The 144,179-nt window shown below is 37.1% G+C and overlaps 2 protein-coding genes across 2 annotated transcripts; both read left to right on the top strand.

Moving 5' to 3' along the window:
* The first annotated feature begins 9,777 nt into the window (after positions 1-9,777).
* Positions 9,778-10,765, top strand: LOC131039037 (E3 ubiquitin-protein ligase ATL41). Its single transcript, XM_057971680.2, has one exon. The coding sequence runs from the start codon at positions 10,067-10,069 to the stop codon at positions 10,565-10,567; it is 501 nt and encodes a 166-aa protein (XP_057827663.1). The 5' UTR covers positions 9,778-10,066; the 3' UTR covers positions 10,568-10,765.
* Positions 10,766-71,776: 61,011 nt separating this feature from the next.
* LOC131039067 (peroxisomal 2,4-dienoyl-CoA reductase [(3E)-enoyl-CoA-producing]) lies at positions 71,777-130,874 on the top strand. The gene is made up of 5 exons (XM_057971711.2): positions 71,777-72,106; positions 111,253-111,412; positions 128,351-128,520; positions 128,659-128,881; positions 130,514-130,874. Exons 1-5 carry the CDS (start codon positions 71,792-71,794, stop codon positions 130,663-130,665), a joined length of 1,020 nt encoding a protein of 339 aa, XP_057827694.2. The 5' UTR covers positions 71,777-71,791; the 3' UTR covers positions 130,666-130,874.
* The last annotated feature ends 13,305 nt before the right edge of the window (positions 130,875-144,179 follow it).

Below are 144,179 nucleotides of genomic sequence, written 5' to 3'. Positions count from 1 at the left end.
ATGCATCTCCATCATTGAAGAAATACCATGAAGGTTTCTTTGCTCTTTTGTTTTGTGTTACACACATCCAGCATGGTGATTGCGTGTTGAATGTTATAGGATTATTGTATTATGAATTTGTTTACTAACTCATCAAATGATTTGATGGGAGGTGCGAGTTTAGACAGCCACTCCATTGTTTTCCCTCCCAAACTTCTTAGGAATAATCTCATTAAGTAAGTGTCATCATGAGCAAACTTTAGGCTCATGGTAAAAAAATCCCGAACGTGATCGTGGGGATCGTTTTTACCATCATATTTGTCATACTTTGGTATATCTGAATTCGGGGGAAAAGATACCATGTTCAATCTCATATCAAAAGGATAAGGACATATTTCCTCCAAGGAGTATCGTATTGTAGTCCCCTATTGCATTTCCTGCATTTGTCTTTGCAGCGTTTGGAATTGTTGTGCAAGAGCAACCATGGGCACATTTTTCCTCTAAGGGAGAGTTTCCCCCCGTTCATTAAGATTGTCCTAATTGCATGCATGGTCTTGCTCGTGGGTGTTGTCTTGTTTGTGAGTGCAATCTAGGTTGCGAATGTTTTCTAGATCATGTGTATCTTCTTCTCTTCGTTGTTCTTGATAGGTATAATTTCTTGACCTTGTTCTTGAAATTCTCTCATCTATATTCCTTAAGTTTTTTGTATCAAAATCTTCAGGAATATCGACACCTTTTCTAGTTAGCATGAGTAGATATTTTACTTTGTCTGCTTCGATAAGTCTTTCCATGAGTTTTTGGAATGCTGCGTTTTCTTGACATTTTTGGAGAAGTTCTTCTATGATCTCTGTTTCTCCCATATTTGCATACTCATTAAAAGGATTGGACAATCTACGACCCATACTCGATTCTGGTTGTGATTCATTTTGTTTGTTTCTCTAAGATCGAGTGATAGCGGGCATTAATATATTTCTACTGTGATGAATTCTTCTTCTTCTATGGGAGTTCTTGACAAGGTTGGTGGCTCAGGTCGAGCTTCGTTATAAGTGATAGAGAACTTTGGAAACAAAGCGGGGTTAATCCCTCCTCCACGATTTAGGCGTTGGTTGAATGCCGCTTTCTGAATGTAAGCCCTACTTCTTAAAGGTTCCTTGTCAAACTCATTTGTTTTCCCTTGGATATACAATCGCATATGACACAAGAATGCACAATGTGATGCAAATAGTTCACGATTGATATAGAGAAATTTATTCCTTTTAGCAAGTGCCTTGGAACTAGGTTGTCTCTTCTTCAACTTAGTTTTTTGATGAAGATTTGTTTTTCTCAAAATATGAGGAGTGGTCATACACAAATGATCAAAGGTTGATATTTTTGTTGAGGTTGGATACTTCGTTTGAAAACTTAAGTTTACTTTATCAAGTAGAGGTTTAGTTCGATTCGCCTCCATGACAAAGTGTGTCAAATGATATGGATAGTCTTTAGATATGGAAACTTGATTTGACAACTTAAGGATTAAACCAAGTATTTGTTTTGATTGAATCCACTGGATGGTGAAACTTTGATCATTGTTTCTGATACTCCCTAATTTTGTTGGATAAAGTTTGATCTCAAACTAGTTTAAAGATTTGAAAACTTGTTCTATGAATGCCTTGTTGATTTTGGAAATTTTCTCACCAATGATCGGATTTGAAGTTTTTCTCCTGAGTTTGCTAAAGGACCTAAAAGGGTATTTGAAGCTATTGATTAAATTTTCGTAAAGTGTCGGATTTGCTCTTTGTTTTTTCCTAATATGGATCATGCGCTAAGACAGAGACCAAATGCGCTAAAGATAGTTCCCGAAGCACTACAGAATGTTCACAATGCGCTATGCTGCCTTTCCTACGCGCTATTTCAGACTATTTGAAAATGACTATGTTGGATGGATTATGAACTATTATGTCCTGAGTAAGCGCTAATGTTTGATATGAAAGTGCTATAATATATCTTGAATGCGCTAGGATGATGCTTAAATGTGCTATAATAATGTTGATAAGTGCTACCGGAAATTTCACAAGTGTGATACTGATTGTGCGCTAAGTTTAGTGATGAAAGCACTATGTTTTAGTGCAAATGCGCTATTGAATGTTTTCTACGTGCTAGGATGTTGCTCCTTTGCACTAACTGTTCTAATTTCTTTGTTTCTGTTGTGTTAAAAAATAACACTTGTGATTTTGATGGATGATTTTCTAAAAATAATGACTTGAAGACACAACACATAGAAGAATAACAATTTTGTCTATGCTAAACAAGTAGTGTATGTTCTTTTGAGGATGTGTTCAAATCCTCGATGTTTTCACTAGTTTGGATAACAATAAGATAGTTCAAGCATACTCTTTATTCAAGGGTCATCGACAATATCATAGCCCACTAGTCTCGATATTCCATCAACTCAAATAGCCTTGTCACCCCCTAGGGGGCGCCCATTTTTTTGTCTTTTGCCAGAAATTAACTCAAAGTGAATTGCTTCACAATTGAGTAGTTATCTTGAGAGATATATGGTGAGTGATCTTGGGGGCGGATTCTTCCCCACCCTTGCACTATGATATTGCCAATGTTTGGCGACTGACTTGGTTCAAAGTTTCTAATGCTAAGGTTTTTAATCAGGTTTCTGTTCGGTCTTCAGTGATAAAATTCCTCAAGAGTCTTCCCAACCTTTGGAACAAAGGCTTTACATATCTTAAAGATACTAGGGGAAGACTAATCACTGAGAAAAACCATTGAAGGGGACTTTCTTCGATCTTCACTTTTGATTATAGTGGGTTGGAACACTTGGTGATAAAGTCATTTCCCACTTAGGTCGTTCCCCTCTCACCGATCATTAATGGCACCCTAACGGCAACTCGAGAGGGCAGACCTTCTAAAGGATTTAAATGCTTGAAGTAAAAGAAAGCATAAGAGTGGTTTGGATTTTTGGTCACCCAATTAAGGGGAGAGCATATACCTTCCACTTTCGAGACAAAGCAAACAGTATTCTTTTTAGCCTTCAAGACAATGATTTGCTAAAGTCCATTCGGAGATGTTGCTCCAACAAGCATGGTGTTCTTTTTAACTTTTCATAGCAAAATGTGTGTTTCAAAACCTTGAGAAACAAACTTGGTCAACAAATTAAATCGTGAATTTGGTCAACAAAATAAAAATTGTGCAATCAATCCTCAATGAAGCTCTTTTTGCCTTGTACAAAAACAATGAAAGTGAGATTCTTTTAACCTTGCCAATTAAATGTTTGTTTGTAGTTCTTTTTAACCCTTTTTTACAAAAATGAAAGTGAGGTTTTATTTTAAGCACCAAAGGAGTAATGAAGTTCTTTTTAACTTAACACCAAAAGAAAATGGGATCATTTTTAACTTTGCAAAAAATAAGTTTGTTTGTAGTTCTTTTTAACCCTTTTTTGCAAAAATGATGCTGAGGTTTTATTTTAAGCACTAAAGGAGTAATGAAGTTCTTTTTAACCAATAGGAAATGAACTCTTTTTAAACTAACTTGGAAAAGCTAGAAATAAAAATAATCAAATGCCTAAATATAACTCCTCTCATCTACAAACAATGATTAGTAACCTGCAGCAAAAAGTTAGTAAAAAATTTAAGGCCCTAGGTGAGCTTATACAAGCCTAACTTTCACTTCTGTTACAAATTATTCCTTCTTTCTGTCAAAGTCACGCGCTGGACTTCTGCACAGATGCGCTACAGAAAGGTACAAATGCGCTAAAGAAAGACTCCTACATGCTACACTAATTACCGAATGCGCTACACTGATATCCCGATATGCAAGAAAGAAATTGAAAGTGTTAGGTGCTAACAGTAAGCTCCAAAGTGCTACAAAAAGGTTCCTATGTGCTAAACAGTGCGATGAATGCACTACTGTTTGCCACAGATGCACTAAAGAAAGTTCCCGACGCGCTAAAACGGTATTCCAAAGTGCTTGTAATCTTTGTCCTGCACCAAAAATGATGTGATTTATGGGGATGAGCCCCACAGTGGCCACCAGAAATGTATGCGGGAAAATTGGGCGACAAAAATGAAAAGGTCCGATTCAAAAGACCCACACACCAATGAGACTCTTGGTGCAAGTATAGGAACTATTTGAAATAGTTTAACTTCCCAAGGGGTGTCCCATTGTTCTCTATCTCACAAGATCCCTAAAGTCAATGTTTTTGCTCTCAGATCACTGAGCAAAGTAACTTAGGAATCACAACTCCAAGAATGAGTGATGTTTGATTTATATGCATGAATGCATTCTAAGATGTATGATATTGAATCTATGATGATTAAGCTGGTATAAAGATGATGATAAGATTAGCAAATTATCCTAGCAATGATATACTAGTCTAACATGAATATTCTATGATATATTAAAATGCTTCTAAATGCTATTATGATGATTTAACAAAGAGAGGCTAAATAATTAGTAATTATACTATGATGTGGATGCATGAAATATTATTGATTGAGCGAAAATGACTATAAGTTTGATGCACAAAGACTTGATTTTTGAAAATGAAGAATGAGAGCTCTATTTATAGGGAAAATAGGGCAATGGATGGTCAAGATTGAATAATCTTAACAAGGGTCATGATTGAAAGTTAATCAATCCATGTTCACAATTCTCACCAATGAAATGGTGACAATTGTCAACAAGAGGTTGCTTGAGAGGAGATGAAAAAGAAGCACTAAATGCTTGAGAAGACATGGAGGTTACCTTAGGAGGTAAGGGTTAAGGTTAGGTTAGAGTTATCCATTGGATAAATCTTTTACCCAAGGGGTAAACTCTTGTGCAAGGGTTAAAGGGATAACCAAGGTTAAAGCCATGAATGCTTGATGAGACCTTGGGTTAGATGAGGGTTGCGTTAGAGAGAAAGTCTCTAATCATGCAAGAAGATTGAGTTAACCATTAATGGTTATGCAAGAGCCTTAAATGGTTTGGAAGACTTTGAGAGTTAACTTGTTGAGGACATAAAGCCTTTAATGGTTATTGAAGACTGTGGAGGCTTTGAGAAGTGACTTCTCTTTGCTTAGGAATGTGACAATAATTAGGAGATGACTTAGGCTAAATTAGAAGTGATTAGAAGAATATAGAAGGGGTTTAGGAGGCAAGTGGGAGATGTAGGAAAATGCAAATGGATGGAGGAGGATTTTAAGTAAAATTAAATTGCTTTACTTCAACAAAATAGATGCAACTTGCATAAATACAAGTGGGAGATTTAAATAAATAAATTAGATTTATTTAAATGCAAAGGAGATTTTAATTAAATGTAGATTTAATTAAAAAGGGAGAAAGGGGAATTAATTAAATAGACTGATTTATTTAATTAAAGGCTAGTAAAGGTTTAGGTGAACTTAATTAAATAAATTAAGTAATTCATTTAATCAAATAGATGAATATGAAGAAATTAATTAAATAGAATTTAATTAATAGGAGGAATAGAGTTAAAATAAATATTAAATATTCATTTTAAGAAAGTGGTCAGCTTTATACGTCTGCAGATTTTATTTTGAGGTTTAATATTATTTGATGCTATACCAATCCTATTCTCAACTTTAATAATGAATGAGATTATTTCAATTCATGTTGTCAATTTATGGCCTTGAGCTTAAAATGCTATTTTTTGGAGATGTATATTTTATTTAACATTTCTTGTTACTATATCAATCACAATACAAACATAATAGATTATGTAGAATGACTGTGTGCACAAGGTGTTCTATTTCTCTACACTCTACCTCAACATCACTTTTGAATGATGAAATGGGCAATAACAATTTGACACATCATCCCTACTAAAAAGGTAAGTTCATGTATTTCCTGATTATTGAATGAACTAGTATTCACTATAGGAGATCAAATCACTAAAAAATGTAAACATGTAGATGCTTTCTAAAGGAGCTTGGAGTGTATGTAAAATGTTGCATACAAGAGTTATTTGATTCATCTTAGGCATTTTCACGGAGATTTTAAGTTGTTTTTTTACTACTTTGTAATAAGGATTGTATTTGTCTCTCCGATAAATTTTAAGTACATTAACGAGAATATTAGATAGGTTGACATTCAAACTTGAATCCACTTATGCTTGGTGAGATTTTTAACCATTGAGCCACTTGCCCTTTCATGATAGAAGTTTTCAAATCCTATCAAGTGTAATTCAATTCCACCACACTCTCTAAAAGTACAATCATGTTGATATCAACAATGATGTCAAATTCAAAATTTCAAACATGATATAAGTTAATTGAAATGATTTATGATGTAATAGTGCCTCATATGATACACATTTTTAGTTATAATTATTTGTCCACTATGTCAAGTGAATAATATCATGGCAAACATATCTCACTACATACATTGTCTCAAAACACTATCATATTGAAGATATGATTATCAAAGCTCGTCTCAAACTGTAATTCACACTTCTTCTTCTTCACTTGCGCTTGCATATCATTCACATCCAATTCACAATGATCCACACTATGGTTCACACATTCGCACATCCATTTATACTAGGTTATACATTGAAACCCTCAATTAGGTTGACCACAAATATAATATACATGAATTACATAAATTCGGCCACCCATACCAAAATCACACAATATAGTCCACTCCAGGCGATAAAGGGGACCCAAATATATCACAACACATCTTCCGAAGTCGATTCCAATGAACCGCATATGCTAACACTTCCTCCAAAGTCAACATCAAATGTGATGTGTAGAAAAATGATGAAACGCGTCAACCAGTCGGCCCAAAGCAAATTACTTAATGTGGATCTACACGTGCCATGGTGAGACCCATATCAACCTCCAAAACATATTCAAACCAAAAGAGCATGATCCAAATAAGATAAATCAACCAAGTCAACCAAAGACCAACACAACTGACAAATCTAAACACAAAACAACGTAACTTCACTTGCTAATCAAACCTTGACACTAGAAATCATAATTGAAACACTGCACAAAACCATATTGAACATGTCCTCCAAACCCTAATAATTGAATCAACACAACAAAGCAATGCAGAGCATTCTTTGGGGCAGTCTTAATAGACAGCCTCACAATCAGTAAACCACCACAACCAATTTCAACATTTGAACAATTGAGGATCTAAAAAACATGATAGAGCAACATCCATAGAATGTAAACATTACATCCACAACCACAAGACATCATCATCAAAAACTAGAGGAATGCATAGAATTATTCCATAAAGACAATAAATACTCTTTCCTACATATTGTAACTTCCACTGTTGTGGCCTTCGAGAAACACTTCATACTAACTTATCATCACCACTAGACAACATAACAACATCTGAACACTCATTTTCAGACCATCTACAACATCCTCACAGCTGAACAATTACAACTTCCTCTTTATTAACACACACAATGACATCAATGACAACACCAATAATGACACCAAACAAGTTGACATTGATGGCAACACGAGCAACTCAACTCAAGTTTTCAACATGCCAATCACAATACAAATATAGTAGATTACATAGAATGATTTTGTGCACAACGTGTTCCATCTCTCTACACTCTACTTAAACATCACTTTAGAATGACAAAATAGGCAATAGCAATTTGACACTTGATCCCTACTAAAAAGGTAAATTCATGACTTTGGACTAATTATTGAATGAACTAGAATTCACTATAGGAGCTCAAATCACTAAAAAATGTAAAGGTGTAGATTTATTCTAAATAGCTTGGAATGTATGTAAAATGTCGTATACAAGAGTTATGTGAGTCATCTTAGGCATGTTTACAAAGATTTTAAGTTTAATATTTTTACTACTTTGTAATAAGGATTGTATTTGTCCCTATAAGAATTATAAGTGGGTTAATGAGAATATTAGATAGGTAGACAAATTCAAACTTGAACCCATTTATGCTTAGTGAGATTTTTTTACCACTAAGCCACTTGCACTTTCATGATAGAAGCTTTCAAATTCTATCAATTGTACTTAAATTCCACCACACCCTCTAAAATTACAATCATGTTGATATCAATAATGATGTCAAATTCAAATTTTCAAACATGACATAATTTAATTCTAATGATTTATGATGCAAAACACCTTCACTATAACACATATTTTTAGTTTTAATCAATTTATTTGTCTATTCACCTTTCCCCTCCTCATCCCAGTAAAAAGATGAAATATATGTTTATTGTTACCTTGCTAATGATATTAAATAATTTTACTATTTTATTTCTCTTATTTTTCCCACTCACCTCTTCACTCTCTTACGACCATCGTCGCTTGCCTTATGATTCCTTTCTCCAGATTCCCATTCTCTCCCTATCTTTGGCAAATTTTCTCCTACGCGATCTAAGCCTTCCATTCCTTCTAGGATGAATTTGAACTAAGTCGTTGATTAGTCTCCCTCCAAATCTATAAATTCGAATCTTTGGCTCTAGTTTTCCTTTAATCACTATTACTTGAGCTTTTCTTTTATCTAACTCTTGTGCTTGAAGATTTATGAGGGTAGTATCATCAAAGTTTCAAGAAGACTTGAGAACCATGGAGATTTCTAGGGGATTTTTTGCTTAATGTTTATGAATTTGATGTCTTCATTCTCATAATTTTGTTACTGTTGTTGTTATGCCCTCTTGCTTGTGTTTATCATGTTCATGAGCTTGATATAATTACACTTAGAGTTTGATGATGTTATGTTGCTTTTTTTTATGTTCTTATGTTCTCCATATGATAAATAGATGTGGCTTTTATTCAAAGGTTTAGTGGTTACCTTAAGACAATCATTGCATTCAAATTTTTAGTCTACACATCTTGAAGAGCTTGGAGTCTATGCAAAATATTATATACAAGTGTTATTTGAGTCATCTTAGACATTTTCACAAATATTTTAAGTTTAATATTTTTACTACTTTGTAATAAGGAGTGTATTTGTCTCCAAAATAGAATATAAGTACATTAATAAGAATATTAGATAGGTTCACATTCAAACTTGAAGCCACTTATGACCAGTGTGATTTGTTTCCACTGAACCACTTGCCCTTTCATGATAAGCTTTCAAATTCGACTAATTGTACTTCAATTCCACCACACCCTTTAAAAGTACAATAATATTAATATCAACAATGATGCCAAATTCAAATTTTCAAACATGAAATAATTCAATTCTAATGATTCATGATGTAATAGACTCTCACTATGACATATATTTTTAATTTCAATTATTTTTCCCACTACATTGCAATAATTTTTTTTACATTTATTTCCATCCTATAAACAACACATTGAATAAACTATATACATTTTATACTATTTTTTTCAATTACTTGCATTTTATATCATTTTTTCAGTTATCTACTTTTTATATCATGAAGAAATGACATTTTATGATGTAATAGACTCACCATGACACACATTTTTAGTTTCAATTATTTTCCCCACTGCATTACAATAATTTTTTTTCATTTATTTCCATCCTATAAATAACACATTGAATAAACTACATACATTTTATATCATTTTTTAAATTACATACATTTTATATCATGAAGAAATGACATCCATAACAAAATTTTAATATAATAAAAAATATATATATCAAGCATATCCATTGAATCCATGAATCCAAATGCTTAGTTTTATTTTAAACAAGATAAGATATATGCTTTATGTCACATTTCTTCCAAGGGAATTTATAACTAAAATAATTAGAGTCTACCTACTAAAAGCTGCGAGTCGGTTTCGCGAAAAAGGAAGTTAAGGGTAAGTCTTCCAAGTTGTTAATCGCTCTTATTTTAAACCCTCCTCACACAAAACGTGCACCACACCTTCTTCACTTCACCCTTTGGCTTCTCTCATCCCCACTTACAAACACAGCGCACTTTTGCAGTTTTTTAAAGCAGAGAAAAGCAGAGGCATATCACTCACATACAGCCAAGTGCGGATCTGCAGTTGTACGGATATACCTACATATATACCGGCCTTTTCCACATAGCCAGCCAATAAAATGGTCAGGAGGAGTTTTTCTTTCTTTTCCTTAGGTCTTATGTGACTGACTGACTTCCTTCCCATGGCGCTCATATTGTCAACGGCGTTGCTCTTATACGGCGGCATACTCTTATTGTTGTTTCTGCATCTCTGTATCGCGGCAAGCATCATTCGGCGGAGTCTGAGAGCGAGTAAACCCCATGGGAGGGGTCTGACTCAGCAAGAGCTCCACAAGCTTCCGTGCTTTGAGTACCAGAACGAGGGGTCTGCGTCGGCAGCTGAGTCATGCGCAGTCTGCTTGGAGGTGTTTGAGGAAGGGGAGAAATGCAAGGCGGTGCCCGTCTGTAAGCATGTGTTTCATGGGAGCTGCGTGGACACGTGGCTGTCCAGGACTCCGATATGCCCGGTTTGCAGAAATGTTGTTGGGAGAAAGGGATGCGTGGATGTGGAGCAGTCAGCCTGTGGAGGAGGTGGAGGAGGAGGAGGGGGTCTTTTCAGGTTGCCGGTTACTCGTGACGTGGTGTCCTCGTCAGCTGATGAGGTGTCGATGACCCTTCCAACTGTCACTCTCGGGTCGTCCTAGAGTTTGTCATAGGATCAATTTTGGGGCAGCTTTTGTACGTATTTAGTTGTGTGGTCTGGTCTTGCCTAGGATGAATGTACTATGTAATAGGGTTGCCGGGAGGAAAATTCTTTATAGGTCATAGCTGTATCAAATCCCGAGTCCAGTTAGTTGTGAAAACTAAATGAGTTATTATTAAAAAAATAGGTTTTGGAAAAATCTCTCTTCTTAATTTTTTGAATGGATGTTTTGAATGGTATTCATTACTCTAAGGGTAAAAAATTATATTTTTTATTTGTTTTGTTTTTGGCCTGGATTGTTTATTCTTAGTGTGTGATTGTCTCAAAGATCTCAATCTGATTTTCAATTTCAATATTTTATTATTTTGGATTTTTTTAATGATATAAAAATAAGTTTGATTTAAATATTTGAGCATGGATTAGTGATGAGCAAAAATGTTAATATTCTAATTGCATATTTTAAAGATTTTGGTTAAATTTGTTTAAATTATTTGACAGTAGAGATATATTGATAAGTTTATTTTTGAGCTATAAAGAATGTAATAGCGAATGAATGCGAAAATTATAGTTATTTATTAATATTGTCTTTATTGATGAAATTGTTATTTGAATGCATGCATATATGTGTTGTTTTCAATTAATTTCTACAAAATTATGTTTCCTAAAAAATAGCGATCTATCGACAACTCATGAGATCTTTTCTCTGGGCAAAGATCAAACGTCTTCCTATCATCAATATACCCTATAGAAAGCACCTCGGTTCTAAAATCAATTGGCTAGCAACACGCCCAGTTCCACCCATGTCTAGCACTACACGTCAATTTGCAAATTGTCTTCATTTGCTACAAAATAAGCATTCAATATCTACCATACTAGTCCTTCAAGCAAACAACACTAAGCTAGACCATAATCTTAAACAAGCACATTTCGTACTTCCAGATTCAAGACAAGCACTGACCAACCCCAATGGATCAGTCTAAAGAGTACAACAATCAATAAGGAAGGTACATACGACTTTCTTTCCGAATAAGAGTAATCATAGACCAAGATATCCATAAGCAAACAAAGCACAATCAATCACTCAAAACACCAACATCAAGAAGATGAAAACAAGGTGTGAACACACACGTTACACACCAGTTAAGGTTTACTCAATCACTCACATACAAAAAGGAGGACAAGCATACAACATAAGGTCGATACACCTCACACCAACTAAGGGCACAACGAAACCAGAGATCCCAGTGTTTGCAACATGGGCTCTGATACCAAATGTAATGCCTTGCCAGGAAACCCCGAAGGGATAAGCTAAAACACATGAATAGAGTGCAAATTTTTTTTTTTTGAAATATAAACACAACATTAAGATACAACGAGATATTAAAATTCAGATTACATAGCAGAAGACATCAACTAACACCTAAAGGGTTTCCCAATCATGATTACTTAATTCCACATTTCACTTAACTCACACTAATAAATCCAATAAGCTGATTATCTTATAATGAGATAATTCTTAAACAAGGATAATTTCTTTTAGTAAGATGAAAATATAGATCACAAGATAAAGTTCATCCATTAAGATTTATTCATACCTTTCGTTCATACTTTTCATTAGAATTTAAGTCAAGCATCTAATTTAATAACACACTTGAATTTCATCATAAACTAATGAGATCTTTCCATGCATACTTAATTTCCTTAACAATAACTAAATATATTCCATTATTCTAATCTACATTCTTTCACGATCCAATTTACTGTATTTTAAAGACAATTGCATACATGCATATACGATTAATTTCATCTTATCCATTCTATACATTCTAACATAATGTCATCCATACATACTAAAACTAAAAAGGAAACATAAGAGAATAAGCATCACATAACACCAAATTGATATCGGAGTTCACCCCTAAAGGGCTACATCTTCGGGTCTGCTCAACTGCAAGACCCCTCTAATAATTAAATAAGTTAAGAATACATGAGGTTCTCATCATTTACAATCCTGCCATCAAGGCGAAACATAACCAAAATACAAATGACCACGCCGGTCAATAAATACATAAACGATCCCTGAAAAGGAAAGGATCCAGTTGAACATAGGGTAAGTGCACAAAGATGGTGGTCAAAAGGGGGGTATAAGTGGACACTTTTTTTCTGAAATCAGGTGAACCTGAACTTAGAGGCAAACTTTGAAAGTCATCCACTCAAGATATGAAGATAATCAAAGAACAAATATTGTATTACTCTGAATCTAGTTTCCAAGCTACTAAACTTTTTCAAAATTGGATAAGAGTAAGGGGGTCAAATTCTTTGCGCATGAAAAACTAACCCTATTTTTTTCTGAAAAACATAACATAGTGTTTGACGTGCGCATAAAAAAAGTCATAGTTAGATTTAGTATTTTGACAAATCCTTTAGCAAAAAGATAGTTAAGAGTGAGCACTAGAAGATGTGTATTTTTTTGTTGAGTATTTTTTTTTTAATGATTTTTCCAATCGAGCACATCCTGAAAATTCGGTACCTGTTTGTGCGCGAAGCATATGTTGCACTAAACAAATCGAAAATACAATTTTATTTTTTTTAAATTGTAAAGAATCAAGTGCACTACAATAATATATAAAGTTTTTTAAATTTGGATACGTATATCAAAAGTTATTCAAAAAATGGTGCACCTATGTCTGTGAGAACTATGGAGACACTAGTAAAAGAAATTCAATAATAATATGTTATTGTTGTTCAAATTGAAAAAAAATAATATGGTTAGAATGCTCAGAAGATGGGTGAAAATATGGTGGCAATTTTAGAAATAGCCACTTTATGAAGTGTAAACCTGATGATGACAAAGTCGATAAACCAAGTTGATAAAATAAAACACGTCAAAAATGAGAGAAATGGAGGGAAATCAAACTTCCAATCCATAGCTTTGTCATCCAGACCTATTTCCAAGCCTAAAAAGTCAAAAGCGCGTATAGGGTACGTATGGTTTAAAAAGCGCGTACGGGGTATTTATAGTGTAAGAAGCGCGTACACGCGTGTTTCCCATTAAACAACGCGTACACGTTATCTTTACTATAAATAGCACGTACGCACTATTGTATAATATTATATTCTATGTATAATATGTGTATATTCATATAATATATGTAATATATAATATGTGTATAATATGATATTGTCTATATAATATGTTTATATACATATAATATATTAAACATATATATACACATGTAAGTGTATCGTCTCTCTCTCTCAAACGCATTACAAGGTCTCTCTCTCTCTCTCTCTCTCTCTCTCTCTCAAACGCATTACAAGGTCTCTCTCTCTCTCTCTCTCTCTCTCTCTCTCTCTCTCTCTCTCTCTCTCTCTCTCCTTCTCCCTTCCTCCATACCCCATCCCTCTTTCTCTTCTTCTCTCCCTCCATACCCCATTGCAACTGTGTCTGCACCTTCTATAGAAGTAAGTGAATTTATTTCTTATCTGCAACTTCCTCTTTGATTTTTTATCATGTATTCTCTCCCTCCCTCTACCTCTCCCTTCCCCCCCATGTTTCTCTCTCTCTCTCTCTCTCTCTCTCTCTCTCCTCTCTCCTCTCTCTCACTCTCTCTCTCTCTCTCTCTCTCTCTCTCTCTCCCCTCTCCCTCTCTCCCTCTCCTCTCCCCTCTCTCTCTCTCTCTCTCTCTCTCTCTCTCTCTCCTCTCTCTCTCTCCCTTTCTCCCTCCCTCTACTTCTCCCTTCCCCCCATGTCGCATCCTCTCCCTCTCTCTCCTCTCCCTCCTCCCCCTCTCCTCACCCCTCTCTCCCTCTCCTCTCCCTCTCCCTCCCTCCCTCCTCTCTCTCCCTCTCTCCATCCCTCCTCTCTCTCTCTCTCTCCTACTCTCTCTCTCTACTCTCTCTCTCTCTCTCTCTCTCTCTCTCTCTCTCTCGCTCCCTCCCTCCCTCCCTCTCCCCTCTCCTCTCCCTCTCCCCCTCCCGTCTCTCTCTCTCTCTCTCTCTCTCTCTCTCTCTCTCTCTCTCTCTCTCTCTCTCTCTCTCTCTCTCTCCCTATCTCCCTTCCCTCCCCCCTCTTCTCTCCCTCTCTCCCTCCCTCTACCTCTCCCTTTCCCCCATGTTCTCTCCTCCTCTCCCTCTCTCTCCCTCTCCCACCCCCTCTTCTCTCTCTCCCTCTCCCACCTCCCTCTTCTTCTCTCTCTCTCCCTCTCCCCTCTCCTCTCCCTCTCTCTCTCTCTCTCTCTCCCTCTCCCCTCTCCTCTCCCTCTCTCTCCCTTCCCCCCCTCTTCTCTCCCCTCTCTCCCTCTCCCTTCCTCCATACCCCTTCCATAACTTTTTTAAGGCTTAGTAGCGCATACGCAGTACTTATTACTCATAAGTGGTACTATTCCCATTATTCGATACCTTGGGATAACATTTTTAGGCTTAGTAGCGCGTACACGCTACTTATCGGTCGAGAATACCGTTGGGTTTGTCAAGATTTTATGGCCTAGCAGCGCGTACGCGATTATCAATGTAGCACGTACGCAGTTTAGAGACATAGTTTTAGTTGCCCAAGAGCCTCAACAGCCTCAAAAGAAGTTTTTGAGGTCGTTGAAGGCCCCACTTGAACTGTGTCTGCACTTCTATCATTGTTGTATACATAAAAGTAAGTGAATTTTTTGTTTTTTGCATGATTTCAAATGATTGAATTGTTGTTTTTATTAGTTTTTTTTTTTGCATGGTTTCAAATGATTAAATTGTGATTGTTTAATAGTTTGATTCCAAAAAATAGTGATAAGATGCATACTTATGGTTATTTATTTATTTTTGAATTTTTCTTTACATATATATGTAATATGATTCTATTTAGGTCAACCGATCTCAACCATGGGAAAGAACAAGCGAGGAACGATGAAACAATGAGAGGCTCAAAAGGAAAGACAAAGGCAGCGTATGAAGAAATTGCATGACATAAGAACAATGGGAGAAGAAGGTATGTCAACCTCAACATCTCAATTCGATTTACCAAATGAATATAATGCACCTAATGCAATTGAAGAAGAAACATTTGATAATTTACCGTTTGAACCTAATGCAATTGAAGAAGATACCGCATTGAATAATCAATTAAATGATGAACATATTACACCTTGTCTACTTGATGAATTGAATGTACATAATGCACCGATGTTAACACCTCCTAGAATCATTCGTAGGAAACCAAAGTATCTAATTGACATTGATGAGAATATATTGAAGTCAATGCCCAATAAAATGAATGAACAAACTTGTAGGAGAATGATTAAAAGAATATGGCAAAACTATTTTAAAAACTTAAATCAAACCGCAAGATGTCAATTAATTATTCAAATGATTAAAAATTTGAATTTTAGAGAGACAATGAAAATTCTAGGCCTAAGATCATCTGAAAGTAGTAGTGAAAGAACTATTGTCAGAAATCTATTTGATGCATATCAATCTATTGGTTCAAAATCACGTAGTAAGATTCTAATGCTACTCGACGTGTCATTACATCAACCATAATGAGCAAGAAAATAAAAAAAGATCGTTTGATAAGCAAAACAAGTAAGTCATTGAACATTAGTAGAATAACATTAAGTAAAGCATTAAAGAGGCGAGAACAAATGGAGGAACCTAACAATAATTCTCTTTGGGCATTCTTGGGTAGACTACCATGCAAAGACAAGGTTGTTGTAGATGCACTAAAAACATTAATTGAAAATATTTGGCATGACAACACAAGAGTATATTAAAATGGCGATGAGCTGAATCACACATATTGTAATGCCAAATTTTGTATAAAAGCCCATGAGATGATTTGTATATTGAAATGGCGATGAGCTGAATCGCATATATTGTAATGCCAAATTTTGTATAAAAGCCCATGAGATTATTTGTAAGACAATTTTTTGTATAATCAAATAGCCAAGAGCTGATTTGACCATAATTAGAGGCAAATTTTTGAATAATATGTGACAATGTTTTGTGACTATTTTGTGTGTCAATGTTTTGTGACTATGTTTTGAGTATATGTGATGTGTCCCTGGTCAATCATGAGCATTCTTTATTCTTGTATAATCATGGATAATTATTTGAGTCATTATCGGGTCATAGGGGTGATAGATTGAGACTAGATACAATTTGAGCAAAAATTGTCATTGTTGTCAAAAAAATTGTCAAAAAAGTTGTCAAGCAACTTCTACATTGCGTCGGTAGGGTATGACTCTCGATGTTCTGGTGCTTTGGGATGCACGATAGGAGCATGCCTAGTGTAAACATGCCCACCCGGACACGCTCGCGATGTCGGTTTGTGCACACGAGGAACATAATCAATTCTAGCCAATCTTACAACTTTTCTTTGCAAGTAACTGACGGTTTTTTGAGCAGGCGAAAAAATGCTACTAATTGAAAAAGGCTCCGAGTCATCGAAAATAAAGATAGGCCATTGTAGAGGACCCTCACTCAACCCCATGGGATCAAACAGATCGACCGTATGTGTTGTGGATTGGAAGAAACAGTCTGTCAAATTTTGACAATTTTTTGGACTCAGGGCACTTGAGAGATCTCACCGGTAGGGTATGACTCTCGACGTTCTAGTGCTTTGGGATGCATGACACGGGCATGCCTAGCGTAAACATGCCCACCCAGATGCACTCGCGACATCGGTTTGTGCACACGAGGAACATAATCAATTCTAGCCAATCTTGCAACTTTTCCTTGCAAGCAACTGACGGTTTTTTGAGCAGGCAAAAAAAAGCTACTAATTGAAAATGGCTCCGAGTCATCGAAAACCGAGATAGGCCATTGTAGAGGACCCTCACGCGACCCCACGGGATCAAACAGATCGACCGTATGTGTCGTGGATTGGAAGAAATAGTCCATCAAATTTTAACAATTTTTTGGACTCAGGGCATTTGAGAGATCTCACCGGTAGGGTATGACTCTCAACATTCTGGTGCTTTGGGATGCATGGAAGGGGAATGCCTAGCATAAACATGCCCACTCGGATGCACTTGCGACGTCGGTTTGTGCACACGAGGAACAAAATTTGACCATTGCGAGCGTGAGGGTGCTCTCGCACCAAACACATTGTTGTTTAAATTCATATTGTCGATTTTTGTTGTTTATATTCATATTGTTAATTACATACGCAAATATTCATTTAAATTTATAAAAGGGCAGCCACCAAATACAATGAATACACAATAACGAACTGAATACAAGGAGTTTTGTAGGGTTAATTCAACATTTTAGAAATTTTATCAAATCATATTCCACAATTGCAATGCTTTATATCATATATTTTTGTTGTTTATATTCATATTGTTGATTACATATTCAAATATTCATTTAAATTTATAAAAGGACAACCACAAAATACAATGAATACAAAATAATGAACTCATTACACATTTATTGGATCGAATATCGATATATATATATAAGGCATGTCTGCCAAGTCAATACAAGTATTACAAAAATGTGGCATATGTCATGTCCAAATCAATATACAATAAAAATGTAGAATATATCTACATGTATTGGTCATTCTATGACCAAAACTAACACTATATGATCCTAAACTTCTGGTGGATCATCAAAATCAAGCCTCTTCGGCGCAGTACGCGACTCTGTAGATGGCTACAAAACCATAATTCAAAAGCCAAGTTAGAATTCTTTTGTAGAAAATAGCTCACAATTAACATCATAACTATGCATTTAACTTTAATTCCTTTGCAATTGAAATGTAGATTACCTCATCAACTGATCTAGGAGCTAATGTCTTCGCTCTCCTCTCCTTGTCACTCTTAGGAGTTTTCTTGAAGACATACTTAAATGGATCCACATTATGGCCGTACCGTGAACAAGTCTATTGTAGATTAAATGTACAATTAATACAATGTACTAACATATATATATCAAAAACACTTAAAAGCTATAATATAGAGAACAATGACGTACCTGTGCCTCAGATGCTTCTCCAATGGACTGAGGATGGCTCACCATCAATGTAGAAACGGTCGCTATGACCTATACAAAAAATGTACAAAGATTAAATACAATTAATATAATGATAAGTATTGAAGGTTGAAAACAATTAATTTTACGTATCAAACAAAAGTGTACCGGATCCTGATATGCTTCTCCAATGCAAGGAGGAGGGTTCGCCATTGACGAAATAGGTATGGATATTTCCTGTATGAAAAAAATATAAGATTATAATATATCATAAGTTCACATGTACGCATGCATATAATCATGAAATCAAGAAAATAAAGTAGAGATACATACCTCCGCCCTCTCTTGATTTGTGAGTGAATTAGGTGCATTCAACATATCCACAAAGCTCAATGGCCGATGTACATGTAAAATAGACAAAAAAACACTAATCAATCTACAAACCCCAACTAATACTTGATTTCAACATTTTCAAACAATTGTACAACTAAAAATGTGTTCAATTACCTTCTTCACATGTTTTGGCGTCTTCGAGATATTCTTTTTCTTTGGACGAGCCCTAGACACGGAGGGGGTGCCCTAAAAACAGAAAATTAACATGAGATATTAGTATAGATAATAAATTAAACATAATTTTAAAAATCTAAAATGAAATGACTTGCATTTTCCATCAAAACAATACATAAAAAGAGTTGTACAAAATATGATACCGTATAGCCTTGTAGGCCAAAATCGATCACCGACAGCGTGATGTCATCAATCTAGGACATTTTGTCCCCTGTCAACACCTACAAACCAGAAATTGGACCAAGCATTAAAGATAGTTAGTATATCTTGTATTTTTTTGAATTCAAAGTGTATTATTCTATTTTAACATGTTACAAAATTTATACCTCAAGCATCGAAGTTGCAGCTGTGGTAACTGGGGGAGGTGTATGGGATACCGCTGCTGCATCCTGAAATGCATATTATTTGTCTCAATTTAAATCGATGTATAAATGAAAATTCATTTATGTAATAACAAAATTAAAGTGATTGATAAATAAAATGTTATGAATTCAAATCAACACACCTGTGTCTGTGGCTCATGGGCAAACACCATGTCCATCAACTCATCTGTCAGCGCGACATCCTCAACTGTGTGAGCCTAACATCTACAACTGCAAATCATGCATAGATGATATGAGTATCCATCTACACCGGCTGCATCATCTATCCCCGAGCATATCCTCGAGCAACTGACACACATATGCTTGATGGGCTTTCTGTCGCCCTCTAACGGCTCATCATCGAATACAATAGGGTGTGCTAATGATGTCCCATGCTGGATGATGGCACTAGTCAATGATGTGGCCACCTGAAGAGTCTGTAGCTCCATCAACTCTTTTAGCTCTAATGGGACATCCTGATGCACCTTGGGTTTGGGTGCTAGGGGGCGGTGACTCTCCGTGGCTAGTCGCCTATAGGCTCCAGGTCTATCTTGGGCAGAGCCACCACCTCTACCATGAAACTCTCTCATGTCAAAATAATTTGGGTGCACATTGAGCACAAACTCACAATATATTTTTCTCAAAAAATATAATGGCACCTCATAATTAGTACAAGGTGGATCGTCAAAGACCATCCACCACCTCTGCCAAAAAAGATTCTTCATCTGCACATTGGTACACCAATGTATGGGAAACCTCTTTGCATTAGGAGGTAATGACTGACCAATTTTGGGGTCAACAAAAAGGGCACATATTTGTTGTTTAGAAATATTTTTGTTTTTAACTCCATCGTATGATAGCCCATTGGCATAGAATTGATGACACCTATCCCTAAAGCTTCCCCATTTGGTAATTTCTATGGAAACGGCTATGGCACCACTAGCTAATGTTTCTAGGCTAGTGGCGAGGGATTGATGATGGTCAAGCTCAAAAGTTTTCAATTTTACAATCAGTCTATTGATTTTGGATGTATTTTGCCCTAACTGATTAATTAATTCTTCCTGTGTTTCGGCCGTGTGGTCAAAAGTAGGAATTGGGGGTTGTTCTTGTTTGTTTTTAGGAGGTGCATTTGGTTGTTCTTGTGGGTTTTTAGGAGGTGCATTTGGTTGTTCTTGTTTTGGATTAGAAGAATCTGGTTTTTGAAACAAAAAATGAAAAAACCTAATCAAAATTAATGAAATTAAATTCAAAATGTAAAACAAATTGCATAAACCAGAAAGAAAGAGAAAAATAAACAAAAACTAACCTTGATCTATAGCCTAGAGGACAAATTTAGCACCTCATTCGCGGTTTAGGTTAGAAAATGAGAAAAAAAAAATAGAAAATGCACTTTTCGGGTAAATGAGGACCCAGTTTTTTTTTAAAACTTTTTTTATCAGGCACTGCGTACACGATTTTACTAAGATTATTAGCACGTACGCGCTAATTTTCCTAGTCGCAGCGCGTACGCGCTACTTTTTCTAGGCTCGGGAAGAACAAACCTAAGCGCGTACGCGGGAATTTGAAATTTTAAAACCGCGTATGCGCTGCCTGTTTTTCCAAGTTTTTTTTGGGTGGTGTCCACTTTTCTGACCACCATCTTTGTGCACACGCCCCATAATGAAAGCAAATACAAAGATCCATTGGAGCATCTGTGAAACTAAGTCATTGCGACTTAAGGTCTAGCATGATATCAAGTATTCACAAGGCATAAGCAACAAGACGACTCCACAAAAGTGCTCCTATTAAGACAACACGACAACACACTAACGAACATAGGGACAAGTGTCATCACACAACCTGGTATGGTTACTGTAAAGCAGAAAATCGAACCCTAGGTGTTCCCCCCACTCCAAAGAGAGAGGAGGTCACTAGGATTGACGGTTTTCACTTAGGAGAGACTTTACATTCAAAAGAGGGGTTGAAGCTCACAAGATCCAATCCCACACAATGCAAGATTGAATTCTAAATGAGTTTCAAGGGTTGAGATAGCAAGACTACCCTCTTTTGTAAAGAATGTAGATAGAAGGATTGAATTAGGAGTGTAGGGGAAAGTAAGAAAGATTTGTTTGCAGACAGAAATAGAAACACGAGATGAAGCTGCGGACCTGGAATTAGCAGTAAAATGTTGAGACGATGTTGTCCTGCAAGTTTGAGCAAAAGTTGACAGGACGATGGCGCCCGACGTGCACACGGTCCTCCGAAAAATCCGCGAAACGAAGGGGGATCTATTCGTCTCTACACAAGGGTTCTAGATCTTCAATTACAACCGCGTACCTGCAACCTACACACAGAAAAGAGAGGACGATTGGGGGGTTAGGGATTAGGGGTTTGCCTTTAGGTCAAACCCCGGTTTTGGAATTAACCAAGAAATGAGAATGTTGTAAATGTAAATGTTTGTAATGTAAACAAGTACTGATACCTTGTTGTAAGAATGTTTGTATTCTTACATGCTAAGGTGTAAATGTTGTATGTTGTATGTGATCTCCTCTTCAATGGTTGAACCCTTGTCTTGAATGCAACACTTAGCCTTGAATGGAGACTTAGAATGCTCAATTGCTTGAAGGAATGCTTGAATGTTTGAATGTTTGCCTATAGCTTCCGCCTCTTGTACACATATGTACTTTTCCTCCTCAAAATGGGAGAGGAAATGTAGTTTATATACTTGTCAATTAGGGTTAGAAGGCTGATTTTTCCGACCTTAGGCCGACCTAGGAAGATTATTTTCCAATTTGCAAATTTGAAGACCCGATGCCCAAAAGAGACCGGACCCAAAATAGGGCCAGGGACCAGGGCACTGGGTGCCATGGTCCTGAAGGACCAGGGCACTGGGCGCTATGGTCCCACCTCCCGGGACAGCAGGGTGCAAGGAAGGATCAGCCCAAGGTGCAGAAATATGCAGTTTTTGATGTCACAAACAGGTTTCGGAGTCTCCATTCAAGTTCAGTGTTGCGTCACCATCGTGAAGACTCAAATGCAGTCAAAATTGCAAGTGTCTCAATTTTAGGACGCTACATTTAGCCCCCACTTTAGCGGGAGTATAAGCGTACGCCCCATACTTCCGGTAAAGTACAAGGAAACAACATTGAAAGACTTTCACCACGTCAAGGAGGCAAGATACACCAAGCCCCCAGTGGACTAAGGATCTTACGACTTCGATTGACAAAGTAAAAGGGAAGATCACGAGGGAGAACCATGACTGTCAGTAGTAAAGATCCCTCACTATGAGTCATGCAAGAAAGATATCAAAAATTTTCAAGGCAAAGCTAAGTTCGTCAAGAAATTTTCAAGTATCTTGAAGAGATATGGACGGGGTGTATGCCCCCCTACGTTAAAGCGATCGCACACGCCTCAACGGGGGTGATTGCTTTAAGGTAGTGATACACATAAGAAATGAGAAGGGAAAGGAGCACGTTATCACAAAGATTTAGCCCCCAAGTGTGAGATAAACCCAAGGATAATGGACACAAAACACAAAGCACGAGGTGACTTCGCTTTCCTTGAGGTCAGTATGCTGTATGATAATTCATGTATATCATATGTATGTATGCATAATTGTTCTTCATTCCCCAATCAAGGAAGGTCACCTAGAAGAAGGGAACACATGTGTCTTTTGAGTCAACATGAGAGAGACCAAAAGAGATCTCAGTGCTTTGCATCATCCTCGAGTAGACAACACTAAGGACAACAAATAGAAGAATGAGAATAACACATAGAAGAAGTAACAAAAGAGATCAAGAGAGGAGGAGAGAGTCTGCTATGCTAATGAACTAGTCTAGCACGTCATCCACCCCCCGATCTTGTTGATCAATATTTTGGGAAGGAAGGAAACATGCTAGAGGAGGAACATCCAACACAGCAGATGGAGCTATCACAAGATCCAAACAAGGGCTATGTTCATGTTCCAAGCCACGTTGTTCTTGTCTAGGAGCTAGGATAAGTGCTTTAGAAAATTCGTTAGATAAATGGTTATCAACATCAACATATTCATATTCACTATCAGAAGCAAGAGAAGTAACATTTTCATCATGAATAACATTTTCATCTATATCATCAAGATTTATAAAAATAGGATCTTTAACTCGCACAGGATCAAAACCATCATGCACCTTATGTTTAGGAGATTTTGGCTCAATTTTCGGCTGAGGAGAAAATGGAATAATACTAGCTGAAGGTGTTTTTGGAGATTGCAAAGTTTGAGAATCAGCTGCACGAGCTCTAAGACGACACTTTTGTCGGCATTCACGCGCAGAATGATTTCGTCTAGTCTTAGTAGGAAGTTGAGAAGATTGAGGAGGAGGAATGTTCTCATCCTTATCACTTGGGTGTTTAGGTTGTGGTTTCTTGGGTTGGATAATAGGAGAAGAGGCAGGTCTCTTCTCTTTATAAGAGGAAGGAGGAGGAACTACTCCATATAAAGGAGGAATATTTGGTTTAGGAAGGAGACCAAGTCCATCATGACGAGGAGGTATAGGTCTACTTTTAGAAAGTTTATTAGACATAGACATAGTCACATCCATAGGAATGGGTTGGGAGTCTTCTTGAAGAAAGACATTAGTTTTATCTTTCAAAAGAAGAGCTTCCTTCTCAAGAACAATAGGAATATCAAGTTTGGGTGTTCTAGGTTCACTTAGAGATAGGATCATATCTTTTTTCCACTTTTGATAAGATTTGAAAAGATGATCACTTCGCGGTGGAAGAGATTGGAATTGTTTAGGCCAAAAATAATCAATAGGAACGCTAGAAGTTCTTTCAGCTGGTTTAAAGAGACTATGATTGACAGTAACAACTTCACCATTATGGGGAAATTTCAAACACTTGTGAATAGGAGAAGCAATAGCTTTCATGGAAGATAGCCAAGGATAGCCTAGCTTCACATGAAATTGTTTGGACGATGGAATAATAGCAAAGCTCACATCAAGGGATTTGTTATGGACCTCAATAGGTAATGTAATAGAACCAATTGCAGGAGAAGAAAATGCATCAAATAATTTCACAACCACATTTGTTTTGTCATAGATCACTTGATTCAATTGCAAAGTAAAAAGAAATTCTTCAGTAATAACATTAACCATGCAAGAAGGATCAATAAGCACTCCATGGCAAGGTGTATTCTTGACTTTTGCAACTATATATAAAGGACCATCAGGTGCCCTGATAGTTTCACTGGAATCAAATGTGATGGAAGGTTCTTTAGGGATTTTATGTTGTTCTACAAAGTTAATCACATTCGGTGTCATAGACACAAGACCATCAGGTGAGAAAGAGGAATCATTAGTCTCAATCACATTAGAGGTATGAGAAGGTTATGGGTCAGTAAAAATCTTAAGATTTTAGTTAGGAAGAGCTACAGATGTGTTGCCTTTATCATTCACACCTGAAACAAAGATAGTATTATTATCAATCAAATCTTGAATTTTACCCTTTAAAGCAAAACATTTTTCAGTATCATGCCCAAGTTGACGATGAAATTGACAAAAAGATTTGTTATCAAAATAGGGTGAATTAATCTTTGCAGGATCTATTTGCTTTATAGGAGGGAGAGTAAGCACATTTTGTTCCAATAACTTATTCATAATACTATGCAATGATTCATTCAAAGGAGTAAACTTTCTTTCTTTCTTGAAAAACTTAGAAATAGGAGGCACACCTGATGCTGCATTCACATTGTTGTTGATGATGTTTTCATTAACGAACCCTCTGTTCAGTTTAAACTTCCCAAATGGTTGTTGACTACTATCACCCTTATCACTCGGAGCCATAGGATTTGCTTGTTCCATTTGACTCACAGTCAGTTGATAATTGTGAAGAGTTGCACACAACTGTTGGAAAGAAGTAAACTCAGAAAACAGAAGTTTTTCTCTAATATCTTTTTGTAAATTAGAAATAAAGATTCTTTGAATATCATTGTCAGGTATTGGAAAAGAAATTTGAGCACACAAATGCTTATATCTACCAATGAAATCAGTCACTTTTTCTTTAACACCTTGTTTACAATGCATTAAATCAATCAAAGTAACTTTAGGACTTATATTGTTTTGAAATTGTTGAATAAAAGCATTTGCAAGTTGTTGGAAAGAAGTAATAGAATAGGAAGGCAACGAGCAATACCATTGTAGAGCCTTATCTCTTAATGTTCTAGTAAACAGTTTTGCAAGCAACCTTTAGTCATAAGCAAAATCAGTACATATTGTTTGAAAGGTCTTAACATGTGTTAGAGGATCACCTTTACCATTATAAAGCTCCAATCGTGGGATTTCAACATGCTTAGGGAGGATAGCTCGAACAATGTCAAGAGAAAGTGGGCTCGCAACATCAAATGTGGGCACACTAAACTTAGATTGATTCATAGAGGCAATTTGTTGCTGTAAAGAAGAGACAATTTGTGCAAGATTGTTAATGGTCGCTTCAGTCGAAGAATTCATATTAGACGTGTTAGATTGTGATGGAGGTATTATGTTATTGAAAGAAGGTATTGATTGAGAGTAAGGTGGTGGGACACTATGATGGTTAGTCATAGGAGATGATTGGAAACAAGGAGCACTAGAAGGAGGCATGGAATGGTTGAATGAATTGCCCCCTTGAGTCATGTTCATTTGTGGAGATGTAATAGGGACACTCATTGAAGGAATGAATGAAGAAGTCGGATTGCATGAAGGAAGAGGGTTGATTGAAGAGGAAGGATTGCCCCCATGACTGGTGATCATAGGTGGAATGTTTTGTGTTGAAGTAGTCATTATGCTTGATGTAAAAGTAGGTATACTAGCAATAGAAGTTGTCAAAGGGATAGAATGATTGACTTGAGTAGGAGGTTGCGTATAACCTAAAGTTTCGGCACAACTCTTCATAGGCATCACATTCGAATCCACGATGTGTGCAATACTACGCAAAATATCAATTCCATTCTTATCACTTTGAACCATACGTTTTAGACCCTCAATTAATGAAAGAGCTTGACTATCGGGGTATTCTCGAGACATCCATTGCTGAAAATCATCAAATTGGTTATCCAATTTCGAAAGTTGTTCTACAGAAACCTCACGGAGAGCTTCTTCATCATTAAGAGGATTAGGGGAATTACCCGTGTCCTCGTTAAAAAGGCCATTCAAATTAGGTTCCATCTCCTTGGTAATTAAACCTTGGAAAGACTTAATTCTAAGGCTTCGTCTAACGGGAATAGTATAAGTAGGGCTTATTGTTGTAAAACTCATGCACTAGAGAGAAAGAGAGAAGATTTTGAATTTATTTTCAAATTTAGAGGTAGCAAATTTCAATAAAATCAACCAATCTCCTAGATTTAAGCTGTTAAATGCAATCATGACAATCTCCCGAAATTTCAGAAAAAATGTCAGGGACTGTGGCGAACGGAGTGCACACGGTCCTCGCAACTTTTTTTGAAATTTTCAGGGATGAAAGTTATGATGATTTTGAAGCTAATCTGAAAAAATTGAGTGATTTTACGATCTGTAGATAGGCCAAATTAAAGTTGCAATCTCAAAATTGAACCCTACCAAGATTGTTGAAAAAAGCAAATTTTGAATTTTGAAAAAGAGAGGGAAACTGAAATTTTGAATTTTATGATTTTAGAGGGAATACTAAAAGCAATGCAAGCTTTGAAATTTAAAAGTTGACTCAATTTCATGCAAAATTCAATTTTGAAAGCGGAAATCAAAGTTGTTGCAATCAAACACTTAATTCCAAAAGTCACAAAATGCAAAAATTTGAATAAAGCACTGAAACTTTGAATGAATGCCAACACACTTTTCAGATTTAGGACAGTAAGAACACAATTTTGACACAAAATTTCAATTTCAACAATTTTTGAATGATTAGAAGCCTTAAACCAAGCAATCACTAGACCAACTTTGACTTTAATTTTGAAAGTGTTAGAATTGATGAAATCAGCCAAGATTCTGGATTTTAGCAGAAAAATACAGTAAGATCTAGCTCCCGAAATTTCAAAAAAAATGTCGGGGACAATGGCGCTCAGGGTGCACATGGTCCTCGCAACTTTTTTCAAAATTTTTAGGGATGAAAGATATTATGATTTTGTTGCGGAATCCAAAGTTACAGCCGATTTGGAGGTGTTTTGATCAGTGAAATCATCGGTAAAAGGTTGAATCAAGAGGGTTTTAAAAATTAGGGTTTTGACACTTAACCACTTAATTTTAAGAATTAAAGCACAAATATGAATTGACAATTTGCAATAGAAGGGTAGATCTGAAACAAGCATTAACAATTAAACATTTCACAAGCTCAATTACTAAAAAGAAAATTTAGGGTTTTTATGCAATTAACCTCTAAAATTTGCAAAAGATCAAACATGGAAATGTAATTAAGGAAGCAAATTTTTTAGATCTAACCATGAATAATCAGAATTAGGATGTTCACATCGGGTTCACCAAAATGTAAAGCGGAAAATCGAACCCTAGGTGTTCCCCCCACTCCAAAGAGAGAGGAGGTCACTAGGATTGACGGTTTTCACTTAGGAGAGACTTTACATTCAAAAGAGGGGTTGAAGCTCACAAGATCCAATCCCACACAATGCAAGATTGAATTCTAAATGAGTTTCAAGGGTTGAGACAACAAGGCTACCCTCTTTTGTAAAGAATGTAGATAGAAGGATTGAATTAGGAGTGTAGGTGAAAGTAAGAAAGATTTGTTTGCAGACAGAAATAGAAACACAAGATGAAGCTGCGGACCTGGAATTAGCAGTAAAATGTCGAGACGATGCTGTCCTGCAAGTTTGAGCGAAAGTTGACGGGACGATGGCACCGGGCGTGCACACGGTCCTCCGAAAAATCCGCGAAACGAAGGGGGATCTGTTCGTCTCTGCACAAGGGTTCCAGATCTTCAATTACAGCCACGTACCTGCAACCTACACACAGAAAAGAGAGGACGATTGGGGGGTTAGGGATTAGGGGTTTGCCTTTAGGTCAAACCCCGATTTTGGAATTAACCAAGAAATGAGAATGCTGTAAACGTAAATGTTTGTAATGTAAACAAGTACTGATACCTTGTTGTAAGAATGTTTGTATTCTTACATGCTAAGGTGTAAATGTTGTATGTTGTATGTGATATCCTCTTCAATGGTTGAACCCTTGTCTTGAATGCAACACTTAGCCTTCAATGGAGACTTAGAATTCTCAATTGCTTGAAGGAATGCTTGAATGCTTGAATGTTTGAATGTTTGCCTATAGCTTCCGCCTCTTGTACACATATGTCCTTTTCCTCCTCAAAATGGGAGAGGAAATGTAGTTTATATACTTGTCAATTAGGGTTAAAAGGCTGATTTTTCCGACCTTAGGCCGACCTAGGAAGATTATTTTCCAATTTGCAAATTTGAAGACCCGATGCCGAAAAGAGACCGGACCCAAAATAGGGCCAGGGACCAGGGCGCTGGGCGCCATGGTCCCACCTCCCGGGACAGCAGGGTGCAAGGAAGGATCAGGCCAAGGTGCAGAAATATGCAGTTTTTGATGTCACAAACAGGGTTCGGGGTCTCCATTCAGGTTCAGTGTTGTGTCGCCATCGTGAAGACTCAAATGCAGTCGAAATTGCAAGTGTCGCAATTTTAGGACGCTACAGTTACCATGGCAGGCCTTCATAGGTTTCGGCCCCATCCACTGGGTTACCCTAGAAACCTAATCCGAACCTCCGGCCCATCCAAGCCTCATGTGGACCCACACATCCTTTCATGAAGACAAGGATGATGGTTTGCCATTTCAGGCCTTCTCACTGCATGCCGAGTCTGTACTAGCACTCATCCCATGTGTGAGGCACAATTATCTTACTTAGTGATTCATTAACTAACACTCTAATATGCTATTAGGTTATCACTTATTAGACACACTTCCAATGGGTTATCCAGCAGCCACTTTGGGCGCGGCCCCCAATTGAAAGCCACTTTCCCATATGACACTAAACTATACTCAAACGAACTCAAAAACCAAGGAATACACATGGTCAAGCGAACGGAGTTCAAAATGGAGGAAACAACCATTTGGTCAAACACGACTTCATATGAGGTGCACTGACTGACGGTACTCTATCTAGAGACCTGACCAGCTATGGTCAACCACGAAACATCATTTGACACCTGCATAAAGGATATGACCAATTACGACACCACCACAAAACCACAATCAAACTCGAGACCAAGGACAGAAACAGGTACCCCAAATCAATCCATACAACAAGGTCCTATCGAACAAAACAAGGCTTGACATTACTTAAGCAAAAGAGAATACGGAAATGAAACTTGCATAGGCAACAATTGGTAGATAAAATCCCTTTTTTTTTCAAATTGATTTAAACATTAAATGTCGATCAAGTTTTCTAAATGATCTAAGTTAGATTGCAGTTATCTACCTCATCTAGGTACAGGTTGTTCTTGGTTTTCTAACTCACTGAGGTTCATTTGCATCGAACATACATAAATACGTCATTATGAGTTTTTAAACCAATTTCACAAGAATCACATTAAATAAACATTAACGAACTAAATATGATATTTGTTCTTCAAATAAAACATCATTGTCGTACTGGTTTGAAAATAATTTTCTCCAAGTTCATCTTTCCAGAACCAAGTTAAACTTTTTCAATTAAGGAAATATACATTTAAAAGAACCAAAAATAGGCAAGCTTTTCCCAAATCCACAAAATTACTTCCTTACGTATATATAGAAAAATACCAAAATTAACTATTAATTAATGTATATATTTATTAATCCGCGATTAATTAAATATAACAAATTAATAATTAATAACGAAATTAACAAATTAAGTACTTAATTAGAAAAATATGCATTAATAATAAAATGGAATTTGAATATTAATTGATGTATATTTACCATTATACAAATAATTAATAACAACTTATTCACATATTATTAATTAATGACCAAAATTTATTCATAATTAATACTTTATTTAAAATTAATAATTATAATAATATTAAATTAATATATTTTTGATAAAAAAATATTTTAAAAAAACAATATAAAGGGGGGTGGGGAGGGTATCCACGTGGGCCCCCTGGTAGCTCACGCTACCCTTGGTAGCACTGCTACCAAATGGTAGCAAGCGGCTACCATTGGTAGCGTTGCTACCAAATGGTAGCAGCCGCTACCCTTGGTAGTGTGCTACCTCCCCATGGTGGCGGTTTATTCCCCGCCACGTGGGTTTTGCTATTTTTTTAATTTTTTTTATTTTTTATTTTTAAATTAATGCTAAAATAACTGTACCCAGAAAAAAATAAAAAACACAGTCAATCAGAGACTAATTTTTTTTATATTTTTTTGATAGCTTTGGGTTTTCTAAATTTTACAATATGAGAATACCCAGATCCAGGAAAGAACAAATTCCTCTAAAACAACACCATATTGGCAAAATGAGATTGATCTACACAAATTTTACATCAAATCTGCCAAACCCCCAAACTAAATTCCAATTTAAAAAGTTGAACAGGAAACCTTCAAAGGAGTTAAATAAAAATTTATCAAGAACAACCAAACCCCCAAAATTCGTTCTATTTATTTATTTATCTTTTTTTTTTACCAAGTTTATAGAGAGCAATCCAAAATTCAATCTGGAGATTGGAAAGGGAGCAAGGAGGATTTAATTTCAGAAATTAATCTACAACTTCTTTCATTTTCCCCAAATAAATGAGATCTTCAACAACACAACCAAATTCCTTCCAAAAGAACAAACAACTCTGATAAACAAGGAAATCAAAGATATAAACCAAAATCTTACCTTATATAGCAATCCTAGAAATATTTAGTAAGGAGCCCAACCTACAGGCTCGAGAAATTCCTTCCTTTGGCAAAACCCCCAAATTTTCCATCCAAAAATATTTTCAAAAAAAATCAACCTCCCATATTTTTCCAAAAACCTAGGTTAAAGGGAGAAGTTTGACCAAAATTTTCTTTTTTTTTGGAATTAAAATATTTTATTTAAAATAATTCTCCAAAAATCATTATTTTAAACTAAATCAATATATTTAACTTGCTTTTCAATTTAAAATTGATTTTCTCAAATAACTGAAATTGACCTTTCTATTTTAAAAAGCCAACAAGATTAAATTAATTTTATTTCAATTAAATTTAATTCTTTCTTTTCCAACAACATAAACATAATAAATTTAACATTAAAATTAACCATTTAATTGAACTTGCTACCAACCTGAATTGAGCAATTCAATTAACGATTAATCACATAAAAGGGAAGCCTATTTAATGTAGACTCCAAAATACTAATGCGAAAACACACATTAAATCAAATTAAATATTAAGGATTAATTACTCGATTTAACCACACACAAAACATGCAACCCAAGAAAGCCGCACAGACAGACGACCCGCATACCCAACCAAAGGGAATATCGACGATGACTAACGACGCTCACTTGAGCACGACTATGGTCAAACGAGGATCTCACGACCACCTAATCCAACTCTAAGGATTAAAGAGGTAAACTTAAACCTGTGAACCCAGGTGGAGACGAACCTCGCACCCATGCGGTACTGTACCTGAAATCTCTTGCAACCAAGAGTCATACATGCATACATATATATACTTAATGAAAGTGTTAGCCCAAGGTTAATAACACGAAAAAGGAGAACTAATAAACTTGCATACAAACAGGCGTGAAAACCACATTAACAACTATGCACTAAAATCAAAACACCTGACTATAATCATTATATTATGATAAACTAACCAAGGTCAAACCAAGATTAAAAATTGATTAGGGCAGGGGTACTACATTCTTCCCCCCTAGGCTCTGACTTACTCTTGGAAGTCGCAAGACTAGATGGAGAACATGTCGCACGCATTAGCCCTGAAACTCATTCAACAAAAATCAAATTGCACATAGGAATCTTTCCATAAATAAATGAAACATTATTGCTAAATCCTCTACGAATGCCATTACCCATTGGCAAGATACATCTAAATCCATACATTTCTTATAACATTCTAGGAATTATCCACAATCATAGCAGAGAAACAAAAAATTTCTTCCTTTCATTACACCAAATTAAAGCATTAAAAAGAGGTAAGCAACAATTACCATACTAATCTATTAAACATGACAAGAAAACATGCCATCATGATCAATTTCTTTTACCAACCCATCTTTTCGCAAAATTTTATTGCATAGAACTAGCTTCAAATATCAATTTCTACAACCAAGTTAACTTCCATGAAATAAGAGCAACATAGATAACTCAATTGATTATACTTGTTAGGCATATGAAAACCTTTCGAAAGACTATGTCCCATAGCATAGTGACAAGTTAACATAATTTACTCCATGATTACACATAATAACCATCCACATAACTAGAATGCACAACTCAAAAGGCCACATGGGAGCATGTCTAATGCTCGATCACATATAACATGCATGATCAACATCTCTATGTCTGATCTCAGAACAATAACATGATCATAAATATCCAATATCTCACTCAAGGCTCAATGGTGCTAGGGCACACCATAGCGGTGTTACCTTTTGTAGTCACATAAATCTGTCCACTTAATTAAATGAATATTTAGTATTTATTTGATTATTTAACCATCAATCAATAATTAATTAAATTAACATTTAATTAATTCATCTTAACCTTCTTCTCCTATTAATTAAATAAATTATTCAATTTATTTGATTTAATTCAGTTAACCAAATTCAGACCATTAAATAAATAAATAAATCATATTTGTTTAATTAAATCTTCTCTCACATTTAAATAAATTAATATTTATTTAAATCCCCCAAAATCCCATCTCTCACATTTAAATAAATTAACATTTACATTTATTTAAATCACATTTATCCTCCACCCACTTGCATTTTCCTACAAATGCAAGTTGCACAACTATTTTAAATAAATAAATTATTTATTTAAAATCCTATTTATCCTCACCCACTTGAAACCTTTAATGGTTTCCCTTAAAGTCTTCAAACTTAATGGCTTCCTTCTAGAGTCTTCTTAAACCTTTAATGGTTTCCCTTAAAGTCTTCAAACTTAATGGCTTCCTTCTAGAGTCTTCTTAAGTCTTTAATGGTTTCCCTTGAAGTCTTCAAACTTAATGGCTTCCTTCTAGAGTCTTCTTAAGCCTTTAACGGTTTCCCTTAAAGTCTTCAAACTTAATGGCTTCATTCTAGAGTCTTCTTAAACCTTTAATGGTTTCCCTCAAAGTCTTCAAGCATTTAATGCTTTATCTTCCTTTTTCTCATGTAAATAAATTAAGATTTATTTAAATCCAAAATTCACATTCACATTTAAATAAATTAATATTTATTTAAATATCTATCCAAATGCAAATTACACCATTTAATTGAAATAAATAATTTTATTTTAATTGAAAATCCCAAAATTCTCCCACTTACATTCTCCTACAAAATCCACTTGCATGCCTAAATCCCTTCTAGATTCTTCTAACTCCTTCTAATTAGCCTAATCTTATCCTAATCATTGTCACGTTCCTAAATAAAAGGAAGTCACTTCTCAAAAACCTCCAAAGTCTTCAATAACCATTAAAGGCTTTATGTCTTCAAATGGTTAACCTCTAAAGTCTTCCAAACCATTAAAGGCTCTTACATAACCATTTATGGTTAACTCACCTTTTACCTTTGGTTAAAGACTTTCCTCTAACTTAACCATCCTTTTGACTCATGGGTATCTTCAAAGCATTTATTTCTTTGACTAAGGTAACCATTTAACCCTTGCACATTCATTTATCCCTTGGATAAAAGGAATATCCATTAACCTAACCCTAACCCAACCCCCTAGGGTAACCATCATGTCCCCTCAAGCATTCAATGCTCCTTATCTCTCCTCTCAAGCCTTAAATGACATTTCTCAATCTTAACCCTTCATTTCCCCATTTGTTCTATAAATAGAACCCTTCTCCTCAAGCAAAGAAGGAAGCATTAGAGTATTGTTGTTATGCTGGTATTAGCATAGAGCTTTTTCATAGCATCACTATCTACACTTGCATAGCATTTGTTTATCACATCCAACCATCTTGAATCTCCATATGGCATCCATGGCTAGTGCTAAAAGCTAAGAGCTACACTCATTTGGGACTTGGAGAGGGGAGAAACAAGGGAGAAGCATCAAAAGGCATCATGGAAGCATCTTAGGGAGGCTCTTCTCCTTTCTTTTGTTTTGTTAAACTTCTTTCATGCTTTTTTGAAATCTCTTTTGATATGTTTGGAATGGTTTTGAGTTCTTTATTTTGGTTTTATGGTTGAAACTAACTTATTAACATTGAACTTTGTTGTTGCCTTGTCCCCATTTCCATGACATCACAAACAACCAATATATGCAGAAATGGCCTGACACTCACTTGGAGATTCAATAGAAACCATCAAAGAAGCAAATGAAGGATAATCGGTTTATATGTTAATAGTGGTTAACTCTGAAACAGTATCAGTGTTCCAACCGGTATTCATTGATTGTGTGATGAGTTATCACCGGTCGTGATGAGTTACACTTAATCGACATTTTGGCGGTAATTTGTGATGAGTTATGTTTTGGTTGTCCAGATACACTGCACCTAGGTAATTGTGATATGATTTCTAAGCCAACATGAAATCTAGTGTCTATATAATGACATTATGATTTATATACAAGAACATGAGATGATATGATGCAAGATAGAAGTTGAAGGCATTGCAGAATATGTTGGTGATGCAGTTTTGAGCAAGCAAAAGAGGATCTATTCAAGCAAGTTGTGCTACTATTAGATTACACCACCTGTTGTTTTCTAAACACTACAATAGTCAAATCCCCTATCCAGGTAAGCTCTAACAAGCTTCATTGTATAAATCCTCTAACTAGGTGATCCATTAGTTTGGATTCAAAAATCCTCTACTGAGTTTACTCCTAATGGGGTACTACCTTTAACAAGGTAGGGCTCATAACAGAGCTCCGAGATCTTTAACAAGATTCGCTCCTGGTAGAGCAATTTTTGTAGACCCTAATGGGTCAGTTATCTATTACTACAGATAGTTAATCTTGTTGGCATATGTGCAAAATATGTTGACATGATGATATTGTGTTGTCATTGATGTCAATATGCTGAAAGAGAACCGGTAATATGCTGAAGAGTGAACTGGTAACATGATGAAGAGTGAACAGGATTATTGAAGTTAAGCAACTAACAAAGTGAACCGGTATGATGTTGTGAACCGGAACCGGTATGTCGGAACGAGAACCGGTATATGGAATGTTTTGTATCAATGGTTCATATGGCATGACTACTGGTTTATAGTCTCAGCTTCAGGGTTTTCGGTTGAAGTGTTTCGAGCTTGTGTGTTTCAACCAATAGCATTGTGTGATGAGTTAGCATTGTAATGGAGATCAGATCATGTTGCGACGTCAGCCTCGTGCACGTGAAGGATCTTGCATGAAGGAGATTGATCCTATCTACCTTGAGAATGTGCAAAGTCTCTGCAAATGGTGGAGAACGCATGATGGGTTATCACCTCCAAGAAGCAGTGAAGAACAAATGATGGAGAATGTCTTGAGATGTGTTCAAGACTATTGTATTCAAATGCAAAGTGTTCAATGGTCAGGATTGAACCGACTAAATTTCTCAACCTAAGTGTTTAAGGTTTAGGGTTTATGCTACTGACCTATCTGTTTCCTATAAGGTCGATGTGGTGTTTTATGCTGAGGTTGTTGGCAAATGTTGTGTGTGTATCTATGTGCAGAGATACATGATTCTTGCTAGACCAGTTGAGAGGATCGATACCTGCATAGTGTGTGTGCAGAAGGAAGGAACTAAAGTGGATCTGCATTGGCATTGAGTGCTATTACCAGATCATTGTAATACCTGTTGATTTCTAATCACTTCAATAGTTGGAAAATCCCTTAACAGGGTAGCTTTAACCAGCTTGCTGTAAATCCTTTAACAGGGTGACTTAAAGCCATTGAGTTCATAAAATCCTCTAACAGGGTTTAACCCTTAACTGAGTATTCTAGCCATCCCTTAATCAAGTGATCACTAATAAGATCGGTTTCTAACAGAACTTGATGTAATAGTCTTTAACAAGACTAGGCTCCTAACAGAGCGGACTTCTAAAGAGTTCAAAACAGCTCGTGGGTATTCATCCCCACCATGGTTTTTCCAAGTTGGGTTTCCACGTGAAAAATATGTGTGTCATATGTGATGTCTTTTTCATGTGATGCTTTGTTGTTTTCTATCAAGCGATGAATCATGTTGATCTAGCAAGTTATTATATTTCTGATGATAGATTATCTGTTTATGCATAAGGACAAAGTGGAACTGAGGGAGTAGGTTGTATGGAAAGCTAAGAAGATTGACTGGTTCATGTCTTTCACAATTGCACTGTGTTTAACCGGTAGTAATTTGGTTTGGACCGGTGTTAGGGATTGCCAGTAGTTTACAATCTGCAATCAAACCGATTCAAAAAAAAAAAATTGTGCCTGTACTGATTCACCTCCCCCTCTTAGTACCGGTTTGGTACTCACTATTCATCATTGAGTTATCAATTGGTATCAGAGCATCCTCCAAGTCCTCTGTGTTGTAAGCTTAACGGCTTGAGGGAAAGATCATATTGTAATGATGAAGAGGGAAGGTCCAAAGTTCAACAGAGACAATTTTAAAATATGGAAAGATAGAATGAAGATATACATCAGAAGCATGGGTGCTTAGCACTGTAACTATGTTGAAAATGCCTATGCTATTCCTACCAGTACTCTCATCGATGATCAAAAGAGAGAGATCCAAGAGAATGGGCAAGTCATGGAAGCCCTAATCAGCAGCTTATTTGACATTGAGTTTATCGATGTCCAGGATAAAGAAAATCCCAAAGAAGTATGGGATACTCTTGAGAATATCTATGGCGGTGATGAACATGGAAAAAAAGCTAAGGAAGAAAGACTTAGAGGGAATTTTGAAGACATGCAGATGGTTGAAGGTGAGACCATTCAACAATATGGAATAAGAATCAAGACTATTGTTGGAGACATCAAGAGTGCAGGAGGGAAAATGGAAGATTCTACTGTTATTAGTAAAGTCCTGAGGTCCTTATTACCGGTCTATGCAATAAGGGTTGCTGCTATTCAGGAGTTGACATCAATAGACAAGACTAAGGTATCCCTAGACTCCATCATTGCAAAATTAACAATCTATGAGCTAAATAGTTTTGATGGCAGTGTTCAGAAGACTAAATCATCTTTTAGAGCATCTGTTGCACCATCCAGAAAAGGAAAAGAAGCAAGCACCAGCGGTGAACCAAGACAGAGTAGAGAAATAGATGATGAGGAGATTCTGATGGAATTTGAAGCTCTTCTTGCTAAGAGACTTCCTAAGGGAGCCGGAAAATACAGAGGTAAGATTCCTTTGAAATGCTTCTCTTGTAACCGGATAAGACACATCGTTATAAATTGTCCAAATGGTGATAGCAAGGACAAACCAGAAAGGTTCAAGAAATTCAAAGGAGGAAACTAGAGAAACTATTTTGTAGCAGTTGATGAAGGTGTCACAGATGAGGAATCAGAAGATGAAGAAAATGAAGATATTGTGTTTGTTGCAGTCAAGGAGGATGTGTCAAACAAGAAAGCTCTTGTCTCCCGCTTTGATAATTCCAATGAGTGTATTATTGACAGTGGTTGCTCTCACCATATGATGGGTGACCAGAGAAAGTTTATATATCTGGAAGAGTATGATGCTGGTGTGGTTCATTTTGGTAATGATACACCATGTATGGTCAAAGGAAGAGGGTCCATCTCTCTAAATGGAAAGAGCAGTGCAGACAATGTGTATTGGGTGGAAGGTCAGACACAGTCTATTGAGTGTTGCCCTGCTGAATGACAATGGACTCACTCTGGAATTCAAAAATAGAGTCTGCAAAATCAAAGGAAAGAATGGTGAACTGATGGCCACCGGTATGTAGACCAAAGGTAACTTATTTCAGCTGAATGCAAATATAAGTACATGTCTTATGGATAAGTTTGATGATAGCTAGATATAGCATAGGAGACTCTGCCATGTAAACTTTGATAACATAGTAAAGGCTAGTAAGATCAAGGCATTTAGAGGAATGTCGATGCTGAGCAAACCGGAAAATCATTTGTGTAGAGAATGTCAACTGGGGAAAATGTCTTCCTCAACCTTAAAAGGTAAATCTTTCGCTACTAACAACTTACTTGATCTTGTGCATACTGATGTGTGTGGTCCTATGAAAACTAGGAGTGTGCAGGGAGATGGGTATTTTATGATTCTTATAGATGATTGCTCAAGAATGATGTGGGTCACATTCTTGAAGGACAAGTCTGGAGCCTTTAGAAAGTTAAAAGTTTTCAGAGCACTAGTAGAAAAGGAAAGTGGTAGAAGAATCAAATGCCTTAGAACTGATCAAGGAGGGGAATTCACTTCCAGTGAATTCAACAAATATTGTGAAGAAAATGGCATCAAGAGGCAATTGTCTGCCCCCCGGACTCCACAACAGAATGGCCTAGTAGAGAGAAACAACCGAATTGTGGTTGAAGCGGCTAGAACTATGTTGATCCAAGGAAAGGTCGCTCACACCTTTTGGAGAGAAGCGGTGACCACTGCAGTCTACACAATGAACCGGGTACTCATCAAGAAAGGAAAGGATAAGACTCCTTATGAGTACTGGACTGGTAAGACACCCATGGTAAGCTACTTTAGAGTATTTGGTAGCAAATGCTATATCAAGAGGAGTGAACATCAGAGCAAGTTCGATGCAAAATGTGATGAAGGAATATTCTTAAGATATTCCACAAAAAGTAAAGCTCTCAAATGTTTCAATAATAGGACTTAGAGAATCGTTGAAAGCATCAATGTTAGGGTTGATGAAAACTCTGAGAAATTGGAGGGAATCGGCAATAAGAAAGGAGGAGATGAACTGGTAGTAACTTTCTAGGAATCGATTGCAAATCATCCCAATACCAATAATTGTGCTCCTACACCGGTAGATGTTGATGCTGATGAAGATGAGGATGATGAAGAAAAAACAAGAGGAAGCTATTAAGAACATACCTAGGTATGTCAAACTCAATCATGATCCAAAGCAGATCATAGGAGACAAAGATGCAGGAATTATTACAAGAAGAAAGGTCAGAGAAAGCTCATGTATGATCTCTGAATTTGAGCCTAAATCATTCAAAGAGGCACATAAAGATGAAGACTGGATCGAGGCAATGGAGGAGGAACTTGACTAGATAGAAAAGAATGGTACATGGTCTTTGGTACTCAGACCGGAGCATAAAAATGTCATTGGAACCAAATGGGTTTTCAGAAATAAGCTAAATGAGGATGGCATAGTGGTAAGGAACAAAGCCAGACTAGTATGTAAAGGATATACCCAAGAAGAAAGAGAAGACTATGGTGAAACCTTTGCTCCAGTAGCAAGATTGGAAGGAGTTCGTATGCTTCTTGCATATGCAACTTTTAAAGGATTCAAGGTATACCAAATGGATGTAAAATCTGCATTTTTAAATGGAATACTTGAAGAGGAGGTGTATATAGAGCAACCAGATGGGTTTGCCCTATCAGAAGATAGTAGGCTACTTAAAGCCTTATATGGACTAAAACAGACACCAAGAGCATGGTTTGAATGCTTGCATTCCCATATTGTGAAGATTGGATTTGAAAGAACAAGTGAAGATAGCAATATCTACTTGAAATCAGAAGGAGATCAAATTCTGATTAGCGAAGTATTTGTTGATGACATAATCTTTGGTGGAGATGACAAGATGAGTCATGACTTTGCAGATGAGATGAAAAAGGAGTTTGAAATGCCACTCATAGGGGAAATTAAGTTCTTCATTGGATTGCAGATTCAACAAATGAAAAATGGAATCTTTATTATTCAGTCCAAGTATGTCAAAGAGGTGTTGAAGACCTTTGGCATGGAAGACAGTAAACCGGTTGGTACATCAATGGTGACCGGTTGTAAACTATCAAAAGAGGATGACTCGGCATTGGTAAATGAGAAGGAATACCAATCAATGATTGGTAAATTGCATTATGTAGTGCATAATAGATCAGACATTGCACATGCAGTGGGTATTACCGCTCGGTTTTAGCAAAGCCCAAGAGAATCCCACTTGGTAGCAGTCAAGCGGATTCTTAGATATCTAAAGAGAACTATTGACTATGGGTTATGGTATCCATACAATAATGATTTCAACCTGAAAGTGTTCATAGATGTTGAATGGGCTAGTAATGTAGATGACCAGAAGAGCACAACCAGTGGTGCATTCTTTCTCGGTGGTAGACTGGTCTCATGGATGAGTAAAAAGTAGAGTTGTATCTCTCAGTCTATAGCAGAAGCAGAGTATGTTGCAGCTTTTATGAACTGCACCTAGACTATTTGGATGAAGCATGTATTGAATGGCTTCAAAGTTCATGTATCTGAACCGGTAAGTATATTATGTGACAATACAAGTGCAATCAACTTTTTTCAAGAATCCAGTTTTACATGCTAGAACCAAGCACTTTGAACTCAAGTATCATTTCTTGAGGGAAAAGGTTCAGAACAAAGAGGTGGTATTGGAACATGTTTCCAGTAAGGAGCAGTTAGCAGACATATTCACCAAGCCTCTATCGAAGGCTACTTTTACCAATCTGAGAGGTGAGTTAGGGGTGTTGCCCCTTCAAGAGGTAATCTAAAGGTTTGTGCTCCACATCAGTCAGATCTTTCTTTGCTATATCTTTTCAGGATTGATGTGTTTAAGGATGCTACTCCTCAGGGGGAGTAGCATAGTGGAACAAGGAAGCTTGTGCTTTCACTTTGGCATTGTTGTCAAAGAGGGAGAAGATGTGAAGTGGAAAAGATATTTGCAGTATTAAGGAGAAGATGTGATGCAGAAAGAGAGATGTCTTTGTATATTGTCATCAATTCCAAAGGGGGAGATTGTTGGCATATGTGCAGAATATGTTGACATGATGATATTGTGTTGTTATTGATGTCAATATGCAGAAAGAGAACCGGTAATATGCTGAAGAGTGAATCGATAACATGATGAAGAGTGAACAGGATTATTGAAGTTAAGCAACTGACAAAGTGAACCGGTATATGTAATGTTTTGTATCAAGGGTTCATATGGCATGACTACCAATTTGTAGTCTTAGCTTTAGGGTTTCAGGTTGAAGTGTTTCGAGCCTATGTGTTTCAACCGATGGCATTGTGTGATGAGTTAGCATTGTAATGGAGATCAGATCATGTTGCCACGTCAACCTCATGCACGTGAAGGATCTTGTATGAAGGAGATTGATCCTATCTACCTCGAGAATGTGCGAAGTCTCTGCAAATGGTGGAGAACGCGTGATGGGTTAACACCTCCAAGAAGCGGCAAAGAACAAATGATGGAGAATGTCTTGAGATCTGTTCAAGACCGTTGTATTCAAATGCAAAGTGTTCAATGGTCAGGATTGAACCGACTAAATTTCTCAACCCAAGTGTTTAAGGTTTAGGGTTTATGCTACTGACCTATCTGTTTCCTATAAGGTTGATGTGGTGTTTCATGCTGAGGTTGTTGGCAAATGTTGTGTGTGTATCTATGTGCAGAGATACGTGATTCTTGCTAGACCAGTTGAGAGGATTGATACCTGCATAGTGTGTGTGCAGAAGGAAGAAACTAAAGTGGATCTGCATTGGCATTGAGTGCTATTACCAGATCATTGTAATACCTGTTGATCTCTAATCACTTCAACAGTTGGAAAATCCCTTAATAGGGTAGCTTTAACCAACTTGCTACAAATCCTTTAACAGGGTGACTCAAAGCCATTGAGTTCATAAAATCCTCTAACAAGGTAACCTCTAACAGCGTTTAACCCTTAACTGGGTATTCTAGCCATCCCTTAACCGAGTGATCCCTAACAGGATCGGTTCCTAACAGAACCTGATGTAACAGTCTTTAACAAGACTAGGCTCCTAACAAAGTGAACTTCTAAAGAGTTCAAAACAACTTGTGGGTATTCATCCCTACCGTGGTTTTTCCAAGTTGGGTTTCCACGTGAAAAATATGTGTGTCATATGTGATGTCTTTTTCATGTGATGCTTTGTTGTTTTCTATCAAGCGATGAATCATGTTGATCTAGCAAGTTATTATATTTCTGATGATAGATTATATGTTTATGCATAAGGACAAAGTGGAAATGAGGGAGTAGGTTGTATGGAAAGCTAAGAAGATTGATTGGTTCATGTCTTTCACAGTTGCACTGTGTTTAACTGGTAGTAATCTGGTTTGGACTGGTGTTAGGGATTGCCAGTAGTTTACAGTCCATAATCAAACCGGTTCAGAAAAAGTTTTTGTGCCTATACTGATTCACCCCCCCTCTCAGTATCGGTTTGGTACTCACTATTCATCATTGAGTTATCAAACTTGTGAGCCCATCTCATTGTGGTTTTTCCCATTTGGGTTTTCCACTTATAAATACTTGTGTTATGGTGTATGCTTTACTTATTGTGGATGCTTCAATATCATTTTGTATTGCATGCATAATGTTTAATAAACTTGTTAAGTATCTCAACTAGTCAGTATTTAAAGTATTATTATTTTTGCTATCACTGATTCACCCCCCTCTCAGTGGTTTATAAGTCTATCAATTGGTATCAGATCCAAACTTCTTTAAGGCTTAATTGCTTGGAAGGAGACCCTAAAGCCACCATGGGGGATATGAGTTACTTGGAGATGGATAGAGTGGTTGATGCTACCAAGGATGAGCTTGAAACCCTATGGGTCAGATTTAAAGATTTACAATTCAAAAGGAGAGAGCTGATTGAACAACTATTAGAGATATCTGATAGTAGTTCTTCAGATGAAGCTAACATTGATGCTTTAGCTGAAGAAGTTGAAAAGCTGAATGGTGAGAAGCTAAATCTGAGAAGAGAGTTAGAAGCCCTAACTATCTGCATGAGTCAAGAGCTGGAAGCCAGAAGGACAACTGAAGATCTTGTCAAAGAAAGAGATCGTGAGATTGCTAAAATCAGACAAGAGAATGCAACTTTGCATGCTAAAAAATAAGAAAAAGAAGCTTTGCAGCTAGATCTTGAAATGGCATCATCCCTAATAGAGACTCTTACAAAACACAATGAAGATCTTACCAGAGAACTCACTAACACTAATGGAAAGCTGGAGAAGTTCAATAAAAGAACTTCTATGTTGGATGAGTAGATCCAATCTCAAAGGATGAAAGTAGATACATTTGGACTAGGCTTTAACACATCTAAGCAAGGAGAGTCTTCTGGAACAAAGAGCAACACTCACAAGGATAAAATTGCTCCTAAGGCTAACAAGCCTACTGGTAAGAGAGTTTTTAAACCTGTTTGCTTTGTCTATTTTAAACTTAGACAGACAACAAATGTGTGTAGAAATAGACCCAATAAGAATACTAGCTACAATGCAAATTATAGGTATGTATCTAAGAGATTCATGAAGGTCATTGTTTTACATGCAACATGTATGGACATAGATCAATTGAATGAAGATATGGAGAAAATAATCCAATACCTCACATGATTCCAAAACCTAATGGTAATATAATGAGAATCTATGACAACTGGGGAAACATGAACTGGCAAAGACCCTATGTCAATCGATTTAGTCCATTTGAGATGGAAAAGGTAACCAAAGTCATTTGCACCATTTGTAACAATTATGGTCATGTGGCTATGAATTGCAGAAGGAGAACTGGAAGAGGTAATGCAGGACCTTGGAGATCATCCGAAGTGGCCTACTATCATTGTCATAAACCAGAACACATGACAAAGTTATGTAGAACCAGAAAGAACAAACTGGTCAATTATTCTGTAGACTAGAAGGGTAAGCAAAAGGTAAATATTGAGGAAACTAGAGAAGAGATCAATCAAATTTCAAAAAAGAAGAGTGATGATATGCCTGCAGAAGAACCCAATCCTTCACTTAGTGTGGAGAATCCTGCACCGATAAATTAAGCATTTTTCATCATGACTAAGGGGAGTATAGTATCAAATCTACTTCTGGAACCCTTGAAAGATTAGTGGTAAGAAATCTTTCATTTTTGAATCATTCTGTGAGAGATCTTGATATGTTTGTCAATCAGTTTTTTGAAATATTGTCAACCGCTTTTGCACCAGTTAATATTGAATGTATCGTCAAGAGGTGTATTAGGGTTGCAACCCTATCGATCAAGCATTAAATGCAGTAGGTAAAAATGATAAAAGAGAATTTTACTATGTTATTTTTACCCTAAATACATTCGAAGAGAATTATTGAGCACTTGCAGAGCGAAGAGAGAATTGCTAGCTTGTCTTAGATGAATTTGTGTCATGAATTGCATAATTGGAGCTGATTCGAAGATCATTGAAGGCTGAACTGGTGTGTATTTGAGTAATCAATTGGTAATTGAGGCAACGTGCGAGAATTAAGGTATTTCTTTGCAAATCCCTTTCGAATCAAGTTTATCTGAATGGCTTCATCTTTTAAGCAAGTAGAAAGATTAATGATCACATCAGAACCTATGGAGGTTGTGGAATCAGAAAAAATAGTATCTTACAATGCTTTATTGCAAGTTCCTGAAGGTGTTATTATAAAAGGAGATTTGTCTGGTTATATTGATTGCAAAATTGAAGATTTGGGATCATTGTCTATCTATTCTCAATTGAAATCCTTGTGTGATAAGAACAATCAAATCAAACACAAGTTTATTAGGGTTTATGAGAAGGGTTTTCATAATGTAGATTATTTTATTGAGGATTTTGAAGAGGAACACATTAGAATCATTCTAAGTAGTGTTCATGGTGAGAATATGTATTTGGAGAGGACACACACTATAACCAAGGAAGCTATCCATGTCGTGACTAGTTTTTATCAATCCTATGAAGTTCTCAAATTGAGGCAGATCTCTAAAGAGACAATAACCACTTTAGCCTCATCTACTTCTGATGGGCATGCATTTTCTGTTAATAACATTAAGGACCCATCGGTTAAACTGGCTACTATGGTTATAGGCTACCAAATATTTTATTCCAGTAGAATGAATAGTGTGCCATTTGCAGCAGTACATACAACCTATAGAATGATTGCTGAAAATACAGATTATGAGCTTTGTGAGGCCATAAGAAGTCAGTTGATGTTGAACCTACAGTTAATCAAGAAGGACAACAGTCTGAAGTTCAAATTTGGTCAGTTATCGATTGGATTATTCTTTTACTTTCAGAATTTCCTATCAGGAATCGGTGATATTGAATGGTCAAAAGACCTACCGGTAACTGCCCAGATCAAGAACAATATCAAGGCTCTTAAGAACACTTTTTCTATCGCAATGAATAGGTACCTCAACAAATTTCAGAAGAAAATGAGTATGAGGGTTAGGCTACCTGAAGATGTGGTGAGAAACTTTGCTAAGGACATCATTTTCACAGTCACCAATGATTTCTGTCTGATGGAAGATTGAACCCAAAGAGGATGAAATGGAAGACATGAGCTATGAAGTCAATTATGACTTATTGATTGGTTATGCTAATAACCTGTTGGCGTCTCCAGTGGACAAGAAGAAGAAAAGACTGAATACTGTTAATGATCAAACTACAGAAGCTGAAACCAGTAGTGCTCCACCTAGCAGTGGTAAAGGGATGAAGAAGAAGGCTAAGCAAGCGCCTCTGGTGTTAGCAAGTATGAGAGTGACACGAAGTGTCCAAGTTAAAAAGGAACCAACACCTAAGGTATACATTAAGAAGCAACCTGCAACAAAGAAGAGAGATCGACAATTGATTCTTCTAGCAGAATCTAATGACACTAACACTGATGAAGACCCCAAGAAAGTGAAGGCAACTGGTAAGAAGGCCAAACCAGTTGAAGCTTCCTCTCAGACTATTCCCATTAAAGCTTTATCTTACAAACCTATGTCTGATTTTGAGAGAATGGTGAAGACATTAGGAAGGAATAGGTTTGATAATGTTAAAGAATGTTTTGATTCATTTGATGAAGATCATAAGGAACACGTTGTTCAACAAGTAATCAACCATTTGTGTAATTATAATCGATTACCACATGATCTTAAGAATAAAATTTCTGATTCTTTATATTCTATTCTTTTGAATAAGTGGGAAGAAGCTGTGAAAAAAGAAAAAGAAATTATTGATGATGTATTTATTCAATATTTTCCCGATTTATCCAAAGATGAGTTAAATGCATTGTTTGATATTTATAAAACTCAATTTCCTTTTAATTCAAGAAGATTAAGATTAATAGGTGGAAAGATGCAATCTGTTGAAGTGGAAACTCACCAGATAGCAAGGAATATTCAAACAATATATAAGCAGTCCCAATGGGCTAATGTGCAAGATATTATGGAAAGACTGGAACTGGATGAGGAAGAAATATTAGAAGTTGATATTGTCTATCCTACCAAGAAGAAGGATGACACTACTTCCCAACTGGTAATTTTTGTCGATGATGTATAGGATACCATTGATTTATTTGGAAATATCATTGAACCAGATAAGCAACCACCGACTATATCATTGGTTAAAGTAGTGGAAGTATTGGCTACACATCCAAGTATGGATGTTACACCCCCACCGGTAAAAGATCAGCAAAAGGCAACTCAGCTTCCATCGGTTTCACAAGCTACCCAAGAGAAAACCGTTGAGAAATTTTTTCATATGTCCTTTGAACAGGAAAAGGAGAAAGAGCAAGAGAAAAATGAGAAGGAGAAATCTGCTAAAGTTGAAAAGGCATTAGTTAAACATCAGAATGATGATAATGATGATGATTCATTAGGCATTAAAGGGCCTATCAATGTTGATAATATGAGTGCATGAAAATTAATGGAGATTGCAATTGTAATATAATCCAGTACTCAAAAGAAGAGGCTTAAGGAACAAAGGAAGGAAACAAAAACCATTCAAACTGCAGTAGACATTCTATCAAGCCTTCTACCCAAAAGTGCTATAGGGAACTTGTCAACTCCCATTGGCAAGCTTGGCCAGTTGGTTGCTGATGCCTCTAACCAACTCAAGTCCCTTGAAGAAGCAACACAAACCTTGCAGAGAAAAACTATAGGAAGAAAAGAGGAGAATAGATAATGAAAGATATTGATATAGGGAGAATTGCCTTATCCCTGAGCAAAGATATGTCAAGGAAAGCTATTGAGACATGAGGAATAATTCTTGCATTCACATCCAATGTTTCATTCTTCTATATCGATCTAACTCAAAGGTGAACCGAGACTGATCAATAACAAGAAAAGATATGTAATGCCTACATACCTTTATAGGATTCTACCTTAATTTTTGGAAAAATGGTTGATGATTTTCAAAATCAGTTAGATTTGTATAATTTTGAATAGGCAAAGAGACTCCGATCCCTGAAGGAGTTGAAGAATTTATTGAGACCAAAAGTGGATATCTTGAAAGAGCTTACAAGAATGCAGAAGCAATTTTAGCTACTCCTAAAATGAGTACAATTGATGCAATGGAAGAATTCTGTGCACAGGTCATGACTATGATCGAGATCACTAAAACATTACTAGAGACATGGGAAAATGACTTTTCTCAATTGAAGCATACTTTTAGTGACATTTTTTTGAGAATTGCAATGAGTACTCCTTGATACAAACTTTCAAGTTTTTGTATATGTAAACTCTTGATGCAAATTTTGCTAAGCACACTTAGCTGTATAGTTTGAAAATTTTCTAAGTGTTGACATCAATGCCAAAGGGGGAGATTGTTGGCTTGATGATGATTGTAATGGATGACTTAATTTGTTGTCATTGATGGAACATGTATTCACACACATGTTCATATTTGTTTAGACAAATTGGTATTACTTTCAAAGTTACCTATATTGGAACTAGTATTGTTAAAGATGTCTAACCGGTATATGCAGAAATGGCCTAACACTCACTTGGAGATTCAATTGAAACCATCAAAGAAGAAAATGAAGGACAATCAGTTTATATGTTAATAGTGGTTAACTATAAACTAGTATCAGTGTTCCAACCGATATTCATTGATTGTGTGATGAGTTATCACCGGTCGTGATGAGTTACCCTTAACCGACATTTTGACGGTAATTTGTGATGAGTTATGTTTTGGTTGTCCAGATACACTGTACCTAGGTAATTGCGATATGATTTTGTAAGACGACATGAAATCTAGTGTCTATATAATGACATTATGATTTATATACAAGAACATGAGATGATATGATGCAAGATAGAAGCTAGAATATGTTGGTGATGAAATTGGTGATGTAGTTTTGAGCGAGCAGAAGAGGATCTATTCAAGCAAGTTGTGCTACTATTAGATCACACCACATGTTATTTTCTAATCACTACAATAGTCAAATCCCCTAATTGGGTAAGCTCTAACAAGCTTCATTTTATAAATCCTCTAACCAAGTGATCCATTAGTTTGGATTCAAAAATCCTCTACTGAGGTTACTCCTAACAGGGTACTACCTTTAACAAGGTATAGCTCCTAACCAAGCTCCTGGATCTTTAACAGGATTCACTCCTACCAGAGAAATTTTTGTAGACTCTAACTAGTCAGTTATCTATTACTGCAAATAGTTAACTTGTGAGTCCCATCTCACCATGGTTTTTCCCATTCGAGTTTTCCACGTATAAACACTTGTGTTATGGTGTATGCTTTACTTATTGTGGATGGTTAAATATCATTTTGGATTGCAGGCATAGTGTTTAATAAACTTGTTAATTATCTTAACAGGTCAATATTTAAAGTATTATTATTTTTTCTATCACCGATTCACCCCCCCCCCTTCTCAGTGGTTTATAAGTCTATCAGTGTAGTGTTAGTTTTTGTTACAATGTCTAAACCGGTTAGTTCAGTGACTGATTTAAGAGTTGGGATTAAGTTTGGTGAAAGTTTAGTTTGTTTTCTATCTACTGAATAACCCTCCCTCTCAGTAGTTGACTGAATGCTTATTGCTTCATCATATTATCAATTGGTATCAAAGAATTTCAGGTCTTCTTGTGTTTAAGCCTAATAGCTTGAGGTAAAGATATAGAAGAACATGATGAAGAAAGAAGGTTCGAAATTCAATGAGGAAAAATATAGAATCTGGAGTGACAGGATGAAGATCTATATCAAGAGCTTAGGAAGTAAATATTGAGAACATGTTGTTACTAAATATAACTTGCCTAGTGGGATTTTGTCAGATGATCAAAAGAAGGAGCAACAGGAGAATAATAGAGTATTTCAGGTTATTATCAGTTCCTTATCTGATTCAGAATATGTTGATATCCATGGATTGGAGACTGCATTCGAAGTGTGGAAGAAACTGGAGGATATCTATATCGGTGATGAGCATGTTAAGATTGCCAAAGAAGAGAGTCTGAGAGGTAAATTTGATGATATGTGGATGGCTGAAGGAGAGAACATTCAATAGTATGGTCAAAGGATCAAGGAGATATTCGGTGAGATTAAAAGTGCTGGTGGTACAATGGAGGATACCACAGTGGTTAGCAAGGTGTTGAGAACCCTTCTACAGGTCTACGCTATCCGAGTTGCAACCATTCAGGAACTCAAGTCTATTGATAAATCAAAAGTAACTCTTGAATCCACCATTGGTAAATTAACTGCATTTGAATTAAATGAGTTTGATGGAAGTGTTTAGATATCAGAGTCTGCATTTAGAGCATCATTTTCAAATCCACTGATAAGGAAAAGTAGAGAAGCCATTTACAGTCATGAGTCTAGATCCATCAAAGAGGTTGATGATGAAGATAGTCTGATTGAGCTTGGAGCATTGTTGGCCAAGCAGTTACCCAGAGGTATAGGTAAGTTCAAAGGTAAATTACCTTTGAAGTGTTTTGCATGTAACCGAATTGGACATGTTGTTGCTAACTGTCCAAATGGAGATAATGAGCAGAAACGTGAGAAGTTCAAGAAGTATAAAGGCAAAGGTAAAATAGATTGTCTCATTGTAGTAGATGGAGGAATTACAGATGATGAATCTGAAGAAGATGCAAATGAGGAAATTGTCTTTGTTGCCATTAAATAAGAGACATCAAATCATAAGGCATTAGTCTCTCGCATGGATAGATCTGATGATTAGATTATAGACAGTGGTTGTTCACACCACATGACCGGTGACCAGAGTAAGTTTCTTACTTTGAGAGAGTTTGATGGAGGTGTTGTGAGATTTGGGAATGACTCACCCTACATGGTAAAAGGACAGGGATCCATCTCTTTGAATGGTAAAAGTAGTGTAGATGATGTCTACTGGGTTGAAGGACTAAACCACAATATTTTGAGCGTTGCTCAACTCAATGACAGAGGTTATCCACTGGAATTCAAGAATGGGATGTGCAAAATTTATGGAAATAAAGGTGAAATGATTGCAACCGACAAAAAGACAAAAGATATCTTGTTTCATTTAAGTTCTAAAGTCAACAATTGTTCAATTGCAAAAGTAGAAGATAGTTGGCTTTGGCATCGAAGATTCTGACATATAAATTTTGATAACATTGTAAAAGTCAGTAAGTCCAAATCTGTAAGAGGTTTGCCTCAGTTGGAAAAACCGGTGAATGCTCTGTGTAAGGAATGTCAGTTAGGGAAGATGACATCCTCAACTTTCAAGAGCAAATATTTCTCAATAGAACATTTGCTAGATTTGGTTCATACCGACCTTTGTGGACCAATAAGAACTAGGAGTATTCAAGGTGATCGACATTTCATGATTTTTATTGATGATTGCTCAAGAATGATGTGGGTCACATTCTTGAAGGTCAAAATATAAGCCTTTACAAAGTTTAAGGCATCTAGAGCCTTAGTTGAAAAACAAAGTGGTAAGAAGATAAAGTGCTTAAGGACCGATCAAGGTGGTGAATTTACTTCAGAGGAATTCACTAGATACTGTGAAGAAAATGGAATTAAAAGGAAACTTTCTACACCGAGGACATCACAACAGAATGGTATTGCAGAAAGGAACAATCGGTCAATTGTTGAAGCCACTAGGACTATGCTAATAGAAGGAGGTGTAGCTAAGACATTCTAGAGAGAAGCTGTCAGCACAACTGTCTACACAATGAACCAGATACTAGTTAAAAGAGGTAAGGATACAAATCCTTATGAATACTGGTATGGTAGATCACCTAATGTCAGTTAATTTAAGATTTTTTGTAGTGGATGTTTTATCAAAAGAAGTGACTATGTTGGTAAGTTTGATGGTAAGAGTGATGAAGGCATATTTCTTGGTTACTCCACCAAGAGAAAAACCTACAAATGTTACAACCAGACAAATAAGATCATTGAAAGTGCTAATGTCTGAGTGGATGAGTTTCCTAAAGGGTCAGGAGAAATCAGTAGGGAGAAGGAGGAATATGAACCTTACATTTTGATTTTGGAACTAGATCTGGTGAAGCTAGAAGTTGGTGAAATGAATACTGCAACACGAGTTCAACTAGAACAGGTAGGTTCTATAGAAGATGAAGAAACTGAAGAAGAAGAAGAACCCAATGATCATGATCATGCTATTCCAAGGTATTTTAGACTCAATCATAATCCTGATCAGATTATTAGAGATAAAGATGCTGGTGTGTTAACCAGAAGAAGAATTAGAGAAAATTATTGTATGTTCTCCACAATTGAGCCTAGAACAACAAAGGAAGATATTGGAGATGATAATTGGATCAAAGCTATGGAAGAAGAACTTGACCAAATTGAGAAGAACAATACATGGTCACTAGTACCTAGACCGGAGAACAAAAATATAATAGGTACAAAATGGGTATTCAGGAATAAATTGAATGAAGATGGAGTAGTGGTCAAAAATAAAGCCAGTCTGGTATGCAAAGGATATGCACAAGAAGAAGGTGAATACTATGGTGAGACATTTGCACCAGCTGCAAGATTGGAAGGAGTTAGGACTCTACTTGCATTTTCAACATACAAAGGATTTAAAGTATATGAGATGGATGTGAAGTCAACATTTCTAAATGGAATATTGGAAGAGGATATCTACATTGAAAAACCAGATGGTTATGCTTTAACTATAGAAAAAGACACGGTGTGCAAATTACATGGCATTATATGGACTAAAGAAAGCACCAAGAGCATGGTATAAAAGATTGCATTCACACTTGGTGAAGATAGGTTTTTCAGAGAACCAGTGAAGACAACAACATATATCTCAAGTCAAAAGGAGATAAGATACTGCTATGCGAAGTATTTGTGGATGATATCATTTTTGCAGGAAATGATGACATGTGCCATGGTTTTGCTGATGAGATGAAAAAAGAGTTTGAGATGTCATTGGTAGGTGAAATAAAATTCTTCATAGGTCTGCAGATCCAACTGATGAAGGATGGTATTTTCATCACACAATCCAAATATGTGAAAGAGGTATTGAAGACATTTGGAATGGGAGACTATAAAGAGTTGGAACACCAATGGTTGCAGGCTGTAAAATGTCTAAGGAGGATGACTCTACATTAGTGGATGAAAAGGAGTACAGGTCAATGATAGGTAAACTACATTATGTTGTCCACAACAGAACATGCATTGATCATGTAGTAGAATTAGTTGCCAGATTTCAGAAAAGCCCAAAGGGGACACACATGGTAGCAACTAAAATAATTTTTAGATATTTTAAAGGCACAATTGAATATGGATTATGGTATCCATATGTAGGTAACTTTGATTTGAAAGTCTATACAGATGCAGTCTGGGCAGGAAATGTTGATGACAGGAAGAGTACAACTGGAGGAACTTTCTTTCTTGGAGGAAGGCTAGTATCTTGGAGCAACAAGAAACAAAGTTGTATATCATAGTCAACTGTAGAAGCTGAATATGTTGAAGTGTATATGAATTGCACCCAAGCAATTTGGATGAAACGCATTCTCGAAGGTTTCAAGTTGAAGATTTCAGAACCAGTAAGGATTTTCTATGATAACACCAGTAAAATAAATATTTCTAACAAACCCGGTGTTGCATGCTAGGACAAATAATATCAAGCTGAAGTATCATTTCTTGAGAGAGAAAGTGCAAAGTAAAGATGTGTCATTGGAGCATGTATCTACTAAGGAACAACTAGTAGACATCTTTAATAAACCTTTACCTAAGGCTGCTTTTGAGTATCTCAGAGGTACGTTAGGGGTTGTAACCCTACATTAGGTCAATTAAGCCAATGTGGAGGACATCAATCCCAAAGCTTATTGAAAATATTGAAGCAGGATTGGTGTAGAGTGGAGCTACTTCACATGGGGAGATCCTAGTTGAAGATCAGTGAAGCATGGAATGGTTTGTTAGACAATTCAAATAACCAGAAGACAACTGAGAGGGGGGGGATGAATCAGTTGTCACAGATTACCAAAACCATTAGCAGTTTAAACATTAATACTGAAACCCAAAACATTAATACCAGAATACTTAAATCAAATATTGGAATAGAAGTTAAACCAATTAAGTATAAACAATAATCATAGAATAAATACCATCCACATGACACCAAGATTTGTACGTGGAAAACATGGTAAAGAGAAAAAACATGATGGGAAGCCTACCCATAGTCAAATAATACTTTTGCACTAAGTATGTGAATTAAAATTGAGGGGCCTGCACTTGCAGGGAGGCCAACAACCTAGATCACACTGCTCATCACAAAAAGAACCTCACTAACTACATATAAATCCAAATTACAATCCATAGAATTGTTGAATTGCAAAAGATAGTATCTCCTATGCCTGAGTATAGTTCCGGTTAAGCTCAATACCTGAGGACTAATTCCTCTTACATAAACCCAATTCGATCTCCAATGATCAACCAACTCCTCTGCCTGAATGATATTACGTTATTCGCACATTACATTCCTTGACCATGACCTCTAACAAATAACCATGATAATCTACAATGAGATCTTACATCTATATATACAAACCCTCGACCATAAACAATTAGGTCGGCCACCAGATAATAAACCAATTATATAATTACAAACCATGTCGGCCTAAGACCAAACAAATAATATCCAAAACATAAGACATCCCGAAAATACTTCGATATGCCCAATCCACATGTTACATTAAAGTCAGTCCATAACCTAGATCAAATGGGACCCAATATAGGTCCACACGCTATAGCAATTATCTCCATCCTCCAAGTCTCAAACATGATCACCAACAACATCCCAAAACTCCACTAGAAGCTGCACCAACACCACTTATGCAATTCATCAAAGATCTCCATTAAAAGCTCTGTCGGTGAAACTCTTGTCGGAATCAGAAACTAAGCTTCTAGGTAAGCATGATAGCATTCGATCACCAGACCAAAACCAACTGACCAAATATGAGCATGAGTATCATGAGCAAGCCAAATCCATCACCAAACTATACCAGAGCCTATCAAATCATGCCGGATCCAAGTCAACCAGAAACCACTCAACCTACTGGGACCAGAAGGGTGCCAGTAAAGCATCCAAACAACTAGTGTTGACATCAATGACAAAACATTAATGCAACACATAATCAATTCCACCAAATGGCCAACAATCTTCCCCTTTGGCATTGGTGGCAACACTAGATGTGAAAAACATCTAAGTACCAAGAAATGCCAAACAACTCTCCCCCAATGGAAGACAACCAATAATATCCCACATACAGCTCTAAATATCAATATATCTTCCTTTAATTTTCTTAATCATATCTCTCCCCCTGAGACTTTTTCTTTTTCTTTCTTTGTCTTTTTCACATCACAATCTCTCCCCCTTTAACATCAATGCCTGATATCTGACAAAAATATCAAAGTAAGAACATAAACCACTGAATCACAAAGCTGACTACTCCCCCTGAGCAGTAGCATCCCACATCGGTTCCCAAATGAATAGTATCTCTAATAATGCATACCAGATTGATGCAAAACCGCATCAATCAAGTCTCTATTAGAGGGGCAGAAACTCCCAATCTGTCTCTTAGGTACTCAAATGATTCCTTGGGCAAAGGTTTAGTGAAAATTGTTAGATACTTGGTTAGTCCCAAAGATAATGAGAGGGGGGTTGAATCAGTTTCTAACTGGTAGATGAAAGATTTAAACTTATTTGCAACTTTACAACTCAAATTAGTATACCGGTAATCAAATAATAATGTAGTAAAGAGAAACAAAAGAATAAGTATCAATGCACACCATAACATAGATATTTTTGGCGAGGAAACCTAGTAGGAGAAAAAACTTGGTGGGATTTGTGACCCACAATATTTACTCACTGACCAATATGAATAAATATTACTTAGTACAATAAGGGCCTGCACATGAAGGAAGGCCAACTGCCTAGAGCTCACTGCTCAACAACAAAATGGAGTCCCACTAACTACAATTGGATGGTTAAATCCAATAACAATGTACTGCTTCAAAATAGCATCTGCAATGCTAGATTCAGTACCGGTTTAACCTCTGTCTGATACCATACCGAAAAACCTTGTCGGTAAATGATTCTGCTTTCACATAATAGTCTTTGCTCTGCTCTGCTTCTTATTCTCTCTCAAAATAAATACATCAAAGTGCATAAACAACTATTTGGTATCATAACCTATAACATCTCATATACCGCTTATGTGCATATACCTACATACATTTCTTACATACAAATGACTTACAAGATCTCATACATATATGAGTCTTTACAATACATCATGTCAGCTATACAATTATAATTACAATACAAAACAATATTATTTCCAAGTTGGCTTAGAGTGCCAATATAATCTATTGCTGGTGTAGACTGGATGCCGGTGTGAATAAACCTTGTTGTAACTATCGGTGTCGGTAAGTGAAGTCTGTTCCCGGTAGAACCTGTGAACCATGTTGAACCCTGTAACCAGTTGGTTGCCATCAATGACAACATCAACCATTCTCATCTAAGTGTATAATGGCAACAAAAAGATATGCAATTTTCTCTTTAGTATTCACATAAACTAGTCTGACTTCATTTGCCTCCACCTTTTCTTTCAAAAAGTTATACTTGATAGATATGTGCTTTGTTTTAGAATGAAATACCGAATTCTTTGATATATCAATAGCAACAGAGTTATCACAGTGAATAACTACCGGTGTATCACAATCCACCTTTATATCCTTCAACATTTGCTTCATCCATAAAACTTGTGTAAAGTTAGTAGCAACAACAACATACTCAGCTTCAACAATAGATAAAGAAGTACATGACTGTTTCTTGCTAATCCATGAAACCAACTTCTTTCCAAGAAAGAAAGCTCCACCAGAAGTACTTTTTCAGTCATCAACATCTCTAGCCCAATCAGCATCTATGTATGCACATCAAGTAAAGTTTTCATCCTTAAGGTACCACAAGCCATATTTTGATGTACCTTGTAGGTATCTAAAAATCCTTTTCACCGCCATCTCATAATTTTCTCTAGGATCACTCTAAAATCTTAAAACAATACAAACAACATTCATAATGTCAGGCCTAGTCTGAGTCAAATAAAGTAGACCTCCAATCATATATTTGTATCTTGTAGGATTTACCAGTGTAGAAACATCTTTTCTTGTCAATTTCTCACTTGTAACCATAGGAGTACTTACCAGTTTAGAATCTCCCATACCAAATTTCTTCAATAATTCCTTAGCATATTTAGTTTGACAGGTAAAAATATTTTTGTCAGTCTGAGTAATCTGCAAACCTAAGAAAAAAATCATCTCACCAATCATAGACAGCTCACATTCTTTCTCCATATTCTTAGAAAATTCTATGCATAACTTATCTTTACCTCAAAAAATAATATCATCAACAAATACTTCAATAATCATTATATCATCATCAATGATTTTATAGTATAAATTACTGTCAGCACTTTCCTTCGTAAAACCAAGCTTCAAAATCTATTTATCCAACCTTGCATACCAAGCTTTAGGTGCTTGTTTCAATCCATATAAAGCTTTCCTTAACCTGCAAACCATATTTGTATCATTTGATAGTGAAAAACCACCAGGTTTCTCAATATAAACTTCCTCATCAAGATCCCCATTCAAAAATGCACATTTAACGTCCATTTGATAAACCTTGTAGTTTTTATAAGCAACATAGGCAAGAAATAATCTTATAGCTTCAATCCTAGCTACAGGTGCAAAAGTCTCTCCATAATAAATTTCTTCCTTCTGAGAATATTGTTTACAAACCAATTTAGCCTTATTCCTCATAACTTGACAATCCTCATTCAATCTATTTCTAAAAACCCATTTAGTTCCAATAACATTTTTATTTTTAGGTCGGGGAACCAAGGTCTGTGTGTTATTTTTCTCAATTTGATCTAATTCTTCTTCCATAGCTCTCAACCAATATTCATCTTTACATGCATCAAATACTAATACCGGTTCAACTTGTGAAATTAAAGACACCTCATTAGTTTCCAGTCTTCTTCTTGTCATCACTCCATTGCTCTTATCCCCAATGATCTGATATTCTGAATGATTCAATTTCACATACCTAGGAGTCTTTTGACTCACTGTTCCTCTTCCATGTTCTTCGGTTACTATAGAAGTCTCTGATACTGCCAGAGTAATTGGCTTAACTCTCTATTTCGATAAAGGTGCTACCGGTTAAGATATAATCATTTCCACTACCTGTTCCTTCTCATAAACTTCGATTTGACTTTTGTTCAACTCATCTACTTTGACATTAGCACTCTTCACAATTCTTTGCAATCTCTGTTATAATATCTATATGCTTTGCTTTCATTAGAATAACCAAGAAATATGCCTTCATCACTTCTAGGATCAAATTTCTCAATGATATCATCTCTGCTGATATAACATTTACTACCAAAAATTCAGAAATACTTAACTATAGGTGTATTGCCAAACCATAATTCATAAGGTGTCTTACCGATTTCTCCTTTGATATGTACTCTGTTGAATGTATAAACCGATGTGCTCACTGCTTCTCTCCAGTAGATATGAGGTAGAATAGCTTCCATCATCATTGTTCTAGCAACATCCAAAATAATTAAATTGTCTTCTTATACCATGCTTCTCATACCATGCTTCTCACAAAAGTTATTAAATTCACCGGATGTGAATTCTCCACCATGATCTGACCTCAAACATTTAATCTTCAATCCTATCTCAGTTTCCACTTTAGCCTTAAAGATTTTAAACTTTTTAAATGCTTCAGATCTTTCTTTTAGAAAAGTAACCTACATCATTCTAGAATAATCATCAATGATTATCATGAAATATCTATCACCTTGAAAACTTTTAACTCTACCAGGGCCACACAAATCAGTAGGAATAAGATCAAGAACTTCATTTTATTTATCTTGTATACTCCTAAAAGAGGTTTTGACATGTTTGTCCATTTGGCAGTCTTTACATACTGGATTATAGTGCTTCATAATCTTAGGTATATCCCTAATTGCCTTAGTTGAACTGATCTTCACAATACAATCAAAATTTACATAACACACCCTTTTATGCCATAGCTAACTCTCATCAAACATGTCTTCTCATTGAAGTTAAAATGAAATATATTACCTTGTGTCTATGTACAAGTTGCAATTTCTAAACTGGATCTGTTAATGATTTTGTATTATCCATCCTTAAACTGTAATTGAAATCCCTTATCTACCAATTGTCCTACACTCAAAATATTATGCCTTAAACCTTCAACATAAAAGACATTATTAGTATTGTTCTTACCATCCAATGATATAGTTCCTTTTCCTTTGATCATACATGCTTTATCATCTCCAAATCTAACTAGAACGCCATCAAATTCTTGCAAAGACATAAACTTCCCTTTATCTCTAGTCATATGCTATGAACAACCGTTTTCAATTACCCATTCATCATTGTCTTCAATTTTAGCAGCAAGTGCCTTCTCTTCAGGTACATTCTCTTCTAGTGCCGAATCATCTTCCTTGATAGCTAGGAACACCCATTCTTTCCCATTGCTGGAACCACTAACAAAGTCTTCTATCAGTTCATCATCAGAATCACTAATGCCTTCCTCATCCGCTATGTAGCATGATTTGTCTCTATTTTTCTTATACTTGTACTTGTTCTAATATACAGGGTTAGGCTTAAATGATATTCTAATTCTTTCTTCAAATCTTGAATTTCTTTTAAGACATCTAGATGCAAAATGACCAATTTTATTACAAGCAAAACATTTAAAAGGTGCTTTTCCTTCATACTTACTTCCTACCAGTCCTTTAGGTACTCTTCTAGCAAATAGTGCTTCAAGTTGCTAAAACTCATCATCTTCTCTCTTCATATCTTCTAATTCCTTTGCATACAAAACTTTCCAGTCTTGCTTACCAGCTGTAGATGTAGATGCATGAAAACCAAGTTCAGAATTAACAACTCCAGAAGATCCAAATTATTCAAGCTCAAAAGTAGATAGTTTACCAACCAAGGTATCTCTATTGACATATGTATTAGCCATTGTTCTCAGTTCATTGATAGCAGTAGCCTTCCTTTTGTAAGTTGGTGGTAGGGCTCTCTGGACTTTAGAACCAATTTCATCTTCGCTCAGAGTTCCACCACAACATTGAATTCCCATAACAATCTTATTTATCCTCTCCATGAATGCAGTAATCCTTTCATCTTCTTCCATCTTTAGGTTTTCATATCTCACCCGATAACCATCAAGTTTAGCAATCTTCACTCTAGGGTCACCTTCATTAAGAGTCTCCACTTTATCTTATATAGCCTTTCCACATAATTTGTCGGTTAATCCCATTATTTGCTGATCGGAAAGTGCACACAAGAGGGCTTCTCTTGCTCTACAATCGTTCTCAAGCTCCTTATCTAGGTTTGCCAAAGGAGGATTGCCAGATCCCAAATTATAGGGTGTGACACCATTCTGTGTGATCTCCCAAATCTCTTTGCCAAGACATCTCAGATGATTCTCCATCCGAATCTTCCATACTGCGTAATTTGTTCCATCAAGCCTCAGAATATCCCTTCGAAAGATAACTCCAAAATAACTGGATGAACTTGAACTGTTAGTTGCCATATGATCTTCCTCAAGCAATTAAGCTTTCTATACAGAGGATCAAATCTCTGATACCAATTGTTAGACAGTTCAAATGACTAGAATACAAATGAGAGGGGGGGGTGAATCATTTGTCACAGATTACCATAACCATTAGCAGTTTAAACATTAATACCGAAACCCAAAACATTAATACCGGAAATACTTAAATCAAATACCGAAATAACAGTTAAACCAGTTAAGCATAAACAATAATCATAGAATAAAACCATCCACATGACACCAAGATTTGTACATGGAAAAATCGGTAAAGGAAAAAACCACGGTGGGAAGCCTACCCATAGTCAGATAATACTTCTGCAGTAAGTATGTGAATTGCAATTGAGAGGCCTGCAGTTGTAGGAAGGCCAACAACCTAGAGCGCACTGCGCATCACAAAAGGAGCCTCACTGACTACATAGAAATCCAGAGTACAATCCGAAGAAGAGTTGAACTACAAAAGATAGCATCTCCTATGCCTGAGTATAGTTCCGATTAAGCTCAATACCAGAAGAATAAATCCTCTTACATAAACCCAATTCAATCTCCAATGATCGACCAACTGCTCTGCTTGAATGATATAACATTATTCGTACATTACATTCCTTGACCATGACCTCTAACAAATAACCACGATGATCTACAATAAAATTTTACATCTATATATACAAACCCTCTCAACGATAAACAATTAGGTCGGCCACCATATAATAAACCAATTACATAATTACAAACCATGTTGGCCTAAGACCAAAAAAATAATATCCAACACATAAGACATCCTGGAAATACTTCGATAGGTCCAATCCACACCTTACACTAAAGTCGGTCCATAACCTAGATCAACTGGGACCAATATAGGTCCACACGCTATAGAAATGATCTCCATCTGCCAAGACTTGAACATGATCACCAACAACATCCTGAAACTCCACCAGAAGCTGCACCAACACCACTTATGCAATTAATCAAAGATATCCAGTAAAAGCTCTGCCAGTGAAACCTTGTCAAAATAAAAAACTAAGCTTCTAGGCAAGCGAGATAGCATCCAATCACCAGACCAAAACCAACCGACCAAATATGAGCATGAGTATCATGAGCAAGCCAATTCCATCACCAAACTATACTGGAGCCCACCAGATCATGTCGGATCCAAGTCAACTAGAAACCACTCAACCTACCGGGACCGAAAGGGTGATGGTAAAGCATCGAAAAAGCTAGTGTTGGCATCAGTGACAAAACATTAATGCAACACATAATCAATTCCACCAAATGGCCAACATGGTTTACCATCTGATATTGGTATTAACTTTGGCATTGCTATCAAAGGGGGAGAAGAATTGTAAGGGGAGAAGAATTGGAGAAGAACTATATGATTGATGAGGAGAAGAATTATACATGATGTTACCTGCTGAAGACATGGAGACACAATTGAAGGAGACTACATGGAGAAATGTAAACCGAGATTCCTATACATATGTATGTGCATCAATCAAAAGGGTATTGATATTTGTATTGCCATCAATGCCAAAGGGGGAGATTGTTGGCATTGCATGAAGATTGCATTGATGAAGCTAAGTGTTGTCGTTGATGTCAATAGTAACCAGTAATGGGGTTGTATTGCAAATTAGTAGTGATGTTTTTATGCAACCGGTAGTAGAGCAGTGATGGAAACCGATATTTGTATGAAAAAAGAGTGATTAACTGGTAACCCCAACCAGTTGATGTGCCAAACCCTAACCAATGGAGCTTGGTGAATCGGTTATGTTGATATATGATCAAATGGTGATCGGAGATGGAGATGCCACGTATGCATGATGCACATGATGAGTTTCAAAGTATTTTTGTGCGTGAAGATAACAATTTATCTTGGGAATGAGAAGATGAATAACATGAAGTGGAAACTGCGTGATGAGTTATAGGATTTTATGTCTGGTGATCCAGGACCGGTTGAAGTTGTCTAGAACAATGTGTAGTTGATTTCTATGTAATCTAATGGTCATGATTGAACCGATATGTTTGTAATCACTATGAGATTTGTTGGTTCTGTGATGTGTTATCAACTTATTGTATTTGCTTATAAGGTTGGTGAGTTGTTTTGTAATAGTGTTGGAAATTTTGTTAAGTGTGATAGTGTGACTGTTGTTGAACCAGAAGGAGTATCTGCAGAATGTTTTGAAGGAAAACATGAGCATAAAAGGATCTAACTAAGCAAGATAGTGCTATTACCAGATCAACCAAAACCCTATGTTCTATAACCATTACAACAGTTAAATCCCTTAACCAGGTAAGCTTTAACAGGCTTGGTGCTATTTAAATCCTCTAACTAGGTGATCTGTTAGCTTGGATTTGAAATCCTCTACCGAGGTTACTCTTAATAGAGTATTGCCTTTAATTGGGTATTGTAGTCAATCCCTTATTCAGGTAGTCCCTAACCAGATATGTTCTTAACAAGACATTATTGTATATTTCTAACAAGGCTTGGCTCCTAACATGAAAAACTTTAGAAGAGTTCAGAATACTTGTGGGTATTCATCCCCACCGTGGTTTTTCCCATTTGGGTTTCCACGTCCAAAATCATTGTGTCAAGTGGTGAATGATTTTGTGGTTATGTTTTGATATGATTGATATGCTAACTGGTAAATCCACTTAGATATGATTAGATAACCGAAAGTGATCTGAAATGAGATATTACTAATGATAGTAAATTGGTTTAATGTTTTTATTAAAAGGTTTATGAGTATCAGATCTATTACACTATATTATTGATGTTTTGCTCAACCAGTAAAGTTTGGCAGTGCGGTGTCAATTTTTGTTACAGTGTCTAAACCAGATAGTTCAGTGATTGATTTATGAGTTGGGATTAAGTTTGGTGAAAGTTTAGTTTTTTTTTTCTATCTACTAATTCACCATTTCAGTATTTGACCAGATGCTTATTGCTTCATCACATTATCACAATGAAGGTGTTACTTGCAAGAATATTTAAGCTTCAAATATTTTAAAAAATCTTCAGTACGATTTTGGGTCTGATGACCCTTTTTTATCTCTTTTATTTTGGTGTTGGACAATTGTTTGCTTGCATCTAGTTTTCTCTTGGTGCTAGTTGTCTTTCTTTGTAAAGGGTTTCGGGTCTCCTTCAAACTTGTTGTACTTTAATAAAAAACAAACTAATCAAATTTTGTAAATTCCATTATGAAAAATTAGATCTAAAAATTAGAAGTAACTTGGATAAGACATGTTGGGTTCACCAAAATGTTTAATGGTAAAATAGGGATACACAAAATTGGACATGAATTCATTCGTTTTCTTTTTAATTCATTTTTCTTGAATTGTCATTTATCTATATATTGATATTGGTTGTTCGTGGAGGTGGAAACACCAATATGGGGGTCTAACTATGGCAGACCTCCATATCACAACAATACAATTTTATCTTCACTTCTTCTATATGTAGGTTCATCAAGGGAAGCATTACATTGATTAGAGGCTATATTTGTGGACCTTTTGTGAGCTTTTCTTTTTATCCCCTTTGTCTTGTTATTGTTCTGTTTTAGTTAGCTTAATTTATTGTTGTTATTTTCATCACATTAAACACTTAGAATCTATGTCTATTTGTTCTTGTGCTTTTTGGTGCAACCTCTATGTCTCATTCATACGAGACACCAGTGCACCATGCTATCATCCTCTACCCACACATGTGTCTCGGGTAGAGAGCTTATAGAGTCTACCAAACAATCTTTGTGATTTGCACTTTCAAGTCTTTGAGGTCTAAATGTTTTTATCCATCAACAATAAATAATTTAGTGCCTTTACTTGGTTATAGTGAGTTAAATTAGAGATCTAAGGACTTTCAAGGTTGCTTCATGTGGATAGGAGGTTAGTGAGTCCTCAAGAGGTTTGACCACCTTTCACAACAATTCACTTTTCCTACTCTACATTTTTTTGAACTTGATATGAACTCTCCACTTGTGTATTTGTATTATCATTTATGCATCTATTGATATTGACTATTTGTAGAGGTGGAAACACCAAAATAGGGGTCTAATTATTGTAGACCTCTAAATCACAGCCCCAATATTTCATCTCCATTTCTTGTGTGCAAGTTCATCAAGGAAAGCATTACATTGACTGGAGGCTACATTCATGGACCCTTTGTGAACTTTTCTTTTTATCCCCTTTATCTTGTTATTGTTCTATTTTAGTTAGCTTAATTTTTGTTATTATTTTCATCACATTAAACAAGTAGAATTTGTGTCTGGTCATTGTTGTGCTTTTTGGTACAGGCTTTGTGTCTCATCCATACAAGACGTCAACGTGTTGCACTATTGTCCTTGACTTGTGCGTGCGTTCTGGGCATAGAGCTCGTAGAGTCTACTAGACAATCTCGCTGATTTGCACTTTTAGGTTCTGAGGTCAAAACATTTTTATCCGTTGACAATAATTAGTTTAGTGCCTTTAATTGGTTATAGTGAGTAACTTAGAGGTCTGAGGACTTCCAAGGTTGCTCCAAGTGGAGAGGAGGTTAGGGAGTCCTCGAGAGGTTTGAATACCTAACTTTTGATGAATATTAAGAGAGGGGGGGGGGGGTGAATTAGTATACAAAAAACTAAACTCAAACTTCCAAACAATTTAGCAGATAACCGGTACAATAGATTCACTAATGAACCGGTTAAGATAAATGCAAATCAAATAGCAAACAAAGCATTCACCCACAAGAGAACAATCACCATAACACAAGATGTTTTGACGTGGAAACCCTAATGGGAAAAACCACAGTGAGAAGAAACTCACAAGTAACTATTTGCAGAATAGAAACCAGACCGGTTAAGGTTAGACCGGTTAAGGTCATACAATGTTCTTCACAAGAACAAATCCTGTTAGGAATCTAGATCTTTGTTAGGAGATAAGTCCTATTAAAGACTACCTTGTTAGAGGATTTACAAAGGCTTTGCTAGGCCTACCCGATTAAGGGTTTCAGACTTGTCGAAGATGTGAGTAATCAACAAGTGAGTGATCTAGATACTAGCACAATATGCTTGGTTAGATCCATGATAGCTCACTATTAATGCATTTCAGCATTACTTCAGTCTTCAATATCTCCACACTCCTACTCTTCACATAGACATAATCTTCTCTTCTATGATCGCACATACAAAACCCTCATCATCTAAAACCCTAGACATGATGTTCTTATAAAGGAGTCTGATTTCATGTCGGTCCAATAGGATTGAATTACAAGTTCCTAGGTTCAGTGCATCTAGACACATTTGGTAACACGACACAAAATCATCGTCAAAGTGTCAGTGGATGATAACTCATCACACAAATACCGGTTGGTAACTCATCATAGAGTAATGCCAGTTCATACAATTTACCGATTACCGGTTGTAAAAAATGTAGACTGGAAAAATGATAACTACCGCTTTGTTCCTTCGTACCGCTTGAGATTCTCAAACCGCTTGAGGTCTTCTTACCGCTTTACATCTTCAATCAGTTTGTGACCGGTAACATCTTCTGCAAAACACCGATAGTCTAAAGACTATAATACATTATATCGGTTGGAACAAATACCAGTCGAGCATAACTCATACATCAAGAAAGTGTACAGAAAGCAAGTGTGTGTCCATCAATGACAATCACAACATCATCAAAATGCCAACAATCTCCCCTTTTGGCATTGATGGCAACACTTAGGAAAATTTTTGACATCTAAGTATTTTTACAACAAAAATATGCCATATGCAAAATTACTCCCCCTAAGCAAATACACTATCCCTTTTGCAGAAATTACAATGTATACCACTCCCTTAAAGTGGTAACATGAAAGTATAAATAACATTCACCAAAATTTTAAATACTGCTTCCCCTTTGCCAACAATGACAAAGTACTGCAAAATAACCCCTATTTCTCATTATCATTAAATTTGAGTAAATGTTTATGACAATAAGGAATGAAAGTTGTCAAAAATACATTTAAAATCCTACAAAAAATTCTTCATGGCTAATGACCATGATCAAGTAATGAGGTAGCAACCTCACTTTTAGTCTGCATATGAGATACCTGTTCTTCCATGGCATTAATAGTACTCATCTCTTGAGTTACCATTAGGGCTTCTATATTGAGAAAGCACTTCTGAAGAATTTGTAGTCTGGGTAATAAGACCAGTTGAAGATCCTGCAAATCTCTTAACCGGTTGCTGATCTCTAACTCTATCCTGGCAGACTGAAGCTGATAATGATGAACTGTTTGCCCATATGTAGTGAAGGAATCATATGGCGTCTTGAAGTTGCTTATGTATGTCTGCAAATCTAATTGGAGTTTTTCTTTTTGTGCGAGTACATCATTGCAAAATAGATGGGGTTGGCTGATTTTGCTCAACAGGAGTTTGCCCTCATCCACAACAACACTTATGTCCTTTTGTTGTTTCTGAAGTTGAGACCGGAGCTCATTCAGTTTCTTAACTAAGGAAGTGTTGAGTTCCTTTTCATGCTTCTTCTTTGCATTTGCTTCAACAACTTCTTCCAGGCATTGGACTTGGTCCTCTACAACGGTACATAGAAGTTTTAGCTTTGACAGAGAGGAATCGGTACTGGGAAGGTTAGTACCGAGAATCAAACTAGTGAGAGTGTCAACCGTAGTTTGAATAACATCTTGTTCCTTCTTCCTCCTCAATGCTTCCAATCATTCCTGTGCAAGCTTTATGCTTTGAAGTAGCTCTGATTCATTTGTAGATTGGAGATCAATAGGACTGGCGATGTCAACCAGTTTGGCTTGACCGTCGGTTGCCTTGGGAGTCTCCGCTTGATTGGCTTTTTCTGCTTCCTTCTCCTCTGCTGCTCTTTTCTCTTCTTCTTCTTTCTTCATTTGTTCCTCTTCTTGTTTCTTCTCTTCTTCTTTCTTCTTATCTTCTTCCTCCTTTTTCTCCTCTTTCCTCTTCTCCTCTTCTTTCCTCTTCTCCTCTTCTTTTCTCTTCTCCTCTTCTTTCCTCTTTTCCTCTTCTTGTCTCTTCTCTTCTTCTTGTTTCCTCTCGTCTTTTGCTTTCTTTTTCTCCTCCTCTTTCCTTTTCTCTTCCTCTTTCTTTTTCTCTTCCGCTTTCTTTTTCTCTTCCTCTTTCTCTGCTTTCTCCTTATCAACCTTTTCCTTGTCCAGTTTCTCCTTTTCTGCTTTTTCCTTATCAACCTTTTCCTTCTCCGCATCTGGAGTGACATCTTCAACATCCAATGCATCAACATCAATAGTGTCCACCTGTTCTGTAACTCTTTCTCCTTCACCATCAAATACCTCATCCGGTTTGGTTGAGGATAGGTCAGGTTCTTGTTCGGCCTTCTTGTTTGCCTCAAACACTTGATGTAACTAGACAACAACTTTGGCATGTAGATGAGTGTCCTTCTCCACTTCAGAGGTTCTGCCTTCTAGCAGCCTGAGTCTTCTTCTTCTCATGAAGAAGAGACATTTATTCTTGTCCATTATCTCAAACAATTCATAATTGGAGGCATCGGGAAAGTACCGAGCAAAGACTTTCTCCCTTATTTCCTGTTCTTTCTCAATGACAATGCGCCATTTGTTGTCCAAAGAATTGTATAAGGAATCAGGTGTCACCGATCTAATTTCAGATGGTGACTAGTCATTTACACACATATATTTTATCATTTCTTGTTCTACTTCTTCCTTCTCATTATTAGAAAAATCAAACTGAAACCTGGGCTTGCTTGTATAAGAACGATGTTTTTGAACGCACATGGTCATCAAACTGAAGCCTGGGCTTGCTTGTATAAGAACGATGTTGAATTTACAGATGTTTATAATCAGTTGGTGAAGGGACATCAAGTGAATGACTTCTATTTGGAGGATGAAATGCTTTGTCACCTTGGCCAAATCTGTGTGCCCAATGTAGAACGCAAAAAGTTGATATGGGAAGCTCACTATAGTAAGGTTGCTGGTCACTTTGGTATAGGTAAGACTACTGCTATACTTCAAAAGTATTTCTATTGGCCAAAATTGTGAAATGATGTTATTTCATATATTCAAGCTTGTATCGCATGTGCTATTGCTAAGCCTGCCAATTGTAAACTTGGGCTATACTCACCACTTCCTGTTCTTGAAAAACCTTGGCACTCAGTTTCTATGGACTTTATGTCTGGTCTTCCTACCACCGAAAGAGGCCATGATTGTGTGTATGTTGTGGTAGATAGGTTCTAAAAAAAGGCAGTAATAGTGGCATGTAAAAAAACAATTTCTGCAGAGGACATTGCAAAGCTATTCTTTGAATACATTTGGGTTTATTTTGGTCTACCGAATACCATTATCTCGGATAGGGACAACAGGTTTCTTAGTAAGTTCTGGTCTACACTATGGGAAAAGATGGACACAAAATTAACAAAGTCTACTTCTTTCCACCCTCAAACAAATGGCCAAACAGAGGTAGTGAATTAGATGATCATACACATCCTACGAATGTACCACTCAAAACATCCCCGCACATGGGATGCAAGTCTTCCATATGTTCAACATAGCTACAACAGGGCAATTCAGAGTTCAACTGGCCACAACCCATTTGAGGTTTGTCTTGGTCATGGATGTTGCCATACCACTTATTCAACCTGATTTGGTTCCACGTGTTGGTAAGGAGGAAGATAAGGCAACCTAGTTCATCGATAGAATTCATCATCTGCAACAACAAGTTCATGAAATTTTAGAGCACACCAATAAGAAATATAAGGAGAGACATGATGAGCATCGTACTCCTCATAATTTTCAAGTCGGGGACAAGGTGTGGTTGCATATCCAGAAGGAATGATTGCAAGGTGCCAATAGGAAGCTTCGTCCTCTGCGTTATGGGCCATACACCATCGTCAAGCAAGTTGGTGATACTGCTTTTGAGCTTAATTTACCTCCATTTCTAGGTCTTCATCCAATCTTCAATGTGGAACTCTTGAAGCCATATTTTCCTCCACTATTAGATGTTGCAGATGTGGCAGAAACAATCTCCACTACAGAATTGAATCCAAATGCAGCTACCCCATTCCAATGCAATCAGATTGTGGACACCATGGTGAAAACACTCAAATAACAACAAATTTACTTGTACAAAGTGGTTCGAGCAGGGCAGATTGCTCAACAAGGAAAGTGGTTTACCAGGGAGCAACTTCAAGAACGTTTTCCTCATCTCATTCAGAGTGTTGATGTAATGGAGCCCATTAGTTTCCAAGGGGGAAGTAATGATCATAAGCAAATTTGAAACAGTGGAAAAATATTTTTTATATTTTTTTTAGTTTTTTTGTACGTTAGTAATTGTCATTTCTAAAGGCCTTTGGGGCATTTTTAGCCCTTTAAAGTTTGGCTTGTCCTTTAGAACATTGCTGTAGGCAAGTTCTTTCAAGAGTTCGCCTCCAACTCTTGGAGACCTTTCCAACGAGTTAAATGTCTCGTAATTTCGAGTCATGTGTAGAAAGTTATGCCTAGTTAAAGTTAGAACAAAATTTGATATAGTTTTTTTGAAAATTTCATAGTTTTAGATTTTATTATGTAAATAAATAAGATGTGACTATTGGGTTTCAATTCTCAAGAAGTTTTTGGTGACCCTTGGAATCCCTTGGACTGATATATGTTGGATTTTCGAATTGAATAGATCACTTTTTGGCTTGCTTCAATTCTATGCTTTCTTGTTCTTGTAAATAGAATTTACAATACCGTACGTTCTCACTCAGGTGTTGTCATCCGAATCCATAATTCGGATCACTCCCACTCTCTCAATTATCATTTATTACTTAACCTTACAATCCATTCTCATTTATCTTTTAAAAATATACACATTAAACTACATATATACATTTAAAACATTCATCCAAATTTATTTTTCTTCAATATTTATTTTTAATAGAAATTACTTCTTTAATAGTGAGTATGCATTTATTTTGTTTTATTTTCTACCTGACTTTTCTCTAGGGGTAGAGGGGTTTGGTATAAAATTAACATTTTAAAATTATTTCTCATTAATGTGTTTTTCTTGTGTTTGAAAAGATGTTTTAATTTATTTATAAAATTATTTCTCATGAATAAGTCTTTGTTGTGTTATAAAAGATACTATATTATAATTTATATAAAAAAATGAAAGTTTAGGTTAGTTAAAGTTTTAACTTGATTAAATTTTTAAAATTATCTATCTCTACCTATCTCTTTGCCCTCGTCTACCTTTCTCCCTTTCTCCCCCCTCTTCCCTCTCTATAGCTAGCTATCCCTCTCCCTCTCCTCCCCATCTTCACTCTCTGCCTCTACCCATTCTCCCCCTTTCTCTCCCTCCCTCTTTCCATCTCTCCTTATATTTTCCTCCCTATATCTCTCTATTTATTCACTCTCTTCCACTATTGTTGTATCTTTATCTTGATTATTGTTTTCATCTATCCTACTCTATATCTAAACATGTCTCCTTTTCTCTATCCATCCATCTTTCTCCCTCCCTCTCTCTCTTTCCCTCTCCCTATAACTTTGTATCTATATTTGTTCGCCTCTCTATCTCTAACTCTCCATATTTATTCTTCCATCTCTCCCTTTATTTCTATTTCTTTATTGCCCAATCTCTCTCTACCCCAATATCTCTCCCTCTCTATATATGTATCGCTTCCATCTCTATCTATCCCTCAATCATCTCTCTTTATCCTTCCCTCTCCTTCTCTCTATGCCCCTCTCTTCCATTATCTCCATCTCCATCTCCATCTCCATCCCCATCTCATCTCTATATCCTTACCACTTGTCTCTCCCTCTTTATATCCTTATCTCTCCCTCTATCTCTCTCCCTCTCTCCCTATTGCAAATATAACACGAGTCTAGTGGTAATGAAGCTTGATTATCTTTTGGATTTAGAGATTTTATTTCAGTCATGTTGGGATCCATATACGTGGATGCATAGTTGATTTGAAGCTATCACTTCTCTATTGAGACCTTTTTGGCACAAACAACATCATTTGCTAAATGACCTACTAATTGACCTCATGTACTGCACAAATGCATATAAAAAATAAACATTTTTTCCTAATCAACCTTCCACACATCATGAATGTACTTGTTGGACACTAAAAGATACAATTACTAGTTGCTATGTTCCTCTCGATATAAGTGAATATTAGAGTATTGTCTGTTGAGAACGTGTGACAAATTGAGAGTTCAATGTTGTGAATATTAGAGTATTGTCTGTTGAGAACGTGTGACAAATTGAGAGGTCAATGTTAGGAATATATACATAAAATAAAATAAAAAACAGTGTGTTGGTATCTAAAGCTGCTTGGCTACAAACGATGCCATATTTTGGCTTCTTGTGTGACAAGAGTGTAGCATTTTCTTCTCAAAGGTATCCAATTCGTAAGTATAATTTCCCTGTGGTGGACTTTAATTCTATTGTATTGGAAGTAGTTTTGAGAGATTCAATGGAGTCACCCTTCAAGGATGCAGTGGTGAAGGGAAAAGTGGCGCTGGTGACAGGAGGGGGTACAGGAATAGGTTTTGAAATATGCACTCAATTAGGGAAGCATGGCGCCTCCATTGCCATCATGAGTCGCAGGAAGAATGTTGTCGATGCAGCAGCAGCTGCTCTTCAAGCTCAAGGCATCAAGGTACTAAAAAAATATCCAATCAAATGCAATTAATTTTTAATGAAAATATATTAGACATAGCCCATCGGGCTGATTCTTATGTGGGTGCTGGTTTCTACATCTGAACTAGTTGCCACTGTCATTTCCACTCTCGTGGGACTGATTGCCAAAATTAAACTATATACAATGTTTTAGGAAAAAAACTGTATGTTGAATTTTTGTATCACATTCTCATAACTTTTTCATATCGAGGAAAACAACTGACGATGATTACAGGAATAGCTTAATAAATTGATCTTGCGATTTAGGGGGAGGTGATCTGAGAAACGTAGAAACAAAACAAAACAAAACAAAATGTTGTACTTGGGAGGGGAAGTGATTCAGGAAAACACAGAAACAAACAATTTAAGGTTAGGCAAGACGAACCTAAGGTTAAAAATTAGAAGTCTTAGCCACATGCTACAACAAATTTAAAAGAGACGAAGGTTAAAATGATTTTTCACTAATTTATAAAACACATCAACGTTTTATATCAGATTTTAGCACATTTATGAGTAATTGTCATAGGTAGCTTACACAACACCCGTCATCTCTATTGAGATTACGTGGGTGTTTATTGATTTCAATAGTCTTGTAATAATATTCTTCCTTCACTAGGACCTTGGTGGCTTATTGAAGGATGTGGTGGCTTGTGCTAAACGAAGTCTTTGCTAGTGCAGATTTGCCAATACATATATGTTAGATGTCTGCACAACGTTCCTTGATCCTAAGGCTGATAGAGTGTCGTGTTTTTCTGATGTTGGGGATTCTGCATGAATAATCGATTTTATAGACATCACAATTATGAATCAGTTCTCTCTCATCCTTCGGGGAAAAACTAGATTCCAAACTTATGCAAGTTGGAAGCTGTCTTGATGTCTTTTTCATCAATACTTTAGAAGCCTTATTAGAAATGCCTTCAATATAAGAAATAAAAGTCATAGGAGTATCTTTGAGTCTTCTACACTTATACACATCTCATGACGTCTTTTGGCTTGCCTAAACACTCTAAAAATGTACTTATTCTTGTACTCGTTAATCTAAAAAACCAAAGTCAAGAATATGCTCCTCATCCTAGATTCCAAAGGCTCTCGTAGCTAGAGTAGTAGAAAACTTTTTTTTTTTGGGGCAGAATGATGATGAGAAGGTAAGTGTAGATAAAGGTTAGTATGAGTAGTTTTTCTTTACACTTGATGCAACATGGGCCCATCAAGTTTTCTATAAATTTTTTTTTCAAGGAAAAGTAATTTTCTGTTACACTTCAACTCCTTTGTAAGATAAAAGCTATCCATTATGATGTTGACATGGGAATGAAATTCCTCCAGTTTGTCAAGATCATATTGTTAGCTCTGATTTGTATTGTCGATGTAATGTTTCTAGTTTCTACCTTATTGAATTCAATGGGAAAGAATTATATGTGATTTTTCAAAGTACTCCATAAGAAGATATACTACTATAATAGAGAAGGGGATGACCCTATAGCAAATCCATTTGATTACTCGTAGAAAACACCCTTGAGAGTGAAAAAATTAATTTCGAACATATTCAACAATTGAAGCAGTCTTAAAATACTCGTGCCTATTTACAATCTCAACCACTTCATTAATTAGGACTTTTTGTGAATGGTCTTGGGTCTGCAACTTTTCAACAATTGGATTTAGGCCTTTACTTGATCATGTGAATATCAAGGTCCTTGAGTATGTGAGATGTTGCCACATGTCTCTAGAATGAAGATTGACAGCCAACCTTGACCACATCAGATTGTACACAAAACCACTAGATCCTAAGCCAAAGACATGCCTCTCTTTGAGCTTACAGATTAGAGTCCATGCAAGCTCCCCCAAACCATTCAGTCATTCCCAAGGATCCATCTAGTGGTTGAAGATGTCTGCAAATATTTATTCCTGAGACAAGAACAATGGCCAGAACCTTTAATGCCTGCTGACATTCCAATGTCAAATGGATTTTGAAAAACATCTAGATATTGGATCAAGTAAATGTGCATGCCTTGTTTACCTAAGAAAATCAATATTCGATTGGTTTTTTGATAATCCATGTTCATCAGGCATGGTCAAGATCTGATAGGATTGTTTTTTTGGTTATAGAAATTCAATATGGTCTGTGGAGGGATCTTGGATAGTAGTGATGGTCCCATCTTCAGGATCTATTTGTAAAATAATTTTCACCTTTGGACTTGTTGTATACACTAGAGTTACATATTTGTGAGTTGAAAATATATCTTCTTGCAAGATAGATTTTCCCACTGTTTTGAGTGGACAGAAAATTTTAGGGTTACGTATTTTGGCTTGTCTTTGTTTGTAACCTTCCATGTTCTTTTGATAAATTAATGCATTGCATGCCTTCAATCTGTTGTGCACCTTTGTGAATTGCTGTTGTTAGTCCGGTTGCTTGGTTTGACAACTTTTCACTGATCTCTTCAAGCTTGATTGGACTAAGGCAGTATAAGAGAAGGTTTAGTTCCTGCAAAAAGTGAGTTTGTGAATTGTTTGTCATTTTAGACATTAACTTGAGAGAACTTAGTCTTGCAAATTATCTTATTGAGAATACTCAACCTACATAGGATTGTAACCAAGGGGTTTCTACAGTGGTGTAACTCCTGAAAAATTCTTGAAGTCTAGTGTTGGTTTTCATTTTCCCTAGTGGTCTGTCATTTACAGCCAATCTGAGAGATCATAAATGGCCCATATTTGCCCCTTTTTCCATGCTTGTGTCAAAATAAATCATAAAAATTGACTAAGTATAGTGTTGTCGGTCCTTGACTTTCCCTTTCCTTCTTGTCACTACCTTGTTCATCCATTATCTTGCACTACCAACACCCAAAGGCTGATCTTTAAAATTGTCCAAGTATTATTTCATTTGCCTTTGGCATTTCGATGTTCGCCTTTCCCCCTTCCACTTCATCCGCTAAGTGCCTTCCATAAAAATCCTGATCGCTGATCCCCACAACATTCCTGAGCTCAAATTTGTCTAAGTATTTTGGGCATTGGCAAAATGAATGGTTTGCAAACTGGCGAGTTTGCTGATGCTCATCCATTATCTCGCACTACCAACACCCAAAGGCTGATCTTTAAAATTGTCTAAGTATTATTTCATTTGCCTTCAGCATTTTGATGTTCGTCTTTCCCCCTTCCACTTCATCTGCTAAGCGCCTTCCATAAAACCGTGATTGCCAATCCCCACAACATTCCCGAGAACAAATTTGTCTAAGTATTTTGGGCATTAGCAAAATGAATGGTTTGCAAACTGGTGAGTTTGCTGAAATAGAAGTTCATTGAAAGGTTGTTTCGGTGATATGAGAAAATGATAAACATTTCATTGGTGAAGTGGGTTGTTCATGAATCTCTTGGTTTGCCAATGGAGCTTTGTCAGTGAAGAATCAAACTTTGGAAAGTTTTCAATAGTTTTAATGGTTTGCTTAGTTGTGTTTTCATTGGAAAGAACCAAATATTGAAGTGTATCGACAAACTTTGAGGTTCACAAACCTCTTGGTTCGTTGAGGGATGAGTTTGCCAATGAAGCATTTCATCAAAAATGGAGAGTTGAATGGGTTTTGATGGATTTAGGATTTGATGAACCCTATGTTTTATCGATACGATAGTTTGCCAAAGTATGTTTTCGCTGAAGGAAGCAAGAGTTGAAGTGTTTTGGAGTTCTTCAAGGTTCAAAAACCTCTTGGTTCGCCGAGAGTGCTTTTCAGCGATAAAGAAAAAATGCAAATTATTATTTGTTGGACTTTGGGAATTGGTGTTTTCTTGTTCTTGTTCTAGGAAAGGTTATGATGTAGTCATGATCGTTGCCCCTGATGTTCCTCTCGCCTTTTCGGCCCTCGGTTGTTGGGTTTCCTCTATTCATGCTTATTCAATTTCTGGTAAAGCAATATAGTGCAAGACCCAAGCCCGACCTTGAAAAGCAATTTCTCTTTGGGGTTGATTGGTTTTTCTTTCTATTCCTTTTGGCAAGCCTGAAGGCCTAGGATTGAAGCTTCGATGCTCCACTTGATGGTGTGTTTTCGAGTCGCAAAAGTGCCATTAATGCTCATCTGCCCCTCCCACCACCATTTCTCGAGCCTTGGGAGCTGCAGAAATGTCTTAAATGGACTATGGCACAAATCTAATAAAGGAGATGTCTCCATGCTTATTTAATGTTTGCAGGTGCTACTTTTATTGCAAGTCCATCCCCTAGATTGTGATTTTGTGGGCGACCTCCTTTTGAGTTGCTCTAAATCTCAAAATAATTAATGATAGGACATGATTGAGTGACAGGTGTTAATGTTTGTAGCTTTAGTCGAATGATCATTTAGAATACACATAATATATGTTGATTAATAATAATATATTATTATGTTATATTATTATATTATTATTAATCATATAAAATTTAATATTCAATATTAATCTATTATATTATTCTAAATTAATAATTGATTGATGAAACATTATAATATTGATTAAATTATTATAGTTAAAGGAGAGACATGTCCGTTCAAGGACATGCCTCTCCAAAGGAATATATATAGTATAATGTTATTCAATTTGAGAACACATAGAATTCCAAGAATGCAAGTATCAGATTGAATCAGATATATACATTAAAATACATCCAATAAAATCTGGGAAAATCAACATGGTATCAGAGCTCAGGCCTGTGAAGTTTAATTTGGAGGTTGGAGAGGGTTGGAGAATTCAGTTTTTTCTAGAATTTTCAGTCTGAAATATGCCATTGTACGGCCCTTGGTTGGCCTCAAAATGAGGACTATAATATATGGATGGAAAGATCTGTGTTTCTAGTTTTCAAATATGTTTATCTCATCAAATTTGATTCAGTTTTGTGGAAGATATGATGACTTTGGTGCAAGTCACTTGAAACCCTACCTAGGGTTAGCAGTTTCGGGAAAAAAATGTCATAACTTTTGTTTTAACCGTTGGATCTGGCTATAACTTGGAGGAAATGTTTGTAATTAGATTTTCTAACATCTCACCGAAGAGATTGGATAAATTTGGTAAATTGCAAAAGTTATTAACAACTGTGTGTGGCAGATCATAATGAAAGTGTTGATCAAAATTATGAAAATGTTCTACATCATTCAAAGGGAATTATGATGAGAGATGATTCATGCGTGATATTTCTTATATGGGGTCGCCTTATGAAAGGAAATGTTTTAAACTTAAGATAAGTATTCCATGTTTTATTAAGGCACATGAATTATTGAGTTTGTAATTTATGCTATAATATTGGCTAGTAAAATCTTGTATGCTTCTATCATTGGTATGTCTGTTCGAGATAATTTAGTTTATGAGCTATTTGTAATCTCTCTCTGACATACCTTCAGGACGAAAGCACAATAAAATTGAATCAAAGGGAGAAATAAATTGATGCTTATAAACGAATTGATGATTGAGACTAGATGCAGAGGGAGTCTGACATTTCAAAAGAGGACAAGAGGTTGATACAAGAACTTGAGCTTCAGAGGGAGCAGATGGTTTAGTCAACTTGTGACAATTTCGATCATAGTGATTGAGAGGGATTTTCACTATTGAAGGTGAAACACTTATGACATAAAACTTGATTCAATTGATTATTATACTAATGAAATCATTTAATGCCCTATGGGCCCTGTGTAAATCATAAGGAAGTGACGACTTCCAAATGATTTCCACTTGTATTTTTGAGGTTATTGGAAGGTGATGATCTTACAATAACTTGAGCTTGTGGATAGAATCGCCAACAGAGGCAATCCACATGAGAGCTCATGGATAGAATCGCCGACTGAGGCAATCCACGTAAGAGCTTGTGGATAGAATCGCCGACTGAGGCAATCTACTTACGAGCTTGTGGATAGAATCGCCGACTAAGGCAATCCACATGAGAGCTCATGGATAGAATCCTCGACTGAGGCAATCCACATAAGAGCTTGTGGATAGAATCGCCGACTGAGGCAATCCATGTGAGAGCTCATGGATAGAATCGCCGATTGAGGCAATCCACGTAAGAGCTCATGGATAGAATCGCTGATTGAGGCAATCCACACAAGAGCTTATGGGTAGAATCGCCCACAGAGGCAATCCACGCAAGAGCTTGTGAATAGAATCACCGACGGAGGCAAATTCACACCTTGAGACTATGGTTGATGCAAATACTCCCCTGTGATGAGCATCATATGGTTGATGCAAATACTCCCAATATCATGAGATGATATTTTTGAGTTATGGTGAATATCATGTGCCTTGATATTCTTGTTTATACCATACTTCCTGATATCATAGTGAGATAATATTTTCTCTATTCCATAATTAATCTAGACTTAATGCATTTGCATTGATTTTATCTTCCCTAGCTAAGAGGGAGTGTTAATTATGTTTTGTGTAGCTATGGTGAGGGCCATAAGTGTTGACATGGGAGATCACTACACATTCTGTCTGATCATCCTCCCTAGCTAAGAGGGAGTGTTAATGTTTGTAGCTTCAGTCGAATGATCATTTAGAATACATATAATATATGTTGATTAATAATAATATATTATGTTATATTATTATATTATTATTAATCATATAAAATTTAATATTCAATATTAATCTATTATATTATTCTAAATTAATAATTGATTGATGAAACATTATAATATTGATTAAATTATTATAGTTAAAGGAGAGACATGTCCGTTCAAGGACATGCCTCTCCAAAGGAATATATATAGTATAATGTTATTCAATTTGAGAACACTCCAAAGGAATATATATAGTATAATGTTATTCAATTTGAGAACACATAGAATTCCAAGAATGCAAGTATCAGATTGAATCAGATATATACAGTAAAATACATCCAATAAAACCTGGGAAAATCAACAACAGGCATGTCCTTTTAGGCCTCCTTTTTCACCTAAGAGCAGATTTGATATGTGTTCATGCTTGCATTAGATTAATGGCGTGAATCTAGTGTTTCTTGCTTCTCATGTGCCTTAAATCTTTTTGGTGCCTAGTGGTTGAATATAAAAGGCTTTCAACTTCATTGTAAAGGGAGCTGATCCCTGGGAAATCAGCATGGACTAGAGAGTTAGCATTTTTGTTGTTCTTAGATGTTGGAGCAATTTTTCAGTAATTTCCTTTTTTTTTTAATTTGGTTTAATTTTTTTATTTTATTTTTTATTGTTAGATGTTGGAGCAATTTTTCAGTAAGTTCCTTATTTATTTATTTTTCAGTAATTTCCTTTTGTTATAATAGTAGACTGTCCATTTGAAGCTAATATGAATAGCATGTCTCAGTGCTTTTTGACTCTTATGATGTATCACAGTGTTTTCCTGATCAATGTAATCAAGGGTAATTGAGATCTCCATTATACATTTGCGATAATGAATGTCTTGTTGATTGCTTTTGTTTAAAGAATGGAATAATTTCTTTCAATAGAACATTGAGATATTGTGTAGGCATCAAGGATTTGTAGGAGAATAGCATTTCAGGCCATAAGTAGGCTATACTGTTGTAAGGCAATAGTATTTGATTAACCATTGGACTAGTGTTTAGGCTGTTACCAAGAGGAACTATAGAACTATGGACTCTGTGAATGGATAAGGCACCGATCGGTCTGAGTTTCTGTTCAACCTAAGAAAGAACCACAAAACACCAAAAATATTGTTTCCACTTTATTGTTATTAGTTTAGTTCTTTCATTTCACACTTGAACCTCAAAGATCCATGAGGCTGTTAAAAAAATTAGGCATTATTTGAGAACCCTTAACCTATGGTATGAAATTATTATCTGCTATCACATCATTTTGTATTTTGAATATCTATGAGTGGTGTTGATTTAGGAAAACCCACCTTGGTTTTGCAGAGCCTAAAGTGTAGAGAGAGTCGAGCTCTTAGGAATAGCTCTCTAGTGGATGTAGGAGAAGATAGACTCAAATATTTGAAAAATTGGAAAGGGAACGAAGATGGATACCCCAAAGTTGACGAGAATTTTGAACCCAAAAGAGCTAATATGTTGGCTCATTGAGATGGAGGAGTACTAATAGATTGGTTCACTAATGACATACATGATCCATAAAGAGCGAAGGTGGCTCTGACCAAGCTAAAGGGTCATGAAACCTGATGGTCGGAGGAAGTCCAACTAGAAAGAATGAAGAGAGGAAAGGAGAAGATTAGTTGTTGGGACAGAATGGTTGACAAGTTGAAGGGGAAATTCTGATCAGGTGATTACTTGTTGGAATTGCTGAAGAAGCTCTAGAATTTGAGACAAAGAGATCTTAATATCAACGATTACACTAAAGAGTCAATTATTGCTCTGAGAGTTGACATAAGTGCACATGTATCTTTAACTTATAGCTTTGTTTTGATTCAAAGTTGAGTCATTTCTAGAAACCATTAGTGGACATATTATAGACAGAGCTCTGTTTGCACAAAATTCTGCCCATAGATGGGTAGATTATCCAAAGTTCTAGTATAACTAGTGGCTTCATAAAATTTGGCATTAACCTTTATATATATTGTAATGTTCCCACTTTGAAATAGAATTTAATAGTAAATAATAATAATAAAATTAAAATTCAAAAGAATAAAAATAAAAATAAAATAAAAATGTAAAAGAATATAATTAAATATAATTAAAATTTAATTAAGTTAATGAATGGACAAAAGACATGGAATGAAAAGTTGTGACTCCCTCAAACATGAGATATAAAAGGGAGAAGAGAACCTCATTTGGGAGGGGGATAATTTGGGAATGGGAAGTGCAGATCTGATTTAAATAAGAAGTGCAGATCTGACTGTGAAAGGTTGTGTCCCTTTCAAAGGGCAGAAACAATGAAGAGTTGCACTCTTTCAAAGGGTGCTAATGGTGAAAGGGCATGTCTCTTGCCAAGGGGCACACATGATGAAGAGATGTGACCTCTCCCTCACATTGAGATATATAAAGGAAAGGAAAAGAAGAAGCATACACAGCAGAGATTATCGAATCAAAATATCATCAAGCATTCACTCGGACAAAAGGATTGAAAGAGGGGAAAATTCTGGGAAAGGGGAAATAAGGAGGAAACTCCAATCTGAAAACAGTTTCAACCATAAAAAGATTTTAGTTCGAATCATAGCAGAAAGCAGAAAGCAATCTACAGCAGATCAAAGGCCACACTTATACCGGCAACCAAGCATCAACACGAATCATATTAGTTAAGTCTGCAGAAGCAAGGACTAAGGTACGAACTAACCTCATGTGACAAGGTGTTTAATACAAATCTGCAAATAAATATATATCTGGATATGTTTGTAAATACAGTAGCAATATTTATATAGAATTAGTCCATGTGAGATGTATGCACTTGAAGAAGTGGTCCAATGTGTTTGTTGCATCTTGTGGGAAGAGGATAGAGGTGTAATCAAGTGGTGACAAGGGGCTCACAAGTGGTCATGAGAACCGTTGGAGTTAAGGAACCAGTTACACTCTCTATGTCAGACTCACAAGATGATGTGTGTATAGGTGATGGGCTTGGAGGGACAGCAACATGGGCCGCCAAGTCTAGCAAGGAAGTTAGAAGCAACCATTCCTTGGACTTGGTAGACAATGGACCCAAGCAACCCTTTCATGTCTCATATACCTACTCTTTCTGTTGTTACATTAGAGTAGATTATAATAGATTAAGAATAAGGGAATACTAGGAGGGAGAATGCAAAGAAGCAAGAGCACTAGGCTCCAGTAGGTACGCCAACCCCGAGTGTGGGCCAAGAGGCCAAGTTGACGAGGTCCTTGGTGCTCTTGGGCTTGTTGGAGAGAGATAGACTCGAGGCACCTTGTATGATTCTCTTTGAGCTCCATAATTGGAACTGGTGTAGGGAGAAGAAGGGTTATTGAATCCTTCATATAACTACGCAATATATAAGAATGCTGAATATATAATCTATTAAGGCATAATGGAAATGTTGACTAAACTGTTGTGCAGATTCCAGACCAAGCTTAGTTGACAATAGTATCCCTCTATTGTATTTACCATGCACTAAAATTGTGATTCTAGGTGAGAATGTAAGAGGGTCCCATTAGGGGACATTACATATATCCAAAGTTATGTTGTTAGTTTGGGGCTTGTTTTTTTTTACCCCTAGATTTGGTGTAGCTGGATTTGGATGTATTAGCCATAATTTGCACAAAAAATATACAAAATTGAGAAAACAATTGATAGTGATAGTGTTAATCGATAATTGCATTTCCAATGTCAATACTTAATATATATAGCCATAATTTGCACAAAAAATATACAAAATTAAGAACATAGCTGATAATAATATTGATGATAATTCACTATCAAATTTCACTACTCAAATCAATACGCATGAATAATCATCATATTGTTCTAAATCAAGAGCATCAATATTATCAATTGGTTGGTTACAACCACAAGCAGCCCCAACATTGCTCCCATTAGCTGCATTATGGAAATTCTGTGCCTTGTGTCCCCAATCTGAAATATCCCAGACCAATTTTTTTCAATTTTTCAATTACAAAGAGTAATGCAACACACATCCGTTAGGGTTAGCACTTAAACCAAAACGATGCGGAAAACAACTCTAACCAAGAATGTACATCAGGATCCTGCTTGGGCAAGGCGTGAGCATATGGTCAGAGGGCCTTAAAGCATTTTGAAAGTAACTCTAACCAAGAATGTGCCCAAGATGGACTAACATATGGTCAAAGGATCTTGGTGCATGCTGAAAGCAACTCTAACCAAGAATGTGCCCAAGATGGACTAACATATGGTCAGAGGATCTTTACAATTACAACTGCTGAAGGGAAAACTCGACACCAAGCATGTGCTTTCAAACCCAGGGTGGGAATGGAGATGCTAAGAACTTACAAATGGAATTAAATGTAAATAACAAGCGTGAAATGAAAATGAGAAGAAATGCTGCCAGTACTACTGTTCAGCTTACAATATGATAGTAAATGCTTGCCAAGATCATAGGATTAAGACTATACAATGCTGTAACAATATAGAAGGCTCTCCCGGGCTTAACAAAACTGATAAGTCCAAGAAATTCTACTCAAGGATCAATCTTAATATTCTGATTTATGACAGACCTGCACGTGAAATGTTTAATCAACAACACATGGAATCACTAAAATGCTCATTACTCTCTCAATACTAGTCTGAATGACCCAAAACCAAAAGCAATGGCTTCCTATGAAGGAGGCGACTCAACCAATACCAAGAAATCAGACATTAACCCAACAGATTATTTATCACGAACCCCAAGGCAATTCCCAACAGTGACGCCAAGCAAGAATGGCGATTCTTCTCTATAAAATAAAACACTTCATATTAGAATTTGCAAATTTGCACAAAGGAGTGCCCAGCCAAAACAAGAGGAAATATGCATTACCCAGAATGAATATGTTTTTATTTTGAAATATATGAGTGAAACTACAAATCTGCCCTGCTAACCGCGACTCCCGAAAATGAAATGAAATGCAAATAACTGAAGTTCAAGCACAACTCAAGCTACAATGCAATCCCCACTACAAACTCTCACAATTGCACTAAATCACCACTAGTTGCTATCTTTCAAGCAAGAAGCAATGCCAAGGCTAGGAGGCATTCATTCCTCGAAGCAACCCCAATACCATTCTGGCAGAGTAACATTACAATAAACATAAGATACCAAATGAAGGGAAGAGGCCTCCATTTATAAGCTTAACAAGGGATCTCTAGAGGCTTCTAGAAAGTGCGCCCTAATTTCACATTTGAATTTTCCTCCAAGAGATGGCGCCACTTTTAAAAGCTTAATTAACCTTTATTTTAAATCACTTCTCTTCATAAAGTTGGCACCCCTTTTCATAAGCAAGATTTTAGACCTTAGGAAATATTAAATCCCTTCCATGATGCGTCCACCCTTGAAGACCACCTTTTAAAACAACTTGAAGTGATGAAGCTAGGCCAAGGGGTCAACTTTAAAATATAACATTAAAACATAACATTATTTAAATGAAATGAACTTATCTCTCCAAAAACATCCCAAGGCCTAAAGTGACGAAGCCAACTGAACCAACTGAAGAAGAGAACCAACTGTGTCGAAACAATTAGGACCACTGCCAGAAATAGAATTTACTAAAAATAGTAAATTCCAAAAAGTGCTCGGAACGCAAAGCCGGACATACCACTGCGAAGCCCTTTGAAAACCCAGAAAGAATCCGCGATCCAAACTCTAATTCAAGAGCAACAACAAACTGCAAAATCGGAAACCCTAATTTCACCCATTGAGTAGCCTACGGGTCTCCGAAATAGGCCATCGGTCAACTGAAACATTACGCTTGAGAAGGGGACATTACAGTCCGCCCTCCCCAAGATTGCTTGTCCTCAAGCAATTGCGAGTTTGGATGCTGCAAAATCTCCTCATTCTCCCAAGTTGCATCCTCCAAGGGCAAATTCTTCCACCTCACCAAGTATTCCTTGATTGTCCTTCTTGTCAAAGAACACTCTCTGGAATCAATAATCTCCTCCGGAATCAAAATCAACTGCCCTTCTTCGTCCAAAGGTGGTAATTGTGAAGAAGCAATAACATTATGTCCAAGTGCCTTCTTGAGGCAAGACACGTGGAAGACATTGTGCACTTTACTAGTCAAAGGTAGCTCCAACTCATAAGCTATTGCTCCAACCTTTCTGATGACTTGGAATGGCCCATAGAAACGATGCTTGAGCTTCTCAGCTCCACTCTTCTTGAGAGTAGACTGTCTGTATGGTTGTAGTCGAAGATAAACCATATCTCCAACCTTAAAAGAGCGCTCAACGCATCGTTGATCAGCGTACATCTTCTGCTGATTCTGAGCAATCTGCAAGTTGTTCTTCAAAGATTTCAAGATGTCTTGACTTTGCTGCAACAAATCCTTGGCTTGAGGGGCTTTGCTATCACCAAACATCAAATCAGCAAAGCTAGGAGCCTCATAACCATAGAGAGCCTGAAGGGAGACATCCTTATTGACATGTGAAAGGAAGAATTGTAACAATACTTGCCTATGTGGAGCCATTTCACCCATGCTCTTTGCTGCTCCGAAACATAGTTTCTCAGATAGCCTTCCAACCACTTGTTCACTATCTCTGTTTGTCCATCGGTTTGGGGGTGATAACTGGTACTTGGAGTAAGCACCGTACCACTCATCCTGAAGACTTCTTGCCGAAAGGTGGTTAGGAACTTGCTGTCCCTATCACTCACAATGTTTTTCGGCAACCCATGCAATCTAAACACCTCATGAAAAAACAAATCTGCAACTTGAGCTGCTGAAAAAGAGCTCGTGACGGCAAAGAAGTGAGCAAACTTTGTCAATCTGTCCACTACAACATAGATACAATCTTTGCCTTGGGCCTTTGGCAACCCAGTGATGAAGTCCATTGATATGCTTTCCCATTTTTGGTTGGGAATGGGAAGAGGTTGCAACAGACTAGCAGGTAGAGTGTGCTCATTCTTGTTCATCTGACAAGTAGGACATTCCTGGATGTAGCGTTGAACTTCCCCTTTCAGCCCTTTCCAAGCAAATCTTTCACGAATCTGCCTATATGTCTTGAAGAAACCCTGATGACCAGCAAGTGGAATGTCATGGAATGTCATCAAAATCTTCTTTCTGAGCTTAGAATCAGCCACCACAAAGATTCTACCCTTGTAGTGTATCAGCCCGTCAACCACCTTGTACCTTTCATCATGAAAAGTACCTTCAATGATGCTGATTGCCAGCTGATTTTTGGCATAATCAGCAGCAACATGTCCTTCCAATCAGCAGTGAGCTCACACAATGAACTCAGATGAGGTCTCCTAGATAGAGCATCAGCCACAATATTGTTTTTCCCTTTGACATACTCAATGTCAAAATCGTAAGCTCGAAGCTTACTCACCCACTTTTGTTGTCTCTCGTTCAAATCCTTCTGATGCATGAAGTGCTTGAGACTATTGTGATCAGTCTTGACCACAAATTTGCTCCCCACCAAATACTGTCTGAACTTAGCTAATGCATGCATGATTGCAAGCATTTCCTTGTCATAGATGGAGTAGGTCCTTTCAACACCTCTTAATTTTCTGCTCTCAAACACAATGGGATGCTTGTCTTGCATCAAAACAGCCCCAACACCTTCTCCAGATGCATCACACTATAGCTCGAAGGGCTTGGAGAAATCTGGAATTGCCAAAACCGGACAAGAGCTCATGATCTTCTTAAACTTATCAAAAGTAGTTTGAGCCTTTTCTGTCCAACAAAAAGCTCCCTTTTTCGTGAGGTCAGTAAGAGGAGCAGCGTTCTGTGAATAGCCCTTCACAAATCTTCTATAAAAACCACAAAGACCCAAGAACCCTTTCAAATGAGTCAAGTTCTCTGGGGGTGGCCAATCAACTATTGCCTTGATCTTTTCGGGATCAACCTTCACTCCATCAGCACTGATTATGTGACCAAGGTAAAGTAGCTCCTTCATTCCAAATTCACATTTGGATTCTTTGGCAAACAGACTTTCTGATTCAAGGATGCTAAGCACTTCCTCTGCGTGCTTGAGGTGTTCTTCCCATGTCCTGCTGTAGATCAGAATGTCATCAAAAAAGATTAACACGAAGTTCCTCAACTGCTTCTGAAAGACTCTGTTCATACAAGACTGGAAGGTAGCAGGAGCATTAGTCAATCCAAATGGCATGACTAAAAACTCGAAGTGACCATAGTGACATCTAAATGCTGTCTTCTCAACATTAGACCCTCTCATCCGAATTTGGTAGTAGCTCGACCTCAGATCAATCTTTGAGAAGAACTTGGCTCCATGTAGCTCATCTATGAGCTCATCTATCCTTGGAATGGGGTATCGATTTTTGATGGTGCTTTGATTCAAAGCACGATAATCCACACACATGCGAATGGTACCATCCTCCTTCACAAGAACAACTGCTGAAGCGAAAGGACTCTTACTTGGGCGAATGAAGCCCATCTCCAAGAGTTCCTTAATGTTTTTCTCAATCTCATCCTTTTGCTTCTTAGGGTACCGATATGGAGTTGTGATAACTGGTTTAGCCCCTTCCTTGAGCTCTATGACATGCTCTGAGCCTCGTTCGGGAGGTGGCCCAGGAGGTAAATCAGCAAACACTTTACTCTTCCTGGTGAGTAAGGACTGGATATCAGGAGGGTAGTCCCTCTTTGTTTCAACCGGACTAGCTGGGAGAATCATACATTCCGTAGCCCACTCAACTTGATCATGCCGAATCAACTTTGCCATTCGCTTGAATGACACGATCCGAGGTCCACCGTTAGACATTCCTCTTAACACCACCTTCTTCCCATCGGATTGAAACTTGAGCTCCATGGTTTGTAGATTTAGGGAGATCTCTCCAAGTGAACGCAGCCATTGAATGCCTAGGACGGCATCCGTATCTCCAATGTTGACTACATAGAAGTCATCCTTGACTTCGTAGTTGCCCAATTGCATAGACATATTTGGGATCTTCTTGGTGCAAGAAATGTGAAACCCATTAGCAACCATAAGCTTGAAGCCTTCAAAATCTTCTGTTTGCAGCCCTTTCTTTGCCACCACCACTTCATCAATGAAGTTATGCGTTGCTCTAGTATCAATCAAAGCAACTATTCGTTGCCCCTTAATCATCCCTTGAACCTTGAAGGATTCATTTTTTTGAAAGCTCGAAAGTTGAGCCAAGGTACCCCCACTTCCTTTTTCACCTTCAGATTCTTCGGGAACTCTTTCCACTTCGTTGTCATCACAATCTGATTGCTGGTCTGAAGAATCAGAATCTCTTTCTCCAGCTGAATAGTATTCAATTTGATGAATTTTGACTCCCTTTGGGCAAATATGATTTTGGGACCATTTTTCTCTACACCGGAAACATAACCCCTTTCTTCGGAGTTCGTTAAGTGTCTCTGGATCCAGCCTTGTGACATGAGTGTTATGATGTTTGAACTCCTTATGGTGAGGTCCCTTTCCTTTATCCTTTTTGTGAAATAATGGCTTGGATTGAATTTTTGCCTTAGGAGCAGCCCACTCCATATTTTTTGCTTTTTTCATTGCCTCTTGTAAGGAGGGTGGATCAAAAGCTTTAATCCAACCCTCGAGTGGTTCCATAAGCCCTTCACTGAATAGGATCACCAACCGTCTCTGTGATTCCCGTGACCATTACTGAAAGCCTCTGAAATTCAGCTATGTAGGCATCGACTGTGCCATGTTGTCTAAGTTGTGCCAATTCTCTGAAATGCACTTCTGGATCCTTTTTCTCGAATCTCTCTATGAGCCTATTGGTGAACTCATCATAGGTAGTGATCGACCGATGCCCCAAGGTGACTAGACCATGGTACCACCATTCGTGTGCTACCCCATCTAAATGAAGCGTAGCAAACTTGATTGCCTCCTCTTTTGTCATGGGTCTAAGAGCTAGATAGTTGTCTAACTTCTATATCCAAGCTCTAGCTGAACTACTGTCACTCCCGTCAAAATGTGGAAGCATAACCTTGTTGATTGCTTGATGCAAATCCGTCTGTACTATTGCTTCCCTATGTTCACGATGTCTCCCATGTCCTTTATTCTTCCTTTTATGGTCCACGAAATCATTGCAAGACATGTCTAACTTGATTTCATCAGGAAAAGAGACTCATACTCAGCACGATCAAGTCTCAACTGTTCCACAAATGATGCATTCTCTCTCGGATCGGGTTGAGGGTTTACTGGTGCCAAGAAGGTGGGTTTAAAAGGCCTGGAAGAAATCTTTGTTCTATTTGAGGTATGCGGAGCAGCATGTTCACTATGCTGGTTGGAGCCGCTGTGTTCTCCGGTGTGCCCTTGATTGTTCTGTGAATTAGAACTCTGACCCATTTTCCCCATCATGAGAGATACCATATCCAATAAGGCATCCATCTTCCTCTCGAACCTCCTTCCCGGACTTGGTGTTCTTTCCCTTTCTTTTCCACTTTCATCCTGACTGCTTGTAAACCTCTCAGTACCACCCACTGGCCTTTCACTGTCCCCCATTTCTGTTTCCAGAGAAGACTCCCAATGAGCCCTCAAAACCTCTGATGCTGTCTGACCTTCAGGAACTTGATACCACTGAAACTGAAATTGACTTGCAGCCTTCTTATCTTCCCTTGCTAAGTATCTTCTTTCTTTGTCACTCATAGAAGGTTTGTTTCACAGGATGGCAGGATGTGAGGCTCTGATACCACTGAAATATTCCAGACCAATTTTTTTCAATTTTTCAATTACAAAGAGTAATGCAACACACATCCGTTAGGGTTAGCACTTAAACCAAAACGATGCGAAAAACAACTCTAACCAAGAATGTACGCCAGGATCCCGGTTGGGCAAGGCGTGAGCATATGGTCAGAGGGCCTTAAAGCATTTTGAAAGTAACTCTAACCAAGAATGTGCCCAAGATGGACTAACATATGGTCAGAGGATCTTGGTGCATGCTGAAAGCAACTCTAACCAAGAATGTGCCCAAGATGGACTAACATATGGTCAGAGGATCTTTACAATTACAACTGCTGAAAGGAAAACTCGACACCAAGCATGTGCTTTCAAACCCAGGGTGGGAATGGAGATGCTAAGAACTTACAAATGGAATTAAATGTAAATAACAAGCGTGAAATGAAAATGAGAAGAAATGCTGCCAGTACTACTGTTCAGCTTACAATATGATAATAAATGCTTGCCAAGATCATAGTATTAAGACTATACAATGCTGTAACAATATAGAAGGCTCTCCCGGGCTTAACAAAAATGATAAGTCCAAGAAATTCTACTCAAGGATCAATCTTAATATTCTGATTTATGACAGACCTGCACGTGAAATGCTTAATCAGCAACACATGGAATCACTAAAATGCTCATTACTCTCTCAATACTAGTCCGAATGACCCAAAACCAAAAGCAATGGCTTCCTATGAAGGAGGCGACTCAACCAATACCAAGAAATCAGACATTAACCCAACAGATTATTTATCACGAACCCCAAGGCAATTCCCAACAGTGACGCCAGGCAAGAATGGCGATTCTTCTCTATAAAATAAAACACTTCATATTAGAATCTACAAATTTGCACAAAGGAGCGCCCAGCCAAAACAAGAGGAAATATGCATTACCCAGAATGAATATGTTTTTATTTTGAAATATATGAATGAAACTACAAATCTGCCCTGCTAACCGCGACTCCCGAAAATGAAATGAAATGCAAATAACTGAAGTTCAAGCACAACTCAAGCTACAATGCAATCCCCACTACAAACTCTCACAACTACACTAAATGACCACTAGTTGCTATCTTTCAAGCAAGAAGCAATGCCAAGGCTAGGAGGCATTCATTCCTCGAAGCAACCCCAATACCATTCCGGCAGAGTAACATTACAATAAACATAAGATACCAAATGAAGGGAAGAGGCCTCCATTTATAAGCTTAACAAGGGATCTCTAGAGGCTTCTAGAAAGTGCGCTCTAATTTCACATTTGAATTTTCCTCCAAGAGATGGCGCCACTTTTAAAAGCTTAATTAACCTTTATTTTAATTCACTTCTCTTCATAAAGTTGGCACCCCTTTTCATAAGCAAGATTTTAGACCTTAGGAAATATTAAATCCCTTCCATGATGCGTCCACCCTTGAAGACCACCTTTTAAAACAACTTGAAGTGATGAAGCTAGGCCAAGGGGTCAACTTTAAAATATAACATTATTTAAATGAAATGAACTTATCTCTCCAAAAACATCCCAAGGCCTAAAGTGACGAAGCCAACTAAACCAATTGAAGAAGAGAACCAACTGTGTCGAAACAATTAGGACCACTGCCAGAAATAGAATTTACTAAAAAAGTGCTCGGAACGCAAAGCCGGACATACCACTGCGAAGCCCTTTGAAAACCCAGAAAGAATCCGCGATCCAAACTCTAATTCACGAGCAACAACAAACTCCAAAATTGGAAACCCTAATTTCACCCATTGAGTAGCCTACGGGTCTTCGAAATAGGCCATCAGTCAACTGAAACATTACGCCTGAGAAGGGGACATTACACAATCCTTGATAAAGATTGAGGAAAAGTTTGTGATCAAAGCATCCAAGTTGGCATTCTTAGGGGCTACATCCCGATTTCTCATTGCACGTTGTGCTTGACTTGCTTATGTTAGAGGACCTGCAAGTTGGAATGCAGACTAACACTACTACCTTTTCTACAACCAATTGGTTCGCTAAGTTGAGTCAATAAACAATTATGTACTCTTGTTTTGTTCAGTTGAAGAGGAACTCACAACTTGTTGAAATTGGAGACAAAGTTAATACAACATTTGCAATTATATTTTATAGCTTCCAGAGAAAAGTACCAAGCTAACAAATTAAAATTTAACAAATAAAAAATGCATAGTTGTGATAGAACTTTGATGGCGAGTGATTGCAAGTAAATAGAGCCTTAGTCATGGAGGTACAACCATGTATTAGCATATTCCTATATGTCTTGAATAGTGCTAAGACTATGACCCATTGAAGCTATAAAACTTTCAGACAACCATGGCTATGCCCTCTACATCTAGATCAAGGAAAAGTTTAGTGAATGTTGCCTTTCAACCATCACTTACTTCAACATCTTTGTATGGTGGCACCCTCTTTGGCAAAGAAAATATCTTTGTGCTGTTATACTTGGATAAGTTATTGGGTTTTGCGAATTTCAGTTTTGTTGCCATACAAGATAGGATGGGTTAAAGAAGGATGAACATGTGCTATGTTCAGCTAGGGAACAACCATGCCATTTTGGGTACCTTGTGGATGTCCCAAATGCATCCATAGGGAATTGGGTAGCATAGTGTAGAGTAGTTTTTTGTCAGAGTTGTACTCAAAAGTAAGCCCTCAACTTGCCACCTTGTGAAGTTTTTAATAGAATATTAAAATAATGTTATTTTAGTATTAATGCTCAATAGTGTATATTCTATTATAGTTAGATCGTCTTCGATCTTCTCAGCAGTTTCTTATTAGAAACTTGCTATTCTTGTAAATATCCTTGCATTATTTATGAGCGTCTTGCTCATTCTGTTAATACATCAATTCTTTGAAATCCATATGCTTCTGCATTTGTTTTATGGTATCAGAGCTATAGGAGAAATTTTTTCGAAAATTTTTTAATTCTAATTTCCAATTAGTGGAAATTTTCGAAATTTTTTTTGGTGTTTAAAAATCCTTCAAGGTTTTTTTCTGTTGCCTAGCTCCTGTGACCGACTTGTAGGGTCGTCGCATTTTTTTCTTTCGCGACCTGTGTTCACGCGACCTGCAGGGTTGTCGCGTTTTTTCCTTTGCGACCTTTGTTCGCGCGACCTGCAGGGTCGTCGTGACCGGTGTTCCGTCTATCATCTCTGGCGTCGCGACCTTCGTTTGTCATCTCCGGTGTTCTGTTTGCGATCTCCGGCATTGCGACCTGTAACCTCCGGTGCGTCTCACAACCTGCAACCTCCGGTGCGTCGTGACCTGCAACTTTTTGTTTTTTGAAATCCATATGCTTTTGCATTTGTTTTATGGTATCATCTCCGGCGTCGCGACCTTCGTTTGTCATCTCCGGTGTTCCGTCTGTGATCTCCGACGTTGCGACCTGCAACCTCCGGTGCGTCTCACGACCTGCAACCTCCGGTGCATCGCAACCTGCAACTTTTTGTTTTGTGAAATCCATGGCTCCCATGACCTTCTGATATTTTCGATTAAGGTGTTTACCTTTCAGTCTCCATCGAAAATAAATTATTCTTGCAGATTTGTGGTGGGTTTTTCGAACCCTAATCTGGGTAGTTGTCTGTTTTTTTTGGGTGCCTCGATTTTCGTACCTTGATTTTCGAGCCCGTGGATTCAGATTCAGATAGCAGATTCCTTCTGGGTTTTTCGCACGAATTTGTGGGTTGTCTTTGGATTTTTCTGGGTCAGCCGAATTTTTTTTTGGGAAACGTGTAAATGGCTTCTCTCACCAATCTGATGTCATCTCAAACAGATCCACTTGTTGAGGATATTTTTTCTTACTTTGAATTTGTAAGGAAGTTAAGTAACAAAACAACTTCCTACACTAATTTTGAGAGGAGGGTAATGCAAAACTCTTATAGATCTTTACAACAGTTACAAAAACTTAACAAGAATAAACATAAATAGCATGCATACCACAACATAGTGATTTACATGGGGAAAACCCTTTCCGAAGAAAAACTCCATACTCCAAAAGCCACCCAATATATTATTTAGAAATCAACAACAAATTACAATATACTTGCAGAGCAAGCTTCTCATAGGAGTATCACCAACAGAGATCCAAAAGCAAGTCAACAACTATCAGACTCTTTGAATACATCACACATACACAACCGTAATACAATGCTCTCATAAAATAGGGTTGCCTTCTAGGGCAAACAAAGCACACAAAATATCCATCGTTAGATCTATGTCCTAATGATAAACAGTCAAGATTCACAATGGTAAATTATAAATGAAATTTTGTTGGGGTGACCCCCTTCCAACCCCCTATAGTTGGGGGCATTGCCCTCTTACATCTATGCTTTAGGGGAAAGCCCGTGAACCCTTGTTACTCATGTATCAACAATAACCTTTTATTATTGAAAGGTTGGGACACTATTTTTCTAACAAATCTCCCACTTGTCGAACACTTTGCAAGAGTGATAGGAGGGGTTCCAACATCATTGTTTAATCACTAGGGGTTGAGAGGCCCATAGACTTCGAACAACATCTGAACTTCTTTGTGCTCACAACCTTAGTTAAAAAATCTATAACATTCATCAAAGTCTCTATCTTCACCAACTTTACCTTGCCATCCTCTCACAAAATGATATTGAACATCAATGTGCTTGGTCTTGGCATGAAAAATCAGGTTCTTAGCTAGGCAGATTGCACTTTGACTGTCACAATAAACTATCGTTGCTATTTGTTTTATTGCAATATTTGAACATAGTCTCTTAAGCCAAATGACTACTTTACAAGCATGAGTAGCTGCCATATACTTTGCTTTAGTAGTGTACAAAGCAACCACAACCTGTTGTTTACTCATCCAACTAATTGCACCACAAAATAAAGTAAACACATAAGTTGTGGTGGATCTTTTGCCATCAACATCATTTGCCCAGTTTGAATCCACATAACCATGAATATCAAGGGAAAACTTGTCTCTTGTTAAATTACTTTGAGGTACTCTTCAAGTATCTGAAGACCCTTTTAACTGCATCCCAATAAAGTCTACCTGGATTAGACATATATCTGGAAAGAACTCTCACTGCTTGGACAATGTTTGGTCCAGTATAGACCATAGCATACATCAAACTTCCAACCATACTCTGGTAAGGTACTCTACTCATGTCTTTCATCTCTGATGGGGATGTAGGACAATATAAAACAGATAACTTTGTTCCAACTATAAAGGAAACACATAATGGTCTACAATCTTGCATGTTAAGCCTGTATAAAATTGAATTTACATACTTACTTTGGCTTAGCCAAAACTTTCTGTTCACTCTATCTCTTCTAATTTCTATCCCAAGAATGTGTTTCATTTCGCTGCACCAAGATCTTTCATCTCATACTTAGCAGCAAGCTGAGACTTAGTTCTGAAATCATACCTTTTCCCTTTACCAATGAAATAACATATTGTCAACATACAATGCAATGCACAAGAAATGATCACTGTCAGATTTATAACAAACATAGTGATTTGATTTAGAGTGCACAAATCCCAAGCTTAACACATTATCAAATTTCTAGGACCACATCCTCGGACTCTATTTTCCTCGGACTCTATTTGAGGCCATACAAAGATTTCTTCAATTTACAAACCAAATTATTTTTACCTTTTGCCACGCAGTGCTATGGCCGTGTCATATAAATATCTTCCTCTAAATCACTATGAAGGAAAATAGTTTTCACATCCATTTTCTCAACCTCTAAATCATAAGCAGCAGCAATAGAAAACAAAAATCTAATGGATGTCATTTTTGCAACAGGAGAAAATATCTCACCATAATCAACACCCTCACCTTGAGAGTAGCCTTTTGCAACCAACCTTGTTTTATGCTTCTCAATACCTCCATTTGCATCAATGTTTTTCTTGAACACCCATTTGCAACCAATAGGTTTTCGTCTTTCAGGCAATGGTAAAGGATCCCATGTATCATTCTTTTTCAAAGCTGCCATTTCTTCATCTATAACAATCTTCCAAAATTTGCATCATTCATACCTAATGCCTCTTCTGCGGATCTAGGTTCATCCACATTAGTATTCAAAGCAAAAATACATCTCCAATCATCAGGTGAATACCTTTCAGGTGGTTGTCTATGTCTTGTAGACCTTCGAACAAGCTGAGTTGGAGGTTCTTCCTCTTTTGAAGATTCTAAGCTAGATGAGCTCTCCTCAATTTCTTGCCTATTTAGTGGTCTCGATTCAACTCTTTTAGGTGTAGAAGGAAATTGACTCACATCTTTCTCTTCAGTCTGTTTTGTCTGCAATGTAACAGAAGGATGCTTCATTTCTCTAAAAATAACACTTCTACTATGTATTACCTTTTGTGCAATAGGGTCCCAAAGCTCGTATCCTTTGACACCATAAGTATATCCAATGAAGTTACATTTCATAGCCTTGTTCACCAGTTTTGTTCGCTTCTCCTTTGGGACATGTGCATATGCCTTGCAACCAAAAACTTTAAGATGTCTCAATGAAGGCTTATGACTGAACTATGCCTTCATAGGTGTTTTATCAACAAGAGCCAATCTGGGAGACCTGTTAATCATGTAGCAAACAGTGGCAACAACTTCAGCCCAAAAATTTTGTTTTAGACCAGCACCACTCAACATACTACTAACCTTTTCCATCAATGTCTTGTTCATTCTTTTTGCAACTCCATTCTACTGTGGAGAATACAAACTTCTCTTCTGTCTATTAATGCCACAGTCTTTACAGAATCTATCTAAATCATTAGAGCAAAATTCATTGCCATTAGCAGTCCTCAAACATTTTATTTTCTTTCCAGTTTGCAACTCAACTATTGCTTTAAATTCTTAAAATGGACCAAAAACTTTAGATTTACTTTTTAGAAAATATACCCATGTCCTACTAAAATCATCAATAAATGAAACATAATATGTGGATTTTACAATGGAAGGAGCATCTACAAGACCAAACACATCGGAATGAAATAATATCCAACATACCACAACATTTATGAGAACTCGAGTAAAATTGAACGCGGTTTTGTTTTCCATAAATAAATGCAACGCTCACAGAAATAAAAAATCAAGATTACAATTATTCAAACCTTCATCAAGGTTTTTATTTTTCAAGGTCCTTATACACTTTTCTCCAATGTGGCCAAGCCTTTGGTGCCATAACATAGTCTTCTTTGTAGGTAACTTTGCTTCAAAAGAAAGAGCACCCTTAGACACCCAAAAGCCATGTCCATCTGCTAAAGGTGAAACCGTCACATCTTCCAATGAAATATCCAAAGATTTGCATTTCACAAAAGTGCTATTACACTCAAAAGTGTGCTCTTCTAGTGTATACAATGTGCCAAATTTGACACATATAGCAATCACCATAGTACCTCTAACCATTTTATATCCTGCATTAGAAAAGACTACCTGCACACCCACATCTATCAGTTTATTCATTGATAACAAATCTCGTTTTAGTCTGGGGATATGCAACACACCACTAATCCTTTTTATTCTACCATCAGGAAACTTGATTCTAACTTTACCACGACCAACAATACCTAAATAAGAATCGTCAACCCAGTACACCTTACCTCCATTAAATCCTTCTTATTCAAAAAACCAATCTCTATTGGAAATCATATGAAAAGATGTGCTTGAGTCAATTAACCATGCATCATTACCTGCATGAGTGGCCAAAGCTGCAATGAACGTATCATCATCTTCCTTCACAGATTCAGAATCAAAATCAAACTTCTTTTTCTTCTTCTTTGCCATCCTTACAAAAGTGTCCTGATTTACTGCAATTCCAGCAAATGACTTTGGACTTGCCAAGAGATTTAGATTTGCCTCTGGATTTAGATTTATCACGCTTCTCATTCTTCAAGCCTTCCACGAATAGTTAGGGCTTTCTTTGAATTGATGCATACCTTCCTCTGCATGTCTTCACCAAGCAAGGCATGCACTACATCTTCAGATTTCAAAACAATAGAAGTACCACGATAGCCATAACAAGAGAATCCCACAAATCAGGCAAAGAACAAAGAAAGATTTGATATTTTTCCTCCTCCTCCATCTTGACACCAACAAATGCCTATTGAGCCACTACAATGTTGAACGCTTCCAGGTGGTCTGTAATCCATCCACCCTTTTCCATTCTCAAGGAATACAATTTCTTTCTTAAGAAAATCTGATTTAATAAAGATTTGGTTCAATACATCTCACCAAGCTTTTTTGATAGCTTTTTTGTAGAGGTCCTTCATGGACATTAATTAGAATAGAGTGTCATTTCCATAGATTCTTTACAAAGGTCTCTTTATGGACATTGATTAGAACAGAGTCTTCCAAGCACAATCTGATTAGACCCTTGACTTTACGGTCCATAACATCATACCGAGTAGCTGCGGTAGGATCTGTAGGTCTTGAGACCTTCTCATCAACATCTCACATATCTTGATCAATTAGCAGATCCTCCATCTTTAACTTCCACATTTCAAAATTACTTCTAGAAAATTTCTCCACCTCTATTCTCCTTGATGAACTTGTCATCTGAAAATTCCTTCAATAAGATCAAAAAATATCTTCAGCACAAGCTCACACTCGAATCTAGATGAGTTCAAAATACCAGTTATAAGACGTAGTGGAACAACTTCCTACACTAATTTTGAGAGGGTAATCCAAAACTTTTACAGATCTTTACAACAATTACAAAAAGTTAACAAAAATAAACATAAATAGCATCCATACCACAACACAATGATTTACATGGGGAAAACCCTTTTGGGAGAAAAATCCTACACTCCAAAAGCCACCTGATATATTATTAAGAAATCAACAACATATTACAATATGCTTGTAGAGCAAGCTTCTCGCAGGAGTATCATCATTGGAGATCCAGAGGCAACTCAACACCTATCAGACTCTTCGAATATATCACACATACACGATCGCAATACAATGCCCTCATAAAATGGGGTTGTGTTGATGTGTATTTTGTACTCGACCAAGCACAGAATAAAATACCTAAAAGGTACCTTATCCTCTCTTGAACAAAGTTCCCGACTGCTGAAGATCTCGCCGAAGGATTAGTCGAGGCAACTCCAAGGTTCTGCTTTGTAGGATCTCTACTCGTGGATAAGCTCTTCGCGGTATGATGTGATTTTGTTGGAATCACAAGGGGACTTACACTCAATGACCTAAACGTCTGATTTGCTGGAATCACAAGTCCTATTAACTAACTGGAAGACAAACAAATGACAAAAGATGCAGGGTTCAGGACATCTACTCTACTACCTAGAATGCGAGAAAATGGATGAATGACTAGGTGGAGTCCTACTGGGCTGGGTCTCACCATCAGGTTGAACAATTCAACACCAACTCAGTGCGATCTTCTAAGGGATGCTTCCAATATGTTCAAATCGTACACCATCTGACAATGATCACCATTCAAGATAATGCATGAACAATAGACGTGTAACGATTTAAGATTAAGCTCATTTTATGCTAGTTGACCACGCAGGGCGCACTTACCATCAGTAAGAGGCTAGTGGTATGGACTAGACAGATTCCACACAAGTGCATTCAACAATTTTCTTCAGTCAATCTAATCATCTATCATCAAAAATGAAGATTCAACAAGAGACCATGCACATTGCAAAGAAACAACATATTCCACCATATCTTCAATGAAAAGAAGTCTTTACAATTAAGGCAACAATGTCTTGCCTTCTCTTCTTAATCTACTCTAATTGCTATTCTACTATTCTGGCCTCTATTACTAACTATTAACTATTAGCTATTATTGACTAACTATCAGCCTTTACAAATGAGGAGCCAGGGCTTATATAGTGCCCATAATACAATTCAATGGCTTAGATCAATTTGAGATCAATGGCCAAGATTTTACAATGAAACCCTAATTAGGGTTTGTTACAACAAACTCAATTCTGGCCAATGAAATAATTGCATTATTTGGACACATGTCTTCTTTGGAATATTCGACCAATGGAGAATCGGGGTAGGTACATCGAAGTTTGTGCCATCTCCCATGAGTCAGGTACATTGAATCTGGACACGCTGAGGTGGACCAACCCGACTGGAGGAGTGATGACTGGGATGCCACCTTGTCCGACACTTGGTTGATGTTCAATTTGGTGATGTTTAGAAGCTAACTTTAATTAACTCTTCTGAAACTATTGGCTTCTTCAACGGACCCTTGCTTTAACCTCGTTTGTCTTTGATGTGCAGGATGGATGGTGTACCTTTCCTTCAAATGTTGGACTAGAAGAGGTCATCCCTGATGATGCTGGACCAGAGAAGGCCGTCCTTGTTGATGCTGGAATGGAGAAGGCTGTCCTTGTTGATGCTAGACTGGAGAAGGTCATCCTTGTTGATGCTGGATTGGAGAAGGTCGTCCTTGTTGATGCTGGACTGGAGAAGGTCGTCCTTGTCTTGGCTTGATCTTCTTTCATCTGCAAAAACAAATCAAAAGATGATTAAGGACATAATAAATTCATTTCAACATAGTATTTCACACCTTAAATCATCAACAAAAGATATTAAAATGAAGTTAGTTCAAGACTCTTTCTAGGGACAGGCCCTATAAGAATTTCGCCCTGGACCCTCTGGAAGGGTCAGGAGCGAAATTAGCATTCCTGGCCAACTTGGACCTCTTTTCAACGTTATCTCACAACCAGCTCCTCGCCTGGCCCAAACAAGGTGAAAAATAGTAGTTTCAAAAGATTTCGCCTTGGACCCTTTGGAAGGGTTAGGAGCGAATTTTGCATTTTTGGACAAATTCCATCATGCCTCTACTCCAAAATGTCTTCCAAGGCAAGCATACGCTATCCTTCTCCTCACCAAAGGCTAGGAATCTACAACCTGACCTTCCTCATGGGCAAACTAGGTGATTTTGGAAATTTTGCTCTGGACCCTCTGGAAGGGTCAGGAGCGAAATTCCTTCTTTAGGCTTCATTTTAGACTTCCTTCACTTCAATTCATTTGGACTCCCCCACATTAAATCCACTTCCCAACTTGGTAACATTGGTTTGATCTTCACAAGGCCCAAAAAGGAGAATTCGCTCAAAAACTTAGCCAGGAACAAGACCTATCTAGGATTTCGCTCTGGACCCTTTGGAAGGGTCAGGAGCAAAATCCTTGTCTTAGCTCAAAATCTACATTTGTGGTGGCCAAAATCCATTCAAAGGCAATCTTAAGGGCTTATCTTACCTAGGTCTAAGCTTGGCCTCGCACAAATTTTAGAGAAAATGATGGGTTTTAGGATTTTCACTCTGGACCCTTTGGAAGGGTCAGGAGCGAAAATCTTGTTTTAGGCTCATTCCTCCATCATTTCAACTTGAATTCACCTCCAAGACCAAGGACACATTGCCTCACTCCTAACTAGGCCATAAAAATCAAAATTTTGACTTGTCTTGCAAAGAAAGTAGGTGATCCTAAGATTTTCACTCTGGACCCTTTGGAAGGGTCAGGAGCGAAAATCACTTTTTGGCCCAATTCCTTCAAGTTTGATAATCATTGCTAAGTCAAAGTCATTCCTGAGGACCTCTCCCATCAAAACTTGCCCTAGTCAGCACTTGGCTTGGCACAAAATTGGGAAAAAAGGTGATTTAGAGAAAATTCGCTTTGGACCCTTTGGAAGGGTCAGGAGCAAATTTCTTAATTTAGGCTTATTCCTCCATCATTTCAAGTTGCATTCACCTCAAAAGGCTAGAAAACACTTCTCCTCTCACGTCCAACCCAAGTTTGACTTGATTTTGCAAGGGGAAATAGGTGGTTGAAGAATTTTCGCCCTGGACCCTTTGGAAGGGTCAGGAGCGATTTTCATCATTTGGCTCAATTCCTTCAAACTTGATAATTATTGACCATTCAAGGACATGCCTAAAGACACCTCTAATCTTGACCCACACTAGACTTGGCATAAATTTGAGGGAAAAGATAGGTTTTGCACAATTTCGCTCTGGACCCTTTGGAAGGGTGAGCGATTTTCCTTTTCTAGCCCAAAATCATCATTCTTTCAATCCCACTCTTCTTTGCAAGGTGAAATTTCATCTCTCTTCGACCTAGGAACAAGGTTTTAAGCTCAAACAAGGTTGAAAATATATGCTTGTAAGGAATTTCTCTCTGGACCCTTTGGAAGGGTCAGGAGCGAAATTTCCTTCCTTGGCTAAAACGCTCATTCCTTAACTCTTTCAAACGTCTTTAAGGGTTTCAATATGTCCATTCTCTCTTTCAACATGCCTTGGACATCAAAACTTGGCCAAATAAGGAAAGAAATGAGGTCTAGGATGATTTTCGCTCTGGACCCTTTGGAAGGGTCAGGAGCGAAAATCTCATTCTTGACTTGATCCTTCATCTTTTCAACTCCAATCCACTCTAGAAGAAAACTAGACATCATTCTTCACCCAAGGGATAAGGTCTTAAGCCAAAACAAGGTTAAAAGATTAGGCTTGCAAGGAATTTCGCTCTGGACCCTTTGGAAGGGTCAGGAGCGAAATTCACCTTCTTGGCTAGAATCCTTCATTTTTTCGAAGCTTCCAAACATTTCCAATGTCCAAACATGTCTACTCTTCCCTTCAAAATGCCTTGCAAATCAAAATTTGGTCAAATAAGGCCAGAAATGAGTCTTAGGTTGATTTTCGCTTTGGACTCTTTGGAAGGGTCCGGAGCGAAAATCTTGATTTAGGCTTTAATTGCTCATTTTTCAAACTTCAAACCACTTCAAGAAGCAAACTTAGATCATTTTCCACCTGAGGAGAAGGTTTCAAGGTCAAACAAGGTAGCAAATGAAGTTTATGATGAATTTCGCTCTAGACCCTTTGGAAGGGTTAAGAGCGAAATTCCTAATCTTGGCCAAAATCCTTCACATTTCTACGTTCCATCACCTCAAAAGGCAGAGACATGTTATTTCCTTCCCAAATTCGCCCATGGAACAAGGTGAGCAAATGAGGCTTATGAAGAATTTCGCTCTGGACCCTTTGGAAGGGTCAGGAGCGAAATTCCTATTTTTGGACAAGATCCTCACTTTTCAAAACACTTCTCAAGGCAAGAACACATCAAGACTCACACACAATGCCTAATAAACCAACGCCCATCCAAAACAAGGAAGGAAAATGAGGGTTATAAGGATTTTCGCTTTGGACCCTTTGGAAGGGTCAGGAGCGAAATTCCTCTCCCATGCTAGAATCCATCATCCCAAGGTCTAAAATCTCTTCTCCAAGGCAAATTTGCATCAAACCTTCTCAATTATGCCTCAAAAGTCTACAAACTTGGTCAAGCTAAGGAGAAAAATAGAGGAAATATGAATTTCGCTCTGGACTCTTTGGAAGGGTCAGGAGTGAAAATCACCTTAGGCCATGATCCTGACTTCATTTTTTCGCATTTCTTCATTCAAACAAGTGCTTTTGCCTTCATTCAAGCCTGGGAATGCCTTACTTCTAGGTTTTGGTCAAAGTAGAATGTCTTATGGAGAATTTCGCTCTGGACCCTTTGGAAGGGTTAGGAGCGAAATTCGCTTTGGACCCTTTGGAAGGGTCAGGAGAGAAATTTGACATTTTGAACTCTCCGTCAGGATCATTTTATGGAATATAACATTTAAGTATAAGTGATATTCCATATATACTTTCGGGATGTTTGAGAGTGGTTTCAGACCTCTAGGAGTTATATTGCAAAATCTAGTTTTTGAAGGATTCTTCAGTTTTCCAGACAGTCAAATTTCAGGATCAGGACATTCCAGACTTAGCCAAATTTCAGGATCAAGACATTCCAGACTTAGCCAAATTTCAGGGCATTTGAAGATCAGGATGACATTTCAGACTTCATCACTCACCAACTCGACCTAGCTCGGACCTTCAAGAATGATATCCACTCACAAAGCAAGACACAATTAGCAATGAGAGCAAAACCAGGCCCTAAGGAAGACTCTCAAAGAAACCCTAATTCTGGGGCCCTGTGGACTCACCCTGGCTCAAGCAAAGCCTGTAATCCAACGATCCCCTTGACAACACTCATCTTGCAAAGGCTAACAGACAAAACCCTAAAAGACCTAGAAAGCAAAAAGCAGGGGTCCCCATTTGCAATGGGGCGATGTATGAATACGTCACGACAAGTTGCTTTCTAGGGCAAACAAAGTGCACAAAATATCCACCGTTAGATCTATGACCTAATGATAAATGGTCAGGATTCACAATGATAAATTATAAATGAAATTTTGTTGGGGTGACCCCCTTGTGATCCCCTGTAGTTGGGGCGTGGTCCTAGAACCCCCGTCACTCATGTATCAATAGTAACCTTTTATTATTGCGATTTGAGACACTATTTTTCTAACATAATCACCATTTTTGTCATTTCTCTTTTGTTTGGAGTAGCAGCCTCATGGATATATCTCTACTTTTAATGCTAACCCCATACAGTAAATAACATTTATCATTGTTTGGTCCTCGTTTTGAGTTGCTTTGTGCAAAGTTGACTTCCTCAAGGCATCCCATGAATGGATTGAGTGGCGCTTTAAGTGTTTCATGAATTTCCATTTTGGTCCTCTCTCTTTTGTTTGGAGTAGCAACCTCATGGATATATCTCTGCTTTTAATGCTAACATAATACAGTAAATAATTTTTTCATCATTTGGTCCTCGTTTTGAGTTGCTTTGTGCAAAGTTGTCTTTCCTCAAGGCATCCCATGAATGGATTGTGCGGCACTTAAAATAGTTCACAAATACCTGACCATGTGGTTATGATGTTTGTTTATAACAAAGTGCAGCTTGCTTTCCTCATTTTGATCCTTTTCATCTTGCATTCAATTGCAAGTGTTGATAAGGAAATTTCTCTGTCTCTTGTAGTGATGTAGAGCCATGAAATGAAGAATGGTCCTCCCATATTATCTTTACATTTTGACCAATTCTTTTTCATTTTCAAATTTTCTCTACAGAAAATAGGCAATATCTAATGCATGTTTTTTGCTGTATGGCTGATCAGTTGCATAATGTAATAATGTTCTACCGTTAATAAAAGTTTCCTTTACCTTTATGGTCAAGCTATCTAGCTTGGTTTGATTCTCTTTGTATTTTCAGTTATCTTTATTAGTATCAATTATGTTCTCAATTTTGTATTTTTGTTTGCAAATTAAGGGTATTTTAATACATTTAATTTTTTTAACAGATACAGAATGGCTGTACCAAATCAAAGGGAACAAATTGTCGTACCAACAAACTTGAATTGACAAATTCATTATTTGGGGCTCAAAGCAAATATTAGGAGATGCAAGGGTGTGCTTATTTTGTTCCACCATTCAACTATGATTTTTTTGGCTCTTGCAAATGGTTTTTATACCTATCTGGTTTCCTTTTAACACCTTTTCACATTAGCCTAGCTAAGTTTACTTAGGGCATTTAATTTTTGTGTCTTGAGTCATAAGATTAAGACACATATCATCATCTTAGTTTGTTCTATCCTTCACCCTTGCCTATATATACAAGGGTTCTCTCATTGTACATGATGTGTCATATGTTCATAATTAAGGTTGCATTGAATCATTCTTTGGCAAATATTGCGTAATCATTTCTTCTCTCTTATGTGGAAAGTAATTGGTGTTGCAGAGAATCTTGGGCTCCTGTGAGCTCCTTGTGATTTATTTTACATGGTGTTAGAGCTTTAGATCTATCTCTCCCTCCTCATTTTTGGGAGTGTTTTGCCAAGAATTTTCACATGGTGCATCTTGGAGCAAAATAAACCTTATTGTTGAGTTTAGAAGGCCCAAAAACCTATGAATTGGTAGTAAACTCGATAGGGTTTGGAGTAGTTTCAGATTTGGTCATTTTCAAGGGCATCATAAAAAATAGTGGTTGTACAAATTTGTATAGTTTGTATGGTCTATACAAGCCGTACACTATTGTAGGCTTCATATCTATAGTATGTAGGTGTTAGCAAAATATTCATATCATTTCCTAATATTGTGTAGGGTGTCACTTTGCATCATCTAGGTACGTTGTATGTTTTTGACAGAATTTTGGCTGATTTGATTCGTTTGGTGAGAAGTATGACAATGTGCTTATTGGTTGTCAGTGACAATTTTATGACTGGGGACTTGTAGATATTCTAGGCTTGCATCGACTATCGTAGTTGCAGTTGGTAGAGAGTTTTAAAAGGGCAAAGATTGTGTTCACATACGTGCTTAGTGCCTGATTGCTTGTTTTTAGAGCTTGGTCACGAGGGACTAGCCTTTGATCATACATAGATAAGGGGTCTAAACAACATGTCTATTGGGTATATTAGGGTTTGGAGGCTTCTTAGATGTTTTCATGCTTTTCCTTCTATGGAGGGGACATCTATTGTACATGTTTTCTTTTCATGATTGTTTTTCTCTTTTGGAGATGGTTTTTTACTACATTTTTTTCTCACGCCTTTTGTGAGAGATTTGTTTGTACATGGGTACCTAACGTGCCCTTGTAAATGAGATCCATCCTAGCATCTTTGCATGTTTTATCATTCTCTCTAAGTTGCACTTTAGGGGGATGTTGGTGTGAATAGAGTATATTACCTAGCTAGTTTCACTTTAGGACCTATTCACGCCTAGTTATTTAAGCTTACTTGGGTCATTTTTTTGTCTCATATCATAGGATTAAGACAATTATCATTTTATACTAGGGTTTCATTTGTGATTTTATCCTTGTTTTTATAGTGAAGTCATCTTATTGTATTGTATTATTCTAAATTCATTGTTTTTTGGCAATATAACAATTCTTTCTATTGCATCTCTTGTGGAAGGTTTTTGGTCTTGCTGGTTAGATTGCTACACTTGTGAGTTCTTTCATAACTTCATTAGTTTATAAGTAGTGCCAGATAGAAATAACATATCTCAAAATATGCCTTTCTCTTTGAAAATGGTGATAGGGAGCTATTTTTAGTGTGGCTAAAAAAGACTTTTTGATAGGCAGTTGTAGATGATTTTGCAACTTTCTTTGGTCATGGCCAATTGTTTGAAGACATCTAAAAAATGTTGAGAATCCACTTTGACATTTTGATATCCTTTGATAGGCACGCACTTCTGCTTTACATGCTCACCAATGTAGCATAAAACAAACATTGATCTTGCATTTTCAATTTCCTTTGTACAAATGTACACTTCATCACTAGATGCGCATTTGATAACTGGACATGAAAGTTGAGATTTAAATCATATTTTCTTTAGTGAGGTGTTCACTTCTATCCTAGAAGCACATTTGACAACGGCTGTTTTTGATGTTTGCATTTTGAATTCACTCCTTTATTGAGATGCACTTCTCTAGGCACACCCTATCAATATAAATTTGAACACTTTTGATCTCCACTATTAGGTGCACACTAGATACTCATGCTCACTTGTATACCATGATTTCTGAACATTTGATTTTTCCTTTATATAGGTACACACTTGATGCTCCCACATGCACCTAACAATGGGATTTTTGAACTTGCTTGTGAGATAAAAATTTTCTTTGTTGAATTGTGAACCTGCACCAAGGATGTGTACCAAGGGAATTAATACTCTGATTTTTAAACATGATTTTCCTTTATTGAGGTGCACACATACACTCCATGTGTACACCTATGAATGAGACTTCTAAACTTTGGAATGTGAAATTCAATGCCTTTGATGATATGTGTCGTACATGGCATGCATTTCCATAGATAGAAGCATATGACGTTTGAGTTTGATCTTCTTTCTTTGTAAGGTATACATCTCAACTCTAGGTGTGCACTTGATAACTATGGTTTGATCTTGTGAATTTGAAAATGAATCCTCCTTTGATGAGGTGCACCCTTGTCTCCCAGGTGTGCACTTGTATGTTAGAATTTGTTCTTTGATTTGAAAATGAACTTTGGCCTTGTTGAAGTGTGCCCCTGTGTTCTAGGTGTGCACTGTGCACTGTGCACTCATATGTGATTCTTTGGTGTTTGGTCTAGAACTTTTCTCCATATAGTATGATTTCAAAATCAAAGTTTTAGTTGTAAGAGGGCATTTTAGCACAACTCCAGGCGTGCCTTTGATAACTGTGTTTTGATCTTGTGAATTTGAAAATGAATCCTCCTTTGTTGAGGTGCACCCTTGCCTCCTAGATGTGCTCATGTATGTTAGACTGTTCTTTGATTTGAAAATGAACTTTGGCCTTAGTGAGGTGCAATCCTTTGTTCTAGGTGCAGACTTGTATGTGATTCTTTGGCGTTTTGTCTAGAACTTATGTCCATGCTAAAATGCCCACTTACAACTTTGATTTTGAAATCATACTCCCATGGACGTGCACCTTTGTCTATTTTGAAACATCATTCTCCCATGGTGAAGCATACTGTTCCACATTAACACATTGAATTTGGAAATAAATAAAAAATTCTTTGATGAGTGTTGACATGTCTAAAATCGCTGAACTTGCGACTTCATCTGGCCAACGCAGAATAGAATGTACTCGCTGAGTATCCTATCCTCTCTTGAGATAAGGAAATCCCTAATGTTGTTTTTTGTTTGATCAAAGGGGATGACCTCAAGGTTTTGATTGTCAGGTCTTGATTGTGGGACTACTCAATGGTTTGATGTGTTTTTGCTGGAAACACAAGGGGACTTACGATTTGCAACAAGCTGGTTTGCTGCGATTCTCAAATTATGTAATAAAGAGCAAAAGGAAAGGGTTAGGAGATCTAAAACTAACAACACGGGTATGCGGGTAGACGGATTCAACATAACCAATTCCTGCTTGGCCAGAATAGCTCACAACCTTGCAGGAATGATGCAATCTTCAAAGGGACTTGGAAGATTTTCAGACTGGAGATGCACAGCTAAGCACCCAATTCTGGCGCAGCTCAGACAGACACCTGCAATTGAACTAAGCACAATCGAAGGCTCAGGTTAACCATACAAAAGGATACACAATCAGTATATACTCAATGGTATGAGCCTGAATCTATCAAATACCTGCACACCCAAAACAGAAAGATCTATTTAAAATGCTAAGAGAAACCATGCAAATAGGATGAAAACAAGACAATAAACACCAAATCAATGTCTATATATTGATTTCAGCTGCATATTACAACAATTTTTGCAGCATCTCTATGCTACTGCTTAAAATCTAACCTATTCTAACTCTAAAATCTAACTCTCTCACCAGAGTCTAACTATTTAACAAAAATCTCTAACCATCTAACAATCTCTAACTATCTAACCCTTTACAAAAGAAAGGCCTCTGCCTTTTATAGTTTTTACAATTTTGAATCAGAGGCCAAGATGGACTACATCCAAGGGTCCTGATCTGCCTTCCAGAAACTAGCAGCCTTAATCCATGCCCATTAAATTCTCACTCATCCATTCAACCGCAATTTCAACTACCTGCCACTATTTGGCTTCAATTTGAGTCTATCCGGTAGTTGGACATAACTGTCCACAACTGACTTGTTTCCCCTTTCTTTCAAAATATCTGAGTGGGACCTACAAGTAGTTTTACAATATAACAATTTCAGCTTTTAGAAATTGAATTCTTGGAATTAAATCCAGCTATGTGCTTTTTCTCGAGAAGGCATAAACTTGCAGCATTCAGAGTGTTCTTTGGTCTTTGGTCCTAGTGGTGGACTTCATCTTTGTTCAGTGGCACAGTTCCCAATGTTTGGTTGCTCTCGCGCTCCTGCAGCGTGTTCCCACATCTTTTTCCGTTTTCTAGTCTTCAATGCCTGGCCTTGATTGCGATCCTTCTTCGATGTGCATTTCAGGTCTTTCTCCTGGTTCTCTAATGACATCCTGCAACTTGCAAACGATCAATTTCATTTCAATAAATCAATTTGAAAAATTAATTAATTTAATTTAACAAATATTAAAATTTAATGCCTGGAGGGTCATTTGAAAATTTCCCAAGTTTTAACGCTTTTACTCCTTCCGCGAATTTAGTTGTTCCTGGCAATTTCGGGCAAGAGGGGCATTCGAAAAGTTTTAAAAACTTTGACATTTTCACTTAAAGGTCCAAATTCGGCCCTTTGGGTACTTTTGCCAACTTTCACTTTTTAACATTTTGGCTAAAAGGTCCGAATTTGGCCATTTGGGGCATTTTTGCCAACTTTTCACTTTTTTTTCCAAAAAGTGCGAGTTTTGGCACTTGGGCAAGTTTGTCAACCTTGGCTCTTTGCATTCTTTATCTCCTTTGTATCCCTTGGCGAAAATCGGCATTTCAACGTCATTGCAGGCCTTAACTCTTTCTTCACATTTAGGCGATTTTGTGAGAATTGGGGAGTTTTAAGTTCGCAATATGGCCCTAGAGGCCGAATTTGGTTTTAGCGGCACTTGATCCTTCATATCCCCCTCCTCTTCTGCAAGGACAGAAAGGCACAAACTAGGGGGTCCCTGTCCAAGACGGGGATGGGTGTGCGATTTGCACAACAATGAGGTGTGCCCTCCTCGTCTCTGAAGCACACACTTGTGAACTATCCTAGGAAATTTCAGAATTTAGAATTCCTTCCTGTTTGATGAGGTGTGCCCTTGTTCCCTAGGTGCACACCTTTGAATAAACTGAAATTTTTAAATTGTTCAGTGTGCCCAGCTGTTCTCCAAAGTTAACCAATTTTCTGATTTGAATGTCTACATCACAAAGTGCATTCTTGATTTCAGCCTTTGCAAATGTCTCTGTTAAGAATCCCTTTCCTTCATTGTGAGGAATGTGCTCAAGAACTTTGTTCCATGATGATGCAAACATTTAGAAAAGGATAACAAAGATGACAAGACAAAGCAGACTGACAAGTTTTGAAACATGAATTGCACTTGAGAAACAACAGACAGTAGCTTAAAACTTGACACTATAAGGAAATTTCATATGGTTACAATAAATAGTATAAAATACAAATGTCAACCTATAAAGTACAATTTTAATGTGTCATTTCGAGTAAAGTTGAATTTTGACCTCTAATATCAATTGAGGTCCTTCATATGGAGTAACAAGGGATTAACAACAGAAAAGAGTCTCCAAAAAGATACGTGTTCAAACAATGAAGCTTGCATGACCAAAGAGCTGTTGCACATGAGAACAATAGTTATCTTTATAAAAATAGAAGTTGTAGCTGAAATGAATAGCCTCTCCTAAAACACTGTTTCCTGATTACAATTCCTCAATTTGAGGAATACGTGTTCTTGCTCAGCTGATATAAAACTATACAAAATGTCAATATACAGTGTAATTTTTTTGGAATGGATACCTCCAGGCATATTCCTAGATGGTAATGAAAATCTGTGTTTATTGCTTAAAGAGAAACTTGCTTTTTTTTGGATAAAGAAATATTCAATATTTAAAAAAAGAGATAATACGAAAACCCTGTCTAAGCATATTCTTTGAGGGGAGAATTGTAACCACCTAGCTGAAGGTGTCATCCAAGCTAAAATCTATTGAAATCAGATACATATCCAAATAAGCAAAATAGGAATTCACAGTTAGTTTGAAACTAGCATAGGCCAATATATGATAAAAAAAACTAGGGTAGACTCAAAAAGAAGCAAGAACAACCACAAATTCACAGCTGTTGTTGCTGACCCTTTAGCAGATAAAAAAAACCAAGCAGAATAAGGAAAAAAATGCAAGGCAGAGGGTATATAATAGAGCAAAAAAAGAAAATATTGCGAAGAGCTTGCAATAAATTGAGAATTTCTTTGGGATACACCACAATAATAGGGAATTTCTCGGTCAAAATCTTGTTGACTAGTATTTTCAGAATATCACAATATTTTCATGAATTCATCATAAGCCTAGGCAGTGATCTATATATTACAAAATTAAAGATATTTTCTTCTGTGAGATAAACTAAGATTTGCTGCTTCACTAGACAAGGAATTTATTCACAATATAGTTGATAAGTGCCTAAACTGTGTACAATATTACTTTCTTGTCATGGATAAAAAGATAATTACATATACTCTCCATGCTTCTTGACACAGGCGATTGGAATTCAAGGAGATGTTCGAAATAAAGAAGATGCTGCACGTGTTGTTGAACAAATAGTAAAGTATTTTGGAAGGCTTGATATTCTTGTAAATAATGCTGCTGGCAACTTTCTTGTGCCTGCAGAAGATTTGTCTCCAAATGGACTCCGAACAGGTGGGTTGCCCATATTTTCTTCAGAAAGTTTATTCTGTGAAGCATCTTCCTCTAGGGACCTTAGAGAATGACAGGAAGAGAGTTAAAAATAATGCTAAAACGGTAATTAAATATCTTGATCTTGCTGGAAATTCCTTTCTCCTTTTGTGCCTACTACCACCTGTCTTTAGAAACCTATACACAGTGCACAATTTTTTGAGCTCTGGTTTTATTAATATGTGTCTGTCAGAAACTTGTCAAATTGTAAATCATTGCTTTATTTTCTGCTTTAGAGCTCATCTCAGGCTATCCTGTTTTATGATCCTGATGGCGTTGATTGTTTACCTCAGGGCTTGTTGGTAGATACGTTTATTGTAATTTGCATGTGTAAGAATCACTATTGACTATGCACTGGTGACTGCAAGGCTTTTTGGATTTTCCTTGAACCAGTCTAAGATGTTACAACCATGCATCATAAACCATTTCAAGTGATTCTATAGATTTAAGAAAAGAAGTTGTGGTTGTACATCACATTGTTTGCAGGTGTCAAGAATGTATTCTCCATATTTGGTGCTGTTTCTCAAGAGGATTAACCTGTTTTCAAAGGTGGGTTTATCAATATCCTGGAGTTGTGTATGGGCTATGCTTTTGCTGAAAATTGATAATTACCATGGTTCAACCCATATTTAGACAAGTTTTCCAATCTCTAAATATATTGACTTACCTCATGGGACTTCATCTGATGTGATTTATATCATATATTAGTTGTATGTGATTTAAGGTGGCGGATTTCTTGAAAAAAATAGGTGACGATATTAATTGTCATAGATGGTACTCACAACTTCATCAATAGTTAATTAGCTATATGCTTAAATCGTTTTGTCTATCTAGCTCCAAAGTTTCAAGCCATGATTGCAAATCGTGGAATAGTAAGTTGTCTGGGAAAATGCCACAGTATCAAGTTCTCCATGGGAGAATATCGATTGGATAGTCTTATGTTTGTCATTCCTATGGGTGGAGATGACATTGTTTTGGGAGTACAATGGCTAACTACCTTGGGAATGACTGGGATGAATTTTCAAGAGTTCTTCATGTGTTTCTAGTAAGAGGGCAAGAAGTTTGAACAATGTGGGCTATGTGCAACATTGCGACAATTGGTGAGTTCTCATTAGATGTAGAAGATTCTGGAAAAGGCTGTAGATGGGTTTGTGGTTCAATTACTTTCAATAGAGGTACAACTAAAGAAGGGGTCTGCACCTCTAGACCTATAGGCTATTGTGAAGAAACATTAGTACTTAGTAGTCTTCAAAGTATGCCAAAAGGATTTCCTGCCAAAAGGGATCATGATCACACCATTCAATTAGTGCCAGAGTGCCAACTAGCTAGCATTACACCTAACATGTATCCATATGTGCAGAAGAGTGAAATTGAGAAGATGGTAGAAGAGATGTTAGAAACAGGTAATATTCATCATAATTAGAGTGCTTATTCCTTGTAATGTCCCCTACTAAGCTTAGGCCTGTAAGTTGATAACCATAATTAGAGTGCTTATTCCTTGTAATGTCCCCTACTTATGACTTAAACTAAAATGATTAGGGGACAAAACTATCTTAACATGAATCCAATCAGTGACAACATAATCTTCTTTCTGATATTGAATTGATAATTCAATCTGATTTATAACCTCAGTTTTACTTGTTCTTTCAAATCACTATTTCTATATATATGTATAGTACTATACTTTATATTTCACTGAAGAGTAGTTCTTATAAAATATTATAGTAATTATATTATATTATTTTCTATTATTATATTATTATTAAATTCTGCATAAGAACATTATCATGCTTCGTATATTAAGAATTCATATTAAGCACATCCCCATGCATACCACTCAAAACAAGGATGTTACTGCCTGTAACTTAATAACAGTTCTGATCTGATCTTATCGATGGCTGCCAGATATTTATATTCCCTTTTTTTTTATCCCCTTTCAATCTGCTCTTAATTCACAATCTTTATTTATTGATGTGGCTTCCATTATTTTCTTCCCCTTCTTTCATCCTCTCCCAACTTGCAACCATTTTTACCTTTACTTATGCCACCGAATCCAAGAGTTGCATTGTTTTACCAAAGGAGACAACTCTTATATTATACGCACTTCTCCAAACTTACTCTTTCATAAGAGACATCATATTGAATAAAAAACTGATTAAGTTCTTACTAATTTAGATCGCACCATTCTTTTATTATCCTTACTTACATCCTTCGAAAACTATTATTATCTTTGCATATAATAAATAACACCTCTTGAAAAACAATGCTGGCCAACCATAATCAAATCGCACCCTTCAACGAATTTGTTAATTTCTCCTTAAGATCGCACCCTCTCCTTGAATGGGGCCTTCTTAAGACAATCTATTCTTTTGTCTAACTGTTTCTAATGAATGGATCACTTCTTGTGTGAGTCATTGGCAATTGTTGAAAATGATTCTTTTTCATTGCTGTCGATATGATATTCTTTTCCGTTTCTTATTGCTAACGTGAATGCACAATGATTCCCTTATTTCCTTTCTTCTTCCCTAATTTATTTCTTATTTTCCTCCGTTGCCCCCTCCCTTTCGATGCTTTATAGGAGAAAGGGAGGGTGGTGACTCAAGGAAGGGTCACCACTATTTAAAGGAGGCTGACTTATTCTTTATTATTAATTAATTAATATATATTAATTAATTATTAATAATATCAAACAAACTTTAATAAATATTAATAAATTAATAATAGTATCAAACAAACATTAATAAATATTAATTAATTAATAATTATAAAATATTAATTAAATAATATTATTTAATAAATAAATAAATTTCAGATAATCTTTCGTTGATAATTATTATATTAAATAAAATAATAATTGTTTCATTTAATATATATATAACAATTAAGGAGGGGACATGACATTCCTTTCTAGTGGTGATGGTGTGTAAGAAGGACGACACTTGGCATATGTCCATAGAATTGGGAATTCAACAAATAAACCATCAAAGATAAGATTTCTATCATAGTCATTGACGATTTATTAGATGAACTGAATGGAGCTATGTTTTTCCAAAATTGATCTTAGATTAGGTTGTCGTCAAATTAGAATTAAGGAAGAAGTTATTCCCAAGACAACTTTTAGGACTCATGAGGGTCATTATGAGTTTTTGGTAATACCATTTAGTCTGACCAATACTCCTACATTTCAAATTTTGATGAATTCCATCTTTAAACCATTTTTGAGGAAGTTTGTATTAGTGTTCTTTGATGATATATTGATTTATAGGAAGACATGTCAAGAATATTTGTACCATGTTGATCAAGCATTACAATTTCCCCAACAAAATCGACTTTATGTTAAACATTCTAAGTGCGATTTTGGACTTAGAGGTGGAGTATTTGGGTCACATCGTGTCTCATGAAGGGATTAAAAGTTGATCCAACCAAAATCAAGGCTATGTTGAAGTGGCCAGTTCCTAAAATAAGAACTTGAGGGGTTTCCTAAGAACTCACTAGATACCATAGAAGATTTTTAAAGAATTATGGCCACATAGCAACACCCCTTATAGCACTTTTGAAAAGGATGCTTTCTAGTGGAATGAGGTAGTTAATACAACATTTTAGAGATTGAAGGAGGCAATGTGTATTGCTCTAGTTTTGGCAACTCCATATTTCACCAAGAATTTTTTGTGAAGTGTGATGCTTCAAGGAATGGGTATAAGAATAGTTTTAATGTAAGAGGGCAGGTCCATTGTTTTTGAAAGTTGTTAGTTGAAAGGTGAGAATCAAATCAAACACATTTATGAGAAAGAAAGCTACCTATTCTTCTTGTAGTCAAACAATGGAGGTGGGGTAGACAGTTTGAAGTAAAGACAGATCATGATAGCCTAAAACATTTCTCGAAGAAGTGGTTATCCTTTGAAGACAACAAAAATGGGTCCCTAAGATCTTGGGATATGAATTTGAATCATTTGTAAGAAATGGAAGAATGTGTTTGCCACATACGGGTAAACGATTAAATGCAGAAAGTAAATGCACAAAACATAATGGAAATATATTAAATAACCAGTCTCTGTATTAATTCAACAGTCCATGTACATCAAGTGCTTATAACATTAAAGCCAAATACGACTATCATGATGATACTAAGAAGGAATGGTATGCAATATATAATACCCGAAGGGGTGCGACCAACCGCCGCGTCCAATTGCCCTTCGGGATGACTAACTAACTGACTGCTGTAACTCATTATTACCAACGACAACATAAACATAATATGACAACATAACATAATGATTATTCCCGGCAACATCATCCCCCCCAAGAAAAGAAGTCGTCTCCGGACGAGTTAATACAAAATAGAGATGACATTAAACAAAACCAAGGTAGAGAACTGTAGGAACTGCGAACGCTAGTCGAGCGTGGAACTCATACACCTACTGCGTCCTCGCCTGAAAACCCTTTTCTGCTACCATCCGATGCTCAAGTGTGGATGTCACCATTATTGCTTCCTTTGACATCACAGTCCTTCTGTGCCTAAACCAAACTTGTTTGCAAACCACGCTTTTTAGTCTCAACCTCCACCAACTGCTACTCAAATGATACTGTCTCCCTAGCCAATTTGTCCTCGATAGCCACCCGCGCTGCCCTCTCGGCATCCAACTCCTGGGGACGCTGAGCTAAGTTTCATGCTAGTACTGCCTCCTACTTGGTGGTCAGCTCCTCCCGAGCCCTCTGTGCATCCACCAAGGCAACCTCACGTCCAGCCGAGACATACTCCGAGTTCCTCAAAGCGTACCATTCATGCTTGGAAGGGGCCACAACCTTTGGGCACAAAGGCTAGGAGATGCCTCAAATCCCCCATCACACTCCCCAAAGGTTGATAACTGAACTGTATACCTCCTCGGTGCCGTATGACTTCGCGTGCCTACAATGCCTTCCCTCAGACTCTGTTTGTTCGCAACCTCCAAATCCGTCTCCCTCTATGGCTTATGGCTTCCTACCAATGCTGAGCTTCAGGCTTCTTTCTCACAGTACGGGACAACCCAACACTTACTGTGACTTCTCTGATGCCCTTCGCCCAACTCAAAAAGTGTATTGTAGCTCAAAAATAAATTGGGGGTCTGGAGGAAATGCCCCTAGTGGGGTCGAGGGGCAGTGCCCTTGCCGCCAACACCAATTTACAACCCTCAGAACCATACGAAAGTCCATGGCGCACATCATTTCTGTGATATTTTAAGATGCCAAACCCCTTCTTCTCCACTTTAATATTTTCAACGTCTTGGCTCCAGACGTCATCAAATGATTTTTCAATCTGGTCGTCGTTTTTTTTTTTCACTGTAATGTCCCCGATGGCACCCCGGCCATGCAACTTCCCGTACGGCCAACAACAACACTGACACCTCCAATCGTACGGCCACCTTCCCGTGCGGTCAACACCCCTCCACCATACGGATCACCCCATACAGAATACACGACCAACCGTCTACCATACACACCATACAGGCCTCATACATGACCAACCGTCCACCATACACACCGTATGGGCCTCATACACGACCAACCGTACGGGCCTCCTCCTGCACGCCCAACGCAAGTGACAATCAACCATACGGTGGTATTCCATCGCCGCCTCTGTCGTCGGTGGTCCATTGTACGGTGGTTCCACCGCACGGTGATTCCACCGTACAGTGGTCCCACCACCACTATCAACAATGATTTTTTTTTCTAATTGTCCAGATTCGGCTCAGGTTTCGTGCCTCTCGGATCGCCCTTTCTCGGTTTGCCTCACCCGAGAGTCTCCCGCTTTGGTCCTGTGTCTCTTGAGTCGCCTGCCCGACCTCTTAGGTCCCCTTCCATCCTATCGGGTTCCCCTTCAGACTCTCGAGTGTCCTTCCGGCCTCTCGTGTTCCCTGCGCGCTTCTCGTGGTAGGGTTTCGATTTGGACCCATTGGTGGCAAGTCTATTTTCAATGGCCATCCGAAGACTTGGAACCACAAATTCTACAGGGACCACGGTCTCCTTCCCGTACATAAGAAGAAGAAGAATAAAGATTTTGAAGGCTGCGGCCTTCCACACAGGGTTCCAATCGTTGCCGACACGAATGATCTTAGGATTATCTACGTCACCAAGGTTTGGGGCGTCTCCCTTCCAGTAGTCTCTGTATTTCGACAGGTACACCTCCTTTGTTGCTTGCTCTGGTTCCTCTATTTCGAGCCTGTAGCTCTCGAACATTTCGTAATCCTCCATCTGCCAGTGGAAGAGCCCGTTCAATGACCCCGTCTCATCCTCGGAGCACTCTCCTAGTTTGAGAATCCCTTCGTCGTTGGGCTCCCTGCAACCTCGTCCTTCGTCCCTCAAGTCGCCTTCTCCTTTACCCTCCGATTCTGAAGATGATGCCAGTTCCTCACTAACCAATTGCGTCCCAAGGTCTATGATAAACTTCCTTCCTCCATTCTCCATAGACAAGGTGTTCTTCTTCTAGTTGTGGGTGGCCTTGGCTGCCACCAACCACCCTCTCCCTAAGATCGCATCATACCCTTTTTGCTTTAGTGGGATTACCACGAAGTCCAGTATGAAGGGTTGCGTTCCGATGGTAACTTGCTGGCCCATCAGTGTCCCGATGGGTTTGATTCCATGCTGATCTGCTCCCAGCAGATTGAATGTAGATGGCCACAGCGTTGGCTTCCCTAGCTTCCGCTAGGTTTCTTCTGGAAGAACATTCACTCCTGATCCACCATCGACGATGGTATCGGTTAGAATGGTGCCAAGGATACCCATCTCCACAATGGCCGGGTTCCTTCCAGTGTTAACTGCCAGCAGCATGGGGTATATTGCAGACCCCCCAGGAACATCTGTGCGGTGGTTGGTATTGGTGCGTGGTTGGGAGAGATTATTCAGCCACGCCATTCGTACTTGAGGCATCGTCTGGAGGAGGTCGTGTACCTTCACAGGCACCTCTAGTTTTAAAATTTGATTTAGTATAGCCTCCTCCGCCTCCGGTCGGCTTGAAGTACCCGTCGTACCCTTCGCATTCGCCCTTTCTCGTATCTTTTTCTCAATTTCTTCTCGTGCTTCCCGCACCTTTCGCTTCTCTGTCTCTGGGTTTGGGCACATTGCTTGTCTGGCTTGGGCGCGGGTTACGACCAACACTTCCTCTTCTTTGGTTTCCTCGATATTGAGCAAGTTGACGCCGAACTTTGGGCAGGTGGCGTCTTCGTGGTTTCTCGGTCCGCACCATTTGCACAAATATTGTGTGGCCTCTCCCTTCGGGCAGTCTCGGGCGAAGTGCCCCCATTGGTTGCACGCTCTGCATTGTACCATCGGTCGGCCTTTGGAGTCATATTGGATCCAGCTCCTTGTATTGTTATTGTTGTTTCGTCCTCCCCACCGGTTATCTCAGTAGCCTCCCGATGTGGCATTGTTGTTCGCCTGGGAGTTGCCGGTACCGCCCGATGTAGTTGGTTGTTCTTGCGTAAGCAATACTTGTTGGTTTCGTGTTTTCATGTTTTAGGGGCATTCCCTGGTGGGATGCCCCATCAACTGGCATATATCACAATAGGCCTTCTTTTGGCAGGAGCCTTTCGTGTGGCTGTCCGTCTTACATTCCGTGCACCAAAGCTCCCCTTCGTCGGTCTTGCTCGGACCTCCCTTCATAACCTTCAGCTCTTTCATCATCCTCAGCATGTCCTTCTACAGGGCTTGCACCTTTTTGCCGGACTCGCCATCGCTGCTGCTTCCCTCGGAAGAGTCATCATCCTCGGACGAGCTATCCTTCTTCTTTTTCTTCTTGGATGTCTTGGTCTTGCTCTCGAGATCCATCGCTCTATTATATGCATCTTCGTATGAGGTTGGTGGAACAATTTTCATCTTCTTCCAGATGGAGTGTTTCAGTCCCTCCACGAACCATCCCTTTTTCAACCCATCCGCTGGTTGACTCTCCATTTTCCCCAACAGTTCCTTGAGCCGCTGACTATAGGCTCGGACAGTCTCATTCTTGTTCTGCTTTGTGCCATAGATTTCGGCTACTATTTCATTGTCGTCTCTGAGGAGGCGAAACTCTATCCCGAACTCCTTCTTCAGGTTGGGCCATGTGCCGACTTTGTTCTTATCTATATCGGAGTACTAGTCGATGGCCACTCCCCTTAAGGTTGCTGGAAATTGTGTTACCCATTCGTCCTGGTCAGTAACACCGTTCACTGACCATATGGTTTCGCAAGTGCGGCAATGGCGGACAGGATCTTCCTTCCCGTCGCCGTTGAACTTCGGCAGCTTCTGCTTACTTACCATCCCATCGCTGGGTCTCACTCCTCTGGTGCCTTGTGTGCTTGTACGTGGTGATCCTCCACCTCTGCCTCCTGCACCTGGCCCTCCACTCGTGGGTCCTTCGGAGAAGGTTGTTGACCCCGAACCAAACAAATTGCCTCTTGTACGGTACCCTTGTGCTCCCTAGGCACCGTTGGTCGTACCGTCACCTTCGGTCGTCTCCCTCCGGTTGTCCTCCAAAATGGACAAGTTCTTTAGTAGGTCTCTGGTAGCGTCGATCAGGTTTAGACTTCGCCTTGTTTGTTCCACCAACTCTTCGCGACGTGTTACCCTACGGTGGTATTCTGGCGAACTATAGAGTTCTCCTTCGACACCCTCCGTGACTCCTAGGTTCCCTTCAGGCAACCCTACGACAGTGTAGAGAGTGTAATTCTCTCCGTCTATCTCTGCCTCCGCAACCTTCGTGACACCTCCTGGGTTCCCTTCGAGCAACCCCTCGGCCGGTCGTCCCTCGGCAAGCTGCCTTAGCCTACGCCTTCGTTCTATTTGTTGTCTGAGATTCAACGCTCTTTGTGACACTTCCCATTCGTCACTTCGTATCTTTTTAATTTTGTCCTTATTTAGTATATTGGGCATAAATCACTTCCGTACATAGCAAGCACACACCATGTACACAAAAAAAACAAAACTTTTTTATTATTTTCCCTTTCGGCCACAATTTATCTCAACATTGTGCCGAGATTATTACAGGGTTCAATTTCCCCTTCGCCTCTTCCCATCACGCTCTTTGTCCCACAACGATTGTTCCGTTTGTGCGGCGTCGGCCTCTGGGTTAATCTCACCGACGGGTAGGCCCATCGTGTCCGTACGCCATCCGCTCCTTCCTTTCCCGAGTATGTCTAGGCAACAACACCAAATGTTTGCCACATACGGGTAAACGATTAAATGCAGAAAGTAAATGCACAAAACATAATGGAAATATATTAAACAACTAGTGTCTGTATTAATTCAACAGTCCATGTACATCAAGTGCTTATAACATTAAACCCAGATACGACTATCATGATAATACTAAGAAGGAACGGTATGCAATATATAATACCTGAAGGGGTGCGACCAACCGTCGCGTCCAACTGCCCTTCGGGACGACTAACTAACTGACTACCGTAACTCATTATTATTGACAACAACATAAACATAATATGACAACATAACATAATGATTATTCCCGGCATCAGAATGCACTTGTTGATGCACAATCTAAAAAGGATGATAAGGATGAGGTATTATTGTGTGCCAACTCAATATTACAGGAAAATTGGGTTGAAGAAGCGAGATAAGAGTGGCAACAAGATGTTGCTACATGGAATCTCATTCAATAGTTATAATATGATCCTAGTTCAGATAACGTTTTTGGAAGAGAGATTCCATGTGGTATAAAGAGAGATTGTACTTATGCAAGAGGTCCACTCACACAAAATATTCTATAGGATCTCCAAGGTTCTTTGGTTGGGAGTCACTTAAGATTTTGAAGACATATTAACAAATCAAACATGATTTCTTTTGGGAAGGGATTAGAGGTGATGTTCAAAAATTTGTGGCAAAATGTGTGAGTTGTCAAAGAAATAAAAGTGAGAGAATTATGAAAGGAATTTTGCAGCCACATAGGACTATTTCTGCATAACCCCTATAGAGAAAATCATGCAAACAAGTTTTCATAATCCATATGCTAAAGAATAAACATACATGCCATCAAGATGACACAAGATATACATTGGAAAACCCTAAAGAGGGGAAAATCTAGTCTCCAAAGGCATCCATACTCATGTATTATCTCATTAACAAAGACTACAATACATCTATAGAGTCTCCATGAATACCTCTAAAGCATCAAGCTTTCTAGATGCATTGTATGTGAGCAAGCAAATGAGAATTGTGTAACCACACATCCCAATCCATGACTTCTCTCCTCACATATGCAACCTACAAGAGATGCTCAAAGGAGCCACTAGCCAACCTTAACAACTACTCATGTGCTTGCTTTTATAGAAATAAGATTGCTTAAAACTACCAAGTGGTAATACATAAACAATGTGACTAATACCATGAACTTACAAAACCATTCCCCACCGCCCCCCCACCAAATTTTTACTTTTGGTATTAAGTTTTCCCAATTTTAAATATTTTCCCGATGTGCAAACCCACATTAAATATTTATTCCAATGTTAATACAATACATAAAGTGGCTCCAAGAATGTCTAACTCATGATGCACACATCTCTAGATTCCCTAGGCACACTAGAAATAATATTAATTTTACATTATAACATTATGCAAGGCAAACAACACACTTTTTCCAACAAATTAAGATTCCGAGTCTTTTACAACCTTTGGTTATTCCTAGCCAATGATGGAAGAGATCTCCATGGGTTTCATCACAGTCCTTCCAAAGTCTAAATTTAAGAGTGTCAAAGTAGTAGTTGTGGACAAATTTACCAAATATGCCCATTTTGTGCACTATCCCATCCTTTTTCAAGTACATCGGCAAAAGCATTTATGGAGAATATAAAAAAGTAACATGGTACTTCAAAGGTTATTGTAACTGATTGTGATCCTATGTTTATGAGTAATTTTTGGATAGTTTTTTTTTTGGTACTCAATTGGCTCATAGCTCTTCATACCTTTAGTAATTAGATGGACAAACTAAGGTAGTCAATAAGTACTTGGAGGGGTATCTATGTTCTTTTACTTAAGATAAGCAATGTCATTGGATGGCTTGGGCTTCTACCAGCAAAATGGTGGTATAACTTACCTTCCATAGTGGTATAACTTCTTGCAGAACATTCTGGAATCTAAAATTATAAAATAATTTTTTTGTAATATTAATTTCTTTTGCTTATAAATACAACTTAAAAAAAAATATTCAATTTATATATATAATTAATTTAATACAAGTTGGCCTAGACATTAATTTAGACAGCTTAATTTGATTAATTAAATTATTTTTTTTGTCTGAATGCTTGGGCCAAAAATGGGGACATTGCAGTCTTCCCTTTCCAAAGATTGCTTGTCCCCAAGCAATTTGTACTTGTATGCCAAGACAAATACCAGGATTCCAAATCAATCTTATGAATAACACACCATGCTTTCGCTGTGCCACTCTTTGTGAATCTGGAATATCACTTTAAACTCCTTTTATTTTCATCCCTTGTAACCTAGAGTAATAGCCATCCAAATGGACCAAGATGAGATACTTGCAAGGTCTGGTACCATTGAGAATTGCATAACTGTCATTCTTTTTCACACTAAATAACAAGCTACCATTCATATAAATCTCTGAATCCCATATCCTATTATTGTCACCAATTATGCTTTTTGCACTAGGAAGTTTCTTCATATCCATAAAAAGTGGATTATCAATTATGAATGGAACCCCTGGGTCCCATATTCTTATGTGCAGGCATGCTTGAATATCACTCTCCTGATGCTTCCTTTGATGACGTTACCCCAAGTTTAGACTTTCAATCATCTTTGTCAAAAGCCAAGTCCCGGCTTAGGCCCTTCACCAATTTTCAAAAATTTGTCGGCTAAGTCGTGAGTTTTCTAATCCAATTATCATGGTTCTAAAGTTCTAAAAATCGCCGATTCCCAGACCTTCCTCCAAGTTAAAACATTGTTGTCGGTTGTATATGGTGTCAAGGTCTATATAGTTGGGCAGACGTTATATTTCCAAACTTTGGCACTTAGTTATTCGTATTGGTTCTAAAGTTCTAAAAATCTCCGATTAGCTGATTGTCCTTTAAAGCTCACTTTTTTGCATCAGTTGCCTTGAATTAGTTCCTAAATTTGCCAGTCACCCGATTGCTTTTAATGTGTCTTGTCACCCAAGTTGACATCGTCTAGGTTGGTAATTCTTTGAATTTCGTGCGAAGGATCGGGAACCTTTGCAATCGCTCGACCACATGGAGTTTTCCCATTTTTTGAGACGCAATTTGCTCAAAGATCTAGGAAGTACATCTCCTTAATGACATATTAGGTGGTTAAAGTATGTAAAGTTATTGACGTGATATTTGAAGAAGAATGATATTATTTCTTGCTACCGAAATTTAATGAGCTGATGGCCTTGTCCATAAATGAAAGGTGGCGATATTTTGAACTCATTCTTTCTTTAGGGATTAGCCAGAGAAACGGTAAACTGACAAACAAGCATGTTTGTTGGAGTAGGAATTTAAGAATTTTAATTATTTTCATTTTAAAATTTCTTGGGCCAGCGCTCTATATGGATTATTCCCTCGTTGTAAGACAGTATGGTGCTTCCCCATGAAGATCAGCTTCCTATAGCCCAACCTAATTTGAACTGGATTCAAAGAGAGCAAGAAGACATAATTGCTCAGTTGAACAGGGTTGCATGGAGTGAAAAGACCAGTTACGCTGAATATAGGAGGATAACTTCCATTCTGGAGTGAGAGGGGAGACAAGCCAAAGTTTACAATCTACTTCTACAAAGAGAAATTGTTGCAGCTAGAAATCCTACACCTGAGACGAATTAACCTGGTGCATAGCAGAGGTCTATAGCTAGGTAAGTGCATAAATAGTTATTGACCCAAGTTGACATGAGGCAAAATGGTTCTCCTAGGAGAAGGTGTTGCCCCCCATAGTTCAGCCTGACCCAGAATTGGTTGAAGGCACACAAGAGGATATTCTTTTTGGATTGATGACTTTGGCTTGGAAATGTAAAATGAACTTTGCAGAATACATGAGAGTTATTTTAGTGTTAGAGGAAGAAGAAGAAAAAGCCAAAATGCTCGATGCCTAGCTCCAGCTAGCAATCGTAGCGGGAAGAAACCCTATTCATCTTGTTAATTAATAGTGCTGCCCTCTAGACCTATGGCTAGTTCAAGTGATATAGAGTCAGGCTCTCATAAGCTGTTTTTGTTTTATTTTGAGTAATTGTTCAGTTCTTTTCTTGGAACGGTGACTTTCAAAGATTGTTACTAATTGTTGTCTATATATGTCAGATAGGAGACAAAAGGTGAATATATATTCTTTAGCTTGTTTTTAAACTCTTTTAACTATTTTTGAATGAATATTCGTAAAAAGAAATCTGAATGTAGCTTCATGAATCATAAACTTTGAGTTACGGTTGGTGAATTATGTTATTCTTATGTTGAATACTCCTGTAATTTGGATTATCTTTTCTTATTATCTGTTGAATGACTTCTGAAATTTACATACGCGCATTACTATGAATATTTAGCTTTGAATGAATGGAGCAGTAATGTCCGGATTCTATTAATCCCAATATTCTAGGGTTGAATCTTTACTTTCTATTCAATTATAATTCTGTTAAAACCCTCTTTTTTATCCTTAGAGTTTTCTGGTTAAAAGCTCCACCTTTCTTGCTTTCTAGCCAAAAGCATACCCCAAAAAGAACCAAATTACATCATAGAGGGAGCTGAACCTGTAAAATTCAGAGGAAAATTGCTAATTCAATAGCAATTTCTCCAACTGTTAGTTTCTAATCTGTTAGGTTCTCATAATCAAGTTATTGAACTTGCTTCTTGTCTTCCACCATCAAAACAATCTCTCCATGAAGAGGCATGGAGATGTCTATGTCCAATAAAATACAAGCATAGGTTGAGCGGCCAATGTTTGTTGAGGTAGTGTCAACCTTCAAAAAATGACCAATAGCATATCCTTAAAGCAAGAATTGTCCTAATATTGGAGAGGGAGGTAAGGTAGTGATGAAGGGCTACTCTACCCAACAGTCACACATGACACAACAACGAAGATTCACATTGAAAATGTCAAGAAGGAAAACAAACCACTTTCTATTCCTTCAATGAAATGAAAATATAAAATTCAAAAATGACAATGCTACAACCACTTGGGCTTATCTCACTACAAAGAATTTCAACTCTAAAAAAACACTTCATGTTGGAGCCACAATTAGCACTAATGGAGTTCTCTGTAACCACCCTTCACCTCCTTTTCTTGGCACCAATGATTCTCACCCCCATTTTCCACTACCTTTGAATGTTCTTGAAAGTGTAACCTGTCCTTTTGGGCATTCAAAGATCCAGTTGTCCATTTTCTCGTCACAATAAATTTATTACCTGAAATTAAAAATTTGGTAACACAACTTTCGAGAGCCATAACTTTTGAATTGGACGTCCGATTGACGAACTATTCAAAGCATTGGAAAGCTCACAAAAAAAACCGATTCTTTGTCAAATTCTCTATAGGGAAATTTGGATTTTTTGCCAATTTTCAGGCTGGTATGGGGCCTCTAAGTGCCTCAAATTTTACTTCGAAGATTTTATAGGGGGGTTTGAAAACAAAAACCTTAATATCTCACAAATCATAAATGATAAGATGATTTCTTTACCATTGTCTTAATTTTACAATTTTGGAGCTTTGTGTAAGATTTCATGTCCAAGCATGCACAAATGCCAACTTACTAAAAATAGAAACCTACTGTTTTTATCCCTTGTTGAAAATTTATTCACCAAACCCAACAGAAATAAAAAATAAACATTTTTTTTGGGTGATGCAAGATTGCTCTTACATCTTGGATGCGTCTGCATCAGGTAGTCTTACCCAAACAGGGACAACCTTGACAATTTTAGTCCATGGGTTGAAGGAGGGAAACCATGGTTTGAGAGAGAGGGAACGCTCTCCCCAAAACCACAACCGATGATTCAACATACCCTCCATCTCTTCAACAGAGGTAAAGCCTGCAATAAAGAAACCCCTAGTGGAGGGGTAAAGCTCAATAACATTCTTGGTGAGAGGATTCCAGATTTTTGAAGCCCATTGATGCTAATTAGGGAGGGAAGGCCACAACCCATTGAATCTGCAAATAAAACTGTGGCGAGAATAAAACAATTCATTTTCAACCATCTCCTTACCATAGATCACAATTGGAGGAGCAAGAGAACATGGCAACAAATGAGCCTTCCCATGTAGAGGAGAAGAGGGCACAATCAAACCCACCATGGCAGCAAAGGAAGGACCAGACAAACCTCCATTTCCTGACAAAGAAGAGCACCTTTGAGTTGTGGATGTCATATTAGAGATGCTCAATGCAAGACCACATCTACTAGCAAAACTAGGGAGAACTAGGGAATCGACCCTCAAACCATTCAAAGAGTGTTCAAAAGTGATGCCATCAGAGCCATAGATGCCATGAGACCTTGTGTTAAGCAGCTTCAAGCAGACATCTTTTGAACAAATTAGAGTTTTAGTGAAGGGTAGGAGAGAAGTTGCCACATCCAAAGGGTTTGCAAAAGCGACGCCACCAAAGCCACAAATGCCACTAGACCCTATGTTGAGTGGATCCAAGAAGACATTGTGCGAACGTTGTAGGGTTTCAGCGAAGGGCAGGTGACCCATACAAGAGAATAAGTCTATCCAAAGTTACTAGTAAAGATAGGATCATGGTCACTAATAATAACCCTAGGTGTACTTGTAGCTTTTCTATGCTATCCAAAAATGTTTTTGCCACCGTACTTGCTATAAAAGGATGAGATAATGTGATGAAATGAGTATATTTAGTGACGTAATCTACCACTGCTATGATGATATTCTTACTTTTACATCATGGAAGCCCTGTGATGAAATCCATGGAGACCTCTTCCCATTGCTGGCTAGGAGTATCTAAGGGGGCTGTAACTAATTTGGAAAAATCACTTTTTTGAAAATATTCCCATTTCAAAATATTGATATTATTTGTCTTCTGAAAGTGTTGAGAAGGGATTAATCTATCTTCATACCTTTTGCTTTTAACTTGGTTGCTTAGTAACGGTTCTATTTGCAAGGATAGTTGTTGATTGTTCAAAGTATGCTATTCTAAAAGGGCTTTTGTTTATTTGAGAAGGCAAGGTCATCTACTTTGGTAGCGTATTGTATCTTCTATGTCTATGAATGATGATACATCTATTCACAAAGGTAATCATTAAATGAAGTAAATTTACTTTTGCCGTTAAAGAAGTGAAGAATTATTCTTGCAAGTCTTTAACTTTTGATTTAATAGACTTGCCAATGCTTATTTTTTTAAAATATTAGTGTTTTATTCCTAATTCAAGGTGTTATTTGTGGTGCTAATTAATGCACTGTCTATCATTAAAGTAGGCAAAGTCCTACAGTTCAACATTATTTTTATCTCCAATTCTAATCTGAATGATCATTCATGACCTCTTTTTCCATTAGTAAATAGAAAAAGAAAAATGTAATATTGATAACATGCCCTAGTTAGTTTAGTCATATATCTATTTGCTCTCTTTCCTTGAGGTCAATCATTAAATATTCAGCTCTTGTTTGCATGAAAGTTTACCATCTCTTGAACTTTTTGAATATTGAACACAGTTCAGAGAATTTTCTTTCCTGAGTTAGTATCCATATAAAGGGTGTCCTTGATTAGTTTTTAATATCAATATGAAGTATGAACTGCTTCTATATGTCATAATCCGAGTCTCTTAAGTCCAATTATCTTTCCTCATAATCCTCCACAACTGCATTGCATTAATCTCATTCTCAAACCCACAAGATATTGCTAGGAGGTTTGGAGCTGTGCTATTATATGTTTTTCTTTTCAAATGTTTTAACTGTTTCCCCTAAACTGTGGCTTGAAGTTAGCTAAAGTACATGTGGTTGCAGTACTGGATATCGATGCTGTTGGCATGTTTACAATGAGTCAGGCAGCACTGAAGTATTTGAGGAAAGGTGGAGTTGGAAAGCCTCCTTCAGAGGCTGGTGTTATTTTAAACCTAAGTGCTACATTACATTACACAGCTGACTGGTATCAAATTCATGTCTCTGCTGCAAAGGTTTGTCCCTAATCATTTGGATTAAGATTTGACTTAACTATGTATTAAATTTAAATGTTTAAGCATAAACGTGAGTCATTTTATTTAGATAATAATTTAAACCACAAGGTATCTAGCAGAGATTTTTTTTGTTTACAGGCAGCTGTTGATAGTCTTACGAGGTCTTTGGCATTAGAGTGGGGGACAGATTATGGAATACGTGTAAATGGTATTGCACCTGGTCCAATTGAAGGGACTCCTGGGATGGACAAAGTTGCACCCAAGGAAATCCTAGGAGATCTTCAGACAAGCCAACCTCTTTACAAACAAGGAGAAAAGTGGGATATTGCCATGGCAGTCATCTATTTGGCATCTGATAGTGGTTAGTTTCTCTTGAACCTACTTAATAATTATTGAGGGCTAGAGGTTGTAACATACTACAATCACACCATCCTATTTTCTTTCCTCTTAAGTAGATATTGAACATGTAATGTAAAAAATCGGTTACAACCATAGATTTTTAAAGTTTTCTATATTTTGCAAGAATTACCATATTGTTCAGTTAATTTAATGGAATTTCTCTACCTTTGACTTATTCAAATTAACAGAGTCAGCAAAGCTATAACACCCTTGAGAGTTCCATAAAAGTAGTGAGAAAATGAGAGCTGTATATTTTGAAGTGATTTGAGTTTTTAAAATTGCACCTCTTGAGATTTTAGCTTGTGCTCAAATAATGAAATTATCAGATTGTTTGTATGTAGGAAAATATAAATTATATGATAAAATGGGAACAAATGTTATTGTGTGCTTATATTTGCTCTTAGACAAGAACTTGTTGTTTCTTTGAGCAAATATTTTCCATAGCTCTTAAAACATAAAGTAGTACGAAACCTTTGGTCAATTGGAAGTAGGATAGGACTATATAAGATTTTATATTGAAACCAATGGATTCTGTCTTTCCACACAGTGAAATGCCGTGGACTGACGTTGCACATGTTATAACTGTAAGGGGTTAATTGCTTCAAGTTTTCTATTTCTGCAAAAGCATGATGTATTTGGATGTACAGAATTTGTCTTTTTGCAATGAATACTTTTCTATTCTCACTTGTTTTACATTTTTAGTTTATATGGGAAATATATTAATCATAGTTACTAGGAAATTCCATTGTAGGAATATGGACTATGTTTCGATCTACATACTGTTATACTCAATTTCTGGGGACTGCGTTTATATTAATATAGCCATTACCTTATTCATTTATTCATGTACTCGAATTTGATTGACAAACCCATCCCCATATTGATAACTGTACCCCCATGTTTCCGGGTAATATGCTATTAATGCAGAGCTGAATTTTAATAAATTAGAAATAAATAGGGGTCCCTAATAACTTTAGTTTTAAAATATATATGATCTAATTGACTTTTAATGTAGCTGGACGGTCTTGTATGTTCATTCTGGATGATGTTTGATATTTGATATAACTGAACATGCTTGTAAGTTGATGACTTAGATTGAGGATAAACTCATCTTCTTGTCCACTCCATTAATTCTGGCAGTTACTTTTATAAAATTGCAATGTCAGAACCAGCGCCCTAAATTAACTGGAATGGATAAGCAATCTGCCTAAAGCACTGCAAAATTATCCTTGAGTGATGTTTTGAAATAAAATTAGAGGTTTTGGGCTTGTTTGGGGGGATTTTAGATTAAAGTAATGACAAGTCTTTGAACAGTTACAACACTAAATGTCTTATGTAAGGCAAGCTATTCATTGTCTCGGAACTTAAATTAGTGTGGTGGATGTTGTATTCTGGCTTGTGGTTGTGCTTAAATCTATTGGTTTTTGGGCTTGTTTCTGACATTTTCTCATGGCGGTGGATGTGCATAACTCATCTATGCTATAAGTACCTGGTCCAAAGGCATTGATGATATGATGTCTTTTCATGCTATATGTGGAGTGAATCAATTGAATTTCCCAATATATTGGCATACTAATTTTTTTTCATTTTTCAGGCAAGTATGTGAATGGGACAGTACTTGTTGTTGATGGAGGACTGTGGCTTAGTCACCCTCGATTTATGCCAAAAGAAACTATCAAATCCATCTCCAGAGTTGTCGAGACAAGGTCTAGAGCCACGGACTATACTCCGAAAAGCAAGTTATAATACAATGAGGATTTGTTTACTCTTTAAACTCTGATACCAAGCTGTGTCTCCCTCTTTTAAAGAGATCTGCTACCATTATTATTGTGATTTTTCAAATTCAAGTAATCTTATTATTCCATTTGCTAGGAAAACTTAAAGGGAACAACTATGTTGATCTGTGTAATTCATTAGCTCGAAAAAAGGTGAAATTGAAATCTTCTTTCCCATCATGGTTACAAGCTTTACAAATGAATTCTTGTTTGGTTTCAGAGTTAGTGATAAGTTCCTTTACTTCAATTAATTTTCCATAAGCACCATATTTTTCTTTATTCATTTCAAATGACACGGTTCCCTTTATGTTTTAGTAGCATGCTATAATGATTTCTACTCTTTTTATTAATCTTCTTTCCCATCATGGTTACAAGCTTTACAAATGAATTCTTGTTTGGTTTCAGAGTTAGTGATAAGTTCCTTTACTTCAATTAATTTTCCATAAGCACCATATTTTTCTTTATTCATTTCAAATGACACGGTTCCTTTTATGTTTTAGTAGCATGCTATAATGATTTCTACTCTTTTTATTTATGGCAAGCAAGAATAGATATCAACGACCTGTCATAATAGTGTTAGCCCTGGATGTTATCAGGCTGTATCTATTTTTGTAGGATATCATACTTATTACATTTTTGGTTTGTAATGCTTACTGTTAGGGGAAGCTTCTAGAATAATTGCTCACACCATGTTTTGTATAAATTGATGTTTTGAACTACATATTTTGGTTTGTCATAACAATTATGTGTGCCCAAATCTGTTTTCTAATCAATCATCCTGATGATGATCCACAATGTGTGGTTCAAAATGTTGACTTCTCCAAAATGTAACAAGCTAATTTTATACAATAAGAAAAAGAAGTAAAATACATTGCAAGTAACATGAAATGCTTTTTTTTTTTTAAGGGAATAACTATCCTCTTCAGCTGAAAATGAATGAATTAACTAACTAATTGTTCGTCAACATAACTGAAACTAATTCCATTCCTCAATTTAAAATACATATTAATATGAAACAAGCATTTATACAAAAGGAAGAGAAAGGATAAAAAATTACTGAACAAGCATATACTATACAACCGGAATCACTCTTACAAGTCTCGGCAAGGGCTTTATCTCCAACCACAGACTTGGCAGTGTCCCACACACCTTCCCTTTGGAAGTGGCCCTACTGTTCACGAGGGTGTAGACCAAAGACAAGGACTAGTTGTCATCAGAACTTGGTGTTTGGATATACGCAACACTATTCGTGTAACAAGCTACACTTCTATAGCTGAGCAAGAAAGTAATCTAACATTCTATAACAGATTAAATTGCCAAAACAAAGAATTGATATTTTTTTTTGATATACAAGTAATGAAAAATTAACTTTTTTACAAGTAAGTGGTGACATCAACTATTCATGAATAAGTAGAAGAGTATATAAACAATTCAAGAACTATTCTAACTTGAGTACATTACATTTAAAGTACAAGAGGAGTTTAGAGTTTATAGCATTTGATAATCCATTTTGTTTCTTTTACCATACAAAGTGACTAACCAGAGGGAAAGTATCATTAGGGTGATTTACCACCCAACCATAGACCTGATGATCTCTTGCACATCTTTATACTGAAAGCGGCTTTGCCTTTTGCAAGGGTGTAAGTAGGTTAAAAGGTCTAATGCCATTTAAGCCCGATGTTTTGACCGTTCACAACCCTAGTCGGTCACACACTATAGGTTCCTCCTAATTAGTATGACCTCTGATTGGGGAGTGCATCTGGACCATGCGAATTGATAGACGTTTGTAATTGACAGCATCACGTTGACCAAAGGTATTTATAGTTGCAAGCACGATTTAACGTGCAGTCATTGTTCATCACCTTACTCGGCTAGAACCCATAAATAGGAATTAGTCAAATGACCAATCTCAGCTATCTCGTATGCTAACTGCATACTGACTCAGTATAAAGGCACACTTGTGTCTAGGTTTGAGAACTTTTATATAACCATTTTAGGTTCAGACTTTGTTGTTTTGAATGATTATGGACAACTATCATTCAAACATGATGTTTATGTTTCTTCAATCGAGTTAATTGTTGTAGAATTCAATTGGCATCATAATTGTGAACATGAGCTTGCATTCTTCCATTCTCATGTTTACGAATATGGAAATGCCCTTAACTCTAGGGTTCACAATAGTTATCTTTACTTCTGTTTTCTAAAAAGTTCTAAAAAATGAACCTTGACTTACAACATATGAGTACGTACGTATGCTTGCTGTTCAAAAACAGAGATGCAAAACACAATGCAAAATCTTCCTTATTCATTACTTAAACTGAACCCTAGAACCTTGTTTAATTGGTTAATCATCTTCACTGTTCAAGCAAGAACAAGTAAGATTAAAGAATAGTGCATCTACTATATTTTCAAGTTAATCTCTGCTTAATAAAGACTGTTATAAGTATACAATTGTATTAATCAGCTATAGGAGATGTTACATTTATTTGTTGCTACTATTTTTCTACCCATAAGGGTTATATTAATAAGTTCATTGCTTGCTTCATGGTTTGTGACAATGATAAGTTTCAGATTATAGCCATTATACTACCTTCTCTATCTCAGAACTGAGACACTACAAAGGCAGACCCTTTCTTAAAAGATAGTCATTAATGCTTCAGCATAGCTACGCCATTAAGCTTATTACTTACTAAACTACATAACAACAATGATATAAACTTATCGACCAACATCTATGGTCTTTTAAAATTAATTCTTTCTAACAAGAATAGAGAAATCAATTGATGTTTCTTCCTTAATTCAGAATTTGAACAAAGATTTATAGAAATGGGAATTGGCTTACGTGCCTGTATTCCGAGCTGGTTAAATTGAAGTCTCTTTCGAATTTCTCAAAGTGTTTAGCTCAGGTATGCCATGGTTTTCCAATTCTTTTGTTCTCCTTAGTTGAATTTCTTTTTACCTTTTTTCCGTGTGAAATATTTCCCAAAAGCAAGTAATACTTTATTCAAGCTTCTCTTCGCATATGTTCACAGACTTCAAACTTTTTCCAAGTTAGCTTTAATCCCTAAACGGTTAAGCGGATTTCACCTAATTTGCAGTTCATTTCAATGAATTTAGAGTTCATTACATCAAATCTCCATTTGAATGTGTGGATTATTCCTTTTCATGGAGTTTCAAATTCATACATTGTATTTTCATTTAACTTTGCCTTGATTCTATTAGCCACGTGGCTGGGCTTTAATACTTTTCCCATGATTTAAGGTGTGGCTAATTCAATATGGTTTAGCGCCACCTTGCTTAGAGAATCCGGTCAGTAGGCCTTCGACCATTATACATGAATAATAATTGCTTTGTAAGTTCACTAGTATCATTTAATGATGCTAATATGACTATGATGTATGATGTATATTATATTGGGTACATAAATATACTTAAGTATTTGTATATATATATTTGTGCCACATTTATATGTCGCATATGTATATACATATATACATAAGTGTATATATATATTCCTTATCTTATATTATACATTCATAATCATTTATGTATCAAATAAATTACATTTAAATTAAAGTATAAATTTAGAATGATTATCAATTCAATTTTAGTTGCATTTAGTTATTCAATGGCTTAAGTCAATATCACGAGTTCTTATTAACAAGGAACTCTAACAATAACAACTTGATTAACTGTCTAGGGTTAACCATATTAGGTACCTAGTCACAACTACACATCTTTAGGCTCTATCATCAAACATGACATGACCAATACTTACAGGCTTCAAAGACTCAGATGACAACTCGACCCTTCACCTACTTACCTCCATTCTTGTTGATACTTTCCCTCCCTTTTTAGAGGACGATGAATTTCCTATGACTACTAGGTCAAAAAAAACGTAGTTAGCTCGAAATCTTATCAGTTATTTTAACATAAAAAAGAAAGTGTTTATTCAAACATTGGAAATAGTTCAACTGTTGAAAACATTAAACAAGGAAACTTTTGATGGATTTCATCATAATCCTACTAGGTTGTACTGTCATCAGAGTATTGGTCCCACTGGACCTTACAATGCTTAACTCCTCTGTTACATAAGTGAAGCTTATGCACCCTGAGTGGCTCAATCATGACCACCCTCGGGTCCTGTACCCACAAAGAATTCCATTCAATCATGTGTGCAAAATGTGATATATATTTTTTAAGGTAAGATACATGAAATACATCATGCAACTGGGCGAGAGCTAGTGGTAGAGCAATTTTGTATGTGATCGGGTTGATGACTTTCAAAACCTCTAACGGTCCTACATATTTGGCTGCAAGTTTTGAAGATTTTTCAAATTTGATGACACTTTTCTAAGGTTTGACTTGTAGGAGTACTTTCTCTCCCACCTCAAATTGCTTATGGGTTCGCTTTGCATCTGCATAGGTTTTCTACCACTTGTTAGCTCCTGCTAACTTTATTCTGATTAGCTTGACTTGTTCTTCCATTTCTAAGAGAATTTCAGGACTAAGGGTTATGTTATCTTCCAACTTATCCTAGCTAATAGAAGTTCTACACCTTCCCATTAGTACCTCAAATGGTGCCATCTTTATGGATGATTGATAGGAAATGTTATATGCAAATTCAACCAAGGGTAAGTAATCTTTCCATTTGTACTACTAGTCCATGTAGTATATTCTCAAAAGGTCTTTTAGAACTTGATTGAACGTTTTTGTCTGCTGATCTATTTCTAGATCATAGGTTGAGCTAATGTTCAATTGAGTACCTAAGGTTGCAAACAGGGTTTGCCAGAATCTAGATGTCAATCTAGCATCCCTATTTGATATTATCTTTTTTGCTACCCTGTGTAGTTTGAATATTTCTTGGATAAATTTATGGACTATAATGGGTGCTCCATCTGTTAAGTTTCCAAGTATAAAATGGGCTACCTTAGTAAGTCTATCAACCACCACTAGTATAACATTATGCTTGTTCCAAGACATGAGCAATCCTTGGACAAAATTCATACTGATTATCAACCACTTCGATTCTAGCACAACATTAGGCTATAACAACCCTGTTGGGTGTCGTTGGTTTGTCTTCACCCTCTAAGATTTGAAGCAACTGGCCACAAACCTAGCGTCATCCTTTTTCATGCCCTTCAAAAAATAGAGGGGTTTTATGTCGACTAGGGGTTTAGTGACACCTGGATGACCTGAATATGGTGCTGAATGCACCTCTTTCCATATTAGATTTCTTAACTCTGGAGATTCTAGCACATACATTCTGCCTTGATATCTCATTACACTATCAGATTCAAATCTAAATCCTTCATATCTAGGGTCTTGTAGACTAATATGAAGGGCTTCTTTTACCTATTGGTGATACCCATCTCCTTCTAACTGTTGTAGCACTTAGAGCTTGAAATCTATGTGAACTGAAACCATGGTGATTATATGATGTCTACGACTCAAAGCATCGACCACTTGGTTTTCTTTTCATTTTATGTAATTGATTTCAAAATCATAACCAACAATCAATTCCAACCACCTCCTCTGACGAGCATTAAGATTCAATTGAGTGAAAATGTATCTTAGCCCTTTATGATCAGATTAGAGTTCAAAGGGCTTCCCTAATAGGTAGTGACACCACATATATAAGGCATGCACAATTTGAGAAAGTTCTAGGTCATGAGGTACATAATTTTGTTCATAGTTCTTTAGCTTTCAAAATTCATAGGCAATCACTTGCTCATCCTGCATTAGAACTCCTCCTAGTCCTTCTCTGGAGGCATTAGTTATTACCATAAAATGTCCCTCTAGATTTGATATTGTAAGTATTGGTGTTGTGGTCAACTTCTCTTTGAAGAGTTCAAAAGCCTTCTAGCACTTTTTGGTCCACTCAAAAAGTTTCCCCTTTCTTTGGAGTGAGGTTATGAGGTAGGCTATTTGTGAGAAGTTCATTTCGAACTACCTGCACTACCCTACCAAACCCATGAATCTTCTTACTTGCACATTTCTAGGGGTTGGTCATTTTGATATAGCTTTTATCTTGGCTGAATCCATGGCTATACCCTTAGTAGAAATGATATGCCCTATATATTGCACTTATTTTTGAAAGAAAGTGTATTTAGATAACTTTCCATATAGTTTGTGCTCTCATAGATGTCAAAGGACTATTTGCAAATGTTGCATGTGTTCTTCTTGGTTTCTAGAATATATTAAAATATCATCTAAAAACACCAACACAAATTTGTTGAGGTAGACATGAAACACGTTGTTCATCAGATTCATGAATGTGGACGGGGCGTTAGTAAGCCCAAAAGGTAGCACAGTGAACTCACAGTGTTCATAACAGGTTCTAAAAGCCATCTTGTGAATATCATCATCCTTAAGCCTTAGCTGATGGTACCCTAAGTGCAAATCTATTTTGGAAAACACTGTGTCCCCTCACATTTGATCAAACAAATCATCAATGCGTGGTAAGGGGTACTTGTTTCTTATCGTTACTTTATTCAACATCTCGTAGTCAATACAAAAGTGAAGGGTTCCATTCTTGACAAAAATCATAGGTGACCCCGATGGTGACACACTAGGTCGAATTAACCCTTTCCAGGAAACACAAACTTTTAATTTGGATGATAGGGGTATTTATCTTCAAAAGACTCCTCCTATCTTTCTTGGTCTGTTGAGTCAGTTCCACTATGATAGTTTGATCATAAATCATCATATCATCGTGGAAACTGATTTCTTCAAACTCATTTATTTCTTCCATTTTGACCACAAACAATTGGCATCATTTGTTTTCACTCAGGTTTAATTAGATAGTAGAGAGTTGTTGTATTTTGACCTCATGTCGGGTGTCTTGAAAGAACACCCTACTTCCCAGGTCATTTAAGCATTCTCCTATCTTAACAAAACAATCAAATCTAGCTCTATGCTTCCATAACCAATCCATTCCTAGAATTATGTCATACAAGCCTAAATGTGCTACATAAAGTTGACTTTCATTGTGAAGCCATGAATCCCAACCCTAGCCTCAAACAAACACTACTCTACTTGAGCTCTCAACTGGTTTGCATACTTTATAGTCCATGAGTTAGCCATGAAACCAACTTGTTTGTGAAATTTACTTAATATCTTAAGAGAAATAATTGTTTTTTGTGGCTATCAATAAACACTATTATGGGATTGTCATAAAGAGTACTTGTAGTCTCGATCAAGGTGATTTGATATTCTTCTTGCTTTTAATCCACTACAACATGAATTCTTTGTTGGAACGTTGCCTGCTAAGTTGGCAGCTTACGTCTTTGTTGGGCACTGGTTAGCATAATGTTCACCTCCACAAGTAAAACAATCCATTGGAGGTCCCCCTTTTCTTGTTCCCCTATTTGTTGCCTCACTATCCTTCTTGGGATAATTGTTGCCCTTTTTGTCCCCTCTAGAATCTTGGTGGTTACCCTTGAACCCCTTTCCACTCTTGCTGCCAAAATCATATCTATCTCCCTTCTTCTTGAAGGGTTGGGAGGATTTAGACCATTTCACTTTTGCCTAGTTCTTATCTTTGATGGCATCATTCTTTTTAAGCTTCTACTCTTGTCTAACAACCTTCTCATAGACTTCGTCCATTGTCATTGGTGCAAGAACATCTACTAACCCACCTATTTGGTTATTGAAGCCCATGATAAACTTCCTTATTTGATAATTCTCATCTGCTTGGAATTGGGGTACATACTTAAGGAGCTGGGTAGACTTCACAATTTTCATTTACAGAGAGTTCCCCTTGTCTAAGGTCCTAACAATTTGTTAATTTTTGCTCAAAAAAGAGCCGAGACAACCATCTTTGCCTAGAAAATTCTACAAATCAATCCCAAGTTACGTCATCTTACCTTAGGCCTAACTCGACCTTCTTGGAAGCTTCTCCTATCAATTAGTAAACTCCCCATACATCTTTCATGTTCTTAGTATAGTCATGGATCTCAAAATACTTTTCTATTTCGATCAACCATCTTTTGACAACGTCTCCTGACACTGAATCGTCATACTTAGGTGGCTTGACCTTTCTCATGTCGTCATTAATGACACTAGACACATGTTCCTCATTTCTAGTTTGCGTATGGGATTGCCCCGCCCATGGCCACTCTGGGTAGTGTTCTCTTGTCTATTATAACTGTCTCTGAACTAAGACTCTTGCTCCTCGTCTCTTTTTTCATTCCGACTTTCTACCCATTGCTCTAGTTTTTGAGGCTTGGTCTAGGTTTCTTGCATCATGAGGAGGAGTCAATCTAGTTTAGCCACTAGAGACTCTAGTGGTCCAGATCCTCATCCGCTATCTTCAATGTTGGTCATCCTATAGATTTTCTTTAGGCCCCTGCTAATTAAAACATTTGTTTAATTTCATTGAACTAAATAATTTATTTATCACTATAATTAAGGCACATAATACAACACAACAAAATTGGTATATATTGATTGATCACTTCCAAAAATTTATTGCATTTACATCATTATATAAAACCAAAATGCTCTATTTAAGAACTACTATCACTTTTTATGATGGGCTCTTCTTGCACTTCAAATTTAGAAAAATGACTCAGTTTTATTTACAAAAGAGCTCTCAAGTTTAGGTTCAAGTTTTGATTTCTTCTTAGATAGTATACATGCCCTAATCGCTTCTCTTCCTTAAGTTGTCTATGGCCTCCTTTCTCTCTTGAGTCGTTTTAGTGCTTCAGCTAAAGTTTTTATATTGGAAGGTAAAGAGCAACAAGAATAGTCATACTTTAAGTTGGTTGTTCTCCAAAGTTGAAAACACACTAGGTCACGAGCCCTTTTTCATTTGGTTGTTTGTATCCACATCCCGACATCACCAAAATGCTTTGTTTTAGTTGCTAGCCTAAATTTTTCCTTGGCGGCGAGCCCTAGGTTCAGTGTCGAACTTGGTAGCTCTAATACCATATATAATAAGCTACACTTATATAGCTGAGCAACAAAGTAATCTAACATTCTATAACGGCTTAAATTGCCCAAACATAAAACTCTATTTTTTTTTAATATATAAGTAAATGAAACATTGACTTTTCTACAAGTTGTAACATCAACTATTCATGAATGAGTAGAAGAACATATACACAATTCAAGAACTATTCTAACTTGAGTACATTACATTTAAAGTACAAGAGGAGTTTAGAGTTTAGGACATTTGGTAATCTATCCTGTTTCCTTTATCATGCAAAGTGACTAAGCAAAGGTAAAGTATCATCAGGGCGATTTACCACCCAACCATAAACCTGACGATCTCTCGCACATCTTTCTACTAAAATCCGCCTTACCCTTCACAAGAGTGTAAGCAAGTTAAAAGGTATAATGCCATTTGATCCGTGTTTTGACCCTACACAACCCATGACACAACCCTAGTCAGTCACACACTATTGCTTCCTCCTAACTAGTATGATCTCTGACTGGGTAGTGCATTTGGACCATGTGAACTAACATACGCTTGTAATTTACAATGTCACTTTAACCAAATGTTTTTTATAGTTGCAAGCATGATTTAACATGAAGTCATTGCTCACCATCCTACTTGGATAGGATCAATAAATAGGAATTTGTCAATTGACCAATCTATGCTATCTTTTATGCTAACTACACACTGACTTGGTATAGAGGCACAATTGTGTCTAGGTTTGAAAACTTTTATCTAACCATTCTAGGTCCAGACTTTGTTGTTTTGAATGATTATGGATAGTTATCATTCAAACATGTTTATGTTACCTCAATCGAGTTAATTGTTGTAGAGTTCAATTGGCATCATAATCGTAAATACGAGCTTGCATTCTTGCACGCTCATGTTTACAAATATACAAATACCCTCAACTCTATGATTCACAATAGTTATCTTTACTTCTATTTTCTAATAAGTTCTAAAAAATGAACCTTGACTTACAACATAGAATATGTATGCTTGCTATTAAAAACAAAGATGCAAAACACAATGCAAAATCTTCCTTATTCAATACTTAAATTGAATCCTAGAACGTTGTTTAACTATCTTCTATATTTTCAAGTTAATCTTTGCTTATTAAAGACTGTTATAAGCATATGACTGTATTATTCAGCTTTAGGAGATATTACATTTATTTGTTGCTGCTTTTCTCTACCCATAAGGGTTATATTAATAAGTTTATTGCTTGTGATAAGTTTCAGATTATAGCCATTATATTAGCTTCTTTGTCTCAGAAATGTGATAAGTTTCAGATTAAAAGACAATCATTAATGTTTCAGCATAGCTACGCCATTAAGCTTATTACAAGTACTAAAGTACATAACAACAGTGATATAAAATTATCGACCAATATCTCTGGTCTTTTAAAATTAATTCTTTCTAACAAGAACATAGAAATCAACTGGTGTTTCTTCTTTAATTCAGAGTTTGAACAATGATTTTTAGAAATGGGAACTTGGCTTACGTGCCTATATTCCAAACTAGTTGAATTGAAGTCTCTTTCCAATTCTTTAAATTGTTTAGTTCAAGTTTTCCATTTCTTTTGTTCTTCTTTATTGAATTTCTTTCTGCCTTTTTATGTGAGAATTCTTTCCCAAAAGTAAGATATATGTGAGAACACTTTATTCAAACAATGCTATCATATTTTCACAATCCATTCTAATAATCACTTATTGCTTCTGGATTTGATTGTGTATGCAATTTGATAAAAAAATTGCATACACAATCAAATCCAAAGGTAATAATTGAATACTTTATTCAAACTTCTTTCCATATATATACATGTGCATGGATTATTCCTTCTCATGGAGTTTCAAATTCACACATTGTATTTTCATTTACCTTTACCTTGGATTCTATTACCCACGTGGCTGAGGTTTAATACTTTTCCCACAATTTAAGATGTGGCTAATTCAATATGGTTTAGCACCACCTTGTTTAGAGTATATGGTCAGCATATAGCGTTTACTTTTACTTGACTGATATAATATAGTTGGTCACATATTCTTAAGCACGACCTTCGACCATTATGCATGAATAATAATTGATTTATAAGTTCACTAGTATCACTTAACAATACTTATATGACTATAATGTATACTATACATGGTACATAAATATAAAGTATATGTTTATATATACTTGTGCCACATTAATATGTCGCACATGTATACACATATACATATGTGTATATATGTATTTCTTATATTATACATTCATAATCATGTATGTATCAAATACATTATATTTAAATTAAATTATAAATTCAAAATGATTATCAATTCAATTTTAGTTGCACTTAGTTATTTGATGGCTTAAGTCAACATCATGAGTTCTTGTTAAGAAGGAACCCTAACAATAACAACTCGATTGACTATCTAGGGTTAACCATATTAGGAACCTAGTCACGACTACACATCTTTAGACCGATCTATCATCAAACATGACATGACCAATACTTATAGGCTTCAAAGGCTCAGATGGAAACTCGATCCTTAACCTCCTTACCCCTCATACCCGATGATACTTTTCCTCCCTTCTCGGAAGATGATGAATATCCTACAACCACTAGGTCAAAACAATGTAGTTAGCTCAAAATCTTATCAGTTATTCTAACATGTAAAATAATGACTAGATTGCAATATAAAACTTATTGACTTATCAAATAAAATCATATCACATATGAAATTCTGAACCACTATTCAATTGTCATTAACTCAACATCTCATATTAATGTAAATTAAGTATAGCAAAATATCAGTGAAAAAGAGGGATGTGACAAGTTGGTCACACACTATAGGTACCTCCTAACTAGTATGACCATTCTAATTAGGGGCGTGTATGATTCATGTGAACTAACGGTGACATGCATAGCATTGCATCACCTTGGACAAGGTTTAATAATTCCAAACACGATTAATGTGTTGTCAGTATTCACTACCCTTGACTTATACCTTGCATAGGTTAGCCCAACTGACTCACTGGTTAATTGATCACAAGACAACTAACTATTCAATGTCCTAAGACACTAACAACCATAATGACGTTCAAAATAAACATTAATCCACTACAAGCCATCCGCTCTATAGTTACTAACCAAGTGATCTTCTAGCCATTAAGGATTCTAGCCATTTAATTAGTAGAAAGATACTCAAATAATAATCTTCTGTATTAGCCGTTTCATACAATAGGAATTTGAAACGATGTCTGCTGTAGCGCCTAGGGTTTGCTCAACTGTGCTTGCCGTTTCTCCTAGGGTTTCCTCGGCTGTGCCTGCCATTTCTGGTGCGATCGCCTTTGTGCCTGCGACAGTCGTGGATGATGCTCGCTCTTCGCCCTCTTTGACGGCCAAGGGGAATGCGACTGGTGATTCTCAGGCTTAGACCTCTCCTTCTGCTAAGGTGGATGGGGATGTTGTGGCTTCTTCAGGTACGATGACTAGGGGAAAGCGTCCCAATGTGGTCATTGTGAATGCTTCAGGGGATGCTAATGCTGTTAAGAAGATACAGTCTTCTGAGTTTAAGCCTTTTTTGGTTTCAAATCCGATTTCCATTACGCTGGATGCAGAGATTGAGATGGAGATTGATCACAACTCTTCTATTTTCTCCAAGCATGCTCTGATTTGTCGATTCAAAGGTGTCCGACCCAATCTCCCAGAGCTACATGACTGGATCCTGCAGCATTGGGAACCTCTTCTGGCGAGTCCTATGCACATTTATCCTATGGTAAAAGGTTTTTTCATTGCTAAATTTGAAGATATTGAGGATAGAAACAAAATTTTATGTGATCACCTCTTTTGTTGGAAGGATCGATTTATGCTTATGGTTAGGCCACGACATTCTGATTTCAACCCTTCTTTTGATTCTTTCAATATTATTTCAATTTGGGTTCGTTTACCCTCTCTCCCTCTTCACCTTTGGGTTGATTCTCTTCTTGTAAAAGTTGGTAACGCTCTTGGGGTTTTTCTGTTGGTGGATAATGAATCATCAAATATTCTTCACTCCACTTATGCCTGCATTTTGGTTGATATGGATGTGTCTAAGGGGTTTCCTATGGAGATCTCAAACAAATCTTCCAAAGGCTCTTGGATTCAATCCTTGGATTATGAAGGTATTCCCTTCAGATGTAGACGATGTTTTAAAACAATACATGTTGTTGCTCAGTGTGGAATTCAGAAAAAAGAAATCTTCGGCTTCATGGTGGAAAGATGCTTCTACCCATCATTATACAGTTGTTAAGAAATTTGGCTCCCCTCGGAGTTTCTACCAAGTGGTTGCGTAGGACCCTTTTTGCTCTGTGACTTCTTCTCAATCGGCTCCAATTTTTGATGGTGGGGTTGCTTCAACTATTGTGCCTTAGTGGGAGGCCCCCTCTTAGGTAGATTTGTCCCCTGTTGGTGTGGCTGTTGAGGCTGGTTCGCTTCCTCCTGCCCTTCCTGTTGTTTCTTCGATGGCGTTGGGAAATACTTCTGGCACTGTTGTTGTTTGTTCCCTTGCTGTCTCTAA

The sequence above is a fragment of the Cryptomeria japonica genome, chromosome 6 (assembly GCF_030272615.1).
Source record: "Cryptomeria japonica chromosome 6, Sugi_1.0, whole genome shotgun sequence".
Classification (NCBI taxonomy): domain Eukaryota; kingdom Viridiplantae; phylum Streptophyta; class Pinopsida; order Cupressales; family Cupressaceae; genus Cryptomeria; species Cryptomeria japonica.
This window is presented reverse-complemented; position numbering and strand designations above follow the sequence as displayed.

Bases quoted from the DNA above. Each gene is read 5' to 3' on its own strand.
- LOC131039037 (XM_057971680.2), top strand. From the start codon at position 10,067: ATGGCGCTCATATTGTCAACGGCGTTGCTCTTATACGGCGGCATACTC.
- LOC131039067 (XM_057971711.2), top strand. From the start codon at position 71,792: ATGCCATATTTTGGCTTCTTGTGTGACAAGAGTGTAGCATTTTCTTCT. The intron at 111,413-128,350 runs GTGGGTTGCCCA...ATGTGGTTGCAG, and splicing joins TCCAAATGGACTCCGAACAG to TACTGGATATCGATGCTGTT. The intron at 128,521-128,658 runs GTTTGTCCCTAA...TTTTGTTTACAG, and splicing joins TTCATGTCTCTGCTGCAAAG to GCAGCTGTTGATAGTCTTAC.